At 36.4% G+C, this 134712-nt stretch overlaps 21 protein-coding genes, 1 long non-coding RNA gene and 1 other non-coding gene across 37 annotated transcripts in view; 12 read left to right on the top strand and 11 right to left on the bottom strand.

Moving 5' to 3' along the window:
• The window catches only part of LOC113712969 (uncharacterized), a 3677-nt gene extending 2300 nt beyond the window's left edge, over window positions 1-1377 (bottom strand). Inside the window, exons 1-3 of the mRNA XM_072067733.1 lie at window positions 1023-1377; window positions 287-344; window positions 112-192 (exon numbers count right to left, since the gene is read on the bottom strand). Coding sequence (XP_071923834.1) covers window positions 112-192; window positions 287-344; window positions 1023-1201 — 318 coding nt within the window. The 5' untranslated portion in view covers window positions 1202-1377. The remainder of the gene's footprint in view (window positions 1-111; window positions 193-286; window positions 345-1022) is intronic.
• Window positions 1378-2202: 825 nt separating this feature from the next.
• LOC140014964 (uncharacterized) lies at window positions 2203-4419 on the top strand. 2 transcript variants are annotated; one of them, XM_072066703.1, is made up of 5 exons: window positions 2207-2575; window positions 2659-2790; window positions 2922-3089; window positions 3380-3685; window positions 4099-4419. In XM_072066703.1, the coding sequence occupies exons 1-5, from the start codon at window positions 2282-2284 to the stop codon at window positions 4237-4239; spliced, it is 1041 nt and encodes a 346-aa protein (XP_071922804.1). In that variant the 5' UTR covers window positions 2207-2281; the 3' UTR covers window positions 4240-4419. The 2 variants fall into 2 exon arrangements, with proteins under 2 accessions (XP_071922805.1, XP_071922804.1); XM_072066704.1 differs by lacking the exon at window positions 2922-3089 and having other exon boundaries at window positions 2203-2575.
• An 890-nt stretch (window positions 4420-5309) lies between these two features.
• Window positions 5310-8862, top strand: LOC113711952 (B3 domain-containing protein Os06g0194400-like). 2 transcript variants are annotated; one of them, XM_027235202.2, is made up of 7 exons: window positions 5310-5614; window positions 5745-5840; window positions 5986-6020; window positions 6141-6306; window positions 6913-7119; window positions 7468-7596; window positions 8689-8862. In XM_027235202.2, the coding sequence occupies exons 1-6, from the start codon at window positions 5477-5479 to the stop codon at window positions 7531-7533; spliced, it is 708 nt and encodes a 235-aa protein (XP_027091003.1). In that variant the 5' UTR covers window positions 5310-5476; the 3' UTR covers window positions 7534-7596; window positions 8689-8862. The 2 variants fall into 2 exon arrangements, with proteins under 2 accessions (XP_027091003.1, XP_071922808.1); XM_072066707.1 differs by having other exon boundaries at window positions 5475-5840.
• Window positions 8863-12501: 3639 nt separating this feature from the next.
• On the bottom strand, window positions 12502-13118 carry LOC140014966 (uncharacterized). Its single transcript, XR_011821716.1, has 2 exons — window positions 12981-13118; window positions 12502-12703 (listed from the first exon to the last, which is right to left on the bottom strand). It is a non-coding gene; the product is annotated as an uncharacterized lncRNA (long non-coding RNA).
• A 572-nt stretch (window positions 13119-13690) lies between these two features.
• On the bottom strand, window positions 13691-15722 carry LOC113711642 (uncharacterized). Its single transcript, XM_027234806.2, has 2 exons — window positions 15584-15722; window positions 13691-14362 (listed from the first exon to the last, which is right to left on the bottom strand). The coding sequence occupies exon 2, from the start codon at window positions 14328-14330 to the stop codon at window positions 13782-13784; it is 549 nt and encodes a 182-aa protein (XP_027090607.1). The 5' UTR covers window positions 14331-14362; window positions 15584-15722; the 3' UTR covers window positions 13691-13781.
• A 775-nt stretch (window positions 15723-16497) lies between these two features.
• LOC140014965 (uncharacterized) lies at window positions 16498-22781 on the bottom strand. Of its 2 annotated transcripts, XM_072066705.1 has the most exons (7): window positions 22336-22754; window positions 22033-22121; window positions 21768-21906; window positions 18515-18610; window positions 17650-17772; window positions 17106-17368; window positions 16498-16970 (listed from the first exon to the last, which is right to left on the bottom strand). In XM_072066705.1, exons 1-7 carry the CDS (start codon window positions 22526-22528, stop codon window positions 16860-16862), a joined length of 1014 nt encoding a protein of 337 aa, XP_071922806.1. In that variant the 5' UTR covers window positions 22529-22754; the 3' UTR covers window positions 16498-16859. The 2 variants fall into 2 exon arrangements, with proteins under 2 accessions (XP_071922806.1, XP_071922807.1); XM_072066706.1 differs by lacking the exon at window positions 22033-22121 and having other exon boundaries at window positions 22336-22781.
• Window positions 22782-25359: 2578 nt separating this feature from the next.
• On the top strand, window positions 25360-28319 carry LOC113711905 (origin of replication complex subunit 2-like). Its single transcript, XM_027235142.2, has 6 exons — window positions 25360-25659; window positions 25756-25862; window positions 25983-26115; window positions 26959-27253; window positions 27439-27666; window positions 27750-28319. Exons 1-6 carry the CDS (start codon window positions 25531-25533, stop codon window positions 27947-27949), a joined length of 1092 nt encoding a protein of 363 aa, XP_027090943.1. The 5' UTR covers window positions 25360-25530; the 3' UTR covers window positions 27950-28319.
• Window positions 28320-29454: 1135 nt separating this feature from the next.
• On the bottom strand, window positions 29455-33131 carry LOC140004349 (uncharacterized). The gene is made up of 7 exons (XM_027236649.2): window positions 32777-33131; window positions 32041-32098; window positions 31866-31946; window positions 31616-31651; window positions 31120-31359; window positions 30877-31018; window positions 29455-30302 (listed from the first exon to the last, which is right to left on the bottom strand). The coding sequence occupies exons 1-7, from the start codon at window positions 32953-32955 to the stop codon at window positions 29809-29811; spliced, it is 1230 nt and encodes a 409-aa protein (XP_027092450.1). The 5' UTR covers window positions 32956-33131; the 3' UTR covers window positions 29455-29808.
• Window positions 33132-33956: 825 nt separating this feature from the next.
• LOC113710924 (uncharacterized) lies at window positions 33957-36173 on the top strand. 2 transcript variants are annotated; one of them, XM_027233998.2, is made up of 5 exons: window positions 33961-34329; window positions 34413-34544; window positions 34676-34843; window positions 35134-35439; window positions 35853-36173. In XM_027233998.2, the coding sequence occupies exons 1-5, from the start codon at window positions 34036-34038 to the stop codon at window positions 35991-35993; spliced, it is 1041 nt and encodes a 346-aa protein (XP_027089799.1). In that variant the 5' UTR covers window positions 33961-34035; the 3' UTR covers window positions 35994-36173. The 2 variants fall into 2 exon arrangements, with proteins under 2 accessions (XP_027089800.1, XP_027089799.1); XM_027233999.2 differs by lacking the exon at window positions 34676-34843 and having other exon boundaries at window positions 33957-34329.
• Window positions 36174-37063: 890 nt separating this feature from the next.
• Window positions 37064-40598, top strand: LOC140015375 (B3 domain-containing protein Os06g0194400-like). 2 transcript variants are annotated; one of them, XM_072067823.1, is made up of 7 exons: window positions 37064-37368; window positions 37499-37594; window positions 37740-37774; window positions 37895-38060; window positions 38667-38873; window positions 39222-39350; window positions 40443-40598. In XM_072067823.1, the coding sequence occupies exons 1-6, from the start codon at window positions 37231-37233 to the stop codon at window positions 39285-39287; spliced, it is 708 nt and encodes a 235-aa protein (XP_071923924.1). In that variant the 5' UTR covers window positions 37064-37230; the 3' UTR covers window positions 39288-39350; window positions 40443-40598. The 2 variants fall into 2 exon arrangements, with proteins under 2 accessions (XP_071923924.1, XP_071923923.1); XM_072067822.1 differs by having other exon boundaries at window positions 37229-37594.
• Window positions 40599-45138: 4540 nt separating this feature from the next.
• Window positions 45139-51067, top strand: LOC113712746 (probable protein phosphatase 2C 12). Of its 2 annotated transcripts, none has more exons than XM_027236298.2 (10): window positions 45139-45376; window positions 45751-46088; window positions 47060-47231; window positions 48155-48308; window positions 48390-48453; window positions 49333-49440; window positions 49740-49865; window positions 49979-50214; window positions 50392-50594; window positions 50674-51067. In XM_027236298.2, the coding sequence occupies exons 2-10, from the start codon at window positions 45891-45893 to the stop codon at window positions 50700-50702; spliced, it is 1290 nt and encodes a 429-aa protein (XP_027092099.2). In that variant the 5' UTR covers window positions 45139-45376; window positions 45751-45890; the 3' UTR covers window positions 50703-51067. The 2 variants fall into 2 exon arrangements, with proteins under 2 accessions (XP_027092099.2, XP_027092098.2); XM_027236297.2 differs by having other exon boundaries at window positions 45139-45399.
• Window positions 51068-56196: 5129 nt separating this feature from the next.
• On the top strand, window positions 56197-59125 carry LOC113712825 (BRI1 kinase inhibitor 1). 3 transcript variants are annotated; one of them, XR_003453357.2, is made up of 3 exons: window positions 56197-57508; window positions 58748-58887; window positions 58970-59125. XR_003453357.2 is itself a non-coding variant. In XM_027236420.2 (2 exons), the coding sequence occupies exon 1, from the start codon at window positions 56456-56458 to the stop codon at window positions 57506-57508; it is 1053 nt and encodes a 350-aa protein (XP_027092221.2). In that variant the 5' UTR covers window positions 56197-56455; the 3' UTR covers window positions 58748-59125. The 3 variants fall into 3 exon arrangements, 2 of the variants coding, with proteins under 2 accessions (XP_027092221.2, XP_027092223.2); XM_027236420.2 differs by having other exon boundaries at window positions 58748-59125; XM_027236422.2 differs by lacking the exons at window positions 58748-58887; window positions 58970-59125 and adding an exon at window positions 58441-58728.
• A 5841-nt stretch (window positions 59126-64966) lies between these two features.
• LOC113712269 (phosphatidate phosphatase PAH2) lies at window positions 64967-74435 on the top strand. Of its 3 annotated transcripts, XM_027235601.2 has the most exons (12): window positions 65052-67380; window positions 67456-67717; window positions 68263-68441; window positions 68717-68790; window positions 70374-70458; window positions 70817-70903; window positions 71088-71160; window positions 72183-72226; window positions 72980-73108; window positions 73196-73294; window positions 73608-73737; window positions 73878-74435. In XM_027235601.2, exons 1-11 carry the CDS (start codon window positions 65647-65649, stop codon window positions 73662-73664), a joined length of 2823 nt encoding a protein of 940 aa, XP_027091402.1. In that variant the 5' UTR covers window positions 65052-65646; the 3' UTR covers window positions 73665-73737; window positions 73878-74435. The 3 variants fall into 3 exon arrangements, with proteins under 3 accessions (XP_027091401.1, XP_071922718.1, XP_027091402.1); XM_027235600.2 differs by having other exon boundaries at window positions 64967-67717; XM_072066617.1 differs by lacking the exons at window positions 72980-73108; window positions 73196-73294 and having other exon boundaries at window positions 65000-67717.
• Window positions 74436-79597: 5162 nt separating this feature from the next.
• LOC113712584 (uncharacterized) lies at window positions 79598-82488 on the bottom strand. Its single transcript, XM_027236067.1, has 2 exons — window positions 82215-82488; window positions 79598-79881 (listed from the first exon to the last, which is right to left on the bottom strand). The coding sequence occupies exons 1-2, from the start codon at window positions 82486-82488 to the stop codon at window positions 79598-79600; spliced, it is 558 nt and encodes a 185-aa protein (XP_027091868.1).
• Window positions 82489-96790: 14302 nt separating this feature from the next.
• On the top strand, window positions 96791-100410 carry LOC113710963 (protein TIC 22, chloroplastic). 2 transcript variants are annotated; one of them, XR_003453051.2, is made up of 9 exons: window positions 96791-97280; window positions 97350-97412; window positions 97815-97889; window positions 98203-98253; window positions 99079-99138; window positions 99239-99307; window positions 99549-99584; window positions 99820-100018; window positions 100101-100202. XR_003453051.2 is itself a non-coding variant. In XM_027234067.2 (9 exons), the coding sequence occupies exons 1-8, from the start codon at window positions 96825-96827 to the stop codon at window positions 99910-99912; spliced, it is 903 nt and encodes a 300-aa protein (XP_027089868.1). In that variant the 5' UTR covers window positions 96791-96824; the 3' UTR covers window positions 99913-99937; window positions 100101-100410. The 2 variants fall into 2 exon arrangements, 1 of the variants encoding a protein (XP_027089868.1); XM_027234067.2 differs by having other exon boundaries at window positions 99820-99937; window positions 100101-100410.
• Window positions 100411-102390: 1980 nt separating this feature from the next.
• LOC113712176 (UDP-glucuronate:xylan alpha-glucuronosyltransferase 2-like) lies at window positions 102391-105615 on the top strand. Of its 2 annotated transcripts, none has more exons than XM_027235470.2 (3): window positions 102391-102677; window positions 102784-103420; window positions 104454-105615. In XM_027235470.2, the coding sequence occupies exons 1-3, from the start codon at window positions 102507-102509 to the stop codon at window positions 105392-105394; spliced, it is 1749 nt and encodes a 582-aa protein (XP_027091271.1). In that variant the 5' UTR covers window positions 102391-102506; the 3' UTR covers window positions 105395-105615. The 2 variants fall into 2 exon arrangements, with proteins under 2 accessions (XP_027091271.1, XP_027091272.1); XM_027235471.2 differs by having other exon boundaries at window positions 102550-102682.
• On the bottom strand, window positions 103766-103838 carry TRNAR-CCU (transfer RNA arginine (anticodon CCU)). Its single transcript has one exon. It is a non-coding gene; the product is annotated as a tRNA-Arg (tRNA).
• A 1940-nt stretch (window positions 105616-107555) lies between the features above and the next one.
• On the top strand, window positions 107556-114551 carry LOC113712021 (protein WEAK CHLOROPLAST MOVEMENT UNDER BLUE LIGHT 1-like). 2 transcript variants are annotated; one of them, XM_027235296.2, is made up of 4 exons: window positions 107556-107804; window positions 107922-108039; window positions 111353-112255; window positions 112514-114551. In XM_027235296.2, exons 3-4 carry the CDS (start codon window positions 111383-111385, stop codon window positions 114386-114388), a joined length of 2748 nt encoding a protein of 915 aa, XP_027091097.1. In that variant the 5' UTR covers window positions 107556-107804; window positions 107922-108039; window positions 111353-111382; the 3' UTR covers window positions 114389-114551. The 2 variants fall into 2 exon arrangements, with proteins under 2 accessions (XP_027091097.1, XP_027091098.1); XM_027235297.2 differs by having other exon boundaries at window positions 107664-107804; window positions 107936-108039.
• Window positions 114552-115200: 649 nt separating this feature from the next.
• Window positions 115201-117034, bottom strand: LOC113712025 (photosystem I chlorophyll a/b-binding protein 5, chloroplastic). The gene is made up of 6 exons (XM_027235300.2): window positions 116764-117034; window positions 116526-116658; window positions 116161-116273; window positions 115945-116049; window positions 115707-115795; window positions 115201-115491 (listed from the first exon to the last, which is right to left on the bottom strand). Exons 1-6 carry the CDS (start codon window positions 116985-116987, stop codon window positions 115349-115351), a joined length of 807 nt encoding a protein of 268 aa, XP_027091101.1. The 5' UTR covers window positions 116988-117034; the 3' UTR covers window positions 115201-115348.
• A 568-nt stretch (window positions 117035-117602) lies between these two features.
• On the bottom strand, window positions 117603-121288 carry LOC113712022 (protein CYPRO4). The gene is made up of 2 exons (XM_027235298.2): window positions 119491-121288; window positions 117603-118003 (listed from the first exon to the last, which is right to left on the bottom strand). The coding sequence occupies exons 1-2, from the start codon at window positions 121144-121146 to the stop codon at window positions 117713-117715; spliced, it is 1947 nt and encodes a 648-aa protein (XP_027091099.1). The 5' UTR covers window positions 121147-121288; the 3' UTR covers window positions 117603-117712.
• Window positions 121289-122303: 1015 nt separating this feature from the next.
• LOC113712023 (alpha-amylase-like) lies at window positions 122304-124178 on the bottom strand. The gene is made up of 4 exons (XM_027235299.2): window positions 123936-124178; window positions 123707-123839; window positions 122760-123565; window positions 122304-122667 (listed from the first exon to the last, which is right to left on the bottom strand). The coding sequence occupies exons 1-4, from the start codon at window positions 124026-124028 to the stop codon at window positions 122413-122415; spliced, it is 1287 nt and encodes a 428-aa protein (XP_027091100.1). The 5' UTR covers window positions 124029-124178; the 3' UTR covers window positions 122304-122412.
• Window positions 124179-126279: 2101 nt separating this feature from the next.
• On the bottom strand, window positions 126280-128035 carry LOC113712026 (sterol carrier protein 2). Its single transcript, XM_027235301.2, has 5 exons — window positions 127895-128035; window positions 127557-127726; window positions 127354-127414; window positions 126825-126927; window positions 126280-126729 (listed from the first exon to the last, which is right to left on the bottom strand). Exons 2-5 carry the CDS (start codon window positions 127692-127694, stop codon window positions 126648-126650), a joined length of 384 nt encoding a protein of 127 aa, XP_027091102.1. The 5' UTR covers window positions 127695-127726; window positions 127895-128035; the 3' UTR covers window positions 126280-126647.
• A 2920-nt stretch (window positions 128036-130955) lies between these two features.
• Window positions 130956-133713, top strand: LOC113712756 (thioredoxin-like 4, chloroplastic). 2 transcript variants are annotated; one of them, XM_027236310.2, is made up of 4 exons: window positions 130969-131138; window positions 132107-132750; window positions 133036-133089; window positions 133367-133713. In XM_027236310.2, exons 2-4 carry the CDS (start codon window positions 132283-132285, stop codon window positions 133508-133510), a joined length of 666 nt encoding a protein of 221 aa, XP_027092111.1. In that variant the 5' UTR covers window positions 130969-131138; window positions 132107-132282; the 3' UTR covers window positions 133511-133713. The 2 variants fall into 2 exon arrangements, with proteins under 2 accessions (XP_027092112.1, XP_027092111.1); XM_027236311.2 differs by lacking the exon at window positions 133036-133089 and having other exon boundaries at window positions 130956-131138.
• The last annotated feature ends 999 nt before the right edge of the window (window positions 133714-134712 follow it).

The following is a 134712-nucleotide window of genomic DNA, read 5'->3' as shown; positions in this document are numbered from 1 at the left end:
CAAACAGGATGTCTTCCTCTTTGCTTCTTTATCTTTTCGCTTAAATTTTTTTTTTTTGGCGTGTGTGTAAAAAAGAAGTGGTTTGCAAATCAGTTTTCCTGACAAGATTACCTGAAGAACCTTGTACATACAGGCTTTTGGACCACCAGAAAAAGATGCAAAGACAACTGGGCATGGTCTTATTTTAAGCTCCTGCATAAAAATAACAAAACAAACAAAGCGCTTGTTAAAACAACAACTATGCAATAAAATGCAGATGCACCTTGTAAAGTTTAATACAAATTACCTTGACAAGTTCACCAACAATCTGTAGTGCCAATGAAACTGCCTTATCAGGAAAGAACCTGCAAGAAAAACAAAGCTTTATGTTGTTGATCCATCATTGAGTACTACAAGATCGAAACGTCTGCTGTCCCAACAATAATACCGTTTGCAACATCTAGCCTCAATGAGTAATACCAATTAATTGTCTCAAGGAGTACAGAAGTTCCTCAGTTGAGCTATCAATGCACGAATTGCTAATCAACATCTAAAAGCAAACCAATTCCTTCTACTAAAATACACCGTTACGATTCCCTTAGGCTCAATGATCCAAGCAGCATAAAGAAAAAACTTACGAGGTACATTGGTCGCTCATGGAAAACATACAAATTTGGCAGGAAGAAAAAGATTAACAAAAGAAATGGATAAAAAGCAAAACATGATGATCACTCTGATCAAAATCCCACAGAAAAATATCGGGAATGTTAGCTTCCTAAGGCTCTGTGGCGCCATAAAAGTTTAGAATAAAAATATCATGGTAAATATCCTTTAAGGAAAAAACCTTATCCCAACAGAATGTCGGCAAAAAATACGAACAGACCAAAAAATACAAACAGAACAACCCATAAAAATCCCAACTTTCACCTGCAGCCGCAAACTAAAGAGAAGACTAATCCCACAAAAACGAAGTTATAAAGGAAAGAAAGCGAAAATCAGAAACAGAACTTCGATTGCAAAGCAAAAGAGTATAAAGAGCTCACATATTGAGGAATTGAGAATGACAAATAAGAGAATTCCAGCCAAGGGAAGAGTAGAGATCAACATAGTTCTTCAAGTGCCGCTCCTGACTTGACATCCATGCAAATACCACAACTATTCCTTCCACGTCTCGCCCTCTTTCCTTTCTTCCCCAATAGTATCTCCCTCCAAATCCCCACATCTTCTTTCCTCTGCTTTCCTTTCCTCAAAAATGAAACCCAAATCCCAGATGAGAAAACAAGTCAAAGCACACAATCAATTGTGCGTTAGACAAATAACATATTGGAGACGAGCAAAAAAAGCTTTGATTTTTCGGGGAAACGAAGAACGAAGCGACAACGAGACGTGAGAATGGGGGAGCTGGTGAGGTTTGTTTTTGGCCCTTCGCTTAATACTCTAAAAAAGTCAAAAAGACTGTGAAGTGATAACAAGCAGCTTTTCTAGTTTCACCTCTACAAAAAAAAATGGCGTGCAAGGCTCCCAAAGCCCAAAGCCCAAAGCCCACACTTTTGAAATTTTGGGATTTGTTGGTACAATCATCATGTTGTTTTAGCTCCTGCAATGTTTTTATGTTTTTTGAGTTGAATTTGGGTCTAGACATGTGATTTGATCTTCTGTGATTTGACTGATTTCTAAACCTTTTTTCTTATTTCAAGAGGTTGGATGCGAATTCTAAATATCATACTTTTCTAGTTAAAATAAAGACAAAGTTGGAATGTTAATCATTATTATTTTTCAAGATTTGATTGGAATTGAGTATCCTATGGCTAATTAATCTTCCACCTAAGGATAGTAGTGTGACATTCAGAGATAATTAAAAAGGTACTAAATAATCTTTTTGTCCTTCTATGATCGACCCTTTTTTTTCATTTTTTTTTCTAATTTATTGAAATAAGCGTCTTCTTTGGAAAGAAATTTTTTATGAAAAAATGTTTACATTTTTTGTGAACATTATTTTGTTCATTTTTTTATTTTATATATATTAAATCGTTATAATATATTTTTTATAAAAATTTTAAAAAATTATAATCCAAACACAAGCTAAAATATATATTTGGAGCATGAAATCTGAATCTACCCTAGTTTGCTCTGTTCTGCAAAGGTTGACTTTAAATGATGGACAGCGAAGTAGGAAGAAATTTTTTTTTTTTTTTTTTTTTGTCAAAACTGCCAAAAGTTTTAGGACACGAGTACACAACACGCCTCTATCCATAACTCGTTTGACTTTTGCCACTCTGGTTCGCGGATATCTCCACACAAAATGAAGAAGATAGTATTGGTGACCGGGGCTTCCGGTTACTTAGGTGGACGCCTCTGCCACGCTTTACTCGACCAAGGCCACCACGTCAAGGCCTTCGTCCGCCGTACCAGCGATCTGTCCTGCCTACCCTCCCCAACCACTGACAGCACAGACCACGGCGGAGCTTTAGAACTCGCCTACGGAGACGTCACTGACTACCCTTCACTCCTGGACGCTTGTTCTGATTGCCATGTCATCTTCCACGCTGCTGCCCTCGTCGAACCCTGGCTTCCAGACCCTTCTAGATTCGTCTCCGTAAGCTTAATCCTCAGCGCCGCCCCCCAAGAAAAAAATTGTTAACTTTTGCTAATTCTGCCATTTTTTCCCCCGAAAAATAGGTCAATGTTGGAGGACTAAAGAACGTACTACAAGCATATAAAGATACAGGAGGATCCATAGAGAAGATTATATACACGTCATCGTTTTTCGCTTTGGGATCAACTGATGGATATGTTGCTGATGAAAGTCAAGTATGGAAAAAAGTTCCCTGACCCGTTTTCATTTTATCCTCTTTTTTTTTTTTTTCAATTTATATCAAGTCTTGCTTTAGTTTTGATAGAGACAATATCTTTTTAGTTATGGTTGAATTTTGCTATGATAGATTCATTCAGGGAAATACTTTTGCACGGAATATGAGAAATCGAAAGCCATGGCAGATAAGATTGCTTTGGAGGCAGCCTCATCGGAGGGAGTTCCAATAGTGCCGGTTTATCCTGGAGTTATATATGGTCCTGGAAAAGTTACTGCTGGAAATGTAGTTGCCCGTTTGGTAAAAATAAAATTTTGTACTACTACTACTTGGCCGTTTATTGTTTCGGGATTCTTATTGTACTATTTTTGTTTCTTCTCTTCATCATTCTTAAGAGCCAAGTTAATTTGATACTTTGATTTGATGTAAAGTTGTAGCCTTTACTCAGATGAAGTAGCAACTAATTGTGATTGAAATATTATATCCCATTTTCACAATTCAAAAATAGTTGCTGCTGAATGCTTTTATGCTAAATGAACTGGGGAGTTTTATAGGATTGACTTTTAATTGTTGTTTGTTGATCTTGGCAGATTATAGAACGGTTTAACTGGCGTTTACCTGGTTTTATTGGGGAGGGGAATGACAGGTTCTCTTTCAGTCATGTTGACGATGTGGTGGGGGGGCATATTGCGACCATGAACAAGGGAAGGCCGGGTGAAAGGTATCTTCTTACAGGGGAAAATGCGTCATTCAAGCATGTTTTTGATTTAGCTGCAACCATCAGTCGCACAAACAAACCCCAATTTGGTATCCCTCTGTTTGCAATTGAAGCTTATGGCTGGCTCTTGGTTCTTTGCTCTAGACTAACAGGAAAGCTTCCCCTTATCAGTCCGCCGGTACGTAACCTGTCCCTCATACTAGTATTTGGAAGCTTTTTGTAGACTGATATGCTTATATCTTTCCTGTTATGCTATTAGCCATCGATTTCTATACTTTATTGTCTTGTTTCCAAGGATAAGAAGCAAATTGTGTATTCTGCAACTTCCAACACCCGTAGTTGTTTTCGAGCTGGGATAGTTCCAGCTTGTCTTTGTGCACAGAATATGTTGTGCGTTTTGCACCTGCTTTATACGAAATCAGAAGCAAACCATTCGAGATCTTCACCTTTTACCTTTGGTCAGGGTATCTTGCTGGAGTTGCAATTTTATTTCTTTCGGTTTTGTTTTGCTGCTCCTACGAAGTCCTAAAACTCTCTCCCTTTGGTCTGAATGTGGTTTGTGATGATCCATTTATTCTCCATCTTGAACAGACGGTGCACGTGCTAAGACATCAGTGGGCTTACTCTTGCGAGAAGGCCAGGGTAGAGCTAAACTATAGCCCCAGGAGCCTGGAAGAGGGTCTAACAGAGGTGCTTCCCTGGTTGAAGAGATCAAACTTAATAAAGTATTAGAAGGATTTTGATCTAGACTTTGTTTCAAGATCGCAGTTCTCTATGTGTAGGCACTTCATTCAATGGCTACAAAAGATATCAAGCTTTTGTTCTTCCAATGGAAGTATTTGGATCGTTTAAACTGTTAGCAGCTTGAGAGTGATTATGCATTTCTTTCATTTTCTTTGTTTCCGTACGAAAGAGTGATCTTGCATTTTCTATTTGTTTCATTTCTCTCTTTGGATTGCATGACGTGTAAACAAAATGTCTACTGTTAGCGTTTGGATGAATAACAACTATGCAAAATTTATATTTAAAATTCAATTTTTGCACACATGTCATGAATCCAACGATGATAGTATATACACTGTCAGTGTGTATAAGATTTTTACACTTCTGTCATCAGTTCTTATTCTCATAGATTAAGTTAGTTTTACGTAAACAAAATCACCACCGACTTCTTTTAAGCTAGGCATAGTACGTCTTTGTTGGTCTTATTATATATTGGGGACTTTGGTCAATGGATTCCTCTTTGATAACCACCAGCCAGCTCGGTCCTTCATCTTTATAAAATGTGATCAATATAGGATCTTAGATTGGAAATTGAGGAGAATTAACAAAGCAATCCATTGCTAAATTAGACGAGGAACAATGACTAATTTGGTCCCTTGCTTTTAGAATTTCAACGTATGCGGTCCTTATTTGTCATGCCAAAAAAAATTTAGAGTTGGTAATGAAATTGGGAGCACCTTATCAGTGTTCGTGCCATTGGTTTGGACAAAAAATATTACAATTGAACCAAATTTTTTTTTAAAATATATAAAACTCAAAAATCAGTTAAATCAATGACAAATATGCTTTGTACCTTGAGAAGACCTCAAGTAAATAAACATAAATTTAAACATTTTCCCATTTTCTAGTCAAAGTATCATGAAGAAAAGATTTAATTAGGTATTACCCCTGTTGTGTGAGTGTACAACCCCCAAGCAAGTGGCAAGTGATAACCAGAGCGGAGTAAGAGAGCTAAGACTTAAAAAGAGTCGACCGTTGGAATCCCATTTTGAATAACTACCGCACTAGCCCTGCTTAGTAGCGGGAATAGCAAAGGAATGTTGCATTTTTTCAGCTCCTCTTTCGTTTGTCTCTCTTTTCTCTCTGTCTGCTCATCCTCTAAAAGCTCTCAGCTTCCTTTATTCTCTAAAAAGCTTTGAAAAAAGGGAAATTCCATCTCAAACGGTATAAAAGCTTTGGGGCAGAAATGGTGAAATCCAAGGTGAAGTATGAGCAGTTGCGGCAGCAGAGGATGGAAGAAAACAAGAAGAAACTGGAAAAGCTTCATCTTCCTCTGCTATCTCAAGCCCTTCAAAAAGCTGCCTTGTCTCCCAAAACTTCTCCTGTTGTATAATCGTTCTCAAGCTCCTTACTTTATGTTATTGTCTTGCCAAGGAAAAAAAAAAAAGAGTTTCTTTTTTTGTTACTGCGTTCTAAAACCTGGCTTGTTTACAATTTTCTCGTTCAAATTAAAGATGAAGAGGGTCAAACCTCGAACAATCCGAACAGAGCTTGTCCCCGTGAGAAGATCAGGCCGTTTCACAAACAAGCCTGCTCCTCAATACAAAGAAGTAAGTAGCCTGTCCTATCTCGTTGCTTCTCTTCCTTTTGTTTTATCACCCTCAACAGATATAACCCAACGTTTTTGTGTTCTTCTTGAGTTGTTATTTGCTGTGATTGAAGGATTTTTAATGTGTAATCTCTTCCTGCAAACAGGTTGTCTTTTACGAGCGTGTGCAATTGCCTAGAAGGTAAAAGATTGCAACTTTGGGCTGTGATTTCTCGAAATTTCAATCTTTTTGCAGACACATTGCACTTTTGTGGCCTAATAGTAGAAGGGCTTAATCAACAGTTTCTTAATTTTTATGCAGCACTGTTCATCCAAAAAGGGATTTGTCCAATAGGGTTTACGCCTCTGATGAAGCAAGGGCCTGGGCAATTGAAAAGGCAGAGAAACTTGAATCCTCTCTGGAGAGTGGCTATCCCACTTTGGTAAAACCGATGCTCCAATCCCATGTAACTGGTGGCTTTTGGCTGGTGTGTATCTTATAAAGTACTACCTTTTTGCATTTAAGGCTTATGTGCTTGTTTTGCTCTTACATAGAAGTAGAGTTTGAGGTGGATTTCCTTTTATTACGGTAAATGAGTCTTTTTTATGAGCTGTAGATCATTGAAAAGTCTACAAGGGAAAGGGGGAAAGGGAGGCGGAGAGGAGTGGTTATTTTGTGGTTTACAGACTGCTTATGTGTTGCATTTCTTTAATTACCTTAATAATGGATACCAACGCAACCACTCAGTGTGAAATTGGTGATTTGGCAACTGTAAGGACGCCTGCTTTCAAATGATTGTTTAGGTTGTGGGCTGTCATTTTGTTGTCTTTCTAGATTGTTGGCTGCCATCTGGTTTATTTGTTCCTGAGACTGAGATATAGATGTTTTACAGCAAAAAAATAAATCGCCATTAAGCTACAAAAGTGGCCGATCAAATTGTTTTTCCATTTTCTGATACAGGGTTGAATAGGCTGTCTAAATGCTTAATTCCTTGAATGAGAAAATAATTTTTGAATGTCCACTTATTTCCTGTTTGATTTATGGCTGATTTGTGTACCCTGCATCTGAATTAGATCGACTGTTCGTAATGCAGGGCCTTCCATCTCACTTTTCCAAGAGGCATCTCCCCAAACGAGATGACACTGTTACACTGGTAGATGAACAAGGAGACAAGTGGCGAACAATATATTTGGCCCGCAAAACAGGTCTTAGTGGAGGATGGAAAAAATTCTCAGTTGATCATGACTTGGTAGATGGAGATGCTTTGGTGTTCCAGTTAATTCAGCCAACAGTTTTTAAGGTCTCAATGCCAAAACTAAGTTACCCTCTATTGTTGTCTTCTCGTGACATTTTTCACTTGTATTTGGTATATTCTTATCCCTTGTGCCTGCTGTGCTTTTCTGAATCATTCTGCCTGAACATTTCAAGGTGCTATTAGCGACTATTAAGTGTATTTATAGACTAAAGGGAACTTGTATTTTACAACTTCATGTATGCTACCTTTGTATGTTAAACATACATTTTCTGTCTACCCATTGCATTGTTGTCCTCTTTCCTCTCTTCTCCTCGTGGACCTTTGCTGATGAGTCCTTGTGCTCAAAGGGTGCTTGGAAACACTAACTATAGCTTTTTTATTGCTCTTTTCCAGGTCCACATTATAAGGGAAAATGGTTTTACAGAAGAAAATTCACATGAAGCCATATGCGATTCCTAGGTCGTGTAGTTTTGCAATAGCGGGCTCCGAAGTCCAAGGGCATGGATATATCCAAATGCAGAGGTAACATTTTCTAGCTCATTTTATAAGCCAGCCTTGGTAGTTAACTAGTTCTACTGCAAAACTACTTCTCCTACACAACTATGATGTTGATCAAATCTGTTAGCCTGGTGATCCTTCCTCATTACATGGCACCCTGCTGCTAATTCTGGAGTAGGATATTGGAATCCTTATTAGGCCACTTTCTAATGCCAAAATCCATCAAAATTTAATGGATTTTATCTTCATTCAGGATATACGTGATTCTCATGTTTCATCTTGACTTAGTACTCCTCCTATATCGTGTTAAATGTTTTATCTAATAGTTCGAGTAACTTCCTATTCTGCTCCTAGGTTTCATCATATATGTGACTCTTGTACATTCATGCGGATTGAGATAGTGGCATTAAATGGATGCCAGCCTCACTCACTCATACTGCATTCTATCATTACCAATACTTACAGCAAAATATATACAGCCATGGAGGTCGCTAGATTTGTACTCAAACTAAGTAGCATGCTGCAGCTGATAGGATTCTGAGATTTGGGAGACGGCTAAGTGCAAAGAAAAGTGAATGCGTGCAATTTCTCAAACCATAAGTCCAGACGTTTGGTTAAGTTTGCCGAGATTTGATGAAGAGCAATAGCACCATACCTGCTATCATTTGTCTTGGTGCATCTCAAAATGTGCTTGTGGCACATGGATGCCCGAGACATTTTCTGGCAATACATAATCTAGTATGATAACGTTGTATGGCAGACAACTAAACCTATCTGGTGTGTTGCACAAAACTCTCAGTAGGGAATTATGTAGTTGCAGGATATAACTCCACATGTCTGTGCTAGTACCAATAGGAATTCAAGTAGCAAAACTCTGATTTGCATTCAGTGCCACATTCTGCCGTCATGTCTTACTTTAAATTCAACCATGGCTTCCCTTGTTCAATCTAGTGCTTAGCAAAAGGCATCTTTTTAGTAACTCCGACTAAAAATTTGAGCGCTGACTTGCACCTTATTTTTTTCTGCATCTTGGTGGAATGAATGGAGTGTAATCATATTAGTACATCAGACAAGGTATCCTTATTGATTTGTTTTGTCACTCTTATCCCTTTGCAGATCAGGAATGGGGATGTTGCAGTGCCACAAAAAAAGCCTTGATTGATTGCCCAAATTTTGTAAGAGCTCCAAAACTTAAAACAGTGGCAGTAAATATTTGTTGGACACTTTTGTAGAGAAAGAATGAATGATATTAAGGATTTGAATTTGGAGCAATCCTCCTTGCCATGACAACGCAATACTCCCCAGCTTAGGATGAATGATTGAATCAGGTTATTATTATCTCTGTGGCTACCGAGTTTCGACAAGATTCTTGGGACCAAATAGCCACTATATATGCTCCTTTCTCTGAGTATTTCAAATTGGTATCACTCCCTGGTTTAGATCTACATATATTCTAGAAGTGACAAATCACATAGCAAGCAATGCCTGTCTCTGTCTGTCGTATTTTACTGCCTTAGTATAACGGGGACCAAATCCTAAGAACTTGATCCATCAACCATTATCCTAAGAACTTGAGAGAAGAATGGGTACTGAGGTGGATGATCCAGGTTACAAAGGTGTGTGTGTACACCAGAAACCTTAAACGGTGGTGCAGCTGTTAAATGTGAGCACCCATGAGACAAATATTCTACTAATAAGTTTTGCTGACAAATCCCATGTTCTTCCCCTATTTAGAAATATGGAGTTAGTTGCTCACAACATTTTCTTGGCGGGAGGGATGGTAGACAACAGACAATAGACAGGCTGTGTCGATAGTTACATTTGCTGTGTCTAGCTGGACCCTGCAAAGTGCAAGTCCAAGTCAAGTAGTCAAGAAAACGAAATTCACAAACATATGCTCATCACCAATCACAACTGGAACTATATAGTCTATTGCTGCTATACTACATTTTATCTGCTGCATAAACCATCTGAGTGAGATTGGCATCTGATCATTATGATCAGGTAACTTCTTTTTTTTTTTTTTTGGTGGCAAATCTAGATGTAGCTGCATTTATTTTATCTATGAAGCAAAGTGGTCATTGGTTTTTCAGGACTCATTAGAGGGTTATAAATCCATAGATCAATGCAAGGAAGATAAGTTACTAGTAGAATTTTGTCTGGCTTTAATGGTGGAGAGTGTAGTTGACAGCAATTACTGTCCAACTGGCTGGGACTCAAACTCAATACCCAGTCTTCTTTCACTGGCTTTGCGGGGGCCAAAAGTCGAATAGACATTGGATTTGTCTAACGCGGAGTTTGTCTAGGCTCTAAGAGGAAAATGTTGGGCCAACGCGCTCTCACAGCCTGTGGTGGCGCCACCACAACACCACTTTCTTTCTCTTTTTTATCTTTGTCCGTTTTTTTTTTATAAAAAAAAAAAAGATAATAATGTATCATAAGACTGCTGTTTTGCATTGTCCGGTGGTTCTATTTTATAAGTTAACACCCGGTGTTTCTACTATTAAATAATAGTGCTTGTTGGGCAGCTATCAAACCTAACATCAATTAATCTCTTTAATTCTAGAAGCCAAACAAAATGGTTCTTGAACTTTTTAACATGAGATTAATTATTGACAATTCGGAATTGTATATAACTTTTATTGACAAAATATCACCTAAATAAAAAAAAAAACTAACCTCAATTTCGGAGACAAATAAACATCAGTAACATTTTGTTTGAAATAACCATCAACTTGAAATCACAGTTACAAAGAGATCATAGAACGATATGAGTATTAAACAGCAAATATTCACGAGTTTTGTTATTTCATTTTACAATATTCTACGAATGTCCTTGAACAATTTACATAAACATATTATTTAATCCGTTTGTAGGTTAACGCTACAAAGTTTGACAACATTAAAAGGATTTAACATTTCAACATTTTGAACTTCAGTGGCCTATTTAAAACTTTTGAAGCTTGAGGGACCAAAAGATTTTTTAGTAAATTAAATTTGAATGAAATTTTGCAGTTTATGGCGTTATCATGATCCACACATCGTAGCCCCCAACGTTGGGATGTGCGCGTCTTATTTATCTTGGTTGTAGTAACATGTAATTGACGCCGAGGATTTCGGGACTCGTAACGCCCTCTCCAATTTCCAATTGGCGGTCAAAGATTAAAAAGTTGGTTGCAAGGAAGTGGAAAACCGGTGCCACAGCAAAGCGCTGACGGGCCCGGCCGCCGGTCCCCCGGTGAGACACGTAAATCAGAAAACACGGAAAAACGTTGAATTGTCACGCTTGGATCGTCATTTATTTTTAATAATTTTACGTTTTTTATAAACACGTTTTCTGATTTTTTTAAAATTTTACATGTATCAAATCATTATAATATATTTTTTATAAAAATTTTAAAATATAGCAATCCAAATAGATTTGTATTACAATTCCTAAATTTTCGTTATTAATACATAGTAAATAATAACTATCATTATTATCTTCTTAACAGGGCACTAATTAAAGCTCAAATCCTCATCTCACAATAGGTGCACACCGTCTCCGGCTCCTATAGATAGATATCCCCACTTAGGATACCGGAACAAGTAGTAATTGTTTACCTTATTCGCTCATTTTTCTTTTTTAGAAATTCTTTTTGATTTATGCATCGGAATGATTTGTTTATAGTGGAATTTTTAGTATCGACTCTCAATATTTACAACTAAATCTTGATTCAAAATACTAAAGCCGTTATGAGTTGAAAACCTAGTCGATAGTTACTACACAACGTAGGTGAACACGATTTCGAATATAATTCATCTCATACAAACTGAAAAAGCTACGAAACTTAGATCACACCCGCTAAGTAATAGTACTTGCGTTAACATATGATGCATGCAACTATAATTAGTAATTAAGAAATCTCAATTAATTATTCATCGCAAAAAAAAATAAAATAAAAATGGACAAAGTCTCTTCCTTGGATTAAGAAGATTAACGCTTGTCATTTGTGTGGCTCATCACGATCAGTTTTTGAAAATTCAGCAAAAGGAGTGATAGTATGATGTATACTTGGATTTCGTAACCAGCGACTTTACTTTTGGGGTATTGACTCTGTCATGAGACCTAAAGCTTTCCCTTTCACATCTAACCCTGCTCAAGAGCAGACATGTATGAGATTTCCTATTCATTTCTTGTTAGGTAATAGATAAAGTTTTTATTTTTAATTGAAAAAAAGGCCGCCAAGAGCATCAACGGAATACAAGATTACAAGATGTAGTCTTTTAGATGAAAGAGAATACTAAAAGTAGTTGTCTGGCTTAGATGAAAGAGAAAAATCACATGCGCCTTCATTTTTATATCTTTGTTCTTCCTTGAAACTATTTATCTTCTCCTCAAAAGTCTTGAAGTCGAGTTTAGGACTTAGGAACCTCCCATACCAAAAAGCTTCTCCTATCAACATCGATACTCGATGCTGAACCCCCAAAAACTCTCTATAAGGTTATATTTCTACCTTTGATTGGTGCTGATCTGATCCTAGAAAGTTTAGACTATATATTGCTACAGCGGGCCAGTAGACAAATTAGTTATACGATCCAAATTCATCACGGTAACTTAAAAAAAGAGGGATACTCTAATTAGAAGCCGTGACATGAAATACTCATCAAAAGAAAAAGCCACACGATAACGAAGATTATGGGCGAAAGAGGAAAGGAACAAAATGATACCAAAATCAAGTATCTTACACATAGAAGAATCAGTTGGAGGAGTTTCGAAGCTGTTGAGATGTGACAGAAATAAGAGACTGAAGCTTAGCAACAGCAGAAGTCTTATCAGGCGGGCACTTAGCAAGAGCAATATTTAGGAACTGAATGGCTAGCAGCCATGGCTGCCATCCCTGCTCTATAAGCTTCATCTGCCTTTTTAGCATCGTATTTAGAACTTAATTTTCCGTCGTCACTTTTACCAACAATAGAAGATAAGAAAGCAGCAGCTCGGGCATACTCCAGTGCAGAAATGGCAGAATCGATCTCAGCAATTAGTGCATCAGCTGATGCTGGAATTGTCTTCACCCCATCAAACACAGACCAGTGAGGCTCTTCTTCTCCAGGACCCATCTCTTTACTTTCCCCACTGAATTACCCACCGCTGTCCCGAAACCAATTGGCAGCATAAAAATAAAGAATTGCATCACTTGCAATTGCATTACTTTCTTTTCTTTTCTTTTCTTTGGGGAGCAACCCATTTAAAAGACCAAATAAATAGACGATTTGTCCCTCTGAATAACTCCAATTACTGTTCTAAATTAATTTTTATCTCTACTATTGCGCACAAATTTTATAACAGTAGGAAGTTTCTTGAGAAAAGTAACAAACTTGGAAATATTTTTCCATAGCTTGGGTATGACTATACTGTATTAGCGTACCTTGTGCAAAGCTGATGCCACCGGCAGCTTGCAGTCGGCCGGAGCTGTGGTAAGTGGTGACAGAGTCGGCTTGGCTGAAGTTCGTTTTTGTGCTCCACAGACTTGCGACGACGTTTGAACAGTTAGTTGAATGTTGATGAAGACTGAGTCAACTATTGCAGCAAAATTGCCCTTGTGGTTACGAGACTAGGACCACATTTCTTTTCATAGTAGTTCCAAGTTTGCATGGGGAATTTTAGTTGAGTATCGTCCATCATATCCGTTCTGGGAAATTCTTGCATCTTACGATGTAAACAAATGACGTTGTCCTGTATGTATTTGAGAGACACCTCTTGCCAAATGCCAAGCCTCTTCTGTCAAAATCCCTTTTCTTATTCACAACTCATACGCAAATCATTGGTTCGGAAAACCTTTAGTCCTTAGTGGGCTTCATTATATTTTTTTCAGCCACTTTGACGTTCACCGAGCAACGATGAAGCACATAGAATTACGTAACAGAAAGGCAGTATCAGTCAACAAAGTTTAGGATAGCCATGGATTGTCTGTCTGACATGTTGGCTAACTCCCAGTGGCAAAATGGTTTGAAATAGTATATTAAAAGATCCCCGAGAGGGAAATCTCGTTCGACCACCTTATTCGATCTCAGACGCTTGTAAGAAAGCTTGATTCATGTCAAAGTAGCAAGCAAATGGAGAAAAACTCCAATAGAATTGCAAAGAAACCTTTCAAAGTGACCTACATTCAATCAGAAGGCAAAACTGCATTCCTTAGTGAAAGGAATAACATAACGAAATTCACTACTCATGAATGACCATCAATGTGAAGCTTAACATCTGAATTGATCAACAAACGGATTTTAAGAGAGCAAGATCCACAGGGAAGAATAATAGATGCTTGCGAAGATTTTGTTGTGTGTAAAGTGATTGTATTCCCGTTTCTTGACAATGGATAGCCAATCTCTGTCAACTCTGAAGAATCAATTACAAAGTAATCACCACACCTGCAACTATAAGAAAGCTCTAAACTATCATCAGCTTCTTCAACTGTAAGATCCTCCAAGCTAACATCTTCAGAAGTCACTGCATCCTGCCTCAAAGTATGCAGTTCACTGTCATAAATGGCACGAGACCTTGGGTTGCTGAGGGTTTCCCAAGCTCGCTGTAACTCCATGAATCTGTCACCAGACTTGTGCTCAGGATTCAGTTTTTCACATTCCTTTAGCAGTTTATCAGGATGAGAACTAAGGATGGAAGAGCGATAGCTTGACCGGATCTGTTCATAGGTTGCATCTTCTTTCAAACCAAGGACTTCGTAGTAGGTTCGCTGGATCAACTTCCCACTGATGATCATGTTTGACTTAATGCTACTAGAATAGAAATTCACTGCAAAGTAAATCAAATTGAATCACAAAATAAGTTTTTAGTAAACGTCATGTGACAGGAGGTCAAGAAAGAAAATTTTCTAATGGGAAATGGAAGCATTTTTGTGAGATGTCATGTTATTATTTCATGATGAAAGCAACAAAGATCGCAATATGGCCACCCTATCCACTAACCAAATTCCAAAATAATAACTGCATCCAAATTACAGTAAGTTCTCCTTGACTAATCACCAAAAGCAACCATTCTACTTAATGAAAAACTGTCCTTTCAACCTAATATGGTGAGAGCCCAATAAAGCATCAGGCAAGTGGTTGCTGAAGAACTTGTAAAATCTAAGATTGGAGGACTGAAAGTACAGTGCACTGGACACCATCATATCCCACTTCCAGCAATCTATTAGGAGCAGCCAATAGCATTAAGAACCAGAAATCAGTTTGAGAGTTAGCTATAAAGATGAGCACTTTCGTGTTTGTAGCTTCAAGTTTGAAGACGCTCAATATGTGCTACATGCACATTCTATTAGGCATGTAACAGGTTCTCCCCAAAAGGCAGACAGGGTAGTAACCTTACTGATGACGCCTTCTAAGCCTTACAGTGAATAATAATTTCCATTCATTATCAGGAAGCAAGCAAGCTAACTAAATCAAAATTTAGTTCCCTAGTAAACACAGTAAACATCCTTATTTATCTCGCGGGAATTTCGCCATTTTCGTCTCTAAACTTTTACACTAAAACCAATTTCGTCCTTTATAATTTTTTTAGCCAATTTAGTCCTCCGACTATTTTGAAGTCTCCTTCAAATTTTGCTTCAATTTTCCTTACCTCGCTTCTAAAGGTAAATTCCCAATTGAGCTGTAACAATTTTACAATATCTTTCTTCCACTAGTCCCAAAAGTTAGCTGCTTTGGTTGCAAAGCATCCATCTTGCCAAGAATTGTCTTCAAGTACACACCAAAGCCTACTGTTTTAGGGGTGAAGGAAGGGAAAGGGGCAAAAGCAAAACTAGAAGAAAGATGCAAATTTGTAAACAAGTAGCTGGGCAATGGTTCAGATAATTAACAGAATTTACGTTCTCGACTTCAAAAAATAAGCGGAACCCACAAATCCTATCAAGTAAACCATGTACAAAATCCACAAGAAATCAACCCAAAAAAACCCGAAGAACAAATTGCATGAATGATACAGATATGCAAGAAAGAATTGAAAACATGAAGAAATTACCCGGATTTCAAGATGTACAAGCCGAAGGAAGGTGTCTAGATTTCCACGCTTCCGGATTAGGGAAGGGATGGGATTATAAGCAACGTTAGTCAGAGAGGAAACGGAGGTCCAGGGCAGGAGGCGGCTCTTGCGCTTTTCGGAGGGGGCACACGCAGTGAAAGGGGTAATACAAAAACGTGGTCGTCACCAAACGACGGCGCCTGTTCATCCAATTGCGAGTTTTGGGTTATTTTGTTAAAGTCGGACTCGGGGGTTGGAACGTATAGTGCACATGTTACAGTGTTGCGGTGGAAACTAGTTGGTCAAACTAGTTTAGGGTTGCCTGCTTGTTGAAGGAAGACAGCAAAAAGGTTTAGGGAAAGAAGATTGCTAATGGATAACTGTTGTTTCACCGTATGATTCGTGTACTTTGGCAAAAGGTTTAGAATTTTATGGGTTTCACCATATGTTGTTCCATTTTTTTTTTTTACGTGCCTAATTTGAGTACAGATATCTCTTCAGGAAATATGATTTTAGGCATGAACATAAAATTCTATCTGTAGTTTGCCTTCTTCAACAAAAAGCACTGCGTTGACATGTGGTGTGTTTTCACCATTCCATGATTCCGTTAGTTGGGTTTAAACTCTACACAAGGAAGTCCGTTATTTGGTCAAAACCTTACTTGGAACGGAGCACAGGAGGAGGTACGAATGTCTTCTGGTAAAGTCAAGGAAATGCTGATACATTTTAGGTAAAGCAAGCAGATCCTAACTCAGGGCAACTGCCAAAGTGCAAGATCAACAGATAAACAAACTTTCTTGAAGGTTTCAAGCTCAACTTCAGGAGCTTGAGGATCATTTGCCAGCTTCAGTCTTTGACAGCCTTCATACTGCGATGACACCAGTTTTTCACTTCTACCAGTAACAACAATGAGCTCCGACAACTTCAGATCTGAATTAAAATGAAACAGTTCCTCGTATTACAATCATGGCCACCTTGTGGTATCTTCCACTATTCTCAAACCATTCCATTCGTGGAATGGATTATCCCAACTTAAAAGGCCAAAGGGCAAACGAACTAAGCTAACCACCAAAGTAAACCAAAAAATCAATTGCCCAACCAATACTTCATTTTCCTCCAGAAAACAGACAAAATGGAATTGTGAATGAGAAGCAGGGTTCGCAGATCCTCCACCAGTCTTCTGCATTTCAGCAACTAGTAACACCTTTGCCACATCAGGGATTTGCAGCTGTCTAGAAGATCTTCAGGCAATTGCCACTTCAATAACATACGTATTTTATACACTAACCACACCTGCAACCCATGCAACAGTAACCGGTACATTCCGGTGGCTACTTCTATAAGAGTCAGGGTATATGTCCTTAAAATTTAATTTCGGTTGTTCAGCCTGCATTTGACAATAAAAACAAGAAAATGAAATGAAGAACAAACTTAGTTCGCACAATTTTCTGAAAGAAGGTACTTAAAGAAATAAACAACAAACAAAAGGTTAGAACATAATAACAAAGGGCCTAAAACTTACATATTTAAGCCAGCACTCCTGGTTTTTGTGTTCATAAATATCTGGTGAATAGCAACCCGTCTCAGATGGACAATAGACCCATATGTTGCATTTCTTCTCATTTGGCTTGGCCATTTTAGCTTGATCTAAACAAGCCATACAACAATCATATGCCGATTCTTTCGGGTTCGTAAGACCCCATTTGACAGCAGCGCCATCATAATCTGTATGGAGTTCAGCATGACATTCGGGTGGAAGTTGCCGTCCAGGCAAAATTTCACGGTCTGCAAAGTAAATTGCATTCAGTTAACTAGAATTACATTGGAAAATTAATCAAAACAAATAATACAGTAAAATCCTTCATCAATCAAGCAAGGCTCAAGTAGGAAATAGAAACCACAATCCTTCACTGGCTAAATTTAGAAGCCATTGATCACGGAAGTAGAGATTTGAATTTCTTTTTCCCTACTTTGAAAATTTTCTCTTTGATTCTTTCTTTGATAGGAGGGAGAAGTGGGGGGTGGTGGGTGTTGATGAGCAAAGAAATCAAGGACAAATTAATTACCGAGGTCATCCACACCCTCAGGCTTGTCATCATGCTCTTCATGAATGATTTGGAGTGGTATCCACAAACCAATTTCTTCTGAAAACTCAGCCCAACCAGACCCTAAAGCTCTTACAAGTACTCCTGTGAAAACATTGCTTGAAATTTTGATTACTAGCATAAAGTAAAGCAGAGATTAACAAGGGGTCTCAAAAAGAAAATCAAGCAAAATGTTCCTCCGCAAATTCTGTTGTGTGTTATATTAGAGTAATATCAATTTGAACTACATATGTAAAGGAATTAAGATAATAAAAGGAAGAAAAAAAATTAAGATCCAACTTTTTTTATTTTCTTTTCTTTTTTCTTCTGTTTCAAATAAGATACTTCCAAGATTTGTTATAAAGTTAGATGAAATTTATGAAAATACAAATTTTAAAGACCTGATATTCAATAGACAATCTTTCTTCTGGTATTTTAAATACCATGGTGACAATGCAGCCAAAAAAAATTACAGACCCCGGCATTTTTAGTTTCCCTTCAGTATTTTCTGCATAAAATATATATGCATTTCAACCCGCTATACAGGATGCCAACTATGAGCCATATTTATGTGACCCAAGAAGAATAAACCTGTTACCACAAGCTTAATAATGTGCAGCTAAAGTAAAAGCTTCCCTATCGAGCCATATGGTTTATGCAACTACTGCAAGTGGGTTCTAACAGGCAACCAAACTTAGAGACAGCTATATAGCATGAGCATGAGCATAAGCATAAGCAAACTATATGTTACTACCTTGATGGTTGCTTAAACTACAACTAAAGCCACTTTAGGCACCAGAAAAATAGATAAAATAGCAAAAAGTAAAATCTGGAACGGGAGCCATACCAGCTTCTTCAGGCAGAAAAGTCGAATTTGCAGGCTTTCCACTAGTCAACAGTCTTACTTCTCTTAGTTTTTCCTTTCGCCAACCCTCAACTGCCTCTGCTTAATAAAAACAACAAGGATTGGCATGTTACTCAGTAAAACTTAAAATACTACGAAAGCAAATAGAAGCTACGTCCAATTAAACATCTCACCACTGCAACCATTCTAAAACAAATTTGAGCAACTAAATTTCAAATTTAAGGACTAGCAATCTCGAAGATTGTAAGGAAAAAACACTCTTTCTTTCCTTTGTACTATTTTGTTTAGCAGACTCGAGCAATAATGTATGTGGGGATTTATACTCCAATTAGAGCATCTTGGGAGACAAATTGTACAAGTGATGTATCTTGATATACTATGGGTAAATCTAACACATCTATAAAGCAAAACCAAATATGACAGCATCAAAAGGATCAGGTTAGTCAAATCCAAAGGAAACTCATGACATGTCTGAAAATGAATTCTGGTATTAAGACAAATCAAAGAGACAATCTAGCAACTCAAGTAAGGCTTTTGGGACAAATAAGTGCAAATAAGCCACTTGAGTTCTCTCGGCAGCAAGATGAAAAGCATTTTAGAGGAAAGAATAACTCCTGTCCCCTACATATCTTGCATATGTCTCATCATTGCCTTGCCCCACTCCAAAAAAGACTAATGAAAAATAAAATAAAAACTCACCCAAGGAGTACCAACCTCCCAGACCATTGCTCGTCCAAGGCTTGACTGGCACAACATATGGTCAAACTTGAGATACTTAAATGACATTCACAATCAAGCTTAAAGGGGTGATATATAGATCTTAAATGATCTCGCCTGTGTCCTTTGTGTAGGTATGTTTACTTTACATCTTGAAAGGTTTTTGTGTAAAATGTGAATGATTCTTTTGAATTCACCCCAAATAAAAAGGAATAATCTTCTTTACCGTGCTTCCAAACTCCCAAAATTCATTGCTAATCCTATATAATATTGATCCTAACCTCCAAGCTTGTTCTTTGAATAGATCATTTCCAGCCCCTCATCTCTGAACGCTCATGCAATCCAGACTCAGTCTGTAACATTGTAATGATTTTAGCAATAAAAAAACCATTTCGTTTCACCACTATCCCTTCTCAACAGTAGCTCAGCTAAGGAATCTAGGGCTTCTTGATTTGTACCCATTTACATCATCATATGTCCACAGCAATGGTGAAAGCCCTTCAGAGTTTGCTCTTTTACGAAGGAATGTAGGGCTTCTTGATATGTACCCATTTACATCATCACATGTTCAAAACAATGGTGAAAACCCTTCAGAGTGTAATTTATTTCAGGGTGTACATGAATTGTGAATTCCTTGTATTCTTAAACAGAGCAAATCTCAGTTTTAGTACGAAAATCCATTAGTTATGTTTTACTGGAAGTGCGTTGATTCAACTGTTTTGCTCAAAAACATACTGATTTCAATCTTTGCATAGCCTTAATAATGTTTTGGCATGTTCAGCTATATATTAGACAGTCAAAGCAACCTTTGAGATGATTTTTAGTTCTCAAAAACATTGAAAGACAAAAAACATCCTTTCAGTTATTCAAACAATTTCCTAAGGATCACTTTCCCCCAAGCACCTTTAGAAAAAGCAGCAAACAAGACGAGGCCCAATGCATCACAACGACTGATCTTCACACAACTAGGAAAATAAACAATAGAGAAAATAACTTAGACTACGTCTATGAGTTGTAATTTGAGGATATATTTACAAGTATAATGGATCCGCAATATAGAAGATCCGCTGACATGGTGCCAAAATTAATAAGTTAGTGTTAAACTTGAGTCATTAGTTTGAAGTAGAACCCTGGTTCTGCACTGAAAAGAGATCGAAGGCAAAGAGAGTGAGGAAAAATGCTAGGCATCTGCTAAAGGAAAGAGAGTCAAGTTGCTCCATCCATTATAAATCAAGTACTAAGCTTATTACTTCTCACACAATAAGCCATAGAACTAACAACAAGATGAAGATCTGCCACATAAGACTCTTTACAGGGACAATCACTGAAAAATATACACCACTCCATGAAACAACTATTCTAGATTCCAATGTGTGGCATGAGATGAACACAATAAATTGAGGCCGAACGAATTCCAGATAAATGCATTGAGGTTTTATGAGCAAATAAAACAGACTGTGTTAGAGCTAGAAAGATCCATTCTCAAGCGCACTAACCAGATTGTTGTTTTTTCTCAAAGCCCATGATTCATGACTACATCTTCATTTCTTATGAACAATTTCAGTTAGTTGGGAACTTAACTGTAATAGTAACTGTTATTAGATTTCACCACCATTAATTCATAAATATATTCGTTGCAAAGACAAAACAGTCAAGATAAAACCGTATCAACTAAACTAGAGCAAGATATGATCATATAGTGGATTTTATACACCATCAATGTGCAATCAGAAGTTTTGTGTAATTTTGAAAGGTAGACCTCAATCATGCAAGCAAATGCAGCAAGTTTTATGCCATGATTAAGTGAAGCTTCAGAGTCTTAACTACATGAAGCTCTACCTGTAAGAGGAAATTTAAGTAAATTCATGAATTATCTGTAAAATTCAAAACAGGCATTGTAAAGAAAAGGTCATGATAGGCTAAGCAGAGAGAGAGAGAGAGAGAGAGAGAGAGAGAGATCTGACAACACCCTCTCAACTGAAGTGCAACAACAGTAGGGAAACCAACTTAATCAAGTCTTCATGGTATTGCATTTCAAGAATCTAAGCTGTTTTTTGAGTTCCAGCTAGTTGATTGATATCAATTACAGACTTAGTTTGACACTTGCTTAATACATTGATTTCTAAATCCAAAGTTATTCTGCACTCCACGATCTTGGCAATTACTCTTCATTCATGAATTAAGGTAATGATCACAGCCAGCTCTTCTCTAATCTGGCAAGCATGTAATGCTTTTCAACCAAACCTTTTGTGCATCAGGCATAATGCATATACAAGGAAAGTGTATACTTCATGTTAAGTTCCAGAATTGGAAATTTTCACGCATGGAGAGGTATTGTTTAAGACAACATGTCAACTTATCAAAGAAAAACTCGTAACAAGAATCCAATAGTCGGTGAAACAGTAAATGCATTAACTTTACCACCTATGTAATACAGAATAAGCTGCTCCTAAGACTTGAACTGTTGAAAATATAAGAATGGAGGTCGTAGAAAAGGATAGAAAAAGCATGTACTCACCTCGCTGCACAGTTGAGTTGCCACTAGCATTCACGGCTCTTAATCTTAGCAGTAGCTCATCTGCTATCTTTTGTTTCAAGGAAAGTGGCACTTCTACCACCCTTTCTTCCCGTAAAAATTCTTTCTTTAGCTCTTCTACCTTAATTGAACCCAAAAAAATGACAATTTCCTTATCAAGCTACAACACTAATAGAAATACTAATCTCTTCCAAACTGACCCACAGAAAACTTAAATAAGAAGAGCATAAAGACCACGGGATCTTACCAATTTTATAAGCTCTGTAGGTTCTGATTCCTTTCGTATTCTAATTGATTCTTTCATTTTACTAATCTGATCTGAAGTATACCTAAATGCTGCGAAAAACAGACAAAATCCCAGCACTAAAACAGACCTCAAAACAACAAAAATCCCAACTGGGCCATGTAAAAAACCAAACTTGGAAAGTTTGTCTTGCTCAGAAAACCAAAATAACAAAAGGGTCATCCCAAAAACAGCAAAAGAAAAAAACAAAAATCAAAAGGACCAAAAATCCTATGTAAGGAGAAATTATGAGGTCAAATAGCTTACCATTTGTTGAATCGTTGTATGGATACCGGTAAAGAGAAGTATAGAGGGAGTGGAGCACAAAAAGGGCAACAACAATGTTGATTGAACAAACCACAAGTGTGCTTCTCTTGTACGAACACAATTTCCCTCTCCCATTATTATAAATGCCACTGCTACTATTATTATGATAATTCGCCCACTCTGCTCTAGCCATCTCCTTTTTTCTTTCTTCCTCTCAACTTCTTCTCCACCCCGTCATCTCTCTCTCTCCCCTCCCATCACCTTCTGTCTTTAGTCCTATTGAGTGTAGTCTCCTAAAATGTATATGCTCGATTTTGAAGAATTTTCGCAGGGATTTTTCTGGGTTTTTGATGTTTCTTTGTATAGATCGCGGTGACGGGGTCTGGAATTTTCTGGGGTGGTTTCTGATTAAACAAGAAGTCCGGGGAAAAAAGAACAAGGAAACTGATCTTCGGCTTTTGTCGTCTAATACTCTTCTTAATTGATGGGAACATATACGGATACTGAAATTCTATTTACGTATGATCAATAATATTTTTCTTTCAAGAGAAATGTGATCTACAATCTAATTAATGGCTAACCTGCCAAAAAGAAAAAGAGAGGATTTGAATGTTCATTTTTAAGATGTCCATTTATAGTTTTTTAAAACTTGTAAGATGGTTAAGGACTAAAAGAAAAAGTATAACAGTGTAGAATTATTCAAGTGAAAAGGGATATGGAAAGTTGCTTTAATTGCTCGTATAGTTTATGGAAGGTTCGCCAAAGATGCTGCCGCAGCATCTTTGGTAGAGCCAGTTAAACCAGTACAAGATTACAAAACTTAGCTTTTATTTATTTATTTTTCCTCAGTACAAGATTACATGTAGCTCAAAATTACAATTAACTCAAATTTAATGTGATAAGTATTACAATAAAGTTACGTTAAACTCTTAATTTTTGAGATTTGAATTTAAGACGATCAAATTTATGTACTAATTCTTTTTCTGTTAAAGTATTTGTATCTATATGGCAAGTCTAATGAAAAGAGATAAACCTTAATCATGTTCAGATTAGCTTGCTAGAAATTTAAAACTTCTATAATATGTGAGTTTATATTCCTAGCTTAAGATGGTGCATTTGCTACAAATGGGTTTTTTGGCAGGAATTAATGAGATTCTTTCCTTGAGAGATGAATGAATGTGATGGTAATGGCCATTTTCTTTTCTTTTCTTTTCTTTTTTGGTCCACTTTTTAAATGGTTTGTTTATGGGTTCAAGGAAATTTTTTTCCTTTTTTATTTTTTGGGGTAGAATGTTCAAGGAATTTTAAAGCCGCAAAAAGCCAAGGAATTGGGATTTCCCAATAAAACTCTATCTGTTTGATTATAGATTAATACATTCATTGTGTCTATCAATCATCGTCATAATGAAAGCATTAGCAAATTACACTTTGCTTTAATGCAAAGCAATTGACAGGTGAGATTTACTGATTTGAATGGAATGCTTATGGCCATTTCTTGACAGTTGAATGGACGGTTGAGTTTTTGTCTGAATAGTAATTGATAGACAGCCTAACCTCCCATCCTAATAATTTCCGGGATTTTCTTCATGCTAAGCAGGCAACCAACTATTGATAAATATGCCTCCCCTCGTTGGATTGGAGGACTGTTCAGTGTTCAGGCTTTCGAGTTTCAGCCATCCAAAATCTGTTCAGGCTTTCATCTATCCCATTATAGGGAAAGCATTTTTTTTTTTTTTAAATTTTTCTTGTTTACGAGGAATGATGAATGAAGTAATAAAGTTTAAAATCGCTAAGGGGGGTAAATAGAGAACTCGTAAAGAACTGAACTCCCACCAAATTAAACTGATGCTTTTGCATTAGCTGATGAAAATTTCAAAAAAATTACTGACAAAAATGTAGATCGAGAGATTCAATTTCTTGACCTGTATCGAAGGAGAGATTTAAAGTTCTTCCCTGTGGTCAATTACTTAGTTGCTGGAGGGACTGTTCGTTCAATGGTTGGTCAACCACCATTTCCCTTATGGATGAATTTCAGCAAACAATTGAAGTTGCCAACTCCTCGAGAGCATTTGTTTTTCTTTCTTTTGTTAATATAAGAGAAGAGGAGCTCGACGGGATAAGAAGCAGGACAGCCAACAGATTTTCGCTCGATGCCAGTCCACTTTGTTATTTTGGACTTTTCTTTTCAAAGACTGTTAAGAATAAATACTAAGGCCATGCTTGGATTGTTTGTTTTCGTCGAAAAATATTATTATTTTTTGTGATCACATTTTCCTATTACCTTTTTTCCTCACATATATCAAATCGTTACAGTAATTTTTTCATGAAAAATGACGAAAAATGCAATCAAAACACAGCCTAATAGTCCTTGTCATGTGTTTATATATTTTAATTAAAGAAGATTGTTCTCAATAATTCATTCATGTCCTATCAAACAAACTCCCTTTCTGGTAAGGATATTAAAAGCTCTTTGACAAATGCCTGCAACCTTCCTACCACATTAATTTCGAACCTATTTGACATGAATGCGACCTAAGGTAGAACAATGCAACAGCCCAAAGCACATTATTATTTTTTTTTTGAGATCAATTGCTCGGATCAAACTCAATGGTCCCTTCCATCCAATCAAACCATAGGGGATAAAGTGTACATATGCAAGTAATATGCGTTTTACTCTGGAAGAACCAAAAACCAAAAAAAAAAAAAAAGAAAGATGTAAATGATAAGATACTACTAGTACTTGTTAACCATAACCCAAGGTAACTTTTTTTTTTTGTTTTTTTCCTTGGAAAGATCCAAGGTTACTTGTATAGATAAACTCCATTCAAGATAAATCTGCATGAATTACTCAATTTTACAAATTGCTACACTCCCTCCCTTGTATTTATTATTTAACCCCTCTTGAAGACGATCGAGGGCCATTCTGAATTTTGGGCTGATATGGATCCACGATTATAAGCCTAATGAAAGCAACATAGGGCCAATACCTCCTACAAAAGACCTAAAATCTATCGACGTCCAGCCCAATTAAAATATCCGCTCCACTAGTCCACTGTCCACGTCCACAGACAACTAAAAAGCGCGGGAAGAATCCTCCGCCCCTCTCGGCCACTCTGCTCTGCTCGCTACCTCCGCCGTCCCGTTCCCCTACTCCTTCCCTCTCATCATCAGGTTTAGGTTCGTCAAAACCAGAAAATGGAACAACATGACATCGAAGAGGACGAGTTCGGATTCTCTAGAAATTATTTCTTAGCAAAAGAATTAGGCAATTCCGGTAAGAAATCCGGCCACAAGCTCGCAGATATCGATGTCGTCGATGAAGAGGTTATACTCTGCAATTTTTCTATATCTAAATTTTGGTTGGTGGTTTCCTGCAAAAAGAGTTACCTTTTTGGGCCTTTTCCTTACTGAATAATGCAGGAGCTAAGGGAAGCCCTGGCCAATATCGAGCAAAAACATGAGAAAGAAATTGATGAATTAATCAAAACTTACAAGAGCTCGTATCAAGAGTGGGTTTGTGAGTTAAGGTGCGGTGGGATATAAATATATATGTGGTGTTTTTTAATTATTTTTGTGAAAGTATTGATTTAGACTGTCATTGTAGAAATGTTGGGTACTAATTTTAGATTATGCTGGATAATTAACAGGTGTGGATTTGGACTTTTGATGTATGGGTTTGGATCAAAAAGAACATTGCTTGAAGATTTTGCTTCGACTGCATTGACTGAGTATTCTGTTGTTGTAATCAATGGTTATCTTCAGTCCATAAATCTCAAGCAGGTACATCTACTTCACCACCCCTATATGCTTTGTATTCTATTTCAGTGTAAGATTGTTGTTGAAGTTTCAGCTAATTTTCAGAGTTTTAAGTTAATCATTGCTGATAAAGCCGTAGAATGAATAGGCTTTATAAGTCATAGCTTGCTTTTTTCGCTACCCGAATGTAGACTTGTATAATTTACTTTAGTGCTTGGTAATCACTGGGAACTGATTCAGTTTGTTGAGTGTTATATGTTATAAGAAGTATTGGTAGGCTTTGGCAGCATAGGGGTGTATTAATGATGAGTCTTACATGGATATTTGAGAGGCCTGAGTCATGGGGATTGTAGTTTCTAATGCATCTATGATGTTGAATTGGTGATACAATCAGCACTAGTTTATCATGCTGTTTGGATGGCAGTTAAAAGTCAGCTTTTCCTGTGAGAGAGTACATAGACGAAGTGCAGAAACTTTAATTTGTCTCCTTGCCGTGGTTGCCTTTGCTGAGGTTCTGACCTGATTTTGCATGATCCCTTAATCCTGATTCAAACAAGTGCTTTGATCTGATGTACGAGTTTGTAACTTTGAACTTGGACAACTTTTATGGTTATGTTTGTGTCAAATAAGATTAATTTTGCTAGCATATGATTCTTTAGCTTGAGGAATGCTTGGTATCGAACACTGTTCTGGCTGATCATGCTGGTGCTTCTACCATGATTTTCATATTGATGCTTTATATATGGGTTTTCACCCATAAAAGGCAGGATCCAATTCTTCTCTTTTACTACAATAAATGTCTTCTCTGCAGATAGAAAGTAGAATGGTCTTTGTTTGTGATACAAACATTGTTATTTCACATGGTAGGTTGTTATAACCTTAGCTGAGCTTCTATGCGATCAATTGAAAGCCCAACAGAAGTTTACATCCGGGAGTTTGCATAAGCACCAACAACCATTTGATACTCGATCAATGGATGATTTAATAGCATTTTTGGATCAACATCACCTGGAGGACAGTGATTCTTTTATCTGTGTTCTTGTCCACAATATTGATGGGCCTGGGTTGCGTGATCCGGACACACAGCAATATCTTGCAAGAATTGCTGCTTGTTCCAATATCCGTGTGGTCGCTTCCATCGACCATGTAAATGCACTTCTTTGTAAGTATTTTATCTGATTTTGCTAATTTAAGTTAGCAGTAGCTTAAGCTAGCCGCAAAAGGACCTTACATTTGTTGACCATTTGTATCAGTACGTGCTAGTCGGCCTCTGTCATCAATGATTCGCATGTTTCTATGTTATATTTGCTGTTGAAAATGCTGAGAGTACTAATTTTGGTCTGCTAGTGTGGGATAAGAAGATGGTTCACACGCAGTTCAACTGGTATTGGCATCATGTTCCTACCTTTGCTCCATATAAGGTCGAAGGAATGTTTTTGCCTCTCATTCTTGCTCAGGGTGGGAGCTCCCAGAATGTCAAGACAGCTTCAATTGTCTTGCAGAGTTTGACGCCCAATGCTCAAAGTGTTTTTACAGTGCTAGCAGAACATCAGCTGGCCAATCCTGATGAAGAAGGCAAGTGACTGGCTTACTTGTTTTCTTTTCCACAGCATTTTGCAACAAAAATCGAAGTTATTTATACTGAATATTTTCTCTAGGGATGCCAGTCAATAACCTATACGCAACCTGCCGGGAGCGCTTCCTGGTCAGTAGCCAGATTACTCTGAATTCTCATTTGACAGAATTTAAGGATCATGATTTGGTCAAGACCAGACGGGATACAGAAGGCCAGGATTGCTTGTACATTCCTATCCCAAATGAAGCACTTGAAAAAATCATAAAAGATACAAGTCAATAGAGAGGAGTTCCTTGCCAGCTGGGTGTTGCAGTTTGTGCGGTAAACGAAAGATGCATGTTCATCATTTCAGGGACCCCCAGTAATTTTCTGGTACCTCTTATAGATCAGCTTATCGAGTCTCGGACGAGTAACAACAAATAGTTGCAAGATTCTTTGTGGTAACAGCATGACTTGTCACTAAACTGTGGGGTAATAACTCCTCTAGCTGCTGGAGATCAAAACAGAAAGTAAATAGTTTTCAACTTGTCATGCACTTGTTTGAGTAGCTGGCTGCTTGAAGGCTAAACATACTCTGCGTTTGTGATGGCATCATTTTCATCTTTCGTTTTCAACTTTTTTTGATAAATATCAGCCACATGAAAGTTTGATATCTATTGGTCTCTTCTCTCTCTCTCTTTTAAACATTGGCCTTCTCTTTCGTTGCGAGATTGCAAGTGCAGACAGGGCTTTAGGCTGGGCTACTAGTAGATTGCGCTATTTTGCAACTTTGGAAACTCAATAATGGGTCCTATCCGATGTGGAATCCGACCACAGTTAGGCTTCATTATTAGGAGCAGAACACGTCACTATCTAATCCATGGAAAACTTCAACTTGGTGATGTGATCCTTTTCTTGATATGGGCAAATTCTTAAGGCATTTACTAATGATCAAAACAGAGTGGAGTTTCTTGAATTCCGGATAGTAACATCAGCACGGCGGTCCCAATTTTCTCAACTACTACTTGAAATGGGACCAAAGCCACTGAAAAGGGATATCATTATCAGCCCGAGATCACTTTCCATCTCTTCTCTTCTTACTCAATCTCCTGAGATCACCTGGGGTATAAGCATAATTAACTTCTTGACAGTAAACTGGGGGCAAGCACTAGTCAGGTGCAATAAAATCAAGATCAACATCCATAAATCCAAATTCCATTTCCATTCACGTTCTCAAAAACTGAAATGAAATGATTTGTGTAGAAGCTATTTTGAGTTCTGAAATTCAACTCCGTCGTGGAAGCAATGAAATGTCTGTGTTCAACGTCACCAATAAGATAAGAATAAAATAGTAGAGTGTAACGTGTAGTCATCCACAATTGTGCTTCCTCATCTTGTAGTATGATAATATTTAATTTTTGTTTAGCCAACCGAGCCTATATAAATTATTATTTGTTAGCTAATGACTGAAAAAACAGATACATCATCAAGGAAATTAACATCCCGGAGTCCTCAAGGATTTTAATTCTCTTATAAGAAGGAAATTTGACTCCCATACAATGGAATGGATTGGATAGTTCTGCCCTAAAAAGTAAATAGTTTTGCTTACCAAAGTGTTTTAAGCATCTCAATAATCAAGTTAAAACATAAATGTTGTTATTAACTGCCCTAATAGCCTTGAAATGTAAAGCTAGCACGCTTAATCCTACCATACACTCACGAGTCATGCCTTCACGGGCATGCAAACCTATTTTGAAATTGACCACCGTCTTGCAGAATCAAAAGGTTCAAGACAACCAAAACTGGAATGAGGAATCAGGAAAGTCGACGTTGCTCCTTATTCTTTATACAATGCCTCAACCTCTATAATTCGGGTTAAACAAAAAAGGTACTTCTATGATTCGAAGTCATAGTAGTGCCTTAGCTGTACACTTGCTGTCAGAAAAGAGTCTGCCATGACTAACACACAGCTGCACCTTAATACCCCCAACTGAAGTAGGAGCAGAGAAAAACTTCAGCAAACGTCCATCTCTATTGCACAACTCCATTATAAATTATAGCCTGTCAATGTACACCGCACAGCACTTTCCAGGAGAGTTTGAAGACCCTGATTGGTCCATCTAATTATCTGAGAGCTCCCAGCAGAGTACCAAATAGGGATATTATAATCTTGAACGACGAATGCATTTCATGGGGTTGAAAGGTGAATGCCTTCGTGAAGATGTAAAAGATACCCTGCTTGTCGAGGGAGATAATTTGACATCCCAGTTATCAACATTCTTTGGGACACATACGTCAAAGAGAAATTGTCCAAGAACACCGTGAGCATTCATGCTCGGAGGGCTCGATAGAGGGATATATCGTTCCTTGCGTTCATCCTGCACAGATCCAACATCTCTACCCTCGTGATACTCTGCAGAGCTGGGCACCAAGAAGTGGTCATTCAACTCGAGGGCAATTCTTTGGAAGCTCTGTTGTGAACTGGCTGCTGCCTTTCTCAGGTTGCAAAATGGCTCAGAGATGTCATCATTTGTTCCCTCTAAGCCCATCTTCTCTCCTTCAAGCTGCCGAATTTGTTTGGAATAACTAACAGCAGCTTTGGCAAGTAGCTGAGTCACGGCAGCCTTGTATTCTGATAAATAATGGCGATAATGACCTAGGTCAAGAGCACATAGCACCTATCAAATTTGCATCTTTCCAAGATTCAGGAACTAAAAGATCAAAAAGAACAGGAAATACGCCCATGTTCCCAAATTCTGGATACAAATTAATACACAAGCTACAAATGTTATTCATTGTTGACCACAAAAAGCTAAAATGCTGTTCCTCCTCCTGTTGCTCCACATGGAATAGCAAAAGATACAAGATGCAACAGGTCAAATCAGTACATACAGCTTCTTTCAAATTCTAAAATAGCAATGTCTTGTTCTTATAGCATATGAAACTCCTTTCTTAAGGAATCTTTAACTTCCCTTACGTTACATAAAATTCCCTCCATTGTGATGACTCATCCAGAAGCACGCTATAAATGATGGGCAATTTACAATAGCACAAAATTAGCATAGTCCTCCAATTTAGTGTTCTAGCAATCAGGAAAGCAAATACAATGATTGATTGCTTCTAGGTTAATTCCCAAATCCAGCTAGACGCAACCAAAACTCTGTAGAACCTTATGGCAGTCAATGTCAACATGTTAGCAAGGAAAAAATACTAGTAGCATAGGTGCATACCGACATGAGGGGAGCTTTTCCATTTGACCAACTTGACATCACCCCTAAGTTCTTGTAGCCGTTGAGCAAAATTGCAAATAATTGGATAAGGTGCAAGATCATCATCTTCTGAGCATAAAATGAGATATGGAGCACCCATGCTCTGCACAAGGATAATAGTAAAGGACCATGAGAGAGAGAGGGAGAGAGAGAGAGAGAGAGAGAGAGAGAGGCTGTAGCACCAATAAGTAAATTGATACTTACTACAGTGGCATACAGCGTCTGCCAATACTCGGCACGTTGCGATTCAAATCTGCTAAGGAAGAGGGCATCCAGGCTGGAAGCAATTCCTTTTGCAACCCAAGCAGCCAGGACTGGAGGATGGGACATTCTGAGAACAGTTGGATGAAGAACAAATCTCGTACCCAAGTCACTAGTGAAATCAACTGGGCTAGAGTCAAAAATGAACCCAGAAACACAATCTCTAACCAGTTGGTGCTCATCCTGCATGACAAGTATAACAAGATTAATAAACCCAGCTTCAAGTTTTATAGTGCTAATTGATAAAGTTTGCACATCATGAGTATTACAATCGTCAGTCATCAAACAAAAACATGTGGAGTTATTACCCTGTTTGCAACCAAGTCATTACAAGCAGGAAAGCTCTTGATATCCATTTTACTTGGATAGGTGAATTAACAATTAACAGACAACACTATCAAATGTATGTAAAGGATAACAAGGGAAAGAAGAAAAATACCATATTCAATTGTTCCTCAGACTTGCTCGCAATAATCTGCAGTCGAAAGAAAAAAGTTTTATGTACACAATGGTTCATACAGTCGAATAGAAGAATATCATGCCCTTTTTTTTGAGCAAATAACATGTCAATTATCCAACAAACAGGATGTCTTCCTCTTTGCTTCTTTATCTTTTCGCTTAAATTTTTTTTTTTTGGCGTGTGTGTAAAAAAGAAGTGGTTTGCAAATCAGTTTTCCTGACAAGATTACCTGAAGAACCTTGTACATACAGGCTTTTGGACCACCAGAAAAAGATGCAAAGACAACTGGGCATGGTCTTATTTTAAGCTCCTGCATAAAAATAACAAAACAAACAAAGCGCTTGTTAAAACAACAACTATGCAATAAAATGCAGATGCACCTTGTAAAGTTTAATACAAATTACCTTGACAAGTTCACCAACAATCTGTAGTGCCAATGAAACTGCCTTATCAGGAAAGAACCTGCAAGAAAAACAAAGCTTTATGTTGTTGATCCATCATTGAGTACTACAAGATCGAAACGTCTGCTGTCCCAACAATAATACCGTTTGCAACATCTAGCCTCAATGAGTAATACCAATTAATTGTCTCAAGGAGTACAGAAGTTCCTCAGTTGAGCTATCAATGCACGAATTGCTAATCAACATCTAAAAGCAAACCAATTCCTTCTACTAAAATACACCGTTACGATTCCCTTAGGCTCAATGATCCAAGCAGCATAAAGAAAAAACTTACGAGGTACATTGGTCGCTCATGGAAAACATACAAATTTGGCAGGAAGAAAAAGATTAACAAAAGAAATGGATAAAAAGCAAAACATGATGATCACTCTGATCAAAATCCCACAGAAAAATATCGGGAATGTTAGCTTCCTAAGGCTCTGTGGCGCCATAAAAGTTTAGAATAAAAATATCATGGTAAATATCCTTTAAGGAAAAAACCTTATCCCAACAGAATGTCGGCAAAAAATACGAACAGACCAAAAAATACAAACAGAACAACCCATAAAAATCCCAACTTTCACCTGCAGCCGCAAACTAAAGAGAAGACTAATCCCACAAAAACGAAGTTATAAAGGAAAGAAAGCGAAAATCAGAAACAGAACTTCGATTGCAAAGCAAAAGAGTATAAAGAGCTCACATATTGAGGAATTGAGAATGACAAATAAGAGAATTCCAGCCAAGGGAAGAGTAGAGATCAACATAGTTCTTCAAGTGCCGCTCCTGACTTGACATCCATGCAAATACCACAACTATTCCTTCCACGTCTCGCCCTCTTTCCTTTCTTCCCCAATAGTATCTCCCTCCAAATCCCCACATCTTCTTTCCTCTGCTTTCCTTTCCTCAAAAATGAAACCCAAATCCCAGATGAGAAAACAAGTCAAAGCACACAATCAATTGTGCGTTAGACAAATAACATATTGGAGACGAGCAAAAAAAGCTTTGATTTTTCGGGGAAACGAAGAACGAAGCGACAACGAGACGTGAGAATGGGGGAGCTGGTGAGGTTTGTTTTTGGCCCTTCGCTTAATACTCTAAAAAAGTCAAAAAGACTGTGAAGTGATAACAAGCAGCTTTTCTAGTTTCACCTCTACAAAAAAAAATGGCGTGCAAGGCTCCCAAAGCCCAAAGCCCAAAGCCCACACTTTTGAAATTTTGGGATTTGTTGGTACAATCATCATGTTGTTTTAGCTCCTGCAATGTTTTTATGTTTTTTGAGTTGAATTTGGGTCTAGACATGTGATTTGATCTTCTGTGATTTGACTGATTTCTAAACCTTTTTTCTTATTTCAAGAGGTTGGATGCGAATTCTAAATATCATACTTTTCTAGTTAAAATAAAGACAAAGTTGGAATGTTAATCATTATTATTTTTCAAGATTTGATTGGAATTGAGTATCCTATGGCTAATTAATCTTCCACCTAAGGATAGTAGTGTGACATTCAGAGATAATTAAAAAGGTACTAAATAATCTTTTTGTCCTTCTATGATCGACCCTTTTTTTTCATTTTTTTTTCTAATTTATTGAAATAAGCGTCTTCTTTGGAAAGAAATTTTTTATGAAAAAATGTTTACATTTTTTGTGAACATTATTTTGTTCATTTTTTTATTTTATATATATTAAATCGTTATAATATATTTTTTATAAAAATTTTAAAAAATTATAATCCAAACACAAGCTAAAATATATATTTGGAGCATGAAATCTGAATCTACCCTAGTTTGCTCTGTTCTGCAAAGGTTGACTTTAAATGATGGACAGCGAAGTAGGAAGAAATTTTTTTTTTTTTTTTTTTTTGTCAAAACTGCCAAAAGTTTTAGGACACGAGTACACAACACGCCTCTATCCATAACTCGTTTGACTTTTGCCACTCTGGTTCGCGGATATCTCCACACAAAATGAAGAAGATAGTATTGGTGACCGGGGCTTCCGGTTACTTAGGTGGACGCCTCTGCCACGCTTTACTCGACCAAGGCCACCACGTCAAGGCCTTCGTCCGCCGTACCAGCGATCTGTCCTGCCTACCCTCCCCAACCACTGACAGCACAGACCACGGCGGAGCTTTAGAACTCGCCTACGGAGACGTCACTGACTACCCTTCACTCCTGGACGCTTGTTCTGATTGCCATGTCATCTTCCACGCTGCTGCCCTCGTCGAACCCTGGCTTCCAGACCCTTCTAGATTCGTCTCCGTAAGCTTAATCCTCAGCGCCGCCCCCCAAGAAAAAAATTGTTAACTTTTGCTAATTCTGCCATTTTTTCCCCCGAAAAATAGGTCAATGTTGGAGGACTAAAGAACGTACTACAAGCATATAAAGATACAGGAGGATCCATAGAGAAGATTATATACACGTCATCGTTTTTCGCTTTGGGATCAACTGATGGATATGTTGCTGATGAAAGTCAAGTATGGAAAAAAGTTCCCTGACCCGTTTTCATTTTATCCTCTTTTTTTTTTTTTTCAATTTATATCAAGTCTTGCTTTAGTTTTGATAGAGACAATATCTTTTTAGTTATGGTTGAATTTTGCTATGATAGATTCATTCAGGGAAATACTTTTGCACGGAATATGAGAAATCGAAAGCCATGGCAGATAAGATTGCTTTGGAGGCAGCCTCATCGGAGGGAGTTCCAATAGTGCCGGTTTATCCTGGAGTTATATATGGTCCTGGAAAAGTTACTGCTGGAAATGTAGTTGCCCGTTTGGTAAAAATAAAATTTTGTACTACTACTACTTGGCCGTTTATTGTTTCGGGATTCTTATTGTACTATTTTTGTTTCTTCTCTTCATCATTCTTAAGAGCCAAGTTAATTTGATACTTTGATTTGATGTAAAGTTGTAGCCTTTACTCAGATGAAGTAGCAACTAATTGTGATTGAAATATTATATCCCATTTTCACAATTCAAAAATAGTTGCTGCTGAATGCTTTTATGCTAAATGAACTGGGGAGTTTTATAGGATTGACTTTTAATTGTTGTTTGTTGATCTTGGCAGATTATAGAACGGTTTAACTGGCGTTTACCTGGTTTTATTGGGGAGGGGAATGACAGGTTCTCTTTCAGTCATGTTGACGATGTGGTGGGGGGGCATATTGCGACCATGAACAAGGGAAGGCCGGGTGAAAGGTATCTTCTTACAGGGGAAAATGCGTCATTCAAGCATGTTTTTGATTTAGCTGCAACCATCAGTCGCACAAACAAACCCCAATTTGGTATCCCTCTGTTTGCAATTGAAGCTTATGGCTGGCTCTTGGTTCTTTGCTCTAGACTAACAGGAAAGCTTCCCCTTATCAGTCCGCCGGTACGTAACCTGTCCCTCATACTAGTATTTGGAAGCTTTTTGTAGACTGATATGCTTATATCTTTCCTGTTATGCTATTAGCCATCGATTTCTATACTTTATTGTCTTGTTTCCAAGGATAAGAAGCAAATTGTGTATTCTGCAACTTCCAACACCCGTAGTTGTTTTCGAGCTGGGATAGTTCCAGCTTGTCTTTGTGCACAGAATATGTTGTGCGTTTTGCACCTGCTTTATACGAAATCAGAAGCAAACCATTCGAGATCTTCACCTTTTACCTTTGGTCAGGGTATCTTGCTGGAGTTGCAATTTTATTTCTTTCGGTTTTGTTTTGCTGCTCCTACGAAGTCCTAAAACTCTCTCCCTTTGGTCTGAATGTGGTTTGTGATGATCCATTTATTCTCCATCTTGAACAGACGGTGCACGTGCTAAGACATCAGTGGGCTTACTCTTGCGAGAAGGCCAGGGTAGAGCTAAACTATAGCCCCAGGAGCCTGGAAGAGGGTCTAACAGAGGTGCTTCCCTGGTTGAAGAGATCAAACTTAATAAAGTATTAGAAGGATTTTGATCTAGACTTTGTTTCAAGATCGCAGTTCTCTATGTGTAGGCACTTCATTCAATGGCTACAAAAGATATCAAGCTTTTGTTCTTCCAATGGAAGTATTTGGATCGTTTAAACTGTTAGCAGCTTGAGAGTGATTATGCATTTCTTTCATTTTCTTTGTTTCCGTACGAAAGAGTGATCTTGCATTTTCTATTTGTTTCATTTCTCTCTTTGGATTGCATGACGTGTAAACAAAATGTCTACTGTTAGCGTTTGGATGAATAACAACTATGCAAAATTTATATTTAAAATTCAATTTTTGCACACATGTCATGAATCCAACGATGATAGTATATACACTGTCAGTGTGTATAAGATTTTTACACTTCTGTCATCAGTTCTTATTCTCATAGATTAAGTTAGTTTTACGTAAACAAAATCACCACCGACTTCTTTTAAGCTAGGCATAGTACGTCTTTGTTGGTCTTATTATATATTGGGGACTTTGGTCAATGGATTCCTCTTTGATAACCACCAGCCAGCTCGGTCCTTCATCTTTATAAAATGTGATCAATATAGGATCTTAGATTGGAAATTGAGGAGAATTAACAAAGCAATCCATTGCTAAATTAGACGAGGAACAATGACTAATTTGGTCCCTTGCTTTTAGAATTTCAACGTATGCGGTCCTTATTTGTCATGCCAAAAAAAATTTAGAGTTGGTAATGAAATTGGGAGCACCTTATCAGTGTTCGTGCCATTGGTTTGGACAAAAAATATTACAATTGAACCAAATTTTTTTTTAAAATATATAAAACTCAAAAATCAGTTAAATCAATGACAAATATGCTTTGTACCTTGAGAAGACCTCAAGTAAATAAACATAAATTTAAACATTTTCCCATTTTCTAGTCAAAGTATCATGAAGAAAAGATTTAATTAGGTATTACCCCTGTTGTGTGAGTGTACAACCCCCAAGCAAGTGGCAAGTGATAACCAGAGCGGAGTAAGAGAGCTAAGACTTAAAAAGAGTCGACCGTTGGAATCCCATTTTGAATAACTACCGCACTAGCCCTGCTTAGTAGCGGGAATAGCAAAGGAATGTTGCATTTTTTCAGCTCCTCTTTCGTTTGTCTCTCTTTTCTCTCTGTCTGCTCATCCTCTAAAAGCTCTCAGCTTCCTTTATTCTCTAAAAAGCTTTGAAAAAAGGGAAATTCCATCTCAAACGGTATAAAAGCTTTGGGGCAGAAATGGTGAAATCCAAGGTGAAGTATGAGCAGTTGCGGCAGCAGAGGATGGAAGAAAACAAGAAGAAACTGGAAAAGCTTCATCTTCCTCTGCTATCTCAAGCCCTTCAAAAAGCTGCCTTGTCTCCCAAAACTTCTCCTGTTGTATAATCGTTCTCAAGCTCCTTACTTTATGTTATTGTCTTGCCAAGGAAAAAAAAAAAAGAGTTTCTTTTTTTGTTACTGCGTTCTAAAACCTGGCTTGTTTACAATTTTCTCGTTCAAATTAAAGATGAAGAGGGTCAAACCTCGAACAATCCGAACAGAGCTTGTCCCCGTGAGAAGATCAGGCCGTTTCACAAACAAGCCTGCTCCTCAATACAAAGAAGTAAGTAGCCTGTCCTATCTCGTTGCTTCTCTTCCTTTTGTTTTATCACCCTCAACAGATATAACCCAACGTTTTTGTGTTCTTCTTGAGTTGTTATTTGCTGTGATTGAAGGATTTTTAATGTGTAATCTCTTCCTGCAAACAGGTTGTCTTTTACGAGCGTGTGCAATTGCCTAGAAGGTAAAAGATTGCAACTTTGGGCTGTGATTTCTCGAAATTTCAATCTTTTTGCAGACACATTGCACTTTTGTGGCCTAATAGTAGAAGGGCTTAATCAACAGTTTCTTAATTTTTATGCAGCACTGTTCATCCAAAAAGGGATTTGTCCAATAGGGTTTACGCCTCTGATGAAGCAAGGGCCTGGGCAATTGAAAAGGCAGAGAAACTTGAATCCTCTCTGGAGAGTGGCTATCCCACTTTGGTAAAACCGATGCTCCAATCCCATGTAACTGGTGGCTTTTGGCTGGTGTGTATCTTATAAAGTACTACCTTTTTGCATTTAAGGCTTATGTGCTTGTTTTGCTCTTACATAGAAGTAGAGTTTGAGGTGGATTTCCTTTTATTACGGTAAATGAGTCTTTTTTATGAGCTGTAGATCATTGAAAAGTCTACAAGGGAAAGGGGGAAAGGGAGGCGGAGAGGAGTGGTTATTTTGTGGTTTACAGACTGCTTATGTGTTGCATTTCTTTAATTACCTTAATAATGGATACCAACGCAACCACTCAGTGTGAAATTGGTGATTTGGCAACTGTAAGGACGCCTGCTTTCAAATGATTGTTTAGGTTGTGGGCTGTCATTTTGTTGTCTTTCTAGATTGTTGGCTGCCATCTGGTTTATTTGTTCCTGAGACTGAGATATAGATGTTTTACAGCAAAAAAATAAATCGCCATTAAGCTACAAAAGTGGCCGATCAAATTGTTTTTCCATTTTCTGATACAGGGTTGAATAGGCTGTCTAAATGCTTAATTCCTTGAATGAGAAAATAATTTTTGAATGTCCACTTATTTCCTGTTTGATTTATGGCTGATTTGTGTACCCTGCATCTGAATTAGATCGACTGTTCGTAATGCAGGGCCTTCCATCTCACTTTTCCAAGAGGCATCTCCCCAAACGAGATGACACTGTTACACTGGTAGATGAACAAGGAGACAAGTGGCGAACAATATATTTGGCCCGCAAAACAGGTCTTAGTGGAGGATGGAAAAAATTCTCAGTTGATCATGACTTGGTAGATGGAGATGCTTTGGTGTTCCAGTTAATTCAGCCAACAGTTTTTAAGGTCTCAATGCCAAAACTAAGTTACCCTCTATTGTTGTCTTCTCGTGACATTTTTCACTTGTATTTGGTATATTCTTATCCCTTGTGCCTGCTGTGCTTTTCTGAATCATTCTGCCTGAACATTTCAAGGTGCTATTAGCGACTATTAAGTGTATTTATAGACTAAAGGGAACTTGTATTTTACAACTTCATGTATGCTACCTTTGTATGTTAAACATACATTTTCTGTCTACCCATTGCATTGTTGTCCTCTTTCCTCTCTTCTCCTCGTGGACCTTTGCTGATGAGTCCTTGTGCTCAAAGGGTGCTTGGAAACACTAACTATAGCTTTTTTATTGCTCTTTTCCAGGTCCACATTATAAGGGAAAATGGTTTTACAGAAGAAAATTCACATGAAGCCATATGCGATTCCTAGGTCGTGTAGTTTTGCAATAGCGGGCTCCGAAGTCCAAGGGCATGGATATATCCAAATGCAGAGGTAACATTTTCTAGCTCATTTTATAAGCCAGCCTTGGTAGTTAACTAGTTCTACTGCAAAACTACTTCTCCTACACAACTATGATGTTGATCAAATCTGTTAGCCTGGTGATCCTTCCTCATTACATGGCACCCTGCTGCTAATTCTGGAGTAGGATATTGGAATCCTTATTAGGCCACTTTCTAATGCCAAAATCCATCAAAATTTAATGGATTTTATCTTCATTCAGGATATACGTGATTCTCATGTTTCATCTTGACTTAGTACTCCTCCTATATCGTGTTAAATGTTTTATCTAATAGTTCGAGTAACTTCCTATTCTGCTCCTAGGTTTCATCATATATGTGACTCTTGTACATTCATGCGGATTGAGATAGTGGCATTAAATGGATGCCAGCCTCACTCACTCATACTGCATTCTATCATTACCAATACTTACAGCAAAATATATACAGCCATGGAGGTCGCTAGATTTGTACTCAAACTAAGTAGCATGCTGCAGCTGATAGGATTCTGAGATTTGGGAGACGGCTAAGTGCAAAGAAAAGTGAATGCGTGCAATTTCTCAAACCATAAGTCCAGACGTTTGGTTAAGTTTGCCGAGATTTGATGAAGAGCAATAGCACCATACCTGCTATCATTTGTCTTGGTGCATCTCAAAATGTGCTTGTGGCACATGGATGCCCGAGACATTTTCTGGCAATACATAATCTAGTATGATAACGTTGTATGGCAGACAACTAAACCTATCTGGTGTGTTGCACAAAACTCTCAGTAGGGAATTATGTAGTTGCAGGATATAACTCCACATGTCTGTGCTAGTACCAATAGGAATTCAAGTAGCAAAACTCTGATTTGCATTCAGTGCCACATTCTGCCGTCATGTCTTACTTTAAATTCAACCATGGCTTCCCTTGTTCAATCTAGTGCTTAGCAAAAGGCATCTTTTTAGTAACTCCGACTAAAAATTTGAGCGCTGACTTGCACCTTATTTTTTTCTGCATCTTGGTGGAATGAATGGAGTGTAATCATATTAGTACATCAGACAAGGTATCCTTATTGATTTGTTTTGTCACTCTTATCCCTTTGCAGATCAGGAATGGGGATGTTGCAGTGCCACAAAAAAAGCCTTGATTGATTGCCCAAATTTTGTAAGAGCTCCAAAACTTAAAACAGTGGCAGTAAATATTTGTTGGACACTTTTGTAGAGAAAGAATGAATGATATTAAGGATTTGAATTTGGAGCAATCCTCCTTGCCATGACAACGCAATACTCCCCAGCTTAGGATGAATGATTGAATCAGGTTATTATTATCTCTGTGGCTACCGAGTTTCGACAAGATTCTTGGGACCAAATAGCCACTATATATGCTCCTTTCTCTGAGTATTTCAAATTGGTATCACTCCCTGGTTTAGATCTACATATATTCTAGAAGTGACAAATCACATAGCAAGCAATGCCTGTCTCTGTCTGTCGTATTTTACTGCCTTAGTATAACGGGGACCAAATCCTAAGAACTTGATCCATCAACCATTATCCTAAGAACTTGAGAGAAGAATGGGTACTGAGGTGGATGATCCAGGTTACAAAGGTGTGTGTGTACACCAGAAACCTTAAACGGTGGTGCAGCTGTTAAATGTGAGCACCCATGAGACAAATATTCTACTAATAAGTTTTGCTGACAAATCCCATGTTCTTCCCCTATTTAGAAATATGGAGTTAGTTGCTCACAACATTTTCTTGGCGGGAGGGATGGTAGACAACAGACAATAGACAGGCTGTGTCGATAGTTACATTTGCTGTGTCTAGCTGGACCCTGCAAAGTGCAAGTCCAAGTCAAGTAGTCAAGAAAACGAAATTCACAAACATATGCTCATCACCAATCACAACTGGAACTATATAGTCTATTGCTGCTATACTACATTTTATCTGCTGCATAAACCATCTGAGTGAGATTGGCATCTGATCATTATGATCAGGTAACTTCTTTTTTTTTTTTTTTGGTGGCAAATCTAGATGTAGCTGCATTTATTTTATCTATGAAGCAAAGTGGTCATTGGTTTTTCAGGACTCATTAGAGGGTTATAAATCCATAGATCAATGCAAGGAAGATAAGTTACTAGTAGAATTTTGTCTGGCTTTAATGGTGGAGAGTGTAGTTGACAGCAATTACTGTCCAACTGGCTGGGACTCAAACTCAATACCCAGTCTTCTTTCACTGGCTTTGCGGGGGCCAAAAGTCGAATAGACATTGGATTTGTCTAACGCGGAGTTTGTCTAGGCTCTAAGAGGAAAATGTTGGGCCAACGCGCTCTCACAGCCTGTGGTGGCGCCACCACAACACCACTTTCTTTCTCTTTTTTATCTTTGTCCGTTTTTTTTTTATAAAAAAAAAAAAGATAATAATGTATCATAAGACTGCTGTTTTGCATTGTCCGGTGGTTCTATTTTATAAGTTAACACCCGGTGTTTCTACTATTAAATAATAGTGCTTGTTGGGCAGCTATCAAACCTAACATCAATTAATCTCTTTAATTCTAGAAGCCAAACAAAATGGTTCTTGAACTTTTTAACATGAGATTAATTATTGACAATTCGGAATTGTATATAACTTTTATTGACAAAATATCACCTAAATAAAAAAAAAAACTAACCTCAATTTCGGAGACAAATAAACATCAGTAACATTTTGTTTGAAATAACCATCAACTTGAAATCACAGTTACAAAGAGATCATAGAACGATATGAGTATTAAACAGCAAATATTCACGAGTTTTGTTATTTCATTTTACAATATTCTACGAATGTCCTTGAACAATTTACATAAACATATTATTTAATCCGTTTGTAGGTTAACGCTACAAAGTTTGACAACATTAAAAGGATTTAACATTTCAACATTTTGAACTTCAGTGGCCTATTTAAAACTTTTGAAGCTTGAGGGACCAAAAGATTTTTTAGTAAATTAAATTTGAATGAAATTTTGCAGTTTATGGCGTTATCATGATCCACACATCGTAGCCCCCAACGTTGGGATGTGCGCGTCTTATTTATCTTGGTTGTAGTAACATGTAATTGACGCCGAGGATTTCGGGACTCGTAACGCCCTCTCCAATTTCCAATTGGCGGTCAAAGATTAAAAAGTTGGTTGCAAGGAAGTGGAAAACCGGTGCCACAGCAAAGCGCTGACGGGCCCGGCCGCCGGTCCCCCGGTGAGACACGTAAATCAGAAAACACGGAAAAACGTTGAATTGTCACGCTTGGATCGTCATTTATTTTTAATAATTTTACGTTTTTTATAAACACGTTTTCTGATTTTTTTAAAATTTTACATGTATCAAATCATTATAATATATTTTTTATAAAAATTTTAAAATATAGCAATCCAAATAGATTTGTATTACAATTCCTAAATTTTCGTTATTAATACATAGTAAATAATAACTATCATTATTATCTTCTTAACAGGGCACTAATTAAAGCTCAAATCCTCATCTCACAATAGGTGCACACCGTCTCCGGCTCCTATAGATAGATATCCCCACTTAGGATACCGGAACAAGTAGTAATTGTTTACCTTATTCGCTCATTTTTCTTTTTTAGAAATTCTTTTTGATTTATGCATCGGAATGATTTGTTTATAGTGGAATTTTTAGTATCGACTCTCAATATTTACAACTAAATCTTGATTCAAAATACTAAAGCCGTTATGAGTTGAAAACCTAGTCGATAGTTACTACACAACGTAGGTGAACACGATTTCGAATATAATTCATCTCATACAAACTGAAAAAGCTACGAAACTTAGATCACACCCGCTAAGTAATAGTACTTGCGTTAACATATGATGCATGCAACTATAATTAGTAATTAAGAAATCTCAATTAATTATTCATCGCAAAAAAAAATAAAATAAAAATAGAATTCTCATTCTCCATTTTTATTGTTGTATTATTTAAAATCAAAAGCCATGAATTCGTACTTGATTATTAGAATGACTGCCTTGTCATCAAATGAATTGCTGGATGACAACGTGACAGAAGGGTGGTCATGGCATGATTCCCTCTAGACGTTCTTCAAGTAGCATCAATCTAGAATTTCTCATGTCACAATTACCGACTAAAAACAACTATTTTTTCTGTCTCTTAACTCATAAACATTTGATATAATTCAGGTAGAACCTCCGTTTGATCAGGGCTCTTTTCTTTGACTGCTTCCTGCCGTTCAAGATGGTTTTGGTGAATTAATAAGAATTGATCTGAGCTTTGCATCAATGGCTATTCAAAGAGTCCTTTTTTTTTTTCCACCGTAAATCGAAGGTTCGAATTTCATTCATAATGAAAAAAATCTAAAAGGGCTATTAAAATATCCTTTTAATCCAGCGAGATTTGCCCGAGCAGAAATGGATGAGTTTTCATGGAGATTGGCCGACTAAAGTCGGCTGAACGGTGGATCAGCACGACCCCACTTTTGCTTATCCTACGTGGAAGGGGTCCACAGATCCCATCAATTTCCAATCCCTGCTAAAACATGGCATACGTGAAAAGTCAGCGGAAGTTTTGCCATCTGGTTTGCAGATTTATCTCACTCTTTGCCGTAATTGGAGAGTTGCAGGAATCCTAGGTGAATTGATTGCAAGAATCCCATTCATTTGTGATTGGAGATTTGGGAGGTCAAAATCACAAAGTTTGGTTGCCTTTGATTGCAAGAATCCTATGTTTGTGTTAACTGTTTTTGACAAATGAATATGTCCATGTCCATAATAAGAGTACTATCCATCATTTGGGGAAAAAATTTACTTGTAAATCACAACTCTTCTGCATCCATTTAACAGATTGAAGAGGAATATTTCAATAGATATGCGTGCATGAATCTCATTACACAATAAAATTAAAACGGCACAAAAGTAATTAGATATCATAACACTTGTTAACTTGTTATGGTTGAATTAAAAATTAGTAGTATGACTCTTGAACATGTCACACTGTTCAATCAAAAGGGAAGTCCATGTACTCTTAACTGGAATCTTGGAACAGAACGAAAGGCGTATTCGATAACCCAATTCAATATTTAAATTTAATAAATTCAAATCTTAATATCTTTAGACTTGTTTAATAATAGAAAAATAAAAACATATTTCTTAATTACGTGACTCTGAATGATTTAGACAAAAGTTACTCAAAATAATAAGTGATAAATTGTTCACTTATTACTCAACGCAAAATGCACTCAAATGTAAAATTTCAGTACTTGACAATTTAGCAACTTAATGGGTTCATATTTTAGATTTCAGATTTCATACTTCAATTGTATCAAAAGCACTGAAAGTGTATGCATACCTTGCTAAAAAAAAAAAAGAAGCAGGCCACCAATTGATAATAGTAGTATATCCTTTTTATCCATGTCTATCACTTTCAAAAAAATAAAATAGGTGGAGGGGGAGCAGGTCAAAAGACAAGAGTTGGAGGGGCGCATACGAATTTTCTACTTTCAACAAAACCAAAATACACGAGACATATCACAGCTCATAATCCAGCTTTTTCCCAGCGTTGAACCAAAAGGAACGCTGAAGTTTTGACATGTCCGCACATGAATTGGAAACAGAACAGACAACGCTAAAAACAACAGAAATTTATCATAAAAAAATTTCTACCCTCTACCCCTCCCTTTTTTTTTTAATGGATTCGATTTGATTATGGTGACTATTTACGCCACACGCATAAGGGATTTTTTTTTTTTTTTTTGTATTTAGTATTAGTATTAATTAATTAAACACCAAAAGATGTACTGTTAAGGGAAAAACATCTCCATATCCGCCCTCTCCTTTCTATTCACGCACTCACACACAAGCCTCTCTCTCTCTTTTTTTCTTTTCTCTTTCTCTTTCTCCGGTCACTTCTCTACGCATAAAAATGAAATCTTTTGCAGCGTTAAACACCGGGATCCGCGTCTCTCGATGATTCAACAAACAACAACCCTTCCCACCATTTCTCTTTATTCTCCAACTCCACCACCATAACTTCCGTACGTTATGTTACTACATTAAAGTATGTTTCTAGTTTTTTTTCAGTGAAGTTTTTTTTTTTTTTTTTTTTGGCGTGGATAACCCATGTTTTGTTGCGTAATTTGAAGATGTTTCTGCACCCTTTTATGCACATTGTCTTGAGACGGGACGCTTTTTCGTTGATCTTTGATTTTGTCTGTCTGGGGGTTATGTGGAATTTTTGTTGTCTGAATGTTGGTAATTTTTAGAAGATCTTCGTGGTATTGTCTGAATTTGGGTTTTTGCTAGAATTTTTTTGTACATGTTTTGTTACCTTGATTAATGATGCCATGAGGCTAATTTTGATATTCTAGAGGTATTGATCCTTGTGTCGTTTTATCTCTGGTACGTTTAGGATTCTACTGGATTTCTGCTGATTAAATCAAGGCAGGAGAATCAATGGAGGTTTAGATTTTCGGGGCACATTTTGGTTGCAAGACAAATTAGAAAGCTTGATTTTTTCTGGGATTTTCTATTTTATAAGGGGACCGAAGCATGTTGTCCAAAGGTGAACATCAAACGGTCCCATTATCAGTGTTGCTGAAGCGTGAATTAGCAAATGAGAAGGTGGAGAGGCCTGAGCTATCTCACGGCCAAGCTAGCCAGAGCAAGAAAGGAGAGGACTTTACACTGCTCAAGACTGAGTGCCAGCGGGTTTTGGGTGATGGAATCACTACGTATTCTGTTTTCGGGGTATATTTTTGTTTTCCTTTCTGTCTTTTTGCTTAAGCATTTGCTGCTTCTAGACCCCCACGAAACTTGCAATTTCTGTGTTTTTTTTTTCACTTGTCTTTCTGTTTTTCTGTATGGAAAGATTTTATGAAACAGTGATTTTTGCTTAATATCTGAGTTTTTGTTATTTGCTTGTTGTACCAAAAAGGGTTTATGTTTATGGTGCTAATTTGAGATTTTGCATGTTAACACAAATTCCCTAAAACTGTTTTCCTTGTCTGTTAAAGCATTGGAATATCTGGACAACTTTCTTTTGTAGTGGATTGATACTTAAGCTAACTAAATAGGGCAAAGCTGAACTCCAGGCAGTCCATTTATTTGGGTTTTTCATCTGTTCCTTGTACTTTGCGTATTTATGCTGTGGTTGGAGAGCAGAGCTGAGAGTCGGATGCAAGAGACAGACGTAGTGGTTACTTTGAAAGTTTGAAGTGATCTAATCAGGCTAACTTTTTTCTTTTTTTCCTTTTTTGGTACTTAGTTTTTTTATGGTTAATCCTGAATGCGTTCTCCATTTCTTTGTTCGCTAATTAGTGCTCAAATGATCCTTGTTTTCTTTAAAGCTTGTCTGCTCACGACTGAAACCATAGTAATACCTGCTTTCAATTTACTGTTGAGACGATTGAGGTGACTATTTTGATTCTCACATATAGAAGTATTTGTTCATTAAAATGCTAGTTTTGATTGTCAGTCCAATATTGATGTTAAAAAAAAAAACTTAGAGTAGAGACGATTGAGGGGAATTGCTAGAAATCTTTGTTCATTAAAATGCTAGTTTTGATTGTCAGTTCAATACTGATGTTTAAAAAAAAAAAAAAAAAAAAAAATTCCACTAGACCAATATCGATGGTTCTATTGTCTTTAGAATTTTTTAAAACATTCTCATAACTTAGTTTGTTTCACCTGTCTTGCTCCTTCCTACATTTGTTTTGCAGTTATTTGATGGACATAATGGATCTGCAGCTGCCATATATTCTAAGGAGAATCTTTTGAACAATGTTTTGGGTGCTATTCCTGCAGACCTCAACCGAGATGAGTGGGTTTCTGCACTGCCAAGGGCTTTGGTAGCGGGATTTGTTAAAACTGATAAGGATTTCCAGGAAAGAGGTATAACTAACTTCTATAGGACATTGTGAAAACGTAGGATGGCTTCCCTTTGTGTCAAAAATGGCTAAACCTTGAACCATATTGTATTGGCCACAGTAAATTCATCTGAAGTAATTTTTTCTTTCATTTGCAAATATCCAAAGAGATTTCAGTCCATCATTTGAAAGCCTAAATCACTTTAAGTTTTACAAAGTTCCTATGCATTCCTGATTTAAGTTTCACAAGAATTGCTTACTTTGTTATGTGATGGCTTTTTCTTTGGTAGATAGTCGATTTCATTGCACTGAGAATTTGTGCTGCACTTGTGATCTCTGGCCTGCTTGCTCTTCTATTTCTTTGCATGTACATGCCAGGTGTTTTTATTATGTGCCTGATCTTCTCATAATTTTCTTCGACTTTTTAAAATTTCTGAGCAATGATCCTTGTATTAAATTTTTGAGACTTTGGAAGCAGTCAAAACTGTATGCAAAGCAGCTTGACTTTTGCTTCTCAGACTCGGCTTTTTCTCAGCTTCAAACAAGCCAGAAGGCTTTGTTAAATGACAAATCTACTCAAAATAAGTTTCAGCATAAAGAGCACAGGAATCAAGCTGATTTTGACCAACTGACAACCAGCAGTTTCTCTGCTAATGCATTTTCTTGCATGATTTTTCCAGTGTATAATTTCTTATTTCTTTGTTTGCCTTACTTTCTGACTGCATGCATGCTTGTACCTATTCAAAATTGACTCATTTTCTGTTAGCATCACAGTATTTTGTGTGGTTACTGTATTCGAGCGATATATATACATGTTGAGATATAAGTTGCAAAAGATAGCATGGACATGCATCTATGCTCTCTCTTCTTGTAATGCGTGCACGTGTGCATACACACGCTTAACTATGCGTCTGGGAGTCTCATGCCATCTCTCTATTTCTGTGTCAGCCCAAACTTCGGGAACAACAGTCACGTTTGTAATAATTGAAGGATGGGTTGTTACTGTTGCATCAGTTGGTGATTCTCGTTGTGTACTTGAATCGGCTGAAGGGGATATATATTATCTTTCAGCAGATCACAGGCTTGAATGCAATGAAGAAGAGTAAGTTTCTAGTTGTATTGCATACAACCATATGGATCTGCCACTTCATAGATTTTGACCTTTTAGCATTTCATCAAGCAGAAGGGAGCGTATTACATCAAGTGGTGGTGAGGTAGGGCGGCTAAATACAGGTGGTGGTACAGAGGTATAATCTTCCTATCTTTTGAGTTTATTCTGTTTAGTTGTATGCTAATTTCTTTTATTTCCTTAAATTGTGAGCTGCATTTTTTCCTTAAATTTTGTTATAGATGTTTCCATAGGCAGTCTGTTTCTTCAGTAACGTCACAGTGTATTTGGCTGCCAACTCCCATATTTTCATTCTAGAATTTGATTTCTGTTTTTGTGCCACTCAGTTTGTCAAAATTTTATTTATAAACTGAGTTCCATTTGATGACACACTTATTTCTGTCTATAGATTACAACAATTTCTTGGTTTACATGCAATTTGACTTAATTGCCGATTTAATTGAATAGGAAAAATGGTACTATGTTTTCTTTCTTCTGCTAAAGACATATTTCCAAAGCCAAAAGGGGCATAAGAAACACAATATTTAAAAAAAAAAGAAAAGAAAAGGTGACAGTTAGGGTAAGGAAACAAAGGAGTGAAAGTGAAAAAAAAAAAGAAGAAAGAAACTAATTGCAGTTACCAATTCAAAGAGAGTAACAATTGATTTAGCTTTCAACCAAGAAATACACAGCAAAAGTTAATTGTCTTTACCCCACTGTTTGAAGTTTTTTTCTTCATATTTAATCGTGCTTATGCTTTTCTAGCATTCATTAGTTCTCTCACCTTTTTAAGAAGGTTATGGAAAGTGCAAATTCTTACTAATGCAGCTCAAATTAACCTGCTGGGTTCTGCAAATGCTTTCCTTTTCTCTCTACCCAACATCCTTGGCTTTTAGTGATCCTGTATTCGATGTTTCTTTTGGTGGGACTCAAGAAATGAGTTTTGTAACCAGTGATTTCAAGTGTTTTTTTTTTCTTGGGATGCTATCTGATCATTGCTGTTTGCCAATTTCCGTAGATTGGTCCTCTAAGGTGCTGGCCTGGTGGCTTGTGCCTTTCGCGATCCATTGGAGATATGGATGTTGGTGAATTCATAGTTCCTGTCCCATATGTGAAGCAAGTAAAGGTTTGTATTATAGAATGCTTTATGCCATTCCACTCTTTCTTCTCTGGTACCTCAGCTGCCTTAAATGTGTAGATGATCTTTACCAGAATACTTTATTCTGGTATTTTCCTTATTAATGTCCATTTTCAAGGATTTTCTGTTGTTCTATTTTTGAGGATAAATTACTTGACTTTTGGAGATGACTCCTGTTTTTGCACAATCTTTTTATATCTGGTACCGTCAGAACTGCCAACAAGTTTTTGTACCAGTGATTTTTAAAGCCCTTCTTTGTGCTCAAAGTCTTGATGTCTAACATGCAGCTGTCATCAGCTGGCGGCAGGCTTATTATTTCAAGTGATGGGGTTTGGGATGCTTTATCTGCGGAAGTGGCTTTTGACTGTTGTCGTGTGATGCCAGCTGATGCTGCAGCCTCTCAAATTGTTAAAGTATGCTTGTCCTTTCGATTTGCATTTATATATGTATATATAATACAACGCTACTTTGTTAAACTCTTTCACTTGATTAGGTAATTTATTTTACACATTTGCTTCCTTTGCAGGAGGCTGTACAAGTGAAAGGGCTACGAGATGACACAACCTGCATTGTGGTTGACATACAACCGCCAGAGAAACCAAATCCTCCCTTGGCCCCGCCGAAGAAGCAAGGGAAAGGAGTCTTTAAGTCTATGTTTCGCAAGAAGCCATCAGAATCTTCCTCTCATACTGGAAAGGAATTTAGTGAACCAGATGTTGTAGAGGAATTATTTGAAGAAGGATCTGCTTCACTATCAGAAAGGTTTGTGGTGACCTGCATCTGTCTTGTCTGCTTGTTTAAGGATCGTGTTTTCTTCTATATGTTGTCATATCATCGTTCAAAGATCTTTTCTTTTTAAGAAAGGGAGGTATGCCTAGCACATTTTACTGCAGGCGATCCATGTCTAGCATTTTGTCTAATTTGTTCATATCGATGCAGGTTGGATACAAAATATCCAGTTTGCAATATGTTCAAGTTGTTTGTTTGTGCGGTTTGCCAAGTAGAAATAAAACCTGGAGAAGGTATTTCAATACATGTAGGCTCAAAGAATTCGAGAAAGTTACGGCCTTGGGATGGTCCTTTCCTTTGTTCAAGCTGCCAGGAGAAAAAAGAAGCTATGGAGGGGAAGAGACCTTCTGGAGGTATGGCACTCTACATTTGTTTGTTATGAAAAGTTCATTGATTTAATTGTTGATTGAACCTATATTTGACTTATTCCAGATGGGAGATACAGTAGTGGGAGTGACTAATCAACCACCCTCTTTTACTGCATATCTATGAGTTCCGCACTAACAATCACTACTGAGCTGATGATGATGGGAAGACCAAAGTTTCTAATGTTAATATTCTGGGGTCACCCATAAAATGGTGTGAGGATTTGGATCCTTTGTGATATACCTGGGATAAAGAGGATCTTTCTCTTACACCTCTGTTGCTTTAGGTCAGATGATGGAGAGTTAAACGCTGTGTAGGGTAGCTTCATCCTTCTAACAAGGTTTCATACATCATGGAGTTTGCCTTCCTCCATTTGAAGATGTGTAAGGCGATGGTAATTCATGAGCACATAAATGACAGATTAGAGGTAATTCATTGACCAATGAATATATTTTACTTATATACTGGTTCTTTCCTCCCATGGAGCCAAAAAAAAAAAAAAAAGGGTGAAAGAATTCTGTAGTGTATGTTCCACACAAAGCTTGAGTAGAGTTTGTGAGATAATTTTTTCATTGATATTTTTCTCCGGGAAGAAGATTCCTTGACAACTCTGCTGTTAAAAATTCTTCATGTAACAATTATTCGTTCATTCCTTCTGAAGAAAGTAAGTAAACATTCAGAGCAAAGAAGTCAGTTTTTCTTGAAGACTGAGCTTTTCTTAACTAAAATATATTCCTTTGTTTCATCTGATTTTGAAGTTTGGCGAGTGCCAAATACTACTACTACTATATGCAGAAAGAGCTCTCTTTTCCTATCAGTCTTTGGACTTCACAAAGCTCTCTTTTCTCTCCCGGTTAAACTTTAACATGATGTAGTTGGCTCTCAGCATTTAGATGTGCAATAGAACATTCTTTGTGGACTTCCTTTTTGACCAGGGAGGAGGGGCCTGCTGCCATGGACGCTGTGCCTTCTACCTTCTTTGTCTTCATCCGAAGCTGTTCGACGTATAATTTGTGTCATTGACAAAATTAACTAGCCATGACTCGCTCGCATATTCTAGTTTCCATAATCGACAAATTACCTTTTAGGGGGTCGATGTTGACACTTTACATGGATAATAATAACGATCAGTGTCTTTTTCACTGAATTAATGACTGTGCATGGCGAAAGCAAACTCCGGTTATATCCCTTAATATGTGCATGCACTCGAGCACAAAACGCACGGACGCACGCCCCTCTGGCTCTGATATGCAGTGCAGTGCACTAAAGAGACTTGCATCTCTCTGCCCTTTACCATAGGTCCCTGGTTGCTCGTCTGCTGGTTTCTTTTAGCAAGTTGGACTTTTCTCTGCGGAATTATTGATGAAAACTGATTACTATTAAGGAATCTCTTATAACCCTTTTTCTTTGTTTTGAGGCAAGAACACGTTTGTATGTCATATTCCACAAAAAACTTGGCCGGTTCTAGTACTTCCCAAAATCCCTCATGTTCATTGCATATATCCAGCTCTTGATTTGTTATGTATGGGGAAAGAGTACTCTTTTATCTTGTCTAGTTGTCCGGCCACCGTCACAGTTCTAGGCTGGCCACTTTTATAAGCTGATGATTAACAGGGGATGGTAAATCAACTTGTGATATCGCTGGCTGCTAATGTCTCGACCAAATGAAGAGCAACTTAAAACAGATAAATTTCTGACCGGAGAAGTAGAAGGCAGATGCATTATCATTCCAATTGTGACCGTCGCTTTCTATTTGCTGTTCAATTGGACAGACTATTGGAATACCCCGAATATATATTTGCTACCAGTCTAATCCGATGAGTTGGTGATATTGCATGTTAAATTAACATCAAATTCCACTGGGCACAATAATATGTTATGATAGACTGGTGTGTGTTTTAATCAAGAGAACAGTTTTGACATGGTTTCCTAACGTACGTGGAGCGAAAGGTCAAAAAGAAAGAATGGGACAGTGTGAAGAAACCATATTATTGATTCCAAAATGAGAAAAGATGCTCCTTGACCATTGAGCCGTATTGGGTTTTCACCAAAAAAAAAAAAAACATGGTTAAAAAACAAAATGGGAAGATAATACTTGCTACGAGTAAACTACTCTATTGTGAACAGGGAGGGTACAGGGCTCTCTTTAGTGGTGGAATCAATGTGGATATATGCTGAATAGTGGAGGAGGAAAAGAGAGATGAGGGCCTGAGGTGAGAGGAGGCAAACGAGTTATAGAACAAAAAAGAGTTCACTGTCAACCAGCAAAGATCCTTGGTGGGAAAACTTTTCCTCCTGTTTCTACTTTAGCCACTAGCAACTCGGAATCTTTGTGCTTTTTCTCTAAAGACAGAAGCGGTCATAGGAAGACAATCCAGCAAGCAACGTGGTGTAAGACAAAAACTTAGCAGTCTAATTCTACCTTTCTCTCCTTCCCCATCCCTCTTTATCTCTAGTTTTTAAGATATACTATAAGATTTTTGAGTGGTTTTAGTGGAGAAGATGAGTCCCTCCGCCCAAATAATGTCTCTATGATTGAGATGTTGACCCTAACTAAGCAAACAAAATACTCTTCGTTTGCTAACATGGTCTCATGGTCCACTGCTTACACGTGTGTGCGGTCCTACACTTGCAAAAAAAAATAGTACCTTCTTTACCAAACTTCTCTGCTATTATTATGTGCTGTTTTGTTCTCCCTCTTGGTTCCATTTTGCCAACCAATTTCTAGCTCCTTCTTGTATGGTAAATGCCTAACTACCATAGTTATTAAACCCAACCCGGGAAGGAACCCGGCAAAGGGGGTGAGTCAACGGGTTACTGGTTCAACCGGTGGGTGAGTGGTTGAACCGGTGGGTCACTAAATATATTTAAATATTATATTTCATAATTTTTTATATAAGATATATGATATAAATTGTAATAAATAATGCCATAGTAAAAGCTCATTTAATTTAATTTGCTATAAAATAATTAATTCATATAAGAATCAATTAAATATAAAGTTATTTAGTAATACACCAAACTTCAAGTGTAAAATTTTATCTATATTTAGTGTAATAATGTAGCTTATTTATGAATTTTAAGTGTAAAAAATTATTAAATTAATATTTGTCTTTGAAATGAATTATGTAATGTGTTATTTTTTAAATTCATTTTATAAATTATAGAGTTTGGAGGGTACTAATTTTTATTAAAAGATTTCAAATAAATTTATTTTAGAGAAAAAAAAGATAGAATTGAAAAAACATATATATATATATATATTATAATAAAGACCTTTTATTAACAAATTTCGGAGCAGCCTAGTGGTAAGCATACGTTAGTGATTGGTGGACGTCCAAGGTTTGAGCTTTGACAAAGGCAATAAAATTTTTCCACCAAAACCAGTCCGTGGACAAAACCGGCCGAGTTTCCGGTTTAGCCCGGTCCGACCGCCGGACTGTTGACTAGTCAACGGTCCCGTTGCTCAAACGATTCAATTTAAGACTTGGCCCGGTCTAATGGTCGGTTCATCGATTTGACCGGTTCGACCGCCGGGCCAGGCCGGGTTTAATAACTATGCTAATTACTCCCATAAATTGTGATGGTGTTCAAGTGTTGGGTTTATCTCATGTTCGATTGTAATGCTATGTTTCATACTATGTTGCAAGTATGAAGTGAAACCTAGTCCACGAGGAGACTTGAGTTGACTGGTACGATAAGAGAAATTGTAAGTTTTAAATCTCCCATTTATTTTATATATATATATATATATACATATATATATATATACATATATATATATATATATATATATATATATATATATATATATATATAAAGGTATGAAGGGAAGCCTCAAAGCCTAATAAGACCAACAAAAGAAAAAAAAATTACTATTAATATTTCATAATCACAGTAGTGTTACGTATCTCTTCACTTCAATTTTTCCGTCTTCAATTGTATAAATTTCATCATCATCACGTCAAGATGACTCTACTGAGCTTCTTTTTTTCGCATATTTTATACAGATTAATTGACTTGCTCAAGCTCGCCCTAAATGTCTCATTCAACCTAACTGAGGTCGTCTAAAGAGTAAGATGAAAACATCTCTTGATTTCAAACACTTTTGACTGGATGATGATCAAAAACTATTCTGTTCCAAGCGAAACAGAGACTTCAATTTCGAAGTCTCTTCTTGATCTTGTGTCTTTGTGATCAAAGTCAAGCATGGTGGGGGCAAATGGCTCCTCAGCGACAATCCATTATTTGCATTTACTAAGGCATCATTAATGCAAAATATCAACGACGTATCTCCGTGTACAAGGACTTGTTACAATTCGTGGTACCATCACCAATCTGACCAATCTCATGCTTGACCCCAATGATCCGTGTCACGGGCCAGAATATTGTGCACCGGACCATGTTTATTTTCTGTACTGGCAAGATAAGATATGGGAAGCCACAAGAGCCTTGTTGAGACCAATTTGATTGAAAAAACTAGCTTAAAAATGCAGGCCTAAAGTCTGCAACCTGCTGTAATTTTTAGTTCGTTAGTGGTATGTCTGGGATCAATGTCGATGGTGATGTGGTCCTCTTCACAAATTGCATTGGAACTTCTTAAAATGCAGCACTGAAGATAATTTGGGAGAAAATGAGCTTAACAGTCATGGCATATTGAAGAAAAAAAAGACAAAATTGCGTCCTCCTCTACCAGTAAAGTTTCATGACCAGTCTCCCAGCCATGGCTGGGGAAGGAAGGAGGAAGCAAAATACAGAAAAGTATCTTCTGCAAAAGTTTCAATAAGTGGGATATTTTATTCCATGGTGATAGATCATTGACAGGAACTATTGGTGATTCAAACGAGTGAGATGCAAAACAATAGGTGAAGACACATATGTCCCTCCAAGAATGGGATTTTGGTCATATTGCTTCTGTAAAAAAAAAAAAAAAAAAAAAAAAAAAGTTGCATTAGGATGTAGCAGTACTAGTGACACACTTTCAAAGATTTACTGTTACATTAATGCCCAAAGTCTAAAACCCCAACAAAAAGATCTTTCCTTCCTGAATTAGTTGCACAAAGAAAGAGAAAGTGAGAACAGAAGACAATCAAGACTGCACCGTATTTTTATCTGCGCTGAATCGTACATAGTAAGGGGCTAGGCAGATCTACCACCACAGATTCTTCTTGAAAGTTGAAACAAGCAGAGGATAGGTATGTACATATAAATATTTGAGCACGACCCCTCGTCGTACGTTGTACCTGTTTACTGTATGGAGAAATTACTTTAATAAACATTACGTTAAAAAAAGGCAATAGTAGCATGTAACAAGAGATTAATCAACTGAATATGATGCTTTGCCACTTGCCAGTTGCCTCATTTCGAGATATCATGTCAAATTGTCAATGAATTTGGCACAAAACTTGGAATTTTCTATCCTTAATCCTAATATCAGTACTATCTTATAGCTACTGATGTGAAAAAATAACTAAATAAGGACCCACCCCCCCCCCCTCCTCCTCCTCCCTGCTGAAATTCATCTCATCGTTCTTAGCCACCACATGCATCTTTTGGCCATGTATATATAATTGAGATACTAATAATGAACAGTTTGCATAAGACAGTTTAAACAACTCAAAACTACAGCTTGCTAAGAGTTCCCACCTCCCTTCTACTTGCACACTTGCACCCTCTTCTCTCTATCCCTCTCCACAACTTTCTGATATCCTTTATCTATCCCTCTTTTGTACTACTACTACTGCCTCTTATACTACAAGAAAGATTAATTAGCCCTATACCTTGAACTTTTGCAGGAATCCCTTTTGGGGTTTAATTGTTTTTCTCAGTCTTCTTCTAACGTTGGCGTATGGAATTTATGGACAGCCAACATCAGAAGAGGAGGGACAAAGATGATGAGAAGCAATACCATGAAGGGATGTTGAAGCAAGGAAGCAAAGAACAAGTAGAAGCATCAACTACTGCTAGCACAACTTCTGCAGCCTCACCACCTTCTCCTTCTTCATCTCCATCTCATGAATTCTCTTTTACAATATCTCTCCAACCATCATCGGCAACGACTAGTACAGCCACTACAGCAAAAAGTACAGCCTCCAACAGTATATCTGCGGATAAAACCAAGTCATCTCCAGCTTCATTTGCTCTAGATTTATCTCCAGCTGATGACATATTCTTTCACGGCCACTTACTCCCTCTCCATCTCTTGTCCCACCTACCCGTTTCCCCTCGCTCTTCCACAAATTCCTTAGACAGTTTTACTCTCCCCATTAAAGAATTATACGAAGCCGACGGCCAAAACCTCAACAGCGTGAATAGTACAAGCAGCAAGAGTAAAAGCGAGATAATTAGTAGGAGGATTGGTGATGAGGATCGAAACAGCAAAAAAAACCATGTGGGCTATGAAACAGGCGGAAGAAGCAACAAGTCCAAGTCATTTTCCTTGTTCGGGCTATCATCAAAATGGAGAAAAGATCAGAACCATATTACCAATAGTGGTGCAGGAGAAAAGGAGCTGGAAGACAAAGATAGACATAAGAGGAAGCTGAAGCTGGTGGACTTTTGCCATGTTTTGAAAAGGTATATCAGAATGGTTAGGCCAGTTTTGTCGTTCGGCAGCAGCAGGAGAGGAAATATGCAATTTCACAGGCAATCTTATTCATATTCAGGGAATTTGAGCCTGAGGAGAAAACCAGAATTTAGAGGAAGAAGAGGAGAGTTTTCAGCTCCTGCATCCATGAGGACATCTCCAACAAATAGTGGGCTGTTAGTAGCCACCGGAACTCTTTCGAGTTGTTCCCCAAGTGATAGTACCATGGAAGAATTGCAAGCTGCAATTCAAGCTGCAATTGCTCATTGCAAGAATTCAATTGCCATGGAAGAGAAAATCAAATGCCATGACTAGGTTCGGATTTGATCATCATCCCAAAAATAATTCATAATTACTTCCAAATTTCATTTTTCTTTTTTTCCCCCTTTTTGTAGCTTTTTACATATATATATATATATATATATATATATATATATATATATATATATATATATATATATATATATATATATTCTGCCCATGTGTATAATGTTCATAGGAATACAGTAATATATTCCTGCAAGTAAGAACCCAATAAAAGTTTAACAGTCATGGCTCATGGAGTTTAGAAAATAAGTTGATGAATTGGATATATAATTTGCATTTACGAATCTTTATTTATTCCTGGAGTTTCACATTTGATCATATCTCATGATATTGGATTAAGTTCTCATTAACCTTTTTCAAATAAGAGCTTGGTAACACAAAATTGGAATTACTTAAATTTTCAAAATTTGCATGCCAATGGAATCGAAAAGTATTACGAAGGATTTCTCGTCCTCTTAGAATTTTCGGACTTAATGGGCGCCTGACCTAACACAATTGGACGAGTCTACACTCTACAGCCAACAACTTTGAGTCCTTTATTAAATATTCATGAAAAACTTGAATCTATATTCTTCACCAAATCAGTATATATTCAAAAGATTGTATTCAAAACCACCTGTGGATTGAGTTTCTCTATATTATCTAAAACAAATCGACTGTAATTTTCAATGACATTTGAAGGCGTGTATGTTGATTGTCACAAAGATATTCAAATCATGGCTTTTGAGGTTTTCAATAAGAGACCGCACCCCAATTTTGTTCAGCAAGTTGTAAGTTAAAAAGTATAATACTGTATATGACATTTGTTTTAGCTTACTATTTCTATGAACTTTCAAAATGAACGCAGTTGATCTTAATTACCTGAAACTTATTTCAGAGGACTAGCTAGTAGTACTACATTTGACTCCCTTGTGTTCCAGAAAAAATGACCATTACAACTGAAGAATAGGATTTCTTCAGCATGGACATGGAGATTAGAAGCAAAGGGGAGAGACAAAAGATGAAAAGAGAAAAAAGGTAGGAGAAGACAACGGAGAGCCTTTCCAATGCCAGCCCGATCTACCTCTTGCTCAATGTATTGTCTGCATCCAAATGTGACAACCCACTCGTGAACCTCATTGTAGCTAGGGACCATATATATGGGCAAATACAATAGCATCGAGCAGAGACTAATAATGGAACATAAATTATACACACATTCATGCAAATATGTTATATTTAATGCAGGGATGGGTTGCTTTCAATGTTCGTGCATGCACAGAACGCAAATTCTTCCTTCTTGTAGCTTTCGTGATTATTCAATTACAGAAGGGGGTTCACCAAACAAGAAGCTGTGACGACAACAGTCAACGAGAGAATTCTGCTATGTATGTGGCAATAATTCCTACCACCTCATGTGGCGTTGTTTTTTTGTTGTTGTGAAAATTTACATGGTTGTGTTTTAATTAGGAGTTTGGAGAAGGAGAAGCCATGATGAGGACAAATTGAGTGGGTCTTGTTGAGTTGATGGAAATGGAATTTCTTAAGAAATGGTACCAAGTACAACATTAATCATTGTCGACAACTAACAATGCATGTGGTACTTTGGTGAAAATTAATTTCATACTCCTAGCTACCAACCAGTCGGTATGTTGATTCTATTTATTATGGTGCTTGTTAATTTAAGCATGATGATTAGTATGATCTTGATATGATAATTGATGATGATGATGACGATCATCATCATCATCGGATGTACTAATTATGATTAGGGGAGGTGACTAATGAATCTTCTAGCGGCATTTAGATTACACTTTCTCATTCTGGTTGTGGAAGTTAGGACGCATGCACAGCTTTACTTTGAGTAATGGGCTCGAGAGAAACATTTGTGAAACTCTAAAAAAGCTATGGAAATCTACCTTGAAGTGGCATTATCCAATCAAGCGCAGGTACATTTAAGAGAAAAGAAATGGTCAAAGACTCAAAAAATTTATTTCTATTTGCTGAATGCTCAGCAATAAATTTCTGTCTTTTTCTTTAACTTATGGTCGGATGATGTGCATCATAACTTTGCGTTACGGTCCAATTGTTAACTAACTCATAGTATACATTACTAGGGGGAGTGCCCGCGCATCGCGCGAGTGTTTGGTCCTTGTGGGGTAGGAGATTTTTTTGTTGAACAAATAATAGTACATTGTGAGAAAAAATAAAACTTAGTATGAAAAAATAAATGATATAATCAATCAATTCACACAGCGTTACAATAAAACTATGTCAAATTGAAGATCGTTGATAATGCAGAAAGGCAGAATAACACATAAAACTAACCTTATTCCAGAATCTCCACCGAGAGCTCTTACTTGCTGTTGTTGCAAACCTATAAAATTATAACCAACCCAGACCAATTGGAGTTAGGTAATGCGATAAGAGTCGCTAATTGTAAGTACTAAAAACACACCAACAAAATTAAGGGAGGAACTGAAAAATTGGGGGGGTGAAATCTAATCTTACGCTGAACCACCAGGAGTAGCTGGGACTGAAAAGCATTTTGAGTTGATTAGCATGAAACCATGTAAAATTATTCCAATCCTAGAATGCGAAACAAGGAGAAACTGATAATCAACCGTTTAGACAGTAATATTAGGAGTGATAATTTTCGACACGACCTGAAAATATGACACGAATCTAACACGAAATTAATGGATTTGGGTTGAGATTTCGCAGGTTCGGGTCAGAATCGAGTCGAACCCGATGAACCCGAAAAGAAAATGAGTCAAATTCGGATTAATCCGTGGGTGACCTGATATGACCCAATAACCAGTTTTATGAATTAAAAACAATTTAATAAACATAAAAATTATTTTATCTAACTAAACTAAGTTATTCTTTTTTTCCAAAAACATTAATCACTTAATCCTAAATGAATTTATTTAACTTATGCAAAGTTGAAATTATTATATTTAGACAAATAATGTATTATATTATTTTATACTTTTATACTGTTTTAATTTATTTTATATTTGGTTTGGGATAAAACACTCTTACAATGTTTCAATTTATTTTAGATTTGGTTTGGGATTATTTATTTAAATTTTTATTACTTGATTATGTAATTAGTCTTGTACAAAATTGATTTTATTAGAAATTACAGTGATAAATTAATAAATAAAAATTAAGATTCGAGTCATTTCGGGTCGGCTCGCCAACTCGCCAATCCAAAATTTTTGGGTTCATGTCAGGTATTCTGACCTGTTTCGGGTTGGCGGGTCAGGTTCAGATCAACGGATTTTCTGTTATACCCGGGTCTCAACCCAATCCACCAACCCGAAACAAACCCGATTGCCACCCCTAATTAACATATCAACGGTTGGACAATTGAATTGAGTGTAATTAATGACGAAATAATAGGTAATTTCAGAGTTGATCTCAGATGGAAGAGAAAACGGTGAAGCAAATTGTTGTAGACAAAGGCAAAAAGGGAAAACTTAACTCCTGAAACTGAAAGGGGATACACTAATCAACGTTTGTGGCTCATAAATGCAGATTATAAATGATAGAGAAATCGTTAGCTCATTTCCTAAATCCGATTGCCATTCAATCGCTTCAGACAAAACAACATCTCAAACGGTTATTTGCGGTTAAAAAGGGGAATTATTGGTAGTTAAGGGATATTCCGGTAATTACACCAACACACAAGTATATATGGGTTGTACAAAATGCAAAAATGGCTGCACACTAATTAAACATTCCATCAATACCCAAATGGCTCATCAATGACAACTTTAAATGTATTAAAATGGGGTTATTTCAGTAAACATACCCAAATACATGCTTCCTTAACTTGTACTTAAAGCTTTTAAACTAATACATAATATTTCACATTCCCAAAAAACCCCCACCTATGCGGTTGAAATTCAACCTATTCTTTGATCAAAACTCAATCTTATATAGTATAAGGATACGCACAGATAAAGTGTAAGCGAAAGATTTTAAGTTCGAAATTTGCCGACTGTACTGTAAAAAATTCATATTATGTGATTTACCTACTAGATAAAGTATGTATAATACTATACCGTTGTGACTATAGGTTGAGAGACCGTAGGTTCAAACGTTAGACTATAGGTTGTGACTATTACATGCACTCCAAAAATCAAAAGCCTATGTAATAGCATGCTGTTTTCTCTAGAGAAAAATTCTATCTAATTGAAAAAAAAAGTTTGTTTAGATACTTTATTATTTGCATAATTTTATTTATTTGCATCATATATATATATATATATTTCAATCACTTTTCTCTCTCTCATATATATTATATTAAAAATGATATGATATAAAAAAAAGATTTTCCCAAATAATCTCCAATCAAAATGCACCCATTGTTAACATCAGCAAATTCTTGGGTTGAATAGCACAAAGTCAGCCACGCTAGTTGGACGGACAATGTTGAAGTGCAGCCCAAATAGACCGTAGGCTTTCACATTTCCTGATCTGGGTTGCGTAGTGGGCTTGACTAGACTTTTTGTTTTGGCTTGTTTGGGTATACCCTTTTTTTCTTTTTATTTTTTTTTCTCTTGGTGTATTTGTTGACAATTCCATCAACAGTTACTAGCTGAAAGATAAAGAGTATTAGAACAGAAAAATTCCCTTATGGAGCAATTTATGAGTCAAAGAATAAACTATCAGTTTGGCTAATTGGTGCTTATGGCACTCGTTAAGACTTAAGAGGGATCATATTAGTTAATTTTGTCAATAAACTATATTGAATTTGAGAAAACATCTAAATGTAGGAGACACAAATAATTATAGTTATAATTATGTATATTTACATGATAAGTAAAGTATAATTTTATTGGATATCCATTGAAAAATTTCATAATCTATGTAACAATTGTACACGCACCTTACATGTCAATGTTGTACCTCAGTATTTAATTATTATTAGCAAAAAGGGAAAAAATTTACTTAGAGCCCGTCTGAATAGTTATTTTTATAATTATATTATAATTATTTGACATATATGAGGTAAAAATATGATTAAGAAACATGTTCTTAAAAAACATAAAAACTTTTCTATGAAATCTACAATCCAATGAAACGAAGGGGAGAAAAACATAAAAATTGACTTATTTTAGAGTTTTTTAGGTGTGAAAAGTAAAATATGCCGGCTATCTGAAGAATATTTTAATACTATAGTTCATAAAAAGAAAAATTTTTCCCCAGAGATGAGTGGAAAATGACGGAAATCTCCTTGCGGCTTAATAAAATTTTTTAAAATTCCAACTCTATCTTTAAATGTCTATTCAACAAAATTTATATATATGTAAGCATTTAATACTTTTGCCAACTCCGCCCATTAAACTCATCCACCTATCAACCTCGTAAGTCTAAGTTAAGCTTAAGCTGACGTGTGACTGCCACACCTATTGGCCTACTGAGCTTTGTGTGTTCTTTCCGGACAACCTCTCGGGTCCCTTCGCAGAATGGCGAAGCTTCTGTATTTGGATCGTGCCTACCCGAATATGGGGCAGGAACGGTTGTCAGTTGACGGCCTAGCAGTTGACGGCCCGGAAATTTGGATCGTACAACTGTTCTTGGCAATTGACGGTCATGATTTGATCAAAAAATTTTATGTTGTTCAGATCACATCCTGTAATTCGATTTTTATACTGTGTGTGAGATCTACAAAAGTTTGTTCTAAAATTATGTCGTGTGCAAAGAAAGTTACACAATGTGTAATCAAAATTACGCACAGTAAAAAATGCACATAACCGTGCAACCGTTTTTGCCCCTTGTCAGCCCAACCTTTTAAATCCAAATCCAACCCATTTTATTTTCTTCTTTATTTTCCCAACTAAGGTTGTGTTTGGATTGCATTTTTCATGATTTTTCATGGAAAAATTACTGTAGCGATTTGATGTATGTGAGGGAAAAAGGTAATAGGGAAATGTGATCACGGAAAATAACGTAATTTTCTGACGGAAAGTTACAATCCAAGCAAGGCCTAAGTTTTTTCATCTTTTTTTCCTTTCTTTCTTTGTTTTTCCTCCCGCTAATGCTAGGGGCTAGTACCAAAAATAAACATTATTATTTCCTTCTTAAAGCCCCTAGAGCTAGAACTTTTATTTATTTTTATTTTAAAAAAATCCATTTTTTAACTTCCCAAGAAAAGCATAATAAATAAATAAATAAACTTCCCCAGAAAAGCCCCATTGATCAATAGTGTTTTTTATCAACCTTTTTGTAGTTCCTTTTGAATACAAAAATTCTTTTAATTATTATTTTACTTGTATCATAAATACAAATTTTCAATCATCTTTTTATATTCTTAACTATTATCTTTTTATTTTTAAATCTTGCATACATTATATTACAAAAAAAAATATTACAGTAATTATTTTAAATAATACTTTATCTAAACATATATTAACTTTTTTCTTTCCTTTTCTATTACTCATAATTTATTACTCCTATTTGGAGATGTACTTCCTCCAAAGCCCCTAGAATCTCCACAAGTTTATTCCAAAAAAAAACCATTTTGAAAGTTTGGCAAGAATGCATGTCTTTGTTTTATTTTTGGGATAATTTCATGAACCGCTCTTGGGATTTCTGACAATTTCACTTAGCATTTCTAAGATTTTATAAATTACACCTATCTCTCTTACCTATTTAAAATAACAATACTAATATTAATATTTTACTAAAACTCTCTTGTTGTCATGATTATACAAAAAGATGGAATTAATAGTTTTTTTCCTTTCCTTCTTGTTCATTTCTCTTATATCTCAAGAACTATAGAAAAACTATTAACATTGTCTCTAACCTTTGTCTTGATAAAATATTAAACTAGTAATATTTTTTGATAATTTTTAAAATAAAATTTTTTGTGACTCTTTTTTTGGGTATCTAAATCAATGACAAGTCAACAATAACTAAAGACAAATGTTCAGGATCACTACCAAGCTATGGTAGTTCCATCACAGAACTAGTCCATAAAATTTTCTTTAAAAAAGTCCATAAATTTTAAAAAAAGATAACAATCTCTTGTCTATCTTAAAAGTAATCTATATTCTTAATAAAGCACCATGAAAAGTAGCCTATTATAGCAAAAGAATTATTATTATAGTTGATTATGAAACAGCAAATATTAGCATAAAACATTTTATACTAATTCCTTTTATAATTGCATCAAATTACTTTATAATTATTTAGAAGAATTAATTAAACTTTATATAAGATAATGACATTTTAGGGTATTCATTAAATTTTTGACCCTATTTCAAGGTTTGATTACCAAAATGCCAAATTAAAGAAGGTAAGTATAATTTTTAAAATTTTGAGAGAAGTAAGTAAAATAGTCAGAAACTTCAGGGGGGTTTTTGAAATCATCTCTTTATTTTTTTAAACCATCAAACATATCAGCTTCTTGGAGGGACAAAATAAAAATAAAAAAAAAAGAGAAGAAAGATGGGTTATATTTGATGGTAAAGACCGCTATACCACACTGATATCTGTGTGAATGATTTGTACGAGTGGCACATCCGAATAATGAAATAATGTAACAAGGAATATACTTTGCATACTCACGCCGCCCCCTCCTTTTTCTCCCGTCTTAATCTTGGCGGTTTCTTGCCGTTCCAGCTCTTAAATGTAAGCATTTGATTTTTATTTGAAATCTTGCCGAGATTTATGAGCTGGTTTTCAAATTCGATCTCTTTCAATCATTGGTTTTCTTGGTTTTTTTAACGTTCAGTTTGTATATTATACTTGAACAATCTTGTTGGTTTTCTGTTAACGGTTGTTTCAATTTGATGTCATCTCCCCGTCATGCAAGATCAGTTTCTTCTGTATACTTTTCTTGATCATTTTAATTGGGGTTCTTAGATTATAGTCTGTGTTTGATTTCCGTAATCCGGGTACTTTTCAATTTCATTTGTTAGTCTAAGAAAAGGGAAGAATGATAGGGGGGGAGATAAAAGGGAAAGAATTTATAGCTTGTGATATTGTTTTGTAGGAGACTTGGTGGTTTAATAATTATATGATCAATGGAATTTATTTCAAAATCAAAAAGATTTTATCTTGTTGGGTTGAGAAATTTGGATTTCGATTTGTGATGGATTGTTGAGTTGGAAATTCAAATTCTGGAAAAGATGAAAGCTGTAGGAAAAGTAGGTAGCTTTTTAAGTAGAAGTGTGTATACTGTGTCTGGACCATTTCATCCATTTGGTGGTGCGGTAGATATAATCGTGGTGGAACAGCAAGATGGGAGCTTTAAATCATCACCTTGGTATGTTCGTTTCGGCAAATTTCAAGGGGTCCTAAAGGCAAAAGAGAAGGTGGTTGGCATTAGCGTTAATGGGGTTGAAGCAGATTTTCACATGTATTTGGATCATAAAGGGGAAGCATACTTTCTCAAAGAGGTTGATGTTGGAGAAGAAGATACTTTGCCTTCACCTTCATCTTCGGGTGAGGATACTGATGGACAATCTAATGATAGAAGGGCTCTAGAAGCAAAAAGTTGTAATTTTGATGCTTATCAGTCAGAGTCAGTTACTGAGATTGATTTAGGTAATCGGAATGTCATATCAAGGACCAATTCTCGACGATCTCGTATTTTGGGATTTGTTTTTGGGAGGAAGTCGTTTAAAAAGGGTAATTTGCCAAAGGATGAAGATGTTGCTGGTGTTGTTAGGTCGGAGTCATTGGAACGAGCTGAGATTGCAGCAGATCTCTTGGAGGTTAAGTGGTCTACCAATCTTGCCTCCCCCAGGCGGAGGAAAGATAGTGCTTTACGGCCATCTTCTCAAGTCAAATCAGAGGCTATTGATTGTAAGGTATTGATGACTCAGGATAGAGATAACAATGTGGAATCTCTTGCCAATGGAAATAATCTGACTGATAGCATCTTGCTGAGTGAATTTAGTTTTGCCAATGGTGAAGAAGGTGGTAGAGTTAAATGTATGCCTACAAAATCAGAGGGGCCAGTTGTGGAAACCAGTGTAGAGATGTCATGTATAACAGCAGAAGATGTGATTGGAACATCTTCGGTTGAAGTTGATGAGCCCTATTTGAGATTGGCAAGCAACACTGATAAGATATCGGCAAATGATACAGGTGCAAGTGCAAGCATGATTGATGTCATCTCTGACATTGCTAGTAATGAATCCAAAATTCAAGATTCTGTTAACCTTGAAGACTGTCCCGGCAATAAAGAGATGCAGGGTGGTTTCAGTAACTCAGGTTTTGCAACAGATGGGAATAGAGATGACCTATCTTTTCTTTACTGTGAAACTTCAGTGAGCTCAACTTTGGAGTTGGATGACTCAAACAAACAGGGTCATGGTGCTCTGCGTCTTTCCAGCAGAGGATCTGAACATGTCTTTGCTGAAACAGTGCAGACAACTGGTTTGGTCTGTGAGGGGAACTCTAAATCTTCAAGTGATGCAAATGCAAATGAAACTTCAAGCACTCAAGAGCTTTTGGAAAACCAAAGTGATTGTTTTTTCTCCATTGATGATAAGACAACTTCATCATGCTCCATGGAGAATGGTGTACTCACTGAAACCTATTCACAGATGATCACTCTCCAACCTGTCTATGCTTCTGCTGAGGACATTGAGTCACCACGCATTTTTACCATCTCTACTTCTCAAGCTGTGGTTGAAAAAACTCTCTGTGGAGCAGATCAAATCAGCAAGTGTGAGCCCCCTGTCAAGCATGTGGTTGATCCTATCCAACTAAACATGTTAACATCAGAAATTTCAGAAGAAGAGCAATTGCTTTTTGGTGATTTTGATGATTTCAACCCTAGTTCAGTCAGACATCTAGAGGAGCCTATTTCTCCAGATTATAATGAGAAAGAAGGTGATCCACCATGTTTGCAGGTACAAACTGAAGAAGTAAATGACTCTTTCATTCCTGGTACCATGCTCGGCTCATCAGAAAACAAGTCTTTTCAGGTGAAACTGTCAGATGATAACTTAAGTAGGAAGTTGAGAACTGTATCCAGCCATATTGATATTCCTGCAACTAGTATCCGGTCTAAAGAAGTTTCCAGGATTGCAAGATCTTTACCCAACATGCTGGCAGATAACAATAATATTCTGAGTAATGCAAACAAAGACGAAGTGAGTGATATCCAATCATCTAAAAGTGAGCAGATGGCCAAAGATACTAAGAGCATGGAGGAGCTGAAAAATGAAATGACCAATCCAGCTATTGGTGTGTACAATTTTCTGTTGAAACTTTTCTATGTTTCTGGTGGTTGGCATTGATGAGATAAATAGTTTCAATGCAATAATTTGTTGCCAGTGATATGGGATGATTTGATCTGTCATTTTATATTTCCACTTTATAATGTTTTCCTGGTACAGTTGACGAATTACATGCAATTGTTTGCATTTGTGTTAGTTAAAAGCAAATGGTATTATATGAGTGCAGATTCTATGTAGTTATGCTTATCATAACTCAACTTCCAGACAGTTGTTAAGATGAGTTTCTTACAATTATGATGTACAATGCTGAAGTTTGGCTTGCTAAAGCAAATTTGAATAAGTATATCCCTTGCAATTAAGTTTATTTGTCCATGGCAATTTCTTATTGAAGTTGATATTATTTTCAATGTGAACAATACTGCAACATTTCTGTGGGTGAATTTAAATACATGCCGGGAATTTGAAAATTTGGGTTTATCCTTTTAACAAAACAAGAAGCATGAAAGGTCCCCTGTTGATTTCAAATTCTGACGCAAAGTTCTGATTCTCTAGATACTACAAAGAGAAAGATTGGCATTGAAGATGGAGAGGATTTACCTAAAAGGAAGGTAACCAAGAAGAAGACCAGGTTAATCACTCCAACATCTGAACAATTAGCATCTTTGAATTTGAATGGAGGGAGGAACTCAATAGTGTTCACATTCTCAACTCCAATGCTTGGGAAACAACAGGTTGTTTTCTATGCTTTTCATCTAGAAATTCACACTTTTTGTCAGGATTCTTTGTTCTTCTTCTTCTACAACTGCTACTTCTCTCCCTTTATTTAATCTTTGACTTATCTATTATTATATGTAAAAGCCCACACAGAGTTTTAGATAAAATCTGCCTATTTAACTGCTGATTTAGTTATAGCTTTGTATATCTGTACTATTATAGCAGCCGCTTTCTTGTAGTATGTATGCGTATCTGCTTGCATGTATACTTATTTACTACCCATGATATGCAGGTTGATGCCCGAATTTATTTGTGGAAATGGGACACTCGTGTTGTGATATCTGATGTCGATGGGACAATCACCAGGTAATCATGACCCGTTTATGTGGGTTGGTTGCTTTCTCAGTTCTGCAGGTTTATTGAGACCATCTGGTTATTCTTTTAGAGTGTGAAACCAAAGCATTGTCTAGTCATACATATTCTAGAGGGAAGCATACTAAAGCCTAATCGATTAAGATTGCATAGCTAAAATAATAGAAAGATAATAGGGCAGTTGGATACCTATGCTCAACTACCAATAATAGGGCAGAGATTTAGGATTCATGTAAAAGTTTGGATCATATTTAGTTGGGGGTAATGTGCTACATGTCATGTAAACATGAAGGAAAATATACTTTGCTCAGAATAAGGTCAATTTTGTTAGATCCAACCTAGTCATTGACAGATTACGATGTAGGTAGTAAGAATGTTATATTGGATGTTCTGTATACAAGAAAAGCTAAATCCAGTAACTTCTTATAAATTTCTGGTCGTAATACTACCTGGACAAGATAAATTGGAGGATATGGGTTATTACGGTTTGGGCATAGTTTAAGGAGTTTCTAGAATGAGTTATTTGGCAAAAAGTAAAGGTAGGATGGAGTGCAGTGATTAGACAATATACTAGGGTACATCATGGACAGGTTGTTCTTAAGTTCAACAAAATTGAAACTTGTTCTGTCAACAATCTGGATGAGATGAGGCTTAATTATTCCAAGATCTCTGTAATTTGACAGGGCAGTTCTCATCTGTAAAACTACCACTGTATTAATCACTTTTACTTAGAATGGAAGTTCCAATCCAGATTTGAGACTGAAGATAATCGTGAGTGCAACTATAATTTGATTATTTTAACTGGCTACTAGATTGGTTGTGGAAAGAAGTATTGGATGCTTGGCTTCACTTTAAATGCAGAACAGAGGCATATTTTCTTGGAAAGGAAATTTTAGTATCTAATGATTATTTTGGGCTTTGGATGTCGTAAGATATGTTCCCATAAGTCCTCAGATGTTTTGTTTGGCACAACAAATCTTTCCCCAGGCTAAAATAACTATTCTTCCTTTAGAAATTAAATGCAATCACAGTGATGATGTGATTAAGTGCGGTTTTGCTTCTTAGTAATTGAACAAAGATTGAAGATGGGCAATTTCTCCTCTGTACTTGAGGGTGTTCCTTTTTATAGTGATTCCTTGTTTGATGTAGTAACAAGAGCTACAAATTTTAGGTAAAAAACAGTGGATTGATGGTCTAGTAGATTAAACGGAAAGGTGGGAACGCATCTTCGAATAAGGAAGGGAGAATTTTATTCCTCATCACCACCAAAGCAAACAGAAAATAACTAGAATATATATATATATATATATATAGAGAGAGAGAGAGAGAGAGAGAGAGAGAGCGAGCGACGGTAAACCTCTGAATGGCAAGTTATGCTTTCTATTACAGATGCATGCATGAGAGGATAATTTTATGTAACGTTTCCTTATCGTCATAGCTGATGCTTGTCCTTTCTTATGGGTAAGCTCCAACTCTGTCACTTGCTACTTCAGTAAGTTCAGAATAGATCAATCAAAAGAAGGATGCAGTTTTCCCTTAGGCTTTTCTAATTCCTATTTTCTGTTCCAATTGTGCAGATCTGATCTTCTGGGACAGTTTATGCCTTTGGTTGGAGTAGATTGGTCACAAACTGGTGTTGCACATCTCTTTTCAGCAATCAAGGTCTGTCATATAGTTTGTTTTGGTATGGTCTCCCTTAAAATGGAAATAAGTAATGAAATAGAAGAATCAACTGATTGGAGGTTTCTGAATCATGTTCATCTTCTTCTTCTTCTTCATTTTTTTTTTTGGGTTCATCGTAGTTTCAGCTAAAAAAACTTTTTGTACATGTCTTGGGTTTAAATGAGAGAAGTTTCTGGAAAACTGATGACTGTGGTCTGCCTAATCTCTCCTGACTTGAAAGTAAACCAAAAAAGTTTGGGTAGAGATGGATCTAAGTGTTGGCTAGGTAAACAACCTGTAGTAAGTGGCAATGATAATTATTCTTATGCAGTTGGCATTTTCTGTTTACATGCTGCAGGAGAATGGATATCAATTACTTTTTCTTAGTGCACGTGCAATATCTCAGGCTTACAATACCAGGCAGTTTTTATTGAATCTCAAGCAGGTGAGTGGTAGAGTTTTGTGGATGTAATATTTTCTACACACACACTCTTAACAAGTAACCTAGATTTATCTTTTCCCTTTCTCTTTAAGTTCGTTTACATAGAGTTGCAGAATGGCACTGTAAAAATAAGTTTCATGGTTTCTTCATCTTCCTTTAATTTTGTATCGTGCTCATATATATGCAGGATGGAAAAGTCTTGCCTGAGGGACCTGTTGTTATTTCACCAGATGGTCTTTTTCCTTCTCTCTACCGAGAAGGTCTGTAGTTAACTCATCTTGTCATTGAATACCTTTACCAATTGCCATTTATGAAGAAGTGCAACTTAATTCCCAGCAATGATCTTTGGAAAAATCTGTACACTACTGTAGACTCAGATATGTGCTTGTGTAAGGTATTCCTACGGGTAATTTTGTAGTGTGCTTTTGTTTGCTAATAGTGGACCTTTGTAGGCCAAAAGCACACCTTTATCTGGTGCCACCATTTTTTTTGAGTGGCCAATCTTCTAAACCTTTGCCACCAATATTATTGGCTCACTTTTTCCTCTTTCCTCCATAAACACTTTTCTACTCTTTCTTCATGGAAATATTGATTCTTTCAGGTATTGATTTGGATGGGACTGGTTTCAGACCATGAAATCTTGGCTTTGTTATCTGCTGAACTAGTTTCTAATTTCCAGTGCGTTTGTCCTTGTTGTTTATGATGTAGTTTTTCTTTTTCCACAGTGTTTTTCAAAAATTTTTGCATGAGCGAAAACCCTCATTTTAATTCCTAAAGCTCTGTGCAAAATGATCTCTTTTTTCTGACCATCTTTCCTCCAAATTTTTAGTTTCCCATATTTTCTTTCACTGGATTGTTGGCCATTTCTTTGCTCTATACTCATTGAAGGGCCATTTTTCCAGTCTATTGACAAGTTTACCATAACATTGGTTACCAATTCACTTTCCTCAGTATGTTATTGTTTAATTGCACAAGAACAAGAATTTATCACTTGAGATATTAGATATTAAACCAAGGCAGTGGGAAGGAAGTCTTGCATGGAATCAATTAGCATCCTGTCTCTTTATGCAGCTTGATTATCACATTCTACTCTTCTAACATAAATTGAAAGTGTAATGAGCTCATTTTCTAGTCGCATCATTAGTTATGAAACCCTCATATAGTTAATAGTATGTTACATGAGCTTTCTTGTTCTAAGGAAAACCTTGGAGAATTACAATAACTCACTCGGGTATGGTTGAGCTGTGTCATTTAAGAATTTTTGTGCTTTGCTGTTTTGCAGTTGTAAGAAGAGCACCGCATGAATTTAAAATTGCTTGCTTGGAGGTTTGTCACTTAATTTTCTACTTTCTTGTCCATTGTTGTATCAAATAACTATTCAAGATTTGTGCTTCTTTTTTGTTCTATTGCATTTTAGGCTATTTCATACCATAGTTATCAGATGTGGCATTATTTGAGATTGAATTATAGTCGAACCAACTTTTCATTGTTAAGACTTCAGCAGAAAAAACCAAGTGTCCCCTGTAATAACTGAAAACAGAAAATATATATGGTGATTATTGACTACTACTGAAAACAGAAATTAGGTATATCTATGTCCTTTGCAGCCATCCATTTTTAATTGTCTTTTTTATCTTCTTCATGAGAAGTAATTATCCTTTTGCAAGTTCATAATTTTCTATGAAGGGTCCTGATTTCTCTATAATCAGTTTAAGGGAATCTAGATGTTTTCTCAATCTGAGTTCAGAATTCTCCATTGAACTTTTGCAATGGATTTTTCATCAAGTCAATACTCCTCCACTTAATCAAAATGGTCCATTGGAGGTTAGTGTACCATTTTCTTAGTTCGGTTGCGGTTCATTCAGTAAGTGGCACTGACATATTCAAGTGATCATGATTCTCAACACTCGGCTGCATGAAACACAACTTATCTCAGTAAAAATACCACTGTTCAAAAGATTTCTTCAGTTGGTAGCTTACAGCTATATAAAAAAAAAATAAATTAAAGCTCAGTTTCCTTTTGGTGACTTGTTTTTTAATTGGATAGAAAGATCACTTTGATAACTTTTATGTTTCCAGGAAATCAAAGCATTGTTTCCTCCCGATAGAAACCCTTTCTATGCTGGTTTTGGAAACAGAGATACAGATGAGATTAGCTACCTTAAAGTTGGTATCCCCAAAGGAAAAATCTTCATAATTAATCCTAAGGTATGGCTTAGAACCTGACTGACTAATTTGAAGAGGGAATGCAGTATAAAATTCTGGATAATGTTTATGGTGCTTCCGTCCTTACAGGGTGAGATTGTCGTAAATCGGCGTGTCGACACAAAGTCATATACTTCTCTACATGCTCTTGTGCATGACATGTTTCCACCCATGTCTTCATCTGAACAGGTATTAGATGCTGTTTTGCAATATTAATTTTTAAATGAAAAGGAAAAGTAAAAAAGAGACAAGCAACCTGTTAATTTGTGTGATTGATAAGTTACATTATGCAGTTATTCTCATCATTATGCCAATTGTATAATGATAAATTAACGTTCTGCTACACGTTTCATAAGTGCAATCATCTGATTTTTCTTTGTTCTCCTGAACTCCATTCTTGCTGCCTGTTGTACTCGCTCTGTGTAACTTGTCTAATTCCTTTGAGCTCCCAAGGGGTTATCTTCTTGAATGTGAATCAATTTTTTGCTCGCTTGGATTTCAGGAGGACTATAACTCATGGAACTATTGGAAGCTTCCACCTCCAGCAATTGATATTTGAAGGTTGAAGGGAGTAAACCACGAATTATTTGAAAAGGAGCAGTATTTTGGGTTTTTCAGTAATCACTTACCAGGTTAGCTTTGGTTCAAGCTTTATTTCAGTTGTTAAGCTATTTCTATTGCTTTCTGGCTGCATATAGATTTCTTAATTTCGAGGTCCGATAGAAGATGAATTTCAACCTGATGCTAAGAAGTACTTTTTTCTGTGTTGCAGTGTATATAGATAAAGGAGTGTTCGAGAACCTTAAAGTGCAGCGTAATGGGTTGCAGTCTTCTCTGATAATTTGCCGCTTAATTTGAGTGGCCTCTTAGCCAAGAAAAGTGGTTTACTGGATGATTTTGCCCTCCACTCTATTTTTTCTGTGATGGAGGGTAATATGCATGATTCCTCATGAGAATCGACATGGAGACAATTTCCTTCCTGTTTGTATTTACTTGTCCATGATGGGATGATATCTTGCGAATCTGTATGGAGCTCACGAATTCTTCCCAGAGAACCAGATAAGATATATCAGTTTCCGCTGATATTCCAATTGACTCTGTAGGACTGCCAATTTGTTGTCAACAAATAGGGTATATGCATAGTTTTGAGAAGATAAAAAGTACATATACGTAATCCTGCTTCAGCATGTCAAAAAATTTTTGTTGTTATATAGTTTGTTCATGTAATAACTTCAAAACTACGGCATTTTTTTTCTGAAGTATTTGCTGTTTATACGAGGTAGCTTGTAAATTTTCTGGGCGCGTCCCCTGATAAACATCCTCCTAGCCATCTGTGTCTTCCTTTATCAAATTTTTGCATTTCCTGTCTAAGCTTATCGGTAATCTCCCGTACATGACTTATCTTTCTAAGGAAAAACTTAGCATAAAGCATGATTTGGGAATAAAAGTGTTGGTGATGTTGCCTGGTATGTGGTAACCATGGAAGAGAATCTGATGCTGATGGATTAAATTATGTCTTGCATGTTGTGCTATATTTAACGTGGGAATCTTGTTCCAAGTGGTTGTCTATTGATTTTATGTTTGCTAGTCAATTGAATTTCATGCTTTTTGGCATCCCCACCTGATTATTTTGTGCGTATGCTTGCAAGTTCTTTTGAACGGGAAGACTGCTACCCTACCCCCATGCCCATCCCTGGGGATATGGCGATATGCTACTGTCATTTGGCATTTTATGCCTTCAAACTGCAGCAATGGGGAATCCCCACCTGAAATTCGGGAAGTCACATCGGCAAGTGGCTAGGATGGGAGGTTTTCATTCAGAATCCCCCACGTTAGCAGCCATACGTGGTGGATAACACGGAACAGATCCTTTCTTCCTTTATTCCTGTGTAGAAAGATATGCACGTTAAGAGGTTCATGATATCAAGAATCCCAGAATAAATCAGTTTGTGTGTTCCAAATGCCATGCACAAGCATGCCATTGAATATTGATTGAAGCTGGTGCTTGCAGCCTTGCGGAAACAACAATTGCAGCATAAAGCTCAAGAAAATCTAGCAAGGAATGTAGTTTTACTAGCTAAAAGATGACCTTCTTGTCATGGAACACAGAATAATGTGAAAAAAAAAAAAAAAATGTTACACAGGGCATTAACATTGAAAAACCCATCATTTTCCATTTTCGTTATGTCCAAGAGGCAACTAATTTTATAGCTATAATAATGTGGTTATGGAATAGCTTCCACAGTTATCAGTTCATGTTACCAAGTATCCCATCTTTTGTTGTGGGTCAGTGTCCAATTGTGCGTGAATCATTGTAGTCTTTGCCTTTACCGATCAGAAGGTAAAAAAGTTACAGATGCTCATCGGTGAGAAAAGGGCTCTTGCTCAAATGTTTGAACAAGGAAAATTGTTCTTGATTCCAAGGGCGGAGCAACATGGAGGGGCCAAGCGGGGACAGCCGACCCCGCCCCCATGCGTCAGCAAAACTCATTCATTACTAGAGGAAAATATTAAGATTTTTCATTTAGAACCACTTTTTTTTTTTTGCCTCCCATCCCTATTAAAATTAAAATTCTAGAAAAATTTCATAGCCCCCCTCCATTTAACATTTGCCTTGGAAAAATGTAAACTTCTTTAAAAAAAAAATTTCATACTGCTATTTAATTTGTTGATCTATAGAACTTAAATTCTTATTGAATGCTTTAATACTACATATTTTCTCTTCAAGATTTACATACTGCCTCCAAAAAAAAAAAAAGAAGTCTCTTTATAAAGATGTACAATGAACACTTATAGTTAGTTGGCATTTCCGTTTGTGTACTTTGCAATAGTTTAGAGTCTACAACTTGGTATTAAAGTGCCGAGAGAAGATGGAGATATGAGTCATATAAATTTGATTTAGTAACACCTATATTCTTATCCATTAATTTTAGTACTGCTTTGTTAGAACAATCTTGATCATAAACAACTTCTTGTTATAGAATTTTGGTTTCAGATATTTTACTTTGAATTGTAGCTAAATGTTAAGATTGAATCATCAAGTCAAAAGAAAAGGGAAAATTAACATAAAATTCATAGTTTTCAACAGCAAATCGTAAAAAAGAAAAAAAAAAAAAAGACTTTCCTACACTTATAGCCGTTCCCCCTCCCCCTTCCCCCAACCCAAAATTCCCGACTCCGCCATGGTTGATTCTCCAAAGTAGATGCAGACCTGATCATGACCGTATCCTAGCTAGAGGAATGAACATGACAAGATGAAATTAAAGCACCACTTAGGAGACAATTACGTATTTAATTTTTCACCTCGAAAATTCTGTGTTTATGGACATGTGGATCTCTAACCCTGGAGTCATCCTCGTCCATAAATTACCTATACGATCTCTGATTTCGCTCGGAATTTGATAAATATTATGGGATTGAAGGGCTCAAAACCATGCTGGGGTTTCATTTGGTACAACTGATAATGGTTTTGGTCGGTACAATTTTACATGGGATGATGCTCTTTTTCCCAAATGTTTATGTTTGATTTAGCCAAAATCATTCATATACAGTCTCGATCATATAGTGATTTTAACATCGGCACGAATAGCTTATCTTACGTGCAAAAAAAAAAAAAAAACTTCTCAAATATTATTTGATCTGCAAAGTAAAGCATACAAACATATGTCAAAGGCCAAAAGGCTACATGACAGGATAGTTAAAACTTAAAAGGATGATGGAAGCAAGCATTAGCAGCTTTAAGCCTTCAACTAATACGTTACAATTCTAATACCAAGGTGCTTTAGGGCAAAGTCTTTAAGGTTGTCGATTTCGTTTTCTTCGATGAATCCAGTGCCATCCAAATCTGCAGCCCTGATTCCATCTTTGCATTTCCACTTTGTAAACCAGCCTCCCGTTTCTCGGACGGCCTGCCGAAGTTCATCCAGGCTAATTCGACCATCTTTGTCAGTATCAAACTTCTTTAACCATTTCCTGAACTCTTCTGGATTCATTTGAAGCTTGCCATCAGTCGAGACATAGCGAGGAGAAGAGTTCTTGATTGGCATTGAATTTGTACCTCAAATAGATTGGCCGCAAGTGCTTAACTTCACACTCTACACACACTAGGATATGGCGAAAGAGATTGTGAAATAGTCCTATACTTATAGAGGCACCTCGACTTAGGCTCCCACCACCAAGAGCGTGATTCACGACATGCACTGTGGTTCGACAGAATTTTACTTGTAATCATTACTTTCCTTCAGAATAAGAATCAAGTTATAGTGGCCTAAAAGCGTCTAACACAAGATGAAACGCAATTGTTTGATACAAAATGGTTGGCTAAGATGTAATTTACTTATAGGTTTTGATTAAAGTCTAATATAGAGTAGGGAAAATAAGGATCTTTGATTAAATTTTCGTTATCCTTTTACTTTAGATCACGTCCTTATAGAACAAATTTTAGAAAGCAGTACAGTAGTATACACTTTTTTTTTTTTTAAGCGACATAAAAAAAAAAGCTTAGAGAATATATTGAGCGTTTTTCTGAAATAAATTCTATATATTTGACATTTGCTTTGACAAAATTTTCTAACCTACCTCGAAGATTTTTCTTTTTGTTTGATTTTTTTGGCACGTACCATGTATCTCAAAGAGTTAAAGCTAGCATGGTAGAAATGGATTAGCAAAACTATGGAACGTACAAGATTTCTTTTTGTATCCTTTATCCGTTCACCCTTTCAGTCGCTATAGCTTTTGTTAAAGATTCCAAATTGTAATGATATGGCCAATACTATAAATAATTATTAGGTGAAAGTAACCACTACTAATTTTAAGAATTAAATCCACATGCACCCTTATATTATAATTAAGAATTCGTACATGTTGCAATACCATACTACAAATCATCAATGTATTCAAGATGTAGTTTTAACACTATACATATTATTTAATTACCTATTTTCTCTCTTCTAGGCAGTATTCCAAGTTGTTTTTTCCATCCCTCGCTAACTCTCCTCCTCCTCTCTAATTTTTTTTGTCCCTTTTAAACAAAACATCTTCTTTCCTTACATCTCTTCCTCGCATGTACTTTTTCTTTGTTTTTTTGTTTGTAATAAAATATCTCCTAGAATTCTTAAATGAGAGTTTCTCATCTCCTAAGACTTCTTGTTAAGAGTTTTATCCTCTCCTACAGATTCCTCCTGATGAGAGTTTTGTTAGTTATTATATTTGTATCATTCATCTAAGTTTTCATAGACTTGGTTGTCATATTGGGATTCTTTACATCAAGCTGTTAAAGCTCACATTAACATTTGGACTTGAATCAGTTCACTAGGAGATCCGGAAGAAAGTAAACATCGTGACTATAAACATTTTATTTTTATAGATGATCTTGGGACAATAAACATTTTATTTATTAATTACTTTTCAAGTTTTACAGTGTAATATTCTCTTAATTTTTCAAATCTATAGTATCTAATTTTGTTCTTTAGATCTGTTTACATCATCTGTGTATGATTAATGTAATTTCTACAATTAGTGCAGCTTTAATAAATGATAATAATATTTTTATCAAAAAGGTAGCATGCTTAATTGAAGAGAACTGATCTATCATTTGGCTACTTGAATTTTACCTATATTCACATCCAATTTTTCTCTAACCAATTCTTCTCATTGTTTCTCCCCCTTTTAATAACTTAATCATTTTCAATAAATTTAAATTATATTTTGTTATGGCTTCTCTCTATTCTAACAAACTTTATTTTTATTTATAAATTCACATAATTTATTTTATCCATATCTATTAAATTTATTTGGTGTTATTTTAATTTTTACTTCATTAAAGTTAGTAGAACTTAATATTCGTTCATGGAAAAATATATGGATTAATCTTTCCTACATTGACAGCGTATACACTATCAACGTTGGATAAATGACAATTATACAAAATTTGAATTTGAAATTCAACTTTTGCACATATGTCATGAATTAAACGGTAATAGTGTATACACTTTCAATGTGTATAAGATTTACTCAAAATATAGTTTTGCATCTTTGTTATTTAATAATTAATTAAAAATTAATATGGTACAAAAACACTTAAATAACAAGTAAACCTTTTTCTTCTTAACAAATGAGGGATGAGATTTAAGAAATGGCGAAGGGATTGGAGATTTGAATCTGGAACCTATAAATCCTAGAGCCTCAACCTCTATAACATGTAAATTTTAAAATTCCTTTTGCCTTCAATAATAATTAGGAGGAGAAATCTAGCCAAATTAGCAACTTGGACCCATGATAATTTATACATTAGCAAACTAATATCTCCATCATTAGTTGCAAAACCATACAGGAATTTGTAATCACAAGTACGACTAGTTCACAGTAGCCAAATACATGCAACCCACTGGGCTTAGCAAAACATACCTAGGATACTTCAAAGGTAGCGATAAAAAGGATCCTTTTACTAAACTATTCGATTCGAAAACATGCACAAGACGAAGATTTATCGGCTTAAGACGTTACAATTTTGATACCAAGATGCTTGAGAGCAAAATCTTTGAGGTAGATCATCTCGTCATCCTCGATGAATCCATTCCGGTTCTTGTCTGCTGCCTTCATTCCACTCTTATATTTCCACCTTGTAAACCACACTCCCTTTGCACGCATAGCTTCCCTGAGCTCTTCTTTGCTAATCCGGCCATCTTTATTACTATCAAATTTTTTAAGCCATTTCTTGAACTCTTCTGAAGTCATGATTTGATGTTTGCCTTTGAAATCGCGAGGTTTGTCTTGGTCTATGATTGCCATTAATATTCTATCTCAAATTATCTGCTAACTCTACACTGGGGTAGGCAAAAGTGACTGAAATACTCCTATATTTATAGAACTACTCGACTTAAAGCTTGTATAGTTGCGTTGGTAATACTTTAAAATATCACTTGCATCATGATTCAAAAGAAGGTAAAGTATACCGCGACCCTTTCACGGAATAAGAATCTATCTACAGTGGTCTAAAAGCTTGACTTACAAGAGTAAATCCAATTATTGATACAGACGGTTGGCTCAGATTTTAGTGAGTTAGTTATTCGTTGACGACCTATAGAACTGGGACAAAAATGCCAAAGACGGCTTTCTTCCGGTTGATTCATGAGGAGTATCAGTTGAAGCAATTATTCTTTGGTTTTATCCCAACTCAATGTGTTGTGTTTGATATGGACGAATATGAATCGCAAGAGGATATCTACTATATCGAATCATATAAATCACTTATGTTTTGCCACCCCAATCTTACTTTATGTTACTTTATATATGGTACTTTTTTTTGGATATAAATGGAAGGTTTCGAGTTAAACTTTTCACTTACATTATCTCTTTCTGTATTATCCGATCAAACCCTCCTCGCGACCTCTCACTTATTTTATTTTATGGTACATACCTCAAAGAGTTAAAGTTTGCAAAACTAAAGAATGTGCAAGATATCTTTTCTGTTTCTTTATCAGTTCACTCTTTGAGTCGCTATGGCTTTTGCGAAACATTCCAAATTGTAATGATATGGGCAATCCTATCAATGATTATTAGGTGCAAGTTACCAGTAAATAGTTTTAAGAGAAATGTTAAATCGATACCATCCCATTATAATTACACAACTGGGGCGGTTATCATACCACAATACAGTTATCAATACATTAAAGAATGTGAATTTAGTCCTTCGCTATTTTTAATGAGGATTGAGTAATTTTGAGAGTAAACTAAGCTTTATATATATGACACGTACGAAAAATTTTATTGCCTATAGCAATATTTTTTTAGGAAACTGCTCGAGAAAGAAATAGTGATAAAATTATTGCATTTCAGAATATATATATATATATATTTATTTATATATAAGTTGGTTCCGCATTTTTAGAAGTTCTATTAGACGTAACGATATCGGAATTGTAGTTTGTAGTAACCACTACTCCTATCAGTTTTCGAAAGATAGGCACTTACAAATTTTAAGGACAAATTAAGGTCTCAGCTTTTACATATTTTTCAAACAGATTAATAAAGAGCTTGGTTCACCACTCTTTGGTATCGGTTTTGAGCTAATTACCCAATTTCAATAGGTCAGTGAAAAACGTAATTAAATATATTTGCACTCAAATTCACTCACTAAAAATATAACTTCCAAAAAGTGCTAAAAACTAATTGGCGAGTGCAAATATCACTTCCCTTTTAAAGTAATCTCTTTAGTTGACCCAAGTCTAGCTGGTTTGTAAATATTTGTAAACTTTCGTATCGTAATATAAGCAATATATGACAGATATAAACTCTAGAAAGGAAAATCCTATTTTAAACAATATACAATTAAAAAAACTAAAAGATAACTCACCTCTTGATTTTTAGAAGTTTTCATTTTCGTATCTATCACTTAGTCATTTTGTATTATTTAACTCGTTTTTTCCTATAAGTGAACTCTTTCAGAAATACTTGTATAAAGCACTCATATTTTTCACATAATCTTATCAAACATCTAGTAAGCTTTTGGAGTATTTTGCTTCCCAAAAATACACTTCAATTTTTTGAAAAAAAAAATAAAATTTGTGTAACATTAATATCATATTTTCCCACATATATATTTAATATATATATTCATATTATTTACATACAAATTTATTTACGTACTTTTTGAAAAGCAATCCATGCAATATAAGTATTGTAATTAGATATTATAACGATCCAAATTCGAGGGTTGGCCCAATAACATTTGAACGTAAATAACATATAATGAGTTTGGACTTACATATCAATTTTTTTTTTCCTAATATGGGAATCTTTTGGGTATCACAATAAATCCCTCGGTCACTTTGAATATCTTTTACCTTCAATAATTAGAAGGAGAAATCTAGCCAAATTAGCAACTTCAACTGGGATAATTTTTACATTTGCAAGCCACACAAGGACTTGATAGTACAAGCACGACGTGGTTCACAGCAGCCAAATACATGACTTAGCCAAACTCACCTAGGCTAGGATACGTCAAGGGTGTAGCGATAAAAAAAGAAACCCTTAACTAAACTGTTCCACGGAAAACATGCACAAGATCGAAGACCTAGTCGATCGGCTTAAACTATTACAATTTTGATACCGAGATGCTTGAGAGCAAAATCTTTGAGGTAGCTCATCTCGTCATCCTCGATGAATCCATTGCCGTCCTTGTCCGCTGACTTCAGTCCGTCCTTGCATTTCCACCGTGTAAACCACCCTCCCTTTGCACGGATGGCCTGCCTGAGTTCTTCTTTGCTAATCCGGCCGTCTCCGTTACTATCAAATTTTTTAAGCCATTCCTTGAACTCTTCCAGACTCATGATTTGTAGTTTGCCGTCGACATTGCGAGGTGTTTGGTCGTGTATGATAGCCATTAACCTTCTATCTCAAATTTTCTACTCGCTTTACACTGTGGTACGCAACAATGACTGAGATACTCCTATATTTATACTAGTATGTACTTAAAGCTTCTAAAGTTGTAGTACTATTTTACAACATCACCTGCATTATGGTTTAAGAGAAGGCAAATTGCCACCCTTTCAAGGAATAAGAATCTTTCTACACTGGTCTAAAAGCTTGCAACACAAGATTAACGCAATTATTGATACCAATTGTTGGCTTAGATTTTTAGTCAGATAGTTATCGGTTGACGACCGATAGAACAGGGACAACAATGCCAGAGACGGTTTTCTTTCGGGTTGATTGATGTTAAGGAATTATTCTTTAGTTCCACCCCGACCAAGTGTGTTGCGTTTGATACTACTTTGATATGGACGAATATTGCAAGAAGGGATATTTATGAAATCCAGTTGTAGAAACAATTTTTGTTTTGCATATATAGAGAAGATGCATGTCAAATGGATAAAATTTGAAGTTCAAGTGTAAATTATTTTTTCATCTTTTTTGGAGTTACAATAAATGTGAGATCACATTCAAAATTAAAATTCCCAGCTGATCGAGCATCCCCATCTTTTGGTACATCTTTATTAACAACGTCCTTTCAAGAGTGAATTTGATCACTTGTATGAATATATATGCTCTTAACCATTTTCAATTGTTCAACCTGACAAGATTGAGTATTTATGAGAGACAGAACCTAGTTTTTTAATATAATAGACGAGAAAAATTAGCGTCATACTACTCTTTTAATTCAAGAGAGAAAATGGCCGTTGTGCTGAATTTAATCAAAGAAAACGAGTTATATCCTAAATTGAAACTGATGGCTCATGATCTTTCTTGCTCTTCATCTTGTGACACACATAGGGGACAAAGCAAAGGCATGGACAGCGTACCTTGGCCGGTTAGAGTATATTTTCTGCTGCAAAATAGGGATAAGAGGGGCCAAAGAATCATAAAAGTTTGGATATTGGAATCAAGAAAAAAAAAAAAAGGAGAAGAAAGGATTCGCCCGAATTTTGTATGTACGTGTAACACATGACGTAGTGTCATGATTATCAAGCAAGTTGTATTTTATAAGCCTTTTGGGTTCTTTTAGTGATCTTTTATTTTTTTGAGTGACTTGAAGTTTAGCAAACTCACCAAAATTACATAGTTGATTTGCAATCAATTGTATTAAATTGATAGAACTAAAAGTATAGAGAATGATTCGACCCCCAATTATTGAGGATGAGAAGTGCCATTTTTGTTAACTTAAATTTTGTCATTCTTTTATTTGGGATGATATCCTTTTTGAAAGCAATGCTGTATTGGTTTTGTGAAATTAAATCTGCATGCGAGACAAAAAATAAATAATTAAAGAGTATATTAAATGTTTTTCTAAAATAATTTTCTAAAGAAACAGCCATCTCGATGGATGTCCCGTCCTATCTTTGGAGTAAAAATGGTCTTTTATATTTGGCATTTTTTTAAAAAAAAATTTCTATAAAGGGAGTAGTAAGACTATTACAAATAATTTGAAGGAGAAATCCAGCACTACTAAATTATGATAATTCTACTACTCCAAAAATTGATAAATTTTAAATGAATTATTTCAACATTTTCTTTTCTATCTTATATATCTAAATTCATAATAAAATACCATCAAAAGTATCATATCATAGAAATACAATTATTATTATAATTATTTATAGTAGATATGGATATGAAAAATTTGGCACCTTTTTTTATAATTAATTATACTAAATAGTCTTATAATTATATAGGAAAATAAATTAATTAAACTCATTACACAAGGTTATTTTTGGGTATTCATTTAAAAAATTGACCAATTCAATATTATTTTAAGGATTTGTTACTGAAACTATCAAATCAAGGGAGGTAAGTATAATTTTTCAAACTATAGCGGAGCTCAGTAAAATTGTCAGAAACATAAGGGGAGGTTTCTGAAATCATCCCTTACAAATAATTTGAAGGAGAAATCCAGCTAGACTTATTAGCAACTTCAACCCATCATAATTTATACATTTGCGAACCAGCTAATATCTCCAATATTAGTTGCAAAACCATACAAATATCCGATATGTCAACTGCGTACCCAAACTACATGCAAATCACTAGACTAAGGAATTAACCATACACATTTCACAGGCCTCATCTGCCAAGGGTACATAAAAAGGATGCCTTTACTAAACTATTACATGCGAAAACGTGCAATTCTGACTGCTACAATTCTGATACCAAGATGCTTGAGAGCAAAATCTTTGAGGTACGCAGTTCTTCCTCGATGAATCCATTGCCGTCCTTGTCTGCTGACTTCAGTCCATCCTTACATTTCCACCATGTAAACCATCCTCCCCCTTGCACGGATAGCCTGTTGGAATGTATGCCCTAAAACAATGTATTTGTTTTTATCTTATACATTCCTTATTATATGTTTTGTATTTTAATAACTTCTTATTTATCTGTTAAATATTAGATACAACCGATAAAGTCCTTATAATATTACTAATGTGATGATAGTCACAAGAGTTGGTGACTATGAGATATCAATCACATTTATAGAAATATTATTAAAATTTCCTAATTTTTGTACTAATGAAATAGGACATCTTTAGTACGATAAAACTAGTACACAGTTAGCCTCTAATTAATGTAATTAGTGGTTGTTCTCATCAACTATGGTATGAAGATACTTAGGCTAATGTGTAGATGATTTGAAAAGTACAAATGCATTGGATGATCCGTTTAGAGATCCCGTTAGGATATCTATCTAGTGCCAATGATGTATCTCTAGTGAAAATTGTGTAAGTGATCCTACGACTTGAGATCACCATAGTATCTTGAGTGTGAATCGCTACATTTTGACTCTATTTACTTGTTACTCTTCGTGAGTACCTTAAAATGTAGAAGTTGGATGTAGTGTGAAGCACGTAAAGAAAATGGGTGATCAAGACAGGATTTACCACTCTGATAGAAGGAGTTGATATCCGGATGGCCACTAGTGAGAAATTAACCCTAAAGTCGACTATTAGGTAAATTGAAGAATGTCTTCAATTTAACCTAATTAAGGGTAAATTTCGGGAACTAGAAAATTTAATTAGTCATCAAAGAATTGGCACTTATTCCTTATTCCTGATTAATTGGATATCTTTGGTGAAAGGATAATAATTACACGGTAATTTTTCACGGAAAGGTTAGGTCAAATTCCCTTGACTAATTCCGAATAATTGGGCAATCACGATGTGTTGCTAGACACCGCTCGTGATTTATAATTATGGGTTAATTATTTATTATAAGTTATGATAAAATAAAGTCGTTTATTTTATCTAATTATTAAACCATAATTATTACCAATACATTCGGGACCTATTGGGTCACACGCAATAGAGATTTAATCCTGGATTGAAACTACGTGAATTATCGGGGTTTAATTTTAAAAGAAAATTAATCCCAGGCCTATTTGAGCAGATAAGAGTAAATGGTTATCTCTTATCTATCAGATGATGATAGATAGAGTCTTGAGTGAAGAGAAGTCTTAGGCTTTTGATTTTGAATCAGACAAGGAGACTTATCATCATATATTATCAGGTATCCCTCTCTCTCGCTCTTCAATAGTTTTTTTGGCTGAGATACAGATACGAGAGGGTGAAGGTAACAAATAGAAAAAGAGAGAATCTGTGAGTGTCACATATTTTTTTTCGAATAAGAGTAAGAAGGGCTAGCAACTTTTTCTTGCTCTTCAATACATAGTTCGTGAGACGACTCAGGGTTGCTCTAGCGTGGATATCAGTAGAGGCAGGACGATTGGACTGCTTAAGGGCTGACCATCCTCAAACAACGCTGCAGGGAGACGCTGCTTGGATTAAGGTAATCCTATAACCCTACCTTTTATACATCATACGTAAAATCTAGGGTGATTCCTGGATGATTTTAGGGAAAATTTTTTATTTTTCCGCTGCGTAGTATCCCTAAAACCCAACATAGCCTCCCTGAGCTCTTCTTTGCTAATCCGGCCATCTCTGTTACTAACAAATTTTTTAAGCCATTTCTGGAACTCTACTGGATTCATGATAAGTTTGCCATCAACTTCACCAGGTTTACTGGGGGTTCTGAAGGCCATTATCCCCATTAATTTCCTATGTCAAATTATGAACTCAATTTGTTTCAAGCACTTAATTAGACGCCACGCATACACCTGGGTATGATAAATTAAATGGACTATAAAATGCTCCTATATTTACAGTTCTTGACTGAAAGCTTCTAAAGTTGTGGGATTCCACAACAACAAGTGCATTATGGTCCAAAAGAATCTATCCAGGTTGGTCTAAAAGCTCGTAACACGACTAACCGCAATTATTGATACAAACTGTTGGCTGAGATTTTAGTCCCTTAGTTATTGGAATTGGGAAAACGATGCCAAAGGAAGTTTTCTTTGTGTTGGTTGAGAAGGATTAGGATAAGGAAACATTCTTTAGTTTTATCCCAACTAAATATATTGTGTTTGATCTGGACGACTATTGCAAGGGGGAATATTTACGAAATCGAATCATAGCAATCATTTATGTTTTGCCACCCTGAGTCTGTCTTTACTTTATAGAAAGGTTAGGCACAAGGGATACAGAAGCACCTTCTTACAAGCTTCTTCCTTAAGATCGTTTGGTCCGTATCCATTAGGATGTTTAATGATTCAAAAGTATTGTGTCTCAACAGCTTGCTCGAGTTCAAGGAAGTGATATATGCTTTTATACGCAAGGGTTAGTACATGTAACCCAAGAAAAGGAAAAGATTGGACTTTAAATCATTAGAATGATATATGATTTTTCTAGCAGGTATCTAATTTATCAGACAAATGCATATATTCATATTTATTGTATTTTTACATTTAAATATTTTCTAAATTAAGTACGTTCTTTCAAAAAATATAAACATTTGTCCATTGACTACCTTTTAGCCAAATCCATATTATACAAAATCGAGCATCACTACACTTTTGTACACCACACTACCTTCTTTTAAGGAAAAGAGTGACTTTGATCACTTCGATGAAAATTTGTTCTTAAGTATCCTTTTCAATTGTTCAAATTAACAAAATTGAGTCCTTATGAGACACAATATCTACCTTATCTACTTGATGCTTACATGCTAAATGCCATTTGTTCAATATAACAGATAAGGAAAGATGCTTACGTACTACTCTTTTATTTCAAGAGAGAAAATGCCCGTTGGACTGAATTTGATCAAAGCAAACGAGATCCAACCTAAAAAGCAACTGATGGATTATCTTTCTTTTAATCTTGTAGAAAAGAACAAAGGGAGAAAAAATTACTTGGATATTGTCCTTAGGCCGGGTAGTGTCTATTAATTTTCTGCAGCAAAAGAGGGGCCAAAGAATCAGAATCATAAAAGTTTGGATAGTGCAATCAAGAACGAAAGCAAAAGGATTTGCCTGAATTTCAATCTAGGCGTAACACACGAGATGTGGTTACATGATTATCAAGTTGTATTTTATTAGCCTTTTGAGTTCTAGATCTTTTACTCATCTTATGTTTGAGTGATTTAAGGTCTAGTTAACTAACTGAGAATTGAGAAAGCATGCTTACAAAAGTACCTAGATTCAAGCCTTCCCATATTTCGGCTCATTCAAAAAAATATTTAGATTTATATCATGCTAATAATCAGATTCCACCACCAGTTTTATCCACCTTATAAACAAATCTATACTAATACTACATTTAAAAGAGCGAATTAACTTGATTTGGCGATTTAGTGATTTAGTTTTCACTTTTCAATAAAATACCCCTACCCTAATTATGTGTTATGACTCCAAATTTGAATGCCATCTAATACATTATCGAGGATATTTGTGTATAATTTCAGAAACCTCCCTTGAGGTTTCTTATTATTCCACATAGTTTTCTTGACATTTTAAAAATTACACTTGCCTCCCTTGATTTAACACTTTGGTAACCAAACTTTAAAATAAAATAAAAAATTTAATGAATACCCTAAAATGCCCTTATCTTACAAAGTTCAATTTGTTCTTCTAAACAAAAAGAGTGTCAAGTTTTTCATGCCAATATTTGTTATTTGATAATCAATGTTAACAATAAATCTTTTGTTGTAATATGGTATTTTTCATAGTGCTTTATTGGACATATAAATTCTTTTTTTGATAGAGAAGAAAGTGTTATTTTGTTCTTTTAAAGTTCATGGACTATTTTTTTAATAAAAATTTATGGACTAATTTAGTGGTGGAACTATCATAATTTGGTAGTGATTTTGGGCCAGTTGGTTTTAATCATTGTTGGCTTATCCTTGATTTGGATGCCAAATAAAAGAGCTACAAAAAAATTTGAGGATATTAAAAGTTATCAAAAAAATATTACTAGTTTAACGTTTAATTTGGACAAATATTAGAGACAACGTTGATAGTTTTTCTATACTTCTAATGAAATATAAGAGAAATGAATAAGAAGGAAAAAGGTAAAAAAAATTATAAAATCCATCCTTTGCATAAGCATGGCAACAAAAGAATTTTATTAAAAATATTAAGATTAGTATTGTCATTTTAAATGGACAAAAGAGGTAGGTATAATGTTTGTTTTAAGTTGGATATAGCAGGCCATATGATTCATGCATTACTATAGAAATCAAGTTTTATCAAGTGTACGTTCTCAAGACCTAATTTATCAGATAAAGATATTAATCAATGATTGTGAGATCTCTAGTTCAAACTCTCCCCTTTTCCCCTTTTATTCTAAATTTAGAGTCTCCCATTCAAAAAAATAAATAATTGAATCAAGTGTACTTATAGCTTTAAGGGGGAAAAAATAAATTAGTTTGAGATTTCTGAAATTTTTAGACAATAATCTTCTTATCTAGAAAGTCTTGACCGAATTAACAATATTGAGTACTTATAAAAGAGCAAATAAACCTAATTTTGTTCAACATAAACAGACGAGGAAAAAAAATTAATTTGTCAGGTTGCTTTTATTTTCTGCTGCCAGAGAGGAGCTACAGATCAAATTATAACCGTTTGGGCTTTGGAATTAACAAAGAAAGGAAAGGATTTGCCCGAATATGGATCTGCCCGGAACCAGTGAAGAGTTATTTGGTGTCATGATCATCAAGTTGAAATTCATATGCTTTTTGAGTTCCTTTCCTGATCATCTTAATTTTTGACAGATTTAAGGTTTAACTCCCAAAAGTACGTAGGTTCAAGCCTTCCCATCTATTGGCTTTATCAGGAAAACATTTACTCCATTCTTCCCTTCTACGCAGAATTATACTGCCATAAACTTTAATAATCAAAGATACATGATTCACATAGTTGACCCCAAGTCACGTACCACATCTAAACCAAACATGCACTCGATTTTGAACACTACATGGCTTAAACACTATGCTACAATTCTGATACCAAGATGCTTCAGAGCAAAGTCTTTGAGGTTGTCGATTTCATCCTCGTCAATGAATCCATTGCCATCCTTGTCTGCACACTTCATTGCGTTCTTACCCTTCCATCTGGTGAACCAGCCTCCCCTTGCACGGATGGCCTCCCGCAGTTCTTCTTGGCTGATTCTGCCATCGTTGTCAGTATCAAAGTGCCTTTGTAGCCATATCTTGAACTCTTCCAAATTCATTGCAAGCTTGCCGTCGCCTGATGGCAAAGTACCATGACGGGGTTTGATTGCCATTGATTGCTAGCTCTCAAGTTAACTACGTACTTCTTAAAGCACTTAATTTCACGCACTACACACACAAGTTTGCTGCCAGAAGTGTGGTTATTGCTCCTAAATATATAGAGGTACCTGGATCAATCTGTTAGCTTCTACAACTGCTAATAGTTACATCACATGCAAGATTCTAGCTCAAAAGTAACGCATAACTGCTTTACTTCGGGATAAGAATTATTCTCCGGGTTATTAAATGCATTAAGGCCCTCAATGTTCAGCGCGATTTGTAGTTTTCCTTCTAATGTTATTTTTGTTATATTTTCTTCCCCAGAAAAACAGCTAATGTCAATGATTTAATAAAAAGATATTGGTACCCTCGGATCAGCAATTAGTAGAAACAACACCTCAAAGAGAGATCCTTTTTTTTTTTTTTTGAGCTTGGTAAAGTATCCTTAAAAATGCATGCCATAAAATATAAGATAAATTGTTTCATGTGTCAAACAAACTCACAAAACAATTGCCAAAAAAGAGTAGCATGTAACTTTTACAACCAAAATCTTTTTCTTGATTTATTAGCACATTTGAATCTCATCTCGAATGCTTTGAATAGTAGCAAGGTATCAAATTTACCGAATTTTTTTTTTAATATAAAGTGAAAGACTTTTGGAACTTAAATTTTCATTTTCCAAAACAAAAAAGAAAAAGATTGTAGCGCCAAAATTGGGCAATAAGAGAAGCTTGGGCTGGTAAGAGAAGGACTGAAGAAAAATGGAAATATTCCAGAGAACTCGTGACATTTTTTAACTTTCAAAACTCATGTGGCTTAACCGAGAGGAAAAACTAATAAAACTAGCATTAGGGGGAGAAATTGCAAATCAAACCAAACGTTTAGGGAGACTTAGTATGTTTAACCCTTAATCTAGTGTAGTTTATTCCTTTTGTTTCCACTTCACTTATTAATTATTTCCTCTTCTATTCTCCGGGCCTACTTATTCGCAGAGGAATCACTTTACTTGCTTTAAAGCATGGCTTCAATTTAGATTACGAATAATCATGCTTCTGGCGTGTTTAACGTGGACGGGAATTACATTCTGTGAGAGAAGATTCTGGCCAAGTTGATTAATTAGATCCAACATTTTTTTAATAACAAAACATATTTCATTAACGGATTGCTAGATATCGTCAAATACGATTGATATACATCGTTGCCCTAATGGCAGATAAAACATGCACAAAAATTGTAGATCTGCAATTGAACAGATACAAAAGACCTGAGAAATTCAGAGCAGATCTAAAAATTACCATCAATTTTAAAATCATCTCCTCATAAAATAAATCGCTAAAACCCAATCTATGCATATTGCAATTATCAGATCTGCTAATCAACAGTTGTAAGTTCCAATAAAAATAATGAGATTTGCCAACATAGACCCAAATCTGAAATAAATTCAGATTTAACAACCAGATCTAAAGTAAATTCAAATTTAAACAACAAAACAAGGAAAAGTAACCCAAAATCTCACTAGGAACTCTTAGGAGAATAAAAAATCTCACTAGAAACTCTAGGAGAAACAAAGATCTCCCACTAACAAAATTTAAAAGAGAATTTATTAGGAAAATAACAAAAGCAAAACCTTTGGGAGGAAGATCACAGAGACCATGATGGTCTACCTCCCGAAGAGGAAGGGATTCAGAGAAAATGAACACTAGAGATAAGTTGGATAAGAGAAACAGAAGAGAGGAATTAAATTTACAAAACCTCCCTCTTGCAACTTGTGAATGAATGTTTGTTAGATCCAATAATTAAGAATAAACAATGTTTTAGTGGGTTTAATGTGGACGGAATTGTCCGATGGGAAATTTATAAAAACATATCTGGCGGCATAGAGCATCAACTTAGATTTCCAATTTCTGACCACCTTTTTCCTTTATTTTGTCTGGTCCCGACGAATTTGAGGATATTTCAAGAGTAGGATTTAGTTACAAAATTGTTAATACATACGCATTTTTTAGAACATGGGACGACTACTACTTTAATAGAAAAAGTACATTACAATATTATCTCTTTGAATAACCTTTTCTTTCATCATTTCCTCAACCATTCAAACTGACAAAAAGACGTACTTGTGAAAATAAAACATAGAATATGACTGACTTTTTCCCTGAAAGAGCTAGTACTAAGAACAACGTATTTAACAAAAGTAATTAAGCAACATAATACTTTTTTGCTATGCAGAATAATGTGTTAGAAATTAGCATTCGTGCATTAGGACGCCTTTTCAGTACGCAGATAAAGATTTTGATAGAGAATTTTGGTAAAATCAACATCACGACCACGTTATAGTTTTCAAAATTCTGGTCAAAATCAACATAAAGATGATACAACAATAAATTACGGGAATGTTGGAGAATAATAGTTGTATTTTTCTTTTAAGAATCTTACAAGAATAATGGTAGGAACAGTTGTTTCTAGCTAGGGAGAATTTGCAAATTATATGAGCAGTGCCATTTACTCTATCTTTGGAGTAGAGATAGAATCAAACAAAATTGACCTGAAGTAGTGAATTATTCTGAAATTGAATCAAGCTGAAGTATAATAACTCATGATGCTTGAAGTTGAGCTTGTCAATTTCTAGCTCAAGGACAAGCTGAACGATATTGTAGCTTACTCTTTGTCAATTGTCAAGCACCAATTAAGTTCGATTTTGAGCTTATACGTATTTTTAATAAGGAATGCAATAAACATTTCATTCTAACAAATGCAAGAATAATGTATTAAGCTTGAAGAGTTTCGAGCAAGTTTTGATCTATTTGTGAGCTATTTGATCCATTTGTAACCCTTTTGGAAGTAAATGTTGAGAAAAAAAAAATCGATATCCTGGTCTACAAATAAGAAATTGAGGGCACAATTTACTGTAACATGTCCGTTGTTAATGAAACACATCATCTGTTAGTGTCATACACATTTCGTCATTAACAGGAGGAAAAAAAAAGGAGGATGATCATAATAATAGTAGCTGCCTAATAAACAAAAAACATATGAAGAAAAGCGATGCAGCAATGGATCTCTTTATCTTATCCTGGTTTATCGACAAGACAAACACGAAAAGAATCGCTTATGGGGCTTGTTCCAGGTTGAAGATCTTCGAGATAACAATCATTTAGCATCTCATATATTCCCATATGTAAGAATCAAGATAACAACAACAGGAGTAACGGGTAAAAGGCAAAAAATTACCTCAAAAGTGGAGCATCCTTCAATGGTGAAATCATTTTCTTACCCATATTTCCTCGGAATATGAGTCTGAGAAAAGACGGGAACATAATTATCGCTTGGAGGCAGTGATGTATATATTCCAAAAGAAAACAGAAAAAGAGGAAGACTTGCATGACTTGGGACGATACTAGCATGTGGGAGACGCTTTGATCAAAAGAAGAAACAATCACGAAAAGAACATACTATTTCAAGAAACTCGAGGTGAAGTGTCGCGTTCAGTAATTGTGATGAATGGGAGAATCTGTGACTAAAGACGAGCTCTTTACAGGAGTTACTTGGTTGAATGGTCTCTTGATATGAACTTAAATTAAAAAGCCAATCATGCAGTAAATCAAACTGCACCAACCATTTTCGACGGTATAAACAAGTATACTAGAAAGGGCCAATAAGTTTCCTGAAACTTTAAACAAGAGTTTATCTCACTCAAATCAAAGAGTATTAATAAAGTCTTCAAACTTTTTTAAAGAATATATTCGGTCATCAGCTGTCAATTAGGAAAAGCAAATGCTATATGGATATTATTTTAAACCTACATAGCTTTTGCTATCTATTCAAGAAAACTAAAAGAAATTACCTGGTAATGTTCTTGGGCGTAATGGATAATGGGTGGCAAAGTTCAAAATCTCAAAGGATGCAAGATTCGTACAAGTGTACTGAACACTGATAGATTTGAGATGATCAAACTATAGTCCCTTTGTTATCGGTTCAAAGCCTAGAGTCCCTTTTGTTTGTGATACTTAGAGATTAGGCTAAGGCAAGAGAGTTCATATACACTTTTCTGGTCTTGCTGCGTCACATGGTTTAGATTCCAACCTATCTTCTTCGACGATAAGGTGGTTTTTTTTTTTTTGGGTTTTAAAGAAATTTTATCTATAATTGAGCAGAATGCTTCAACTAGGCTCTTGTTGTCCGACAAGGGTATCAACTGGACAAATTCTAATTTTCCTTGACCATAGCAAAGAATCTAGACCAACCAAATTGGTGAAGTATACTGTTATTCTGCAAGCAGCTGAGATCAGCTGATGATGACACCATAAATGTTGGAATTCCCTTAAAGCTGAAGACTTGAAGAATTATTGACTAAATTGAGGATGAACGACAAGATTGCCAGAGAACCTCTTGAGAATTACGAAAGACTAACACAGAATCGGTTCTTGCACAGGCACACAAGCTTGCTTGATCATGTGGTCCGACATAAAATGTGAGTAGTCATGAATTTGTGAATAACCAAACAAACCAACCACGTTTGGACCTCAGTATCGAATAGTTACTTTGGACTTTACACATTGCTAATAATTATTTGTTGGTTACAAATATCAAGTTGTTCTCAGACACAATCTCTGACAATATAGCTTGTGGGGTATATATATCTATATATTGACGAATTTGGGGCATCATGAGTTTTCATACATCTTTAGCTTTAAGGCGTATAGAAGTAAAATTAAGGGAAATAGAAGCAATTAAAGTGCCGTGGCTTTAATGTCTATTGGCGTATAGATGTATGGCTTTAAGGTGTATAGAAGCCTTGGGAATGTGTTCTTCAGCACACTTAGAGGGTGGGCAATTGCTGCGCAGATCATCTGGTTAAGATGGGGTTGAGTCAATATCAGGTTTAAAAGTGTTATTTTTTTTTTTTTTTGTCGATATGGTAACTTCCTACACTATGGGGAGGGGAGGGCCTGAAGAGATTCTAGGGTAATTCGGAAGGGATTGAACCACCATCGGACTAGACAGGTGCACTACGCACCAACTTGAATTTTTTAAATAAGGCCACATTTAATTGTGATAAATTGGTGAAACCCTTGCCTCTCGCCCCATTATGTCTTAATGCATTGGTTGGTTTAAAAGTGTTAATGAACAACCTACTAAGTCAAAAGACCTCATAGATTAGGCTAGGTGTAGCCATTCCTAACTTAGGTTCTTGTTAGAGACCAACTCCTTGGTGCGTGTGCCAGGGGAAGGGGGTTTTGGGGGAAGGTTAGGGATAATTTACCGATAAATTCCCTTAAAAAATGTCTCTTTATCACATGATTTTTTGAATGTCTAATTGAATCAACTTACCTCTGTACTATTATAAAATTTTCAATCATGTATAATTATTGGGTTGACTAACCAATTTCGAGCCGAATTTGGCATGTTTAATGCATCTAGATCCCTGAACTAACCAAATAACCCTCCCCATACTATATAAATTTTTCCTTTTTTTTTTTGGTCCCATAGAAGCCCGAAGACCCTTTACACACTATATAAAATTTCACAAAAAAAATTGTGAACAAACTTTTGAATTAATAAAATAAGTCAAGATGAATTGTGAATGGCATACTTTCTGGTAAAACTTTTCAACTCATAAAATATAAGTACAATGTACTTAACAATTACATTTTTTGATATATTTTGTAATTTTAACAAACGAACCTAAAATAGTAGTCATAAGCTAATATACAGTAAAATCAATGTCAATTATGATTAACCAAAAGTTACACAAATTTAGAATTTTTAGCGATATGGGAAATCACTAGATTGTTAGAAAGTTTTTCATCAAGAGCAAGTAATTAAAAAAATTTGGTAATTCACTTATTTAGTCAATTCACGAAACCAGACGCATTGCACATACCAAAATTTAGCCCGAAATTGGGCTACCCGACCCAATTCTACCTGATTGGAAAAAACTTTAATAGCACAGAAGTTGGATTGATTCAATTAAATGTTTAGCGAGGCACTGCAAGGAAGAAGCATTTTTCAAGGAGTTTACTGAGAGGCATTTTTCAAGGGGTTTACTCTTTACTGGGATTAACTCTTTAGAACATCCACAAGAATGAAGGATTTTTGTCAATTGTCATCATCTACATCTACATCTACTTCTACTCTTACTTTAACATACTCTAACTTATTTTGAAGAGTGATCCAAGATGGCCACGAGAAATCGACGAGGATTGAATCACCATCAGACTATATGAATGCATCACGTACTCATATGAATCTAAGGATGAATGATCTATATGCATTGGTGAATGCTAATGCTTTGCCCAAATTAGTATACCATGCATGTTTTGGGATTTGCCGTCTGCTTTGTCAGAAGTTTAGACCCTATTCAAGAGTAAGTTGTCCAAATCGAATTTTTAGTGCATGGTAGGCCACTGGGAAACTGGAAACAGAAGATGCAACAAAACAATGAAACAACTTGGCCCGATAATCGGACAATCGAAGTCAAAATGGCCCAATACAATGATTACAAGGGTAATCAAAGTGGAAGTAGCCCAGCCCAATAGTCACCCAAGGCCTCGACTTTAAAATAAGAAGTTCCAGAACTTGGGGTCCTTTCTTTTTTCGCCCCTTCTCTTACAGTAGTCAAACAGCTATGGAGGCCCCAAAGAAGTCGGTAGGCCCCACTTCTTCCAATCCTCTCCTCTCGTTCTCTGCTTTCCTCCACCAACACACCCTCCGGCTCGGTGCCGAACTCGCGAGTCGACTCGAAGATACGAAACGACTCACCTCTAAACTCGCCGCCAATTTTCCGTCCTTTCTACCACCGCCGCCGGCACTACTACTGCCAGCTCATTCTTCTTCTTCTCCTCTACTTCTGCCTTTCGCTTCTGCTTCGCAATCTCAGCAGCCGCCGCGCCATGATGCTGCCGTCGCCACCTCCTCTGAAACTCTAAGCTCCGACCACGTTGCCAAAACCCTAGCCGGTACTTCTGTTTACACCGTCAGCAATTCGAACAATGAGTTCGTACTAATCTCTGATCCTGATGGTGCGAAATCTATCGGCTTACTTTGCTTTCGCCGTGAAGATGCTGAAGCATTTCTAGCTCAGGTGAGAGGAAATAACAGAGAGGGTATCATAGTAATTGGGAAACTGGAATTGATGGTTTGGGTTTTGTAGGTAAGGTCAAGGAGGGGAGCAGTGAGAGGTGGAACAAAGGTCGTTCCAATCGCACTTGAACAGGTGAGACTTCTTGTGGTTTTGTTTCTTTTCTTTTTCTGAATGTAAATTCCCAATTAAAAAAAATCGTTCTTTTTGAACTTTTTGAAATTGAGGCTTGAGTCATTGAATGGGGGAGATAAGAATCAAACTTATTGCTTTAAGACCAGGAAATAATAAATTTAACCATTGGACTACAAAATTATAAGTTGGTGTAGAAGGAAATGGTCCATATTTCATGTCTTCTGCCATGTATTTATAGTGCTTGTTGCCTCTGAACAATTTTAGTTTGCCACAAATCAAGTTTTCGCTAGCTAAAAGCTTACATTAACTATAGAAAATGCTGCCAAATTCACTTATTTATTAAAAAGTGGTGCAAGCTTAAAGTGAGTTTTTGGTCATTGGTTACCTTTCTTTGTTTTTCAGGTGTACATGTTGAAGGTTGAAGGCATTGCCTTCCGGTTTTTGCCTGATCCTGTCCAAATTAAAAATGCATTGGAGGTTGGTATTTTGTATTTCACAAGTCCCATCATGTGGTGATCCTATTGCTAGAACCTAGTGACTACACATTTATGGAGATAAGCCTTATTTGCGTGCTAAAATGTTCATATGACGGATGTATTTACCACATCGTGCTACTTGCGGCGATTTATACATTTTACCATCCCCTCCCCCCATTTCTTTCTCTGACTCACTTACGCATAAACACAATTTTGCAAGTATGATTGTGTAATTCATTCCTGAGGACAAGCTGTTGTTCTCGTGTAGCATTGGAACCATGTAATTTCATCTCAGTTTCTTCTTTCTTTGCTAGCTAAAAGCCTCGGATGTCATGAGTGGATTTGATGGGGTTCCTGTTTTTCAGGTATGCAGTTATTATTCTTGAGCATGCCCCTATTGTCCATAATTTGTTGTTTAGTGGTGCCTTGTGCTCAGAATTCAAAGTTAAAGATGACATAATACATTAAATGGCTTCTGCTATTTTGTGTTTTGAGATGGTTTGCTGACATTGTTAACACAACATATATAATTACAAAGTTGTGTTTTTCAAGTAAAAATGAGAAAAGAATTTCCCTATCTGGAGTAGTTTAAATTAATTAAACAGCCAATTGACAAATAATTTAGCCTTTCAGCGTGAATTTTTATTTTATGTTTATCCCATGTATATTTGTCTACAGATAATGTACTTATCTATTTCCCATAATTAATGTTTAGTTCTTTACAACTTTTGCTGCAGTATGAATGTTTTATTGGGCATAATTTACCAGAGCTCTAAAGTTCCCCTGTCCCTGTCCCGATTTCCTGCTAGAGGGAAAAATTAAATGTTTGGGAGGAATAAGTGTGTAGGATTATCTGCATTCATAGGCTGAATCAGAAATTTTCGTTTGAAAGAGCGAACTCTAATTCAACTAAAACTTAAGTATATAATTTGAAATATTTTTTAACTTTTTGCGGGAACAAAAGTTTAAATTTACACAGAAATTTTTTGAATATTTCAACTTTTCAGGGGAGAAAAACTTAATTTTTCAAAACCTGACTGCCACTCCCTAGTTCCGCCCATATCTGCATTCAAAATTGTAAGCTATTGTTCATAAGTATCAGAGACCCCAGTCTAAGTCCTAACTACTTGCGTCAGTGTGCAGCTGGGATTCTCGCAATCTTATTTTATCTTCTATTTATATATTTGCAGTCTGACCTCCTTGTGGTGAAGAGGAAAAATAAGCGCTACTTACCCATATACTTTCGAAAGGTGTGTGTGAAATCTAATCTTTGTTCATGTCAGAGACTGGAGAGGGTAATGAACTAATGGAATACGTGATTTACATATTTGGGTTATATTGGTGTGACAGGAAGACCTTGAGAAGGAATTGTTAATGGTGGCTTCAAGAAGAGGCCCTGCTGTTTCTCAACACATTTTGGTACCAAATTCATTCAACTCCCCTTTGTAACACTTAATTCTTTCCATGAATAAATACTGTTTATAAGCAATCTTCCTGCTGTGGGTTCTGTTCTAGGATAATGGCAATTGTAGAAAAGCATGTACTGCTTCGTTATATACATGTAAAAGATGTCTTAAAATGGTTGTAATTACTTAAATGTACAGTCTTTCGAAGTTTCATTGTATGACTGATATATTTATGTTTCTCTCATATTTGGCAGGTCGGGAATCTGGAAAATGTTTTGAGGAAAATGGAGGTACATGAATCAGAACATTGGAATCTTTGAAGGACCATGTTTTCCCAAAACTAATTTTTGGTTTTCTTATCAAACTGAGTCAGCAGACTCAGCACACACACGTTTGGAAGCACTTTAAACAACTTCACTTGTTTCTTGATGTTGCACAAAATATAAAGTTTAAAGAAAATAAGTGCTGATTGAAACTTTTTTGTTATTCTATTACTGAGTCGGCATCTGTACTCCTTTCTTGCAGATGAGTGAAAGGAATTCTGGTTGGGAAGATCTAATATTTATTCCTCCAGGGAAAAGCCACTCACGACACATCCAGGAAGTTACAAAATCATGAATCTTGGAGACAAACTTCTTAAAGGGTAGGATCTCACATAGGAAAATACACGGCATATTTCTAAATTGACATCAAAGCTGGCCAGCGGCAGAGATTGATGACTCTCGTACACACTTTAGCCCTTCTTTTTCCGCAACAGTCTCTTTTTTTCTTGGGTGGTCATATGTCGAGTTTCTTGAATGTGCTAGGTTTATGTTGCTGCGTTGCTGGAAGATTTTGGGGAAGAGATTTATCCCTCATGAGATTATATAAAGTTTTAGGCAGCTTGCTGGAATGCAAACTTTCATCCACCTTTTTGTTATTTTGTCCCGAGTCCTTTCAAGTGGATGGAGCTACCCTGTGGTTATCTGCTTCAACAGAATTGTATTTAAACATGCTGCTTAAAACTGCTCCAGCTTCATTCTTCTGATGACACTGAAGTGTTACAAATTTTTAAGACCTCTGTGATTGTTGACTTTATTGGGTATCATATATGGTGTGTGCGTCGCTTCGTTAGAACTCAGAGCAATCACTGCATTTGGACGTTTGCAATGTTGTGATCCACGCACAATGTAATCAGCAGCAATCTCAGATGTCATTAGATCCAAAAATACAGAAATGAAGAACTGAACAAGAAAAGAACGGCGTTTAATGATTTCCAGGAATTCGTTTTCAGGTGATAGGCTCCCGAGTACAAAGCCACTTCTGGTTATTTGTGTATAATCCTAGGGTGCGTTTGATATGAAGTTTGAAAACTAAAATTTGAATTTATTAAATTATTGAATTGTTATGTATTTTTAATACATTTAAGTGTATATCACATTAAATGATAAATGAATAATTTAGCACTCGTTTTTTAAAAAGCAACTTTAATAAATTGAACTCTGCACTGGTCGCAAAATTTCGGGCCTCCTTTTTCATCTCCAATTGTTGGATAATTTCCTCAAACATATAAATTCCACTTTTAATAGGTCCAAAAGTTCTTTCACAAAATAATCCACCCTTTTTCGGTTAGCATTACATCCGTCCCAAGCTATTATTTCTAATACATCAGTCGGGCAAGTTTGTAATTCAACTTGGTACAGGTTGGGTATATATATTACCTACGGTTGTGGCCATCTTAATTGGTCTTGGGACTTAATCATAAACTAATTAGAATGACAGGTCATGATTAGCCTGAAGATAATGCAGCAAATGAATCAAAATTATGATTCTGGCTCTGGTTTTCATGTAATATAAATTAGGAAGATGTTGACGAAATTAGAGCAATTGTGATGGTCTAACATACTAATTAGTTTGGTTGTGAGGAACAGTTAACTGGTATGGTGTGATTATCAAACAAGAAGGCCTTCCCAAAAAAAGTTGTTAAATCAAATGTGTTTCCTCACCAAAATTATGAGCAATGAAATCGTTTTAGAATATCGGGTATTGGTGGCCTCGCGATTTCGTAACAGCAAAAAGCGACTACTTATGTACGAAATTGACAGGGCAACCATAGAGTTGTTGGCAAGGCATCTCTCTTATCTGCTCCTCCATACATTCCTGCTGTGATTTTCTATTGCTTCGCTCGTAAAAAAAAAAAAATTTACCATTCGCTTAATCTTTTCTTTATGTTGCAGTTTTTTTTTTTTTTTCCAAACTCTAATCGCTAGTAACAAATTTAATGTGGGGTGGCATGGATTCAAGTTACAGATTTATGTGATGGGATGGTTAATTAATCTATCAGTTAGACAAGAGCAGCACAACAAGGATTGTTTTGCCAAATATAGGAAAATGTTACCCGTGGAAGTGATTAGTATTTTTTTTTTTTTGTATGTTTTTCTCGGTAGAATCAAGTTTGGATGGATTTGGCTTCCATCGTCACCATAGGTCGGAGCATGCTTCCAGAACTATAGATGGCTTATAGGAGTTCTTACAAATCGCCCATCAACACAATCTTCACATCGACAGCGAAATTCTAACACATGATCTTTTATGAGTGAGTGGTTCGTTCTTGTTAATTGAGTTAACTTGTGTTGACCGGAAAAAAGTACTAGTATGTGTGGCATGCCAAAATGAGAAAAAAAAAAAACATAAACCATACTCGTTGATACGTTTGGAAGAAATTAGACAAAGAGTGGGCAATCTTAGTTGAAGTCTTAGAGATTAAGGGAAGATTAATTATGAGATAAGTTTATCAAGTCATGCTTCTGGAAATATCACACATTGCAACATATGGCGGCGACCTAGCATTAGCAAAACCCTCCTGTATAACTCTAACAAAAGAAAATTCCAAAGAAAGAAAACACACAACACTTGGAAGTCCCCGATTGGTTTTGGTTACTTTTGTTTGAATTTTGATCCCCAAAAAAAAATAATAATAATAAATTGCTCCAATTGCAGCGCCCCCTTATGTGGCTATGCCCCTAACAACTACTTACCTCAAATTTCCAAATCCCCTTCTTAAATATAAGTCCTCTAGGTAGCCTTCTTGTAATTAAATTGTAAGCTCGAGTGCAGCATGACAATTATAGCAAACTAAAGTTGAAAGTTGAAACATATAAATCATAGCATAGTTCGCCCACATACAGGCCAAAAAGGTTGTTCGCGCAGCTAGCTTTTGAAGTCATCAAAATATGATCAAGGCTATTTTTCCAAAAGCTTTAGTTATTCGGATCAATATAGCTTTCTTGGCTTTGTTCTTGTTGGCTTATGCATTTCTCTTTCTCTGGCCTTCATCAACTTCAGTCTACAATGCGAGCCCTGCATCTTTTGTTAGATGCTCTTTGCGCGAATGCCATCATAAGGTAAGGTGAGCTGACTGGTCAGGTTGTATTGCTGCAACTGCTTTTTATGAGTTATATACATACAATGTCAGATATAATTCAAGTTTGTGTTATCTTCTTTGCTTAGACGGAAAATGGTATCAAGATGAAGGCAGTCCTGGAAGAGCCGCGCAACAGTCAATTCAACAGCCCTGACAGGATTGTGGTGAAGAGGGAAAGACCGAGTTTCTTGGACGAAATGGGGCGAGGGATGATGATTGGGATGGTGAATATGGAGGGTGAAGATGTAAGTGAATGGAAGATGCTTGGACAAGTTATTCCCGTTTCTTTCGAGCCAGTTTCCGAGCTTTTTGAATGGAAGGATCTGTTCCCTGAGTGGATTGATGAGGAGGAAGAAATTGATGGTCCGTCCTGCCCAGAAATACCAATGCCGGATTTTTATAAATATGCTTCAGTGGATATGATAGTGGCCAAGTTGCCGTGCAGAGTTCAAGAAGAAGGATGGGGAAGGGATGTGCTCAGGCTGCAGGTGCATCTCATAGCTGCCAATTTAGCGGTTAAGAGAGGAAGAGGGATTTGGAATAGGAGGATAAAAGTGGTGTTTTTGAGCAAGTGCAGGCCAATGCCTGATTTGTTTAGATGTGATGATCTGTTGAGACAAGAAGGGGATTGGTGGTATTATGAACCAGACTTGACAAGGTTGGCGCAGAAGCTTTCATTGCCAGTTGGCTCCTGCAATTTGGCTTTGCCTCTCTGGGGAAAAGGTACAAAAATTTTTCAGTTTTGCGTCTATTGCCTTTACACCACCTATTTCATGGAACAATTTCACCTTTTTTTCTCCCTTACAAATTTAATTTGCTTCTTCTATTCGTGAAATCTTTCAAACAGTTTCACAAATTTAAACCATAGATATATATATATATAACTGGGTAGACGGATATTACGCATTTGTTCCTTTTGTTTACTTCTTTGAAGCAAGTAGAAGACTTTCATCATTAAACCAGAAAGAAAAGAGTGAACTTTACGTCTTGAAAACGCCCACAAGACGGAGAAAAGTGAATGGAACATAACCAGGTAGGGGTCGGAAAGTGTTAAAAAAAATGCAAAAGCGCGCCGGGTAGGGGTCGAACCTACGACCTTCTGCTTAGGAAACAGACGCTCTATCCACTGAGCTACAGGCGCATTACATTTCTATGTCGGTTACAATTTGTAAACAAGATGTCCATTTCTCGGTAGTTGGTATTTGATACTTGAACAAACCGAAAAGCCCGAAAAATTTTGCTTTCGTTGTTTTAAGTATCATGTAAATGCGCGTTTTTAATCTTTTGGCATACCAAAAGAAATAATCCATTTGTGATGTCTAAAATATATATACATATATATATATATTTGAAACAATTTTAAAGCAAAGGCGCATTGTCTATTACGTAATTCTTGTCGAATCACTTTAAGTCTTTAAAGACTTTATAGGTATTATCGTACGTTTAATCAGAACCTCTTAATAAACTGAACCTGTATAAGAATCGAGTAACCTGTATAAGGATCAACTCGATGGCATAACCCACAAATGAGGAAACAAACAGTTGTACTTTGTAATCTTAAGACCACTTTACTTGTGTGTTGAATTATTTTTTAAGCAACATGTAGTTGATAGTAGCAGCATTAATTATTACTTCATTTCCCATTTTGTATGAAGAGGCATTACATTTCATCCCTTTTTTCTCATTTACCATATTTGAAAGGTCAACATGTGTTTTTTTTTTTTGGGCTACATAATTGACGATCACTTTATTTCAGGAATCCACGAGGTGTACGACGTGTCCAGGATTGGGAAAAAAAGCACCAGAACAATCAAAAGAGAAGCCTATGCTACAGTTCTCCATTCCTCCGAAGCCTACGTTTGTGGAGCAATTGCCCTAGCCCAGAGTCTCCTCCAAACCGGAACCAAACGCGACCTTATCCTCCTCCTGGACAGGAGTATATCCAAACCCAAAAGGGAGGCCCTCGCAAAAGCCGGGTGGAAGTTCCGATTCATCGAGAGGATCCGAAACCCGAGAGCCGAAAAGAACACCTATAACGAATATAATTACAGTAAATTCAGATTGTGGCAGCTCGCTGAATATGACAAGATCATTTTCATCGATGCGGACGTTATCGTCCTACGTAATCTGGATATTCTCTTCCATTTTCCTCAAATTTCCGCTACGGGAAACGATGGATCCATTTTCAATTCGGGTATCATGGTGATTGAGCCGTCGAATTGCACGTTCAACATGTTCATGCAACGTACCAGAGAAATTGTGTCGTACAACGGAGGCGACCAGGGATTTTTGAATGAAGTTTTTGTATGGTGGCATAGGTTGCCTAGAAGAGTTAATTTCTTGAAGAATTTTTGGTCGAATTCTACGGTGGAGGCTGCAGTCAAGAATCAGCTATTGGGGGCAGATCCGCCTAAGCTGTATTCCATACATTTTCTTGGATTGAAGCCCTGGCTGTGCTACAGGGACTATGATTGTAACTGGGACCTTGAAGATCTGCATGTTTACGCAAGCGATGTTGCTCATCGAAGATGGTGGAAACTTCATGATGCCATGGATGAGGGCTTGCAGAAATTTTGTGCATTGCGGAAACGAAGGAAGATTGACTTGGAATGGGATAGGAAATTGGCTCGGGAAAAGGGATTAAAGGATGGACATTGGAGAGTGAATGTTACTGATCCCAGAAAATATACTACTTGAATTGGTTTTGTAATTTTTTTTTTTAACTTGCCTTTCTTCTAGTATTTGTCTTCATTTTTTTTTTGTTAATTTTTTTTTATTAAAATTGCATAGGATTTTGCGCGGAGGGATTTATTCAACATGGTTCGTAATTTATTTGTATAGAAAATTATTCTGCTCGAGTCAGTCACCAGTACCAATAAATCAAGCATAAGTTACCAATAAATTGTTTGTGATTACCATTTCAAGTGACCAGCAAGTCGTCCGTTTGATAATCCAAAATTCATCAATTAAATTTAACGGTTTCAGATTTTAATATATTCAGAGGTGTTTGGTAATAAAAAAAAATAGAACATTTTAATGAGTTAATTAACTTTGAATTGTTTAGACAAAACTCAATCAAAATAGTAAGTGATAAGCTGTTCACTTATCGGTCAGTACAGAATCTCAAATAGGATGCTCATGAATTGCTTAATTACGTTTCTATGAACTCTCGTTAGGTTATATAAACTAAAGTAAGATGCTCATGAACTTTTTTTTGAAATAACTAACTACTAATCTAAGGTGTCATAAAAAGGAAAAAAAAAATCTATAAACCTCAAGACCATATGTACATATGTATATGTATATGTACGGCAATGTTACTTGTTTAGTTCCTTAGGAAGAAATGTCTTGCTAATCAGGCAACCTTAATTTATCTGAAAAGTTGCCTGTTTAAATTTGAGGATTGGGTGAAAGGCAAGAATGGAAAGTTGAAAATGAGACATCAAACCAAGTCTTAGTTGAGCAAACCACTATTAGGTACACCTAACAGTGCATAAAATATACACTATCTCGTTGACGAATTACTGATCAAATTTATTCATTATATCCCACCTACGCATACCCCGTCATTAAACCAATAATGAATCCAACTGTAGAGCTATTTCTTAAATAAATTTTGACTTCCACTCACCCCCATCATTTTTTCTTTTTTTTAAAAAAAAAACCATAGCAAATTAACAATACCTTGACAAGTATTTTCATTTTTTGGTTTTATTTTTTTGAGTATAAAAAAAAAATCTTTGGTTTGTCTGTGGCCTTTTGGGGAAATATCCTTTTTGTGGAGGATTACATGAATGGCTACTTTTGGCAAATATGGCAAAATCAAAGAAGACAACCCATTATCAAGAGCCCACAGAGCAAGCAAATGAATTGAACACTAAAGGGAGAATAATGACTATGTTAATCTTCTGCATTGGGACCTTGGGACCGGATAGAGGAAGCTTTTTTGGGTCGAACGGCCCAAACGCATGCGCAGATGAAGTTTGAATCTGATATATAGTCCAGTCCAGCTACATGTTGTTGACTTTTCAGAATCAAATTGGAGGGCCAGACACCAAAAGGGTGCAGATTTTTTTGTACATATGATTATGATATGAATAATAAAGTACTATTTGATTTTATTATAGGTGTAATAATTTTATTTCCACCCATTGTATTTTTGTGCAATTCAATGATTTTCCTATTCTGTATAGAATAAAAAGGTGCACTCCGGGGGAAAGGGATCATTAAACAAGTGAAACCTGACAAAAACACCAAAATCAAGAGCCAATTTCATTCCTAGCTCTAGATTGTAAACTAATTTGAAATTTAAAATATATGTATATAAAAAAAAGAAGACCTTGAAAAAAAAAATCCAAAAGTACAATGACGAAACCCCCGACACAATTTGATGTTGTAAAAGAAAATTTTAAATAACACAATGTCAAATAGGTGTTTTTTTTTTCTTTTTTTTTTGATAAAATAAGTAGGTATATTTGGTGCAATTATACACGTAACGTGATACACATTATAATAGATGGTAGTGATTAATTGGATAATAACTAATAGAGAATTTTTAATGACACTCGCACTATCGTTTTTATTAAATAATTTTTATTTATTATATTATGTAATAAAATAAATGATGGGAGTACCGTTAAGCAAGAAAAGGAGTGTTACTAATAGCATTTTCTCAACTAATAATTAAAAAAAAAAAAAAACTTGGATAAGACACGCGCTAGTAACGGAGCGTAATGACAGCACTCCTTAATGGGCGGCGACTTTAAATCAGTCTCCACTTCTTTAAATAGAGTAGTATTTATTTTTTTAAAACAAATAAAATTTATATATAAAAAAAGAAAAGAGTAAAAGACAGAAAAGCGAGAGAAGGGAAGACAGAGAGAAGAGCTGACGACTGACAAGAAACAAAAAACAGACCAGCACAGGTCCTCTGGTTCGCAGATTATGCTACGGCCATTAAAAACACTTGTACCTCTTCTTCATTTATGTACCACAAAATTTTCGGACAATCAAAGTTGACAATTATCCAAAATCCCAATTACTTAGTGTCCTTAAATCATCCAAACAGCTTCAACTCACATCTGCCTTTGACTCTTGAATACAGGAGGTACTAGTATAAAGATTACCTTCTCTTGTTTTGGCTAAGCTTTTAAGAACTAATGAATTGTGGGTTCCATTTTTTTTAATATATAGTATTATATATGGTTTTTTTTTTCTGAGGCAGTGAATTGTTTCCAGCTGATTGGAGAAAATTGAAGGGTGGCTAATAATTTTTGGGAGGCATATATTTTGGAGGTCTCCTTTTTTACTTGCCTTTCTTTTTCGTTCCTGGCGTTTCAGGGGTACGTCTCTCTGTCTCTCTGTCTCCCCTTTTCAATCTCTCCCTTCATCTCTCTCCCAATCTAAATAATTCTCTGATTAAACCATGACTAATCATTTAATAGCCTATTGATGCTCTATGCTTCGTTCAAATTTGAAATATGTAGATTCTTCTGCAGTTAATGGTGAATTTTTGTTCTTTACTGTATTTGTTTGGTTGTTACGGTTTTGCATGTGCATTTGTGGAATTCTTGGAAGCAGGATGAGGTAAATGATTGTGAAAGATGTTAACTTTTCATAAGATATTAAATTATGTAAAGATGGATTCTTTTTCAATCATGATGAGCTGGGGATTAGGTAGAATCTTGCGCCAATGGAATTACAATGGAGATTTTCATCATGTCTTTCATGCGGGAGAAGAATGTATGCAAAGCTCTGCTGTATTTTCAAATATTTGTCAGCCCTTGTTTCTCAAGATATTTAGGATGTGGGTTTAGATGTTGAAAGTGGTAGAAAATAGTGTCAAACATCTAGTATTATAGCATGATGTTTCGTCTTGATTTCTTGAATTTTCTGGTGTGTGGTTTAACCTTTTTTTTTATTATTCTGTAGGGTTGCTCATATAATATTGTGCGTCTTTGTTTAAATTTTGTGCTTTGACAGCCATCACGGAAGTTTCCAATGTGATTAATTGTATTTGAACGCTTTATCCCTGGTGCAGGTTTCTCTTTTATGAATGTTAGTTTTTTCAGGTTTCGGGGTGGGGGAGGGGGAGGGGGATAGATTGTGTAAGGTGATTGATTTTTGGTATGGCAATTCGTAGATTGGAGCACATCATTATGTTAATGAATTTTATGTAGTTCATGTAATAGAAAAGGTGTTGTTTATCTTGTCTGTATATATTTGACTCATCAAGCACTATTTACAATAACGATTATGTCATTTTTTTTTATTTTGTCATCCTCTGCTACCACTGGATGTCTGCGAGTTATGTATCCTCAAAAGATTGATGGTTTTTGGGAATTTTGTAGGCTTTTAGGTGGTACATGCCCTGCCAATCTTTTGTGGTGTGTATATAACCCATGTAGCTATGCCTTCACACCAGTTGTGATTCCATCATTTGCCTTCTAGAGATGTGCTAGAGAGTCTGCCTCCTATATAAGATTCATGAACATGAAGGTTATGCAACTGAAGCTACTTGAGCTGGACCCTCATTCCTGCCAACTAGGAAAAGCAATTTTTCGAGGCTTGACCAAAATAGTGAAAAATTTGCTCAACATTTATTTGGAACAGGAGAATATAGAACATAGAGATGAATTCAATGTTCTTGTGTATGTTATGAGATTGATATGGAAGTGTCAAACATTATCTCAATTTACCCCTGAGGCATGAGAAAGTTTTTGAGTAGGAAAATATGTAAGCTTGAAAAGATTTTCCTATAATTGAATGTCTGAAGATGAAGTTGGCACATCTTTGAAATATCCAAACAAAGGATTCCTGATACTGGATGCTCTACTAATGCAATATCTCCTGAATGCTGCAAATTATGTGTTTAGACTAAATCTAGCTCCCAACAGCTCGCTCATAGCACCTTGCAGGAAACAGCTGTCTGCTAAAGGAATCTAGTCTTGCAAAGTAATAAACAAAAGGAGTCAGTTTCCATTGCTTACCAAAGTGTTGAGGACTAAGCTTCCATCTGCATCTTTAGCCACCTCCTTCCACTCAAAAATCATTTACCTGGAGATACTAACCATCCACGAGGCTTCTTTTGCTTTTCAATTTTGTTCGTGGGATGACTTGTAGTTCAATTTTTTTGCTCATTCATAAAAAATTTCAGAGGTATGAGGGAGTTCATAGTAAACAGCATGCATCCTTAGGAAAGAATAGAGTGGACCTCACAATTTGAGGTTATTGGTTCATGATAGCATTTGTAACAATAATAGAACGAAGGAATTAACTCACAATTTCGAATATAACAGAACTACTGCGTATGGTTGGAAACCAATTCACAATCTTTAAATGTTTTCTGTAGCTATCTTTTTTGAAGGAAAAGATTCTTGAATCATACTCTGCATGCCAGTATATTTATTAATTCATTTCCTTGAGATACTTCTGAATGCAGACAGAAGCAGATATGTCCCTGCATAATTTAATTGTTTTCTAGTTTGAATTTTTTCTTGTTCTTGTTCTTCTTTTCTTCTAGTAGAAAAGCACTATGAATTGGAAAATGCTACTTAATTTTCTTCTGTTTTTTGTGGAACTGTGGTTTAGATAATCACAATTTACATAGTATGCAACATCATTTCTTTTGTTGAACTCATGACTTTGCACCAATTTGCATAGTTTCATCACAAAGGAAATATTGTTAACAGATATTTGTAAACCAAATATTTTCTAGAAGCTAGAATAGTAGCGTTTTGGCCTCCAGTTAAGATCTCTCTCCCTCTCTCTCTCTCTCCCTCTCTCTCTCTCTCTCTCTCTCTCTCTCTCTCTCTCACGCACACACACACCCCCCTGCCCCACCCCCTACATGCTTCATATGTTTTTCCTGCGGGCATGATTGTTTTGCTCTGTAAGTGATCCCTACTTCATCTGTCTCTCTCTCACATGCGTGCGCGCACATCACTACATGCTTCATATGTTTCTCCATCCAACAGACATGATTATTTTGCACTGTGAGAGATCTCTATTTCATTATTCAAGGATTGATGGTCATGTTCAGGATTTGGTGGCCAGCTGTTTGGAGAAGCACATTATGTTTCACCCTTTGAACCGAATAAAAAAAAAGAGCACATTATGTGTCCAGAATAAGGCATATCTAAGAGAGATCTGTCTAGGATGGGGCTTGTAATTCTTAGTTGTTGGCTTTCTGCTAAAACATTCAATAACTAGTGTCTTGGCTATTAGTATCTCTGTAGCTATTGCTGCCAGGATAAAAATGTGGAAGAGGTCATACTTACACTGATGTATATCTAATGTCTCTTTGATCCACATTTTTGTTTTTACTGCTATATCAGCTGATAAACATCTTTCCCTGAGTATGTCTAGTTTTACGTTTGCCAGTATAACGGGCCTTAGTCAAAATTAGTGCCTTGATTCTTAGTACATTAAAGAAAAATAAGAAAATAAAAACATGTATAGTAGTCATGGGTAATGAATATGCTTGTTAAACATTGATCTCATGAAAAAGAGTGGGCCATATGTTGCTTAACCTAAGATAATAGAGATGGTTTCATTGAGTACTTGTTGTGTCTTACGCTGCACTTCTTTATGACTGTTAATATTCACATTACTGCATTCAATTTGTTTTTATTTTTTAAGATTCTTGAATTTCAGGTACCCATTCAGCTCTTCATAGGACTTGGAATGGAGGATGTGAAAAAGATGGAGGAAAATGTTCTTGCAGAGTCTTCTACCACACCAATTGTTTCCTCCACACATGAGGATCAAACAAATAGTCATATCCCAACAGATACTAACGGGAAGGTGGAATCTGAATGTCAGCAACCACAGACGGATATTTCTGCATTAGAACATCCAAAGGATATGTCAGATGTCTCTTTTCTTGCAGACGGTCCATCTGTTCCATCAGAAAATCCGGAACGTACTTCTGATGTCACTCAAGTTGAGAAGTCAATCTCACATTCATCAACAAACATACTAGGGGAACAGGAGACTCAAAAAGATGACACTTCAACAATTATTTCAAAATCTGTTCCATCATATACATTAGAAGCAAAACCAAGTGAAATTGTGCAACAATCTTTAGAAATTGGGTCACCTGATAGTACTCATATTGAATCAAATGATACTTCCAATGGGCATGCACATGGGAATTCGGTTTTGGAGGCATCTCAGATACAAAACATAAAAGAATTCACTGTCTCAGTTCCACCTATTAAAGTGGGACAAAATGCAGGAGCTGCCAGACACCTTTCTCAGGCAGTTGATTCCCCTAGGAGCACTCATGGTCGTGATGCTATACCTTCTGCGTCATCTTGTCATGTCAGAGAGAATGAAGGTACGAATCATGTGATAGCGTCAAACAGTCCTGTTTCCAAAGTTTCCAGAACCATAAGCAGAGCACAACAGTCTGCTGGCAGCCCTAAAACTCCTCAGAGTATGGATATAAACAGAGGCCAAATTGATACGGCAGCACCTATTGAATCCGTAAAACATGCTGTTTCAAAATTTGGGGGTATTGTTGATTGGAAGGCCCATAGAATGCAGACTGTGGAGGTAAAATTTCTTCCAACTCCTACACTGTTGTCTATCACTGTCATGGTCCAGCTTTTAAATAACCATATTATCATCATCTTCTATTAAAAAATTTCATATTCCATTGGCTCTCGAGATAAGCAGCAGTAGTATATAAAATCAAGATACCTTTTGTCTTTTTTTATTCTGGTGTAAATGTTTTTTGTTCTGCAGTATATGCTTTTCTGTAATCATTAGTAATATGTTATTGGTAGCTCTGAATTTGCTTTCAATCTGCAGAGACGCAAGTTAATAGAACAAGAACTGGAGAAAGTACAAGAGGAGATTCCATTGTATAAGAACAAGTGTGACGCTGCTGAAGATGCAAAAGTACATGTCCTGAAGGAGCTAGAGAGCACTAAAAGACTTATCGAAGAACTGAAGCTCAACCTGGAGAAGGTACAAACAGAAGAGCAACAAGCAAAGCAAGATGCTGAACTTGCTAAACTCAGGGTGGAAGAGATGGAACAAGGAATTGCTGATGAGGCTAGCATTGCAGCCAAGGCTCAGCTGGAGGTCGCAAGAGCCAGGCATGCAGCTGCAATTACAGAATTGAAATCTGTGAAAGATGAGTTGGAAGCACTTCTCAAAGACTATACTGTATTAGTGACTGAGAAAGATGTAGCAGTGAAGAAAGCAGAAGAAGCTGTTTCTGCATCAAAAGAAGTTGAAAAGACGGTCGAGGATTTGACAATTGAGCTGATTACTGCAAAAGAATCCTTGGAGTCTGCACATGCTGCACATCTTGAGGCAGAGGAACATAGGATTGGAGCAGCTATGGCCAAAGAGCAGGATACCTTAAACTGGGAGAAAGAATTGAAGCAGGCTGAAGAGGAGCTGGAGAAACTAAACCAACAAATAGTCTTAGCAAGGGATCTCAAGTCAAAGTTGGATACGGCTTCAACATTACTGCAGGAATTAAAAGCTGAATTGGCAGCTTATATGGAGTCAAAGCTAAAAGAGGAAAATAATGAAGGAAACTTCAAAGATGGGCTGGTCGAATCAGAGAGAAGAACTCACAGTGATATACAAGCAGCAGTTGATTTTGCCAAGAAGGAACTGGAAGAAGTTAAGCTCAACATTGAGAAAGCAACAGATGAAGTAAATTGCTTGAAGGTGGCGGCTACATCATTGAAGTCAGAACTAGAAAAGGAAAAAGCAGAACTTGCCGCTATTAGGCAGAGAGAAGGAATGGCATCAGTCGCGGTTGCATCTCTTGAGGCAGAGATTGATAGGACAAAGTCAGAGATTGCTCTTGTTCAAATGAAGGAGAAGGAAGCTAGAGAAAAAATGGTGGAACTGCCCAAGCAACTACAGGAGGCAGCTCACCAGGCTGATGAGGCAAAATCACTTGCTCAAATGGCTCGTGAAGAGTTAAGGAAGGCAAAGGAGGAAGCAGAGCAAGCAAAGGCAGGAGCAAGTACAATAGAGAGTAGATTACATGCAGCTCAAAAGGAAATAGAGGCTGCAAAGGCTTCAGAGAAATTGGCACTTGCAGCTATCAATGCATTGCAAGAGAGTGAATCAGCTCAAAGCACAAATGATGAGGATACACCTACTGGAGTTACTCTTTCTTTAGAAGAGTATTACGAGCTGAGCAAGAGGACACATGATGCAGAGGAACAGGCTAACATGAGGGTGGCAGCTGCTATGTCCCAGATTGAGGTGGCTAAAGAGTCTGAATTGAGGACCTTGAATCAGCTGGAGGAAGTCAACCGTGAATTGGCTGAAAGAAAATCAGCACTGGAACTTGCATTGCAGAAGGCAGAACAAGCCAAGGAAGGGAAATTGGGTGTAGAACAGGAGCTGAGAAAGTGGAGGGCAGAGCATGAGCAGAGAAGGAAAGCAGCAGAATCAGTTCCGGTGGCAAACCCAACTAAGAGTCCAAGAGCAAGCTTTGAGGACAGACAAGAAACCAAGAACTTCAATCAAGGACCTGATGCCGCTGGAATTCATCAGAGGCTGAGCCCAAAGGCACATTTGAATGGAAGCAACACAGAAACTGAATCCTCACCAGAACCTGAAGTCAAGGTTGTAAAGAAGAAGAAGAGATCATTCTTCCCACGCATCTTCATGTTTTTGGCAAGAAAGAAGACACAAACTAAGTCAGCATAAGTACCTTATTTAGGTATCTAAATCACGTTTCTCATTATTGCTATGTTGCTATTTAGTTGGCTATTTCTATTGGTTTCTCTTGGGAAAGTAATTTCTAACAGTATATGTACATTGTACATGTTGAGTTTTTTATGTGCAATAAGTTGATGGGATTAAAATTTCACTTGCTATTGGGGCTGATTAGAGGATTACAAAAACCAGGTTTTTCTTTTATTGGTTTGGTTATAGAAACAATAAGGCGGTTCTGTAATATATTTGACTGCTGCTTGTGAGTGTTGATTCTCGCAGTTTTTGCAGGTTACAGTTTTGACATCCTGGAACATTGTTGTTTATTAATGTATCAACTTCTTGTTTTTGTCTCTCCAGAATTTATTATTATTGAATCCATTGAAATGCTTTATATGAATAAGCATACCAAGAAAATGTACAAAATCAGGTCAATTTGCAATTGTACGAATTATTGTGGCATCTGATGTTATTCCAAAGGATTTTTGAAGTGTTCAGTTTCTCGTTTGGTGAGTAACCTATACATTGGAAGCATTAGGCGCTGCTTTTACTATTTTAAAGCATTCAGTTAAGATCTTCTCATTTTGTCTTCAAACTTTTGTCTAGGAATCGATTGATCTCAAGGCTTTTGATCTAGATTGCATGGAACACCTCATCACCTGATGACTGCTAAAAAGAAATTTCGCTGGCAGGTCCAATGACCTTGCCTTCAGTCAATCTGCTGCAGCACATACATTTTCTTTTGATATTTGTGTCTTGCATTTTTGTTTTTAAGAGTTCAAACTTATACACGTTCACTGCTCAAATCAAAAGAAAATCAGCTTCATTATGTGGCGCTAAATGATAGCCCACATTTCAATTCCAAACCGAAAAGATTAAACAAAAAAAAGGGGGGGGGGGGGGGTGGGGGGGGGGACTACACAGACACGCAGTGGGCTTTACATTTGACTGAAATCAAGAACCAGAACCAGCAAGTGTTTGAATAATGGTTTTATGCCATGGATCTGAAAGATGTTCCACGAGATTATCGATAGGGCCAGCATGAGTCACGGAAGCTTGAACAAAAAATCCTAGCATTGCCACCATAGCTAGCCTTCCTGCAGAAAAGACACTCATTTTTTACGTGGATTGCATCATGGTAAACAGGAAAAGTATCTTGGGGGAGGCTTGGGTTGGGTTGGGCGGTTTGTGAGCATGGCATGTAAGTGATAGATCTCATATTCGAACTCTCCTACTGACACTAAAGAAAAAAAATTAGTATCTAGGAAGGAAGAGGAATCGTGGAATTTTATATTATGCTAAATAAGTTAACCATTTTTTATCTCTTTGAGCTTCCAGTCATGAGCATTCTTTATGTCCTTAGCAATGCCAAGAGGATTCAACAAAGGGCCACCTGGGTACCTGCTCAAACAGCAGAAAACGATGACCACTTAAAATCTCAAGGACTACAACGTCAAATTCTAAGTGGTTCTCAAGCACAATAGATTCTAGCCATGACGGAAGAATTTTGAAGTAACAAGTGAAAATGCAATAGTCTGGAAGAGTTTTACCCTGGTTCAAGGCCTTCAAGTGCAGTTTCTAACCCAAAGAAAGTTCCCTCCTTGGCTTGAGATCCAGGGTTTTTGAAATCCATATATCTCTTTGTTTCAACGAACCTGAGAAAAACATGAAGGTAGGAGAAAATAAGTAGTTTCTTTCATAAAGATTTCAATTCCAATTGCAGCCTTGCAATTGAGTCACTGGCATTGTGGATTAAGTCAAAATACCCCATTAGTATTAGCTGAACGATCAACAGTGATCTGGTACTAGCAAAATCAAATTTTGTCGCACCAGCTTCATACCAAACTGGCAAGTTTCTTATTCCTGTTACACGAAGCAACTGCAGCAGGAAAATGGAGGACGAGCAAGAGTTTCAAAAGCTAGCACCAACGCTAACAGATCAAAACATCATTGGGAAGATTGTATTATACATTTGTGAATGCTATCAAGTGTAGATCAAACTTAATAACACTAAAAAACAGATTCGAATATCTAAGCTAATAAAGCAAAGCAATTGTGAAGCAATGAAGTGCCAGATACAAAGAACAAAGAGTGGAGATTCGGAGTTTGCAGTCCAGTATCACTAACGTACATCAGTTACAAGAATTCCGGCAACTCCAGCCATAGCAAAGCGAGAATGAACCAGTTCTGCCTGTACATACCACTTCAAGCTTTCGGGGTCCTCCCCAAGCCCCAGTGGATCAAACCCAAAATCTCCAGCAAGTCTGCAAAACAGCATTATGTACTACAGGAAATGGACAAAGACACACCACATGCAGACTAGGGATTCTATACCAATATTGGATAGATAGAACAAGAAATGGGCTCACGTTCCATCAAGATAAGGTGGAGGTTCAAGCCCCGGGAGCCACGTGGGGCGTTTCTCAGCTCGAACTACTACAGTTTGGAGGTGACTGAGAGAAGGTCCTACTCCTTTTGCAGGCCAGCTTGTATCAGTAATAGCTAATGAACTTCTTCGTGAACTCTTTGCAGAAACGGAAGAAGATGCATTGAATGCCAGAATTTGGGAGCCTCTACTCAAAGCAATATCCATCTTTGTCTTTCTATTTTGTGGCCCAGATAACAACAGGAAGGGGCCAAAGTTTTAGGGCATATAGTTCACTGCTTGACAAAGAGAAGATAGCACGGCCCCACTTATCCTTTTTCACTGAAACCATTGGCTTGGTGTACAATGGAATTATCAAACCACGCATCCAAGAATTCAGATAGAAGCCATACATTTGTATATGCCAAGCTCATTTTCAGACCAGAATTCCGAACTTTTAACGTTTTACAAAATAAGACTGCCATGTCAATTATGAAACAGGATGCATCAGCAAAAACCATGGTATAGAAATAAAAAAATATTATCAATCTTTATAATGTGGAGGCAGGAAGTGGAATTACCTAGAACTCAAGCTTGAAAATAATAGCAATATCTTCACCTCATAGAGGAATCTGAAGTTTGGTTGCAGGAGAAGTGAAAATAAGAACGGAAATTATAATATATCCTTACAAATTAAATTCAGAGAGTACATGGTCATAAATTTCAAATACTCCTATCTAATACTTTTGCCAGTTCTACAACAACAATAAGGTTGCCTTCATCGAAGACCGCTTTCAACATGATCTTACTAAAACTTAGGAAAAGTACAAATGAAAGGTGAAATTCTGCAACAGCGTTGCGTGCTTAGTGAGAACAACGCAGAGGATACTGAGACGTTCAGGAGAACACACAGACATTGAATAAATGTGGACACATCCAAACAAGAGCTTTGTTTAGAGGTTCAAGCGCCGGCTGGATATGCTGAATGAACTGACTTTCAAGGGGGTTGCAACCACCAACGGAGCTTCAGGGGAGTCGCTAACAGCAAACTTCTCATGCATGAAGCGACTATCCACAATCGAATCATTCTTTAAAACTATCTTGTAGCAGTAGCAGCTCTTCAAGCCAACTTGATTTTGGTAACATTCATGAGAACCATCCTTAACCTGTTGGAAGTTCCATATAACACTAAACTTGCCAACAGTAGCAACCAAATGGCGCTCCTGCTTCCCGTTCTCTGTCACCTGAGAAATGCATGTGAAAAAGGACTTAATCGCAATGGAAATGGGGTTCAAATAGTAGAATGAATAATAGAAGAATGAAATCTCCTTGTGAACACGATTTACTGTCTTGCCTAGTTAGAAACGATTAAAACTCTGAACACAAAAATGGAGAATTGACATGTGATTAGTAGTTAACCTGAAAATGGAGTGCTTAAAGTTTTAATCCAAAAAGTACTTAAAGTTTTAATCAAAAACTCTTTTTAATATATATTTATCGACAATGTCAAAGTCAAAAATAGACCTGCAACTACCCACACAATATCTTCATTTTATCCACATGATACTCATGGAATAACCTTTCTTTGAAGCATAAATGCAGTTCATTGATTTGGTTTCATAATTGATTGAGCTTAAGTCTTGTACAAGTATACTTAACTATTAGAAAGACAATATGAGGGATAAAGTTAAAAAAACTCTGAGGGAAATAAAACTACAAAATACCAAGTTTGCGTTGATTGATCATAGCAGATATCAAGAGTAATCAAATTTGACAGGCAAAAGTTCTAGTTCCTCTCTCACACAAATAGAATGTGCACAACAATTGTATGTGGTGTGTATGAATACATGGGAACATACATCTATTAAAACTGGAAATCAGTTTCCATCCATTGAAACTTTAGACAATAAAAAAGAGTAGGATTGCAGAAGTATTCTGATCTACAATAACATTATAACATTGCCAGGAAAAGACAACGTTCATGTAAACTTCACAGAAAGCTAAAAAGAGACAAACGTTTTCACTGCCTTTCAGTTTTTCTTGTCAACTACATTTTAGATTATACATTGCAACTACACAAAATATGCAATAGGTTTTATACCACAGCTAAACATAAATAAGACAGTGTAAAGACACGATTAGCAGAATGGCCTCCATATTCTTATTGCCAACTGCATTTTAGATTGCGGATCGCAAGTACACAAAATATGACATAACATTTATACTATGTTTACAGGCAAACATAAGTAAGACAGAGTGAAGACATGATTAATGGAATAGCCAACATATATCTCTCTGTTTTTTTACCTCTATTGAATGGACATACCCAAAATGAGCTTGAACATCACCTTTTCATGAACTCAAAAACGGAAGATTCAAGATCCTATCCATGCATATATTGAAAAATCAAGGCAACTACAACATGTTAATCTATTATGACAGTTGGAATTTCAAGTTCAACAATATGAGAAAGTGATTGACTTTTCAAATTAATAGTTTCCGTGAGTAATAATATCGCATAACTAACTACAAGCAAGGAAAAGCTAATAATAGGAGTATACAGTTACCATGTAAAACATAAGCAACAACAGGCTCTTTGAGCGGACCAAGCAGTTCACTCTTATACTATCATATATGAGCAAATTAGGCAAACAATAACTCTTTCTGAACCAAGACACAAAAGTAATCATCTAAGCAGGCAGCACAATATGGAGAAAATCAAAAGGAATACCCAAGAGAATTGAGCATTGCGAAATTTGTTGTTCACTCCTGCCATGTGTGAATCCAAAGGAGTGAGCTTTAACAATCTTGGAGCTGAGATCCTATTCCCCATACGACCAGAGAAACCGGTCTTGGTCTTCCCATCCTTGTCAGTGAATAGACTGCATATGAGAATCAAATAGGTGTCAGTTGTCCCTAATATCCACTTCCCGTCAAAGGTCACGTCCACATGAGTAATCGGAGAACCAAGCCCTGGAAATGCAGTCTTCGCCTGCCTCATAGAATTGATAGAGTACAGTCTAATCTTCCCATCAAGTGATCCAACCACGATTGATCCATCACCAGTACTTGCAAAGCAGTTAAAATTAGTCCCTCTCGAAAACTGATGCCCTTGAGCCCAGTTCAATACAGGTGTACTTTCATTTGCAAGATTCTGCACCATACCATTTCGATCACGCATATCCCACCTACACAATCTGTTATCGTCCAATCCCAAAAAAGTAGAGCCAGTGGGATCCATTTGAGCTCCTTTACTATCATTAGTAATGTCCCTCATTGTGATATCAGTTCCATCCTTCCCAAACTTCCACTCAGTGACAATCTTTCCTGTCTCAATATCCAACTGATGTAACCCTCTTGTATGAGGCTTACCATCAGTCATTGGACTCATGAGAAGCATATTAGTTTCAGCTCTCATTAGCACAGCTTTCCTAGGGGTTGAATGAGCTATACCATTTGAAAAGCTCCCATTAGACCTTCCATTGTCAAAATTCACATAGACCCCTTTTCCTTGAATCCCATGACTATAATTCCTCACGACCTGAACCCCCGTATCGCTTACTAAGAAACTATTATCCAAAGCACCCAATGCCAAACTCTGAATTGCCCCACAATTGGGAGCTGCCTCCTCAAATTCCTCTGTCAAATCATTTCCATCCCTCAATGGAGTTTTCAAAGCTGATTGAGGGGTCTTAAAGAAACTATCTTCTGCATCATCCCACATCGAATCATCAGCTTTTTCAGGCTTTGCCCAACCGATAAAATCCTTCCCATAAACCTTAACCTTATTCTCATCATTAGCTTCGTAACCATAAGTATTCTCGAACAAATAGTCTTGAAATTTGTCAAAAAATGAGTTATAATCTTCTTCACTATAAAACTTCACAGCCCAAACCCCATTAGCCACAAAGTCAACCCGCCTCTGATCCTTAATCGCCTTCAATTGCAAATTCTGATCAATCTTGACCCGGATTTTTGACCCAATTTTCAAAATCCACCAGGAATTCTCCTCGCATTCTTCATCCTCTTCTTCGTCCGAGCCATTTTCGCTGTGGGTTTTGACAAAGCAATAAGTGGCAGATTTTTCAGCTACAGCCCATTTGGAATTAGACGTGTTGCCGCCGACGTGGATGAAGAGTTTGACGGCGTTCTTACGGGTCGGGTCGGACTCCTTGCTATAGTTGTTGTTGTACTTGAGCTTGAGAGCTTTGAGCTTGGCTTCAACATGATCCAAAGAGGATGGGGTTTTGGGCTCGAAGGACGATGGCGTTTTAGCGTCTTCGAAGTTGTCTTCGTCTTCCTCTCGGTGGGCTTCTGGGGTTTGTGATTCGGAGTCGGAGTCGGAGTCTGAGAGATCCAGGTCTTCACGGCTGTGATTGGCCCCCATTATGCTTGAGAAACGATCCCGTTTGCTGGTTGGTTCACAGAGACGGCGAGAAAGAGATTGGATTGCAAAACAGGTATGCGGCGTCACCCGGCCCGGTGCTGACCACTGAGTAGTATTACTATACTGCAGTCCGCAGTACTATAACTATCTGAGCGGGAGTTTGAAATTTTGAAACGATGACCCAAAGGGGGCAAACCGGCCAAGGCAATCATTCGCAATGTCGTCGTTTTCAGCTCTTTTTCACGCTACTATTTATTTTTGTTTTATCCTAGCTAGTGGGCAAAGGAATTAATTATGAGATTTTTTTTTTTTTTTATTAAAGTTGGTAGGAAGACTTGGGATAAATACAATAACAGTAAATAAGTATGGTAGTAGCAGTTATTTCAATGTACGAGTGCGGGAGTGATATATAATAGTTGCAGTAGTTACATAAACATGAGAGTGCAGAGTATGGATGTAGTGATTATTGTATATTTATTATTCTATCATCTAAAAATTCTCTAAGATTTAACTAGTTTTTCACTTTATCTCCTAATATTATTATTTTTTTTTTCACTTTACCCCCTAAATCATTGGTTAACTCTAACGTTGCGCATTACAGGTATGTTAAAAACCTCTCGGGGTTAATTCTAATAAATCCTCTGATATCACCTTTTTTTTTTCTTAATTTGTTTCTAAAACCATTAGTCAACTTCATTTTCTTTTTGTATATTCAAGATGAATAATAGTGTTTAAAAAATCAATATCCCTAGCATAATAATGAAATTTATTATATATTCATGGATATATGTCTCGATAAATTTTATCCCCATGATAGAGGAGAAAAAATTTAGATAGAGGAGAACGTATCGCTCATTTCACATGATAAGGAGAAAAAATTATTAGAGCAATATGAAAATATTTTGAAAGGTCCATAGATTAGGTTTGTTTTTGACTTTTAATCAGCCACTGCGCGCTTCTCCTCTTCATTTTCAACCGGCTTCTTAAATTCAGCGGGGGCTCCTATAACTATAAGCAGCTACTAGCCTTTTCACTTACCGGTAAAGGGACTGCTACTTGTAGCGTCCAGTGTACCAGTGAATAGGCCAAAACGGGGGCTTTGATTGAATGCAAATGAAAGAAGAATTGGAATTTCCTCCTACTTGAAAGATTGAAGATTAGCAATTATGACCTTCTTCATTATTTTCCAGATTAGCAATTAGACGTCGTAGTACATATCAAACACTCTATTGGTTGGTTTATACATCATACCAATAGTGACCAAATTCATGCTTTTCTCTCCCAGACAGCATAGTCGTTCCCAGAAGTTGAAACCTGGTAATTTGGGGGAATAAGATTACCAAGATCAAGCTTTGGCCCAATCTTGACAATGATTTTGTCATCAACCTTTGCCACGTAAAGATCAGAATCTGAGGCCAAAATCTGCACTTTACTGGTTGCTGTAATCCCATTCCTGATCCTCAGGGTAGATAATTTAGTGATCCCATCCTTCAGTCCCCAGTCGAACAAGTGGTCGTAGAACTACCAAAGAGAGAGCAACTTCTTGTGTTAGAGAAAACAAAAGGCCATAAATTCTACCAGTATTCATCCTTGTATTAGTATTTAGCACTTACCAGAGATGGAATTCCAGGATGGGTGAGAATGTAGGCATATCCTTGCACCACTTTGTCTGATGGGAATGGCCAAAGCTTCTGAGTAGAGCCAGTATCATGATTATCAATAAAGGTGACGGCATTTTGAGGCAAAATCCCAATCAGTCCTGGGGGATTTCCATTGGAATCTTTCAATCTCCACAGCTCCCCCTGTACCGCAACCTGAAGAATCCCTTTGGTAGTAAAATCAAATGCAGTTACAGCTCCACCCCCATTTTGGACCCACTGGGCTAATCTATTCCTGTGACCATCCTGGTTGTAATCCGGCTTTCCATCCTGCCCGTAGGAAAGGGAATCCCACAGTTCCCCTACTGCAAAGCCAGGTTTAGTGTTTTGCATATAAATTTTGGTGATGCTCGGGGCATACCCCCTGACAAAATCAAAACGCCAACCATCGAATCCAATATCAGACTTGAGCCAGTTCATCCAGTCCGATAACTCCCTCTGTATTCTTGAATTGAGATGATCAATGTCAGGAGCACCCCCAAAACCATCTCCAGTATCAGGATTCCCAGTTCCATCAGAATACTGAACATCATCTTTGCAAATGCAGGACGGTCCCCAATCAAGACGGTCATCAGGAGTCCCTCCCTCGAAGATGCAGTAAATTCCTCTGCTATCTTGTTTATCAGCACATCTGTGGTTTATGACTATATCAGCCACACATTTTATCCCTTTGTCATGGAAAGCCTTGATCAACGTTTTCAATTGTTGTTTGTTCCCATACTTGGATGCATCAAGATCATACAACCTCCCTGGCATATATCCTGCAAAAATTAATGGAGGAAGAAAACAGAATTTTTTTAGAGCTCCTCATCCCACAAAATTAATATCCCAAATATCATCTCCTGCATTAATATATACGGAAGCAAAAGGAAAAAAGAAAGGACTTGAAGGTATAATCTAACCTTGAGGTGCCACAGAATGAGAAGGTGGGGGTAACCAAACATGAGTGACCCCAGCACTGGCTAAGTCTGAAATCTCGTTCAGGAGGAAGTTGTACCATCCACCTTGCTTGTTGCTAGATTCCCAATTGAACCCCTGAATTCAAATGAAAGAAACTAGTAGTAAGGACTAAGGATGCATATATATATATATGAAAGAAACAAGCTGTGTTAGCAGAGAAATCATTTGTACCTGAAACAACAACGTTTGAGCTGCGACGTTAGGGAAAAAGCGTACACCGGCAATAAGAAAGAAATAAGCTAAAGAAATCATAAGATTCTTCATGGGGTGGATGCAATACAGAACTAAGACCTGCAGGTCCTTCAATGAAACATGGATTGATGACCGTGTATATATAGAAGATTTTCCACTTTGCTATTGACTAAACTGCTAAAGGTGTATATGGAATGAAATCTGAAACATGGATGCAAGGATGAGGATTGAGGACCGTGTATATATAGAAGATTTTCCACTTATTTGTTGGCTAAACAGGTAAAGGCGTGCGTACATGGAATGAAATGATGCCGATGAACTTGAATTCTTTGCTTGAAATATCATGCGCACAAAAAATGGAAAAGTAGCCATCTGTTCACACTGATAACGCCCGGGAACATTGTGAAACTAAGTAGGATTAGAGCAGGAGTTTTCTACAAAACGTCTGTGTTTTTGTCTGTTTATCTTGTTGGATTGGATGTTAAGTGCGTGACGTACGTCAAGTCTCAAGACTCATCCCGCAGGGCTACTTGACCAAGTATTATATGCAGCCGGACAAACTTTCTTGAAAAGATGCGCTCCTAACTCCGGTTGATTTATTTCATCCGAGACCCACTACCAGTCAGGCTCCTCTTGATATTCTTCGTGGACTTGATGAATTTATACCAGAGAATATGGCAAACAACAGTTATTCAGAGCTCACCCTTCCGTCTCATTTCCCATTCTACGTATTTAACTAGTCTTGTAATCCATTTCACATACTGCACTAACCTTTTCTCATTGTGTGGCCACGACCCTTCTGTTTTCCTTCTTTCTTCCAGGATCCCAACACCAAAGAGAAGAAAAAAGGGATGAGAGGACAAAGCTAATTTACAGCGTGCAAACTCTGCAACTCATTATTTATTGACATCCTATTCCGTTTGGATTGCATTTTCTGTCATTTTTCATGAAAACATTACTGTAACGATTTGATGTATGAGAAGAAAAAAGATAATAAGGAAATGTGATCACGAAAAACAACGCAATTTTTTTTTGACAGAAAATGGCCATCCAAACAGGCTGACAATGTACCTGACCAAATTGAGCCAGTCACCTAACCCAAACCCAGCACATGTTCACCGTGTAACAGCAGTCTTTAGGTATAGGATGATAGGCTTTTGGAATCTACTGTCTTATCACAGGAGAACAAAAATTTGTAGCCGGATCAAGTCTTGACGCCACTAGCCCTGCACCCAAGTGTAATTCTTTTGACAATTGTGTTTGCTTCCCAAATTGTAGCCTGACCTTCCACTTCCACCGTGGCCAGAATTAATTCCCTTCTTTGTCATGACATGTATGATTCCACGTATGACTTAATCACGGTTTTCTAGGCTAGGCACAGTACTTATTAATTTCTATTATCAAGCTGTTCTGGATTTAAAAGATAAAAGGGACATTTTACAGTCCAAGAACTCGACTGAAGCCCTGACAGGCTGTGATCCCCAAACCATAAGAACAATAAAACAAAAGAAAGCAAGAAAAAATTAATTGAGCACCAACACAGAAGAAGCCTTCAGTGCTAACGTGACTCTAGACAGCTCGTCAAATTTAATTATCATCTCTCCTACTATAGTGAACGACATAAACCAGTTCCAAGGTATGTGACCAAATTAACTCCTCCTAAAAGGACCAGTCAATTTGCTCGGCAAGCTGATCTTTATCTTCAATTGTAACCTTAAATAAAATATCAAGTTCTCTGCATTATAAACAGAAGAGACAGCTCAAATTCACCGATGGTCTCTCAGTTAAGAAGTCATTTCCATTTCCTGGAGAATGAATACCATTATGGCAATGCATTGCAGCTTCAGCCTATATTCAATGGTAGGAATGCAGAAGATGAAACTTACTTCCTGCTAGAATGCCTTTACTCACGGTAATTTATGAGAAAGTTGATAAATAATTAAAAAAATAACAACAGATCAAATTGCAAGTATAAAAAAAAAGAGACTTATATTTTAAAGAAAAAAGGGTTGCCTACTAAAGGAACACCCTCAAACAAAGAGATTTATAGTTTAAAGAAAAAAGGATTGCCTGTAAAGGAACACCCAAGCAAAAGATTACCAGTTTCCCCTCTGACTTTACTTTTGTTGTCCTAACAATGTTCCGATTCTAAGAAAAAGAAAGAGCAGTAGGCCAACATAGTATACAAGATATGATTAATCCAGCAAGGAATGGAATAAATCAGGCCACACATCATCAAGTACAGAAAACAATCACCAATTTTCTGGTATATTGAAATACCAATGAACATTCTCTAGCAACAGCTTTCTGTAACTTTCCTTCCTTTTCCACCAAAATTCTTAATAAGCAAAGCATGTATGCTTCAAAGCCTAGACTAAACCAGAAGAACTTACAAAAGGGTACTCAGCGCCAGAAATTTATTTTCTTCACATCCAAGTGAAGACTAAACCATGAAGCATGCAATAATAGCATTCACATGATAAATGTGTCATAAATTTTCTATTTGAAATTCTGAAGCAAGTTACACAGTAAAGAGGAGCCCTTTTGTAAGAGAAATTGGCCTAGCAATTGAACTAGTTTTTGTTTTCCACCACATGCTTGCACAATGCTGAAGAGTAACAACTTGAAACACTGAGGCAAGGGAATACAAGAGCTCAGCTTATCATCAGAATTAACCAATCATCAATCTCATCACATCTTTGCAGGCTTTGGAAAAATGTCTGGTGTAAACTTCTGTGCCGCACTAATGCTTCCCTTGATCTTCATGGCCCCTCTGTACAACAGAGTTAAAGAAAAAGCACCATCAAGAGTTCCAATCATTGCACAATCCTTAACGGTCAACAATAAGTAGTAGCAAAATTTTCCCACCTCATAAAAGCAATTTGGGGATTCATCTTTCCAGCGGCAATCTTGATAAAATCATTGTCAGTGAAAGAAAAAGTCGCATCTGGTTTTCCATCCTCATATGTCCCTATATACCCAAAAACAGGAAATAATCGAAATAAATTAGCCAAATGCAAATTATAAAAGGGAACACAAATCTCACAAACTCCAATCTTGTTTGCAAAAATTGGATCTTAATCTCCACTTTTGTATCATGTTGGGGGATCAGATGCTAAATATCAGTAAGAGTCAGGCTATGATCAATATATCTATGCAACGTTACCATAAATTTAAATAATGAGGTCCAGCATATAGTTAGATCACTCAAATTGACTTGAAGCTATAGAACAGTACAGTGTACAGTATACTACTCCTACGTGTGGAATTTTTTCAATTTACAAACAAAATGGAAGTAAAGTAAGGAAATTGAGAATTCAGTCTAGCCCAATTCTTGCAAATTAAGGAAATTAAATTAGAAAACTTGAAAACCAGGAAAAAAAAATAAAGCTCAAACCTTTCTTAACTTCTCCTTTCTTGAGATCAACAACATAAGATTCCTCATTGAATCCAAGTTTCTGCAATCCAAAAAGACATTAAAACAAAAAAAAAAAAAAAACCCAATTAACCAAATGGGTGAAAAAGCAAAAAAACAAAAGCCAGATGCAAACATAATAGAAAGCAGGAGTTTTGTCTTTCGCAGGGGGAAGAAAAACGGACCTTAGGGGCAATATTAAGCTGGTAAACAAGGCCAATTTTCTTGGTGAGGGCTTTACCGGCGTCAGTTGTGAGGTGGATCTTCATTTGCTCCATCAGGGCGTCGGACTTGAGCTGGACCGATTTCTCGTCGGAAGCCATGTCCTCTTCAGCAGCCCCCACCGGTTTTTCGCCTGAAATAAGCCGAGGATGATGATGTAGCTAGAATAGCCGAATTTAAAAAAAAAAAAACAAAAAGACACGAAATTGGCAAAGAAGAAGTGGGGATTTTATAGCGTGTGATGGCGGATGAAATATTGAAGCTCGGGCCAATTTCAGCAGTTTTCTTTCTGAATTATTACTGCAGTATGCTAGAAGATCGACAACACACGCAATCCAAGAAGGTACGTCGACGGAGGTGTAAGACGACGCTTGCGTACGAAATTGATCTGCTTACTGCTACTGGCAATATATTAAAACATATGGACAGACAGACAGGTACGACTGGTCCAACAAGCCCACTTTGTGGTTTACTGTTTAATATATGGGATAATTTCAGAAATCTCCCTGAAATATCAATTTTTGTGTTTAGATTGTATTTTTCTAGATTTTTTTTGTAAAAAAATTACAGTAAAGATTTAATATATGTAAGGTAGAAAGGTGATTAAAAAATGTATTAAAAATTACTATCCAAACAAGGCATTAGTTTTCTTGAGATTTTCAAAATCTTACTTAGGCCCCTTCGAATTGACATTTTAATAACATTGTCAACCCTCCTGATCAAAAGTAATATTAGAAAATTCATGTTTAAGGAGAAAGACTATTTTAGTGTCCTTGATACCCTTAGACTATAAAAAAAATGAACAATTTTACAAACCAAAGAAAAAGTACTAAATTGAAACCATCTCAAAAGTGAAAAGATGAAAGTTGATAATGATTTATGTTACTGTCAATAGTTACTTCTACAGGCGAGAGAAATAGTAAAAGCAAATACTATTATTTAAACTATTTCTACAAATAAAATCCTCAATAGTGTTGAAAACAATTAGTATGTAAAACTCATACATTTTAGCAAAAAAACTCAACAATAGATGAAATTCAACTGTAATATCATACAAAGAATATACTCAAACTAGACTAACTTTTATATGAGTGCGAAAGATGAAAATTTTATTATAAAAATGAAAAGCCAGAATTTGAAAACCAACAGGGTCTGGAGTTTCATTACTTAATTTCTCTCTAGCTCTACATGAATAGGAGCAAATAAATAAATAATAGATAAACATAGTTGTTAAACACAAAAAAGGGGAAAAAAAAGAATCTGTAGCTATTTTTCTCCAAATGTGTTAAATATTTCATGGATTAAATCCTATATTTCATTGACATTTACAATTCAATTATATAAAAATATATATATATATATGTGAGTGTGTGTGAATATATTTATGTGTGTATAAACATTGTTAAAGCACGAAATTTAAAGAAAGAAAAACAAGTTTAGAAAATTTAAATATAAGGGTATTATTGACAATTCTTCACCTTTAATATTAGCATATGATTCCACCCTCATTTGAGGGTGCTAAGTAGGGATGGCAATGGGGGCGGGTACCCACCCCGTGGGGGGCTAACGAGGAGGGGGTTGGGGGTGGGGGTGGGGGAATTTTTCCCCTCCTGCTTAGAAACGGCACTCCCCTGCCCCGCCACCTGCTTTAAAAAAATAAATATATAAAATATATATGTATATAATTATATATAATATATAATTTAATTAATTACAAACTTATGATAATGATATTATTAGTTATATGTATTATATAATGTCTACTAGTATATATAATATAATTGATATTATTAATTATACTAATAATTATATATGGGTACTAATACAAGTTATTAATTGGTTATGGGGCGGGGCGGGGGACCCCTCTCCCATCCCCCGCCCCGCTGCACCTATCTATTTAATTGTTTTCTTTTGCTATCTTTTTCCTTCCGAAGAGGGGCAGGCTGCTTCCCTAAAAGTTCATGGTCAAGATTTGTCACAAAAAAAAAAATGTAAGATCTAGATTTCATTTTATATTTCGTTTTTCATATCATGTGTGAAGCACACAAAATTTTGTTCTATAATTATACGTTATTGAAAGTGAGTTACGCCGTGTGTAGATAGAGTTATGTAGTGTGCATTTTACACAAAATTATCCTGAACGGATTTCCTGATAATCGTTTGAGCCCCTTATCCCCTTCGTTTCTCTTCTTTCACGAAAACCAAAGGTTTTTGCAACAATTGTTAGAACAATAAGTGATATGTAAGTAGTGCACTCATCTGGTCCGGTGATGATTTAGTCCCTTCGGGAATACCCCAAAACCTCTTCAGGCCCTCCCCTTCCCATAGTGTAAGAAGCTATCGTATTGACCAAAAAAGAAAAGTAGGAGAGTCTCATGCTCATTGGTAATTTTAGATGAATTAGCAGTATATACATATATATAAACATAATGGTTACAAATCACAATATTACTATTCGATTGTGACGTTTTCTTGATTTTTCAAGCATCATGCTAAAGAGCATGAGATTTCTTGACATTTACAATCCACATATGGATCGCATGCATCATAGACTACCTCAAATGGGAGTGATAAGTGCTCTCTATAAAGTAAATCGAATTAGAGGTGCAAACAAGTCAAGTCGATTCGAGTTTTGATTTAATCGACTCTAGTCTTCAGTTAATTTTATAAAGCTCGAGCTCGATGAGTTCAAAATATCAAATTCGAACTCGAGTTTAAAAAATAAAAAAAATTATAATTATTTTATTTTTAAAAAATAAAAAATAATTATTTTTTAAAAATAATTTTTCTTAATAAATAATAAAATAATAAGAATATATATGAAATTGTACTATTAAAATAAAAAATAAATATGTAATCGAACTTGCAAACGAGTTTAATGTTTTTGAACTCGAGCTCGAGTTGAACTCGTATTCAAGCCGCTTGCGAGCGGCTCGATTTGTATACAGCCTTAAACCGAATATTAAAATTTTGATTGTCTCATGGAGCTACGAAAGTTCCTAGTGTTAGTATACTGTTTGTTTGAATATAATTTTATTTGTAAAATTAATATTTGGTTGGCTCATAAATATATTTTTAATTATTTTTATTTTTTAATCATTTTCTTATCTTATATATATTATATTACAAAACATATATAATATTTTTTTAAAATATTATTTCAAATAATATCCTATCCAAATAGCTCGTGGCAACGAGTAATGGTAATGTCCAGTATTCAGTTGAAAGAAACGTAACTCTTGCTTCTACCACAAAAGGAGGAAAAAAAAGGGCGGTCAAAAGAAACATTCGTGGGATTGATTGAGAAAACAAGTACAAACGAGGTGGCAAATTGCAAAATAGACTTTCCAAGCATTGTCTGATTGACTAGCCATTGCACCAGTAGTTGAAATTACAACGTGCAACTGTGCAAGTGATATTGGCCAATCGTATTTATCTTATCCGAAAACAAAAATAAAGAACAAATAGTAAACAATTTCTGGTAATCAAGTACTGCTACTCCTTTGTTGATCTCGCGCGCAAACTTTAAAGGAGAGATAGAACTGGTAAGTGGTAATTTCTGCTCAAATCTATTATTTTCTCTCGGCTGTTTTCTGCAGTGGTTTTTATATCGAGTTCGAGCTTTATTTGCTAGACCCTGTTATGCTTGTTTGTATTGAACATTTGAACTGATGCTTTTGCCTGGTAAATTGATGAAAAGAGAAATGGGGCTGGACGTTGATGTTTCTTGATGCTATAAGTGGATTAAACTGGCTTCAGTTTTGATGAATCGCATGCATAGTGGAGCTTACATGAAACCCATCTTGTTTCTACTTTGATAATTGCAGTCTTCATTCATATCTTCATGTGCAAGACCACAAGATTGCTTTTGTATGAGAGCCAACGTGTTATGTTTCTGTTTTGAACTCTGATGGCAAAAATATCGCCCAAGGGTCTAAAATTTAAGGGGACGGATATAATTGAAACTTAGCATTTCCTGCTGTTTAGACGTTATTCTGACCTAAAATCATTATGTTTTGTGCAATATGTTATGCAATGAAATTGCTATCAATCAAAAAGAAGATTAATATACTCGCAGATATGCGATGCAAGGATAGAAGTTATAGAGTTCCAAATGCGAACTGCTTTAGAACTGATGGGGCTGCATATGTGAATGTGACCATTTGTACGAGTCTAATCTTGTTCTGCTGTCTCTCCATTTTCTTGTACTTTTTTACGTGAAGGAAAACTTAGTTTGTACTACTATTTATATTTCTGCTCGGTTTTCCCAACGCGAAATTACGCTTGATAGTCTACTTTTTTCTGTCAATATGGTACCATTTGTTTCACTTTTCTAACTATGCAAACTAGCTGCATTCTTGTATTCCCCCTAAAAAATTTTCAGCCGTGGTAGGTTATATATCTTCTTCGTACTTTTGTCTTTGAAACCTCCTTAATTGGCCAGACCAATGGTATTGCTTGAGCATGATGTGATTCATGGTCAACTGCTTGATTTTTGTTATTTCTCTGAAAGGTACCTGCATGTTAAAAAATCTGGAAGCAAGTTAAAAGATGAAGCATATAACGGGTGCTGATCTGCCAGCTGCCAGGCATGACTAAAGTTTCGGGAGGCCAAAGGATTCCCTCAAGAAAACTTCACCTGTTGGATGAATTGTACGGTTCTTTTTCGAAGAATTGCTGTATGCTGCCATGCAAAAGCTGGGAGTGTTTTGCCAGGCTGTCTCTTCGAGTTCTGGTGGGCAACCTCACAGGCATCTAATAAGAGCAATTCAAATTGTTTCCAATCCATTATTAGAGAGGAAAATTGCAGAATTATGTGCTATGAATCCAAGATTTTCATGTAGACATACAGATTTGGTCCTATCGACCCCAAATAGCACGATTCGATCTATAAAAACCAAGGCTGCAACTAGTGAAAATGATGAAGAATTATCTGATGAAGATGATGAGCTTTGCCCTGTTGATTGTGTGAAGGAATTCCAAACCAATGAAGAATTCTTCCAAATCCTTGAAAAGGCCGAGAAAACAAATACTTTAGTTGTTGTAGACTTCTACCGGACTTCTTGTGGCAGTTGCAAGTACATAGAGCAAGGTTTTGCTAAATTATGCAAGGGATCTGGTGATCAAGAGGCACCAGTTATATTCTTGAAGCACAATGTGAGCATTTTTTTCAACCTCGTAGTTTATTTTGTTTTACTTGATTTCAAAAGGTAGAGAACATTGTTGATAAACATGAAAGATGCTTACCAGCTATATAGATGCTTAGTATCTATAACTTGAGAATACATTTTGCACGTTAATGCTGCTTCCAATAAGTTTAGAAAAAGTAAGTGTTTAGTTTTTTGAGAAAAGGTCAAAATCTGTAAGCAACAGCATGAATATTTTGCATTTTTCTATCCAATTCAATCAAATTAGAGTACTTATTTGTGATAGCTTCTGCAGGTAATAAATGAATATGATGACGAATCTGAGGTTGCTGAACGACTGCGAATAAGGGTATATTGTTTTAAGACAGTTTTCTTGTAATTCTGAGTTTGGATGTGAACTTAGTAGTTGGAAGCATCAAATCAGGTTTAAAACATTTCAGTTACATTTGCCACTAGTGTTGAAAAATCTAAGGACAAACAAAGCTTGTTCATCTTTGTTTGAGGGAACATTATGATTACATTCAACTGCATCATTATCCAAAATGGAAAATTTCACATCTCTCCTTGCAGTTGGAGCACTTTACCATCCGCAAACTTCTCTAATAGCCTTCATCTATTTCATGCAGTCAGTGCCCCTTTTCCACTTTTACAAGAATGGAACGCTGTTGGAGGCCTTTGCAACCAGAGACAAAGAAAGGATACTGGCAGCCATTCTTAAATACACCAGTGCGCCTAGTGAAGATGCTTTAGCTAATCTGGGTAGGCTCTGAAAACATACTTTCACATGTGCATATTGGTATCCATATCTGGGCACAAGAAGACTCCTATACTTTTCTTGTTACCCGCTACAGCTGCAACATTATATTTCAGAGTCTTGTATTTGTAAGGTAAATAGTGTAGGAGGCAAAGTGAATCTCTAATCTACTTGCGTATTCTGCCTGGAAAATAAAGCAACAGCCTATTTGTTCTGCTATGCCTGTGGTTGCATTCTGCCTAGGCAAATACACTTGTCTTTAGAGGAACTTGAGCTTGACGATGCGAATGAAAGAAGCACTTGAAGGGAAAATAATAGTGAAAAAAAGCCCCCCAAGATATCTGAAACTCAGATGATTTAGTTGATCATGAAATTCATTTCAGTTAACAGAATCCATTCTCACCGCAGAGAAGATCCTTTCTCTCTTGGGGAACAAAAAGGAAAAAGAAAAGCATATCTTAAGATGACACATTCCAGAAAACGTTGGTAGATGGTGTCTGGGAATAGTAGGGTCCTTTGATGTCACGGGACAGCATCCGACATGCCGAAGGACTTTCAAACTATCAACAAAAGCTCCACTCATAACCAATTGGTTTTGAGTTGGATGAATAGGTGCTCACTTGATATTTACTAAGAAGTTCCGGTGGAGGTGCTAATGATAGGAAGCTGTTTTATCTGAGGTAGGGGAAGAGGAAATGAACCTCTGCATACCGTTGAGAAGATCTTCCTTATTTGGGACTGAATTATGAGCATCTTCTCAACCAGTATATATCTGCTTAGTCTTTTGAGAAGTTTCCACGGGAAATATTAAAGAGACTCTAAACACGTTTTGAAGACATTGGCCGTTGTTCCTGATGAAAATCATTATATGTGTATAACATCAAACATCTGAACAAGTTGCTTCAGATTAATTTAAAGACTAGTTGTACTCCAGCATAAACTGCGGGAGACATCTTATTCTTGCCAGACTTCATATCTGGAGGCAGAGAAAAGAACTGCAGCACCTGTCTCACTAGAATGATTTACTAAACATTCGTTGGTTATCTGTTTATGCTACAGGTTATGCACTAAATTACCCCTCTGAGAAGCTTCATTTTCCTTTTTGTAGTGTTCAAAAACTACAAGTTCAAAGTTTCATTTTCCTTTTTTTAGTGTTCGAAAACTATAAGTTCAAAATTTTGGTATCACCAGTACTGTGTACTTAGAGCAGCTTAAAAC

Source organism: Coffea arabica, chromosome 10e, assembly GCF_036785885.1.
Source record: "Coffea arabica cultivar ET-39 chromosome 10e, Coffea Arabica ET-39 HiFi, whole genome shotgun sequence".
In the NCBI taxonomy this organism is placed as follows: Eukaryota; Viridiplantae; Streptophyta; class Magnoliopsida; order Gentianales; family Rubiaceae; genus Coffea; species Coffea arabica.
The sequence above is the reverse complement of the archived record's forward strand: the minus strand, read 5'-3'. Positions and strand labels throughout refer to the sequence as shown.

Bases quoted from the DNA above. Each gene is read 5' to 3' on its own strand.
- LOC140014965 (XM_072066705.1), bottom strand. From the start codon at position 22,528: ATGGCTAGAGCAGAGTGGGCGAATTATCATAATAATAGTAGCAGTGGC. The intron at 17,773-18,514 runs GTATGGCTCCCG...ATGTTTTCACAG, and splicing joins TTTTCTGCCTGAAGAAGCTG to GAGTACTTGTAAGAGCTTTA. The intron at 16,971-17,105 runs GTAAGTTTTAGG...TGTCAAATGCAG, and splicing joins AGGAGTGCTGGCTTAAATAT to GCTGAACAACCGAAATTAAA.
- LOC113711952 (XM_072066707.1), top strand. From the start codon at position 5,499: ATGAGCAGTTGCGGCAGCAGAGGATGGAAGAAAACAAGAAGAAACTGG. The intron at 6,021-6,140 runs GTAAAAGATTGC...ATTTTTATGCAG, and splicing joins CGTGTGCAATTGCCTAGAAG to CACTGTTCATCCAAAAAGGG. The intron at 7,120-7,467 runs GTCTCAATGCCA...GCTCTTTTCCAG, and splicing joins TTCAGCCAACAGTTTTTAAG to GTCCACATTATAAGGGAAAA.
- LOC113712022 (XM_027235298.2), bottom strand. From the start codon at position 121,146: ATGGGGGCCAATCACAGCCGTGAAGACCTGGATCTCTCAGACTCCGAC. The intron at 118,004-119,490 runs GTATTCCTTTTG...TGCATTTCTCAG, and splicing joins GCAATGCTCAATTCTCTTGG to GTGACAGAGAACGGGAAGCA.
- LOC113712756 (XM_027236310.2), top strand. From the start codon at position 132,283: ATGCAAAAGCTGGGAGTGTTTTGCCAGGCTGTCTCTTCGAGTTCTGGT. The intron at 132,751-133,035 runs GTGAGCATTTTT...TAGCTTCTGCAG, and splicing joins TTATATTCTTGAAGCACAAT to GTAATAAATGAATATGATGA. The intron at 133,090-133,366 runs GTATATTGTTTT...TATTTCATGCAG, and splicing joins CTGAACGACTGCGAATAAGG to TCAGTGCCCCTTTTCCACTT.
- LOC113712269 (XM_027235600.2), top strand. From the start codon at position 65,647: ATGAAAGCTGTAGGAAAAGTAGGTAGCTTTTTAAGTAGAAGTGTGTAT. The intron at 68,791-70,373 runs GTAATCATGACC...CCAATTGTGCAG, and splicing joins GTCGATGGGACAATCACCAG to ATCTGATCTTCTGGGACAGT. The intron at 73,109-73,195 runs GTATGGCTTAGA...CCGTCCTTACAG, and splicing joins TCTTCATAATTAATCCTAAG to GGTGAGATTGTCGTAAATCG.
- LOC140004349 (XM_027236649.2), bottom strand. From the start codon at position 32,955: ATGTGGGGATTTGGAGGGAGATACTATTGGGGAAGAAAGGAAAGAGGG. The intron at 31,019-31,119 runs GTAAGTATCAAT...ATCCTTGTGCAG, and splicing joins AGACGCTGTATGCCACTGTA to AGCATGGGTGCTCCATATCT. The intron at 30,303-30,876 runs GTATGCACCTAT...CTCTTGACCTAG, and splicing joins GAAAAGCTCCCCTCATGTCG to GTCATTATCGCCATTATTTA.
- LOC113710924 (XM_027233998.2), top strand. From the start codon at position 34,036: ATGAAGAAGATAGTATTGGTGACCGGGGCTTCCGGTTACTTAGGTGGA. The intron at 34,844-35,133 runs GTAAAAATAAAA...TGATCTTGGCAG, and splicing joins GAAATGTAGTTGCCCGTTTG to ATTATAGAACGGTTTAACTG. The intron at 35,440-35,852 runs GTACGTAACCTG...CATCTTGAACAG, and splicing joins TTCCCCTTATCAGTCCGCCG to ACGGTGCACGTGCTAAGACA.
- LOC113710963 (XM_027234067.2), top strand. From the start codon at position 96,825: ATGGAGGCCCCAAAGAAGTCGGTAGGCCCCACTTCTTCCAATCCTCTC. The intron at 99,139-99,238 runs GTGTGTGTGAAA...TTGGTGTGACAG, and splicing joins TACCCATATACTTTCGAAAG to GAAGACCTTGAGAAGGAATT. The intron at 99,585-99,819 runs GTACATGAATCA...CCTTTCTTGCAG, and splicing joins ATGTTTTGAGGAAAATGGAG to ATGAGTGAAAGGAATTCTGG.
- LOC113712584 (XM_027236067.1), bottom strand. From the start codon at position 82,488: ATGGCTATCATACACGACCAAACACCTCGCAATGTCGACGGCAAACTA. The intron at 79,882-82,214 runs GTATCAAAATTG...TGGCAATCATAG, and splicing joins TTTTGCTCTCAAGCATCTCG to ACCAAGACAAACCTCGCGAT.
- LOC113712176 (XM_027235470.2), top strand. From the start codon at position 102,507: ATGATCAAGGCTATTTTTCCAAAAGCTTTAGTTATTCGGATCAATATA. The intron at 102,678-102,783 runs GTAAGGTGAGCT...TTCTTTGCTTAG, and splicing joins TGCGCGAATGCCATCATAAG to ACGGAAAATGGTATCAAGAT. The intron at 103,421-104,453 runs GTACAAAAATTT...ACTTTATTTCAG, and splicing joins TTTGCCTCTCTGGGGAAAAG to GAATCCACGAGGTGTACGAC.
- LOC113712025 (XM_027235300.2), bottom strand. From the start codon at position 116,987: ATGGATATTGCTTTGAGTAGAGGCTCCCAAATTCTGGCATTCAATGCA. The intron at 116,659-116,763 runs GTGAGCCCATTT...GCTGTTTTGCAG, and splicing joins CCACCTTATCTTGATGGAAC to ACTTGCTGGAGATTTTGGGT. The intron at 116,274-116,525 runs GTACGTTAGTGA...TTCCTGCTGCAG, and splicing joins CCGGAATTCTTGTAACTGAT to TTGCTTCGTGTAACAGGAAT.
- LOC113711642 (XM_027234806.2), bottom strand. From the start codon at position 14,330: ATGATCATCAGTGGGAAGTTGATCCAGCGAACCTACTACGAAGTCCTT.
- LOC140015375 (XM_072067822.1), top strand. From the start codon at position 37,253: ATGAGCAGTTGCGGCAGCAGAGGATGGAAGAAAACAAGAAGAAACTGG. The intron at 37,775-37,894 runs GTAAAAGATTGC...ATTTTTATGCAG, and splicing joins CGTGTGCAATTGCCTAGAAG to CACTGTTCATCCAAAAAGGG. The intron at 38,874-39,221 runs GTCTCAATGCCA...GCTCTTTTCCAG, and splicing joins TTCAGCCAACAGTTTTTAAG to GTCCACATTATAAGGGAAAA.
- LOC140014964 (XM_072066703.1), top strand. From the start codon at position 2,282: ATGAAGAAGATAGTATTGGTGACCGGGGCTTCCGGTTACTTAGGTGGA. The intron at 2,791-2,921 runs GTATGGAAAAAA...TTGCTATGATAG, and splicing joins ATGTTGCTGATGAAAGTCAA to ATTCATTCAGGGAAATACTT. The intron at 3,686-4,098 runs GTACGTAACCTG...CATCTTGAACAG, and splicing joins TTCCCCTTATCAGTCCGCCG to ACGGTGCACGTGCTAAGACA.
- LOC113712023 (XM_027235299.2), bottom strand. From the start codon at position 124,028: ATGAAGAATCTTATGATTTCTTTAGCTTATTTCTTTCTTATTGCCGGT. The intron at 123,840-123,935 runs GTACAAATGATT...ATTTGAATTCAG, and splicing joins CTCAAACGTTGTTGTTTCAG to GGGTTCAATTGGGAATCTAG. The intron at 122,668-122,759 runs GTAAGTGCTAAA...TCTCTTTGGTAG, and splicing joins ATCCTGGAATTCCATCTCTG to TTCTACGACCACTTGTTCGA.
- LOC113712825 (XM_027236420.2), top strand. From the start codon at position 56,456: ATGGAATTTATGGACAGCCAACATCAGAAGAGGAGGGACAAAGATGAT.
- LOC113712021 (XM_027235296.2), top strand. From the start codon at position 111,383: ATGGAGGATGTGAAAAAGATGGAGGAAAATGTTCTTGCAGAGTCTTCT. The intron at 112,256-112,513 runs GTAAAATTTCTT...TTCAATCTGCAG, and splicing joins ATAGAATGCAGACTGTGGAG to AGACGCAAGTTAATAGAACA.
- LOC113711905 (XM_027235142.2), top strand. From the start codon at position 25,531: ATGGAACAACATGACATCGAAGAGGACGAGTTCGGATTCTCTAGAAAT. The intron at 25,863-25,982 runs GTGCGGTGGGAT...GATAATTAACAG, and splicing joins GAGTGGGTTTGTGAGTTAAG to GTGTGGATTTGGACTTTTGA. The intron at 26,116-26,958 runs GTACATCTACTT...TTCACATGGTAG, and splicing joins AGTCCATAAATCTCAAGCAG to GTTGTTATAACCTTAGCTGA.
- LOC113712746 (XM_027236298.2), top strand. From the start codon at position 45,891: ATGTTGTCCAAAGGTGAACATCAAACGGTCCCATTATCAGTGTTGCTG. The intron at 47,232-48,154 runs GTATAACTAACT...TTTCTGTGTCAG, and splicing joins TAAGGATTTCCAGGAAAGAG to CCCAAACTTCGGGAACAACA. The intron at 48,454-49,332 runs GTATAATCTTCC...CAATTTCCGTAG, and splicing joins ATACAGGTGGTGGTACAGAG to ATTGGTCCTCTAAGGTGCTG.
- LOC113712026 (XM_027235301.2), bottom strand. From the start codon at position 127,694: ATGGCTTCCGACGAGAAATCGGTCCAGCTCAAGTCCGACGCCCTGATG. The intron at 127,415-127,556 runs GTCCGTTTTTCT...TTTGGATTGCAG, and splicing joins AGCTTAATATTGCCCCTAAG to AAACTTGGATTCAATGAGGA. The intron at 126,928-127,353 runs GTTTGAGCTTTA...TTGGGTATATAG, and splicing joins GAAAGGAGAAGTTAAGAAAG to GGACATATGAGGATGGAAAA.